The 144,179-nt window shown below is 42.8% G+C and overlaps 1 protein-coding gene and 2 long non-coding RNA genes across 18 annotated transcripts in view; 1 reads left to right on the top strand and 2 right to left on the bottom strand.

The window, feature by feature from the left end:
• Positions 1–36,290, bottom strand: part of ATF7IP (activating transcription factor 7 interacting protein) — a 69,044-nt gene extending 32,754 nt beyond the window's left edge. For 3 of the 16 annotated variants that reach the window (XR_014502306.1, XM_083400289.1, XM_083400284.1), the window contains exons 1-2: positions 31,975–36,290; positions 254–1,344 (exon numbers count right to left, since the gene is read on the bottom strand). Coding sequence is in view for 12 of the 16 variants with exons in the window: in XM_083400289.1 (XP_083256415.1) it covers positions 254–1,337 (1,084 nt within the window). In the remaining 4 variants the exon portion in view is untranslated. Of the gene's footprint in view, positions 1–253; positions 1,345–4,300; positions 4,836–12,598; positions 12,621–20,877; positions 21,224–25,722; positions 26,767–28,004; positions 28,115–31,974 lie in introns of those variants that run through there. The other 13 variants (XR_014502307.1, XM_083400290.1, XM_083400283.1 and 10 more) reach the window with 9 other exon arrangements.
• A 26,353-nt stretch (positions 36,291–62,643) lies between these two features.
• On the bottom strand, positions 62,644–78,741 carry LOC310658446. The gene is made up of 3 exons (XR_014502323.1): positions 75,326–78,741; positions 74,943–74,977; positions 62,644–70,919 (listed from the first exon to the last, which is right to left on the bottom strand). It is a non-coding gene; the product is annotated as an uncharacterized lncRNA (long non-coding RNA).
• A 260-nt stretch (positions 78,742–79,001) lies between these two features.
• LOC310658460 lies at positions 79,002–136,143 on the top strand. The gene is made up of 3 exons (XR_014502339.1): positions 79,002–79,367; positions 135,539–135,620; positions 135,722–136,143. It is a non-coding gene; the product is annotated as an uncharacterized lncRNA (long non-coding RNA).
• Positions 136,144–144,179: the final 8,036 nt, after the last annotated feature.

Here is a 144,179-nt window from a genome sequence, read left to right as displayed (position 1 = left end):
AGGACAGCCTTCAGACGGGACTTGTTCCAGGTAAACCAGCAGTTTGCTCCGTAGAACTCTTAAAACCATCCTTTAATAATCTAGCATTAAAGCAATAGATAAAATTCATACTAAATTTAACATTAACTTGTCCACTGCTGAATAGCACATTCCCTTAAAAAAACAAGCAAGCAAATTTCCAAGAACATGGGCAGATAATTCAGAACAGTCTTGAAAAGACTTATTTTTTAAAGGAAGAAAAAATACCACTCACCTGAAGGGGTTGAATCATTCGGCATTATCACTTCAGCTTCTTTAACAGAACAGAGTTCCTCTTCATCTGAAAGTACCAAGAAAGCTTCTTTGGGCAAACTTTCGCTGCTTTCATGTTTGGCTAAAGAATTTGATGGGTTTTCTGCTTTATCTTCTGCATCAAAGTTAGGATTTTCTACAGGAAGCATAGTAGATTTGGGGAAACAACTTAATTCACCTGCTGGAGCCAGCTTTTCTAAAATTGGAATAATTTCCTCTGTTTCCATTGTGGCTGCATTTCCCAAAATGTTTTCTGCTGGTTCATTTTCTACAGCTTTTTGAGTGCTGGTCTCTAAAGGTTCTGCAGATTGAGTAGCTTCCTCCTTTGGATTTACATCTGTATCAATACTACTAGATATTGCTTCCTCATCAATGTTCTCTTTTACAAGGGTTTCCTTGGTACTCTTTTCTTCTTCCATAGGTGTATCAGGAGCAAGAGCTGACTCATTTGTTTCTACTGGTTCTACTGAGCTGTCATTAATATCACAGCTTACTTTGCTTTCCTCTTCAGGCTCGCTTGGTGTGGCTTTCTGGTCCAAAACGTCTTTTATACAATTATCTTTGTGGTCCAAATCATCATTGACTTTGACTTCGTCCTGCAAGTCATTATCAATATTACAGTCAAGCACCTGATTTTCCGGTTCAGAGCCTGGAGCAGTGCTAGCATCCTCATGTTCTTGCTCAGAAACAATGCTCTCAGGGGTCAGGGTTTCAAGTTTAGGAGTCAGGTCACTAACCGGGTTCTCTTTCACATCTGGGCTTTTGGCATCCGTGAGTTCTTCAGAGTCCATTTTTTGTCCTTCGGAGTCAAGGCATAAATCTTCTATGCCATTCACTTCTTTGCCCTCAGTACATTCAGAAATGAGTAACGGGGAATTAAGATCTGAATCCCCGTTTTCATGTTTCCCATTTAACAACTTGACATCTGTGGTTTTCAGAAGTTCCTCCTTTACCTTATAGACACTCTCAAGCTGCTGCCTGTCACTTGCTCTCATGGTTTTGCGGGCCTTAAAAATCTTTCTTTGACGTTCTTCATTGTTTTCCATCTTGATTCTGTAAAGGTATACATTTTTAAGAAAAATGAATGAATGCAACACACACACACGCAAACACACTTTACAAATATCACATTGTTTCATTTTTCTGGCTTTGGTGTGGTTGGTACATCAAGAGCACTGGCATACATTTATTGTTATTGCAAAAAAAGTCTGTATATTCATGCACTTATAAAAACAAAACATTACAAACACTACACTTCTCACTGTAAAAGGAACAAGCGTTTTACACATGTTCCCTTCACATCAACATCCTTTGTGGATGTTGTGACACAGAAGATCATAAATTGTGTAAATTATGAATATTGAATATGGGTCTTCGGTTTCCTTATGTATGTGAATCCTGCTGTCCTTCATATAGGAAAGAATCATACAGAAATCTTTAATTTCCCAACTGTTCTTCTAAAGCAAATACACTCACACACATATACAAAATGCATGAGGCTGCATGACTAAAAGCTTTGAAATATGTTCCCAAGGTAATGTTCCCAAGGTAATAAATAGTAAATTTAAAACCATATTTTAAAAAATTAAATTGTAACAGAGTAATTTGTCACAGCAAAATGCATCTTTTCCCAGGAAATATGTTTTAAGCAAAAAAATGGGAACTAGATTAAACATGATGATTTGAAATGTGCCCTTTCCTTGGTGTTTTATTTACCATCTTGACTTAAAAAATTACCCACAAAGGTCAGTACACAAATATGGTTAATTATTCTATAAGCCTCAGTATGAAAAATATATAATTAACATGTTTCCCCCCCTAATTTGCTCTTTTGCAGAACATAACTTCTGAAGTAGTCAGATAAATGTAGGCTTGGTTCACACATCACATCACCATTCTGAAATTGTGCTTTATAGAACAAACCATGTTACAGCCAAGCCACAGATGGTCAAAGAAACTATGGTTTGCCTTGTCATACTCTGCTCTCCTTCCATCCCACCTACTTCCTGCCTTTAGCTATCTCTCCACCCAACTTCCCTGACCCGTTTGTGGTGCTTAACAGCTGATACAGCCTCACCACATCACCATTTCTCCTCCATGGATTGTCTGTGAAAGCAAGGGTATGGGAAACTTGATTTTCTGCAACTCTCATCAAACAGTTGCTTTCCCCACCTACTCCTCCAAGAAAGAAGTGCTCATGCTCCTTTCCTTCTAGTCTTTTCCTCTGTAATCACACTTCTTATTTTTCGTCTCTCAACCAACCACCAGTTGTTACCATGAATTCATTCTGTTTAGTTAGGATCACCTACGTTGGAATTACCAGATTTCTCTGCTGTCAGCAGGGTTGAAAGGCTGCTTAATACAAACTTAATACAAACTAAGTAGTTTCACCAGTTTGCTATAGTGACTGTAATGGCACAGAACATCATTTTCAACTTCCCCCCAGATTTGACACCCATTCTTGGGTTTCTGCATTTTATTTTTGTGTGTCACTATCAATAATTATGGCTATTTTGAGCTGTGCTACTTGGAGAAAGTCATTTGTTTTTAAGACAGCACTTCATCACCACATTAATTTGCCAACCAAAGCCAATCAATCAATCAATCAATCAATCACCCATCAGTCGAAATATCTCCAAAGCTATAGTTCAAAGAAGTTCCATTTAAGTTTTCAATTCCCTCTCAAGCCGCAGAAGCAAATCGAAGCAGGAATGGAACAGAGTTGGGTTCAGCAAAGGGAAATTATTATATCAGCCAGTGATGTCATCCTTGGGAAATGTAAAATAAGAGTTGCTGAGAGCAGTTACATTTTCCAGAAACTCTTCCCTAGTCTCTACATTGCTTGGTGGGTGATTTGGACATGCCAATGAAACAAACCACACTTAAATCAGTTAAGGAGGTGCCAAAGCTCACATGCAATACTGGACCATAATTAAAGTCAGTAAAACTGCAACAAACCATGGTTTATTTTCCACACACAAACCATTGTTAACAAAGCATCATTATGGTACCAAACTGAGTTCACACGGAACACTAATAGGTTTTTTATTCTAACTTTTATTTAAACTGTGGTCTAATGTGATGTGCAAAACAGACCTTGGGAGGGGATGTTTTTTAAAAATGGTTTTGTCTGCGCAAAACTCCTAAAACCATTTAGTTGAACATGCACCAAATTGCTCATCTTGTAATTCTGCCACAATTTTTTAAAAAAGAAACTCACATTTGCCAAATGGTTCCAAACGAACAAACATTGAAACAAGTATTGTAAACTGATATTGCATTCTCCCACCACAACTTGCCAACTTGTTATTTATGTAACAAAAACTGTTATACATACATAACTTTCCTAACAGAATGAATGTATAGAAGCTGATTTTCATTATGCAGGATGAGTTAACAAATTCAACAGTTAAAAGGTTTCCTGAAGAACATTATTGAAGTTCTGTCTGGCTGCCTTAAACCTATTTAAATTTGCATTTATCATTAAGATATTTATCATTAAGATATTTTGACTGTCACACAAAAGTATTTAAGCCTTATCATGACAGCCATATTATGTGACCTGCAACTGATAATCATAGAAGCTAAAACACTTAACAAAATAATTGTAATTTTATCTTTATTTTGTCATTCACTTATTTACGCAGAAATTTCTCTATATTGCCAAGGATCCAGATCTTTGTTGAAGGTATGCAACCCTGTCCATTATGCAATGTTTAAGTAATAAGACAACAAATGAAAGATGGCTTGCTAAGCTACCTATATATCATATGCAGTAAAGACAGGTTTTACAGTACAATTTCAATCGACATCCACAAGGGTGCACACTGTACCACTTAATAGAACTCAGAGTACTGAAGGAAATAGGACACACAAAGCTGTTGGGGATTTAGATCACACAGAGCACTTGAGATAATTTGACCATATTCGTGCAAGCCAATCAGCGGTTCTCTTTCATATGTTTTCTGGTTCTAGGAAGAACAGAGGAATGGTAAAATTGTTTTCTTACCTGAAAATAGGTGTATATTCATTTGATTCTGGGAGATCATACTCATCTTATTCAGTGGGTAACAACTTCCATACTTTAAGCCTCTTCAAAAATGGTGTTATGATTCACAAGACCAAGTTCATAAGAAAGTTAAGCTAATTTCTGCATGTACACAAGGCAGTAGTATCTAAAAATATACTGCACTGTGAGAGTTTTGATCTCTTCTGGTGTAAGCGAGGATTCTCAAACTGCCCCAGAGACAACTGGTATTTTAATGAAGTTTATGTTCCAGTGCTGTTTGGTTTGATTCAATGCATCCAAACACACCTCTTATGGATATGCCCTTATTGGTTGTGTGCCAAATAAAGAAGTATCACAGGAGAATTCAACAGCTTTCCTTCAAGAAAATGATGTTTTACAGTACAGCGCCTAATGCTCACTTTAGAAAAGTATACAAATGCATAAATAGTAGTGAATAGTACTGTTGTATCTAAACACCACACATTCTCCTTCCATAAGAAGTCACAGTAATATGCTAAACATTCTATCCTTTTGTATAAAATCACCGCAACCACAAAAGATTCCTCAAGTCATTGTCCCCCCCCCCCCTAGTAATAAGCTACCCCATGTTGTAGTTGCAAATGCTTATATGGTAAAAGGAGTGTACCACTGGATCTTAAAATGATACCCAAAAGGATCCTTGCTCTACCAATGAGGTAGTTTTCCTTCCCCCCCCCACCCCCCCCCATGTTTTTCCCTTAAGTGAGATCACTGCTGCATGGCAACAAAGAAAGTATTAGCATAGCTGCTGTGGATTAGCCCATAATCGTAAACTCATGTGAGCAGCTCTTGAGTAGCTGAAAAGGTTAGCCAATCAGCTGCTAGTATTTTGGGTTTTGCCTGGCAACAGGGGGGGAGACTGTAAAAGGATTCTCAAAAGGCAGCAACATAAGCTAGAATACAAAATGACTGCATACAGTGGTTCTCTACATAATATAAGTACTCTAGAACAGCACAGCCATTGCATTCGCAAAAGCATAGTGTTTGTCCAAAGCACTAATAGAATCTCTACAAGAATAAAATTATATAATCATGGTAACCCTGCAACTTATTACTCCATATAATCTAGACAAGCAAAACTGACTTGCATGTAGTAATGTCTGCAAAGAAATTAAGGACAGTCATTGGCCAGTGTATCTAGTTCTAGATAAAGGGTCGTAGATTCCAGCCTTGCAAAAACAGAGTACCGAACAAAATGTTCCTTTTCTAGAATCTGGCTGGAACATTTCCAAATTACCTATTAAAATTCAACTTTATGCATACCACACAAAGAAGATCTGGGAGCGTGTTGAGTGTCATATGGAAGAATCAGTGTTCTAGAATAATTTTCATTTTCATATTTAATTTCATCACATTCTGTAAATACATTACTTTTTCATCAAAAATGCAATATATATATATTTATATTTAATAAGCTTGATTTGAGCTATTAAAATTATGTATAAATTTACAAAAAAGAACAAATATAAATTTACATGCCACAAATGTTCTCTACTACATTAAATAAAAATGAAGTATATCTCTTTGAAAAAGAAAAGCATGCATGTCGCCAACAAAGAGGAATTATGTCTAATTGCAAGTTAGCGCTTATGTATCTTATTTCTACCTCCTAAGCATTTAATTAAGATTGGGCTGTTTAAGCTATTGTACACAGAAAACTATTTTCTCCTTTACACAATATTCAGCATTCCAAAAGAACATTAACGAGGAAAAAAATAAATAATAGTAATAATAGTAATAGCACTCCTCCTCCCCCTTGTTCTTTGAGACCTTGTAATTTCTGAAACATACCCAAGAGGGAGCCAGCTGTAGCCACACTCTTAGTTTGTGTGATCTTCACACAGGGAAAATAAATCGGCAGCTTGCTTCATTGTTACCGAGTTCTCTCCCCCGTATAATTTTACCTTACCCGATTGGCTTGAGGAAGCAGATACTCAACTACCAATCAGGAGTATGCACTCTCATATCTGCCCAGCAACAAGAAAAAGATGTTACTACTGAACATTTAGATAATTTCTTATTTTCAGACAATAACTGCTGAATAATTAGAAAACTTTAAATGCATAATCCTTTCAAATGTTTTTGTTAAAGGAGTCAGAAGATTAACCACCACATTTAACTGACATTTTAAGCATAAGGCTTAAAAATGGTTGCTTACAAAAATATACAGGAAAATATGGAACTGGAGGTTTTCACTGCAATTGATTTAGAAATGGTGAGAAACAAGTAGCCTAGCCCAGAGTTGAACTTACGTATGTTTTGTATAACTCAGACGTGCAACCTGCACATTCCCCTACAGTGAAGGAGACATGAGAACATTTCATTCAACAGAAAAACAAAAGAAAAAGAAGTCCAGAAGACAAGCAAACCATTTACACTTCATTTTACCTCAAAATTCAATACCAAAGTTTTGAAATTCTCAAATCTACAGGTGTTTTCAGACAACAGTTGTCTCCCCTAGCAGTTACCCATATGCAAGTTAGTCTACATTCTATACAACACACTACTACAGTGGTACCTCGGTTTTTGAATGTAATCCGTTCTGGAAGACCATTCTACTTTCAAAACATTCGCAAACCAAAGCATTTACTTCTGGAAAACTCAATACAGAAGCCGTGTGGCACATTCAATTTCCAAAGACATTCAAAAACCAAGGTACCACTGTACTTCTTACTTCATCAGAAGCAACAGCTTTATCAGGCTGAAACAGAAAATGGAACACTGCCTCTAAAGTAAAATACCACAAAATAGCATGTGCAAAACTATTTTCACACAAACATGCAGACATCAGCTCCTAGAGCTAAAAGAGGAATGGTAATACATGGCTTTTAATATGAAAACAAGTCTCTGGTAGGTTTTCAGTTCCTAATGAAGATATATACTCATTTTAAAGAAGCAAGTTAATATTTACTTAAGTGATACTTAAAGTTATGCAATACTTAACATTACCAATGTCTTGCAAAAGATGGTAATGTGCCAAAAGGGAAAACCAACTATTATGTACTCGTACATCTTTTACCGATTTCTTCCATTCATGTCCTATAAACTGAGTTGATGCAAGTGTGACCTTTATATTTTGGTACTGAATATTTAAACTCACAATAGTCTGGTGTTATCTTTAGTAGCCCTTTGAGGTCACTAATAAAATTTCATGGGAAAGCAGAAGAGAAAGGATGTGCAAAAAACACGGAGATTCAACATTAAGAAACTAGTATTTATAAAGAACCATACAGTAACGATAATTTAAATATTCTAGTGTGTAGAGACTTTAATGTTCATGATAGAAAAAGGCAATTTGAAAACCTTGCCCAACGTGTAGCCAATTGATTTCTCAGAAACATCTTACTTGCATACTTCTTTTTTCTTAGGAGATTTCCTTTCCTCAAGGAAATGAAATGCATCTGTTTGCGCATGCACAGTCAAAAACTGAGGTCACTGCCAACCTCCCACCAAAGTCATAAATGTGGGAAGTAGGCAGGACTACAAGTTCAGGCAGCGTGACAAATTAAAGCCTAGTTACAATGCTGAGTTAGCTTTTCTCCCTGGTTTCTTACTTGCCTACATTAAAAAGTATAGTATGTTTTGCATGTGTAAATAATATACTCTAATAGCGAGCCCCCTGAAGCCATGTTGTTATCTTATCAGCAAGCCGAGCAAGTAAACTTGACTCGTCTGATGTCAGACGACTGGACTGAAGATTTGCATAGTCACGCTGGTTGGCTCCTGAAGATCAGTTTGTAAAAGCCCATGAATACCAGAGGCTGAGAATCAGCAGGAAGCACAGAAGATCTGCCTGGCAACAAGGCTAAAAATAGAATCAGTACGAAGCACTGTAACAGTATGAAACTAGGAACAGAGCACAACTCAAGCCTTCCTGCCTCTATATGCAAAGTTATACAAATAGAGGGGCATACTCTTCACCAAAGATTAACCCCTAATGCTCTCTAAATAGCATAGGCAGATCAGCATATATATCATGCATGCACAGCAACCTTTTGTGCACAGTTTTCACAAATGTACTGAACATTTATTCTCCCATCATATTTTGTTTTTTTAGAATTAAGGAAATACTTCCCAAATATCAGGTATGCAATTTTTGTAATTTTAGAAAATTATGCCAATTCCGTTTGCACATGTAAAGAACTATTCCAATTGTTTTCATTCACCAGGAACCAATATTAGAAGGGTAACTACCTGTTAATAGTCATGTTAATATGTCATCTTTGTATCATGTGTTTGAAATTAGCCAGGTGCCAGGAGCATTTTGCACCTGACTATCGGCTACTTGTGACCACTACTTGCGACCACAACTGAAGATGCCTCAGTGCTAGGGTGGTGCCTGACATCACCATCTGGAGGCGCATGCCTGGGGACCACTGGCATAGCTGTCAACCGTCCCTTATTTGGTGGGAAACTCCCTTATCCCAGCGCCGTGTCCCGCTGCTGTCCCTTAAATTTCCCAGGTTTCAAAGGAAGCAGCTCCTCTCCCTCCCTGCCTGCCGGCCAGGGAGGAGGGAGGCTCCAACTGTGTTGCTTGGCTGCGTTGCTCACCCAATAAGGAGTCTAAGAACGACTGGGGGGGTGGAGCTTGCATGCCTTGTGCCGATCAAATCGGCCACGTTGCCTGGGGCCTCGCCTTTGCTCAGCGCTTCCCAGCGCAGAGGTGACGGTGGTTTTCCTTGCTGCATCCCCTCTACCGGGTTGCTGCATTGTGGGAACCACCGCTTGAGGCTTCGTTTGGCTGCTGGCGGGGCTTTCTGCCTTTGGCTCGGAGGGGCTCAGAAGTCGAACATACCTGTGACCAGAAAATCCCTTATTTTGGCTGCTGATCCCTTATTTTTGAGGCTGCTGGTCCCTTATTTTCAAATCTGTAAGTTGACAGCTATGACCATTGGATCTTGACTGTTTTCACACACTAATACCACATTCTGAAGAATTACATCAGTTATATTTTTACCTGCACAAGTAGAATGAACTTCAGGAACCGAAATGCTTTTTCTGTGCAGCCTGAAGCTTATCTTCAGCTTATCTTCAGTAGCTTATCTTCACTTCACTCCTCCAGTCTTGGGGTTGGGATATCTCAATCCAATGGCTCTCCAAGATCATTAGCAGTCTGGAGATCTGCTGGGGAATCCTGAACTCCCTGCTGCTCTTTCTGAGGTGCCCTCAGGTTTGAGGTATGAACAGCACTGAATCCTAACCAACCAGGAGAAAGAGGCAGCCCCCCGCCAGGGTAAAGGCAGAGGCAAATCACCAGATTTGCCAGTATGAGGGTACTTTTTAATTACACATTTCTTGGATATGAACATTATTGTACTTTCTTAGATAACTGCTTATTTAATTAATTATTTGCTTGTGTTTTACACCAAGCTCTCAAAATACTCATGAGGTTTGCGTACATGAAACAATATGAACAGTAGCTTTCTTTTAAAACATGGATTTACTGTTTGTGTATCTGCACAAACAATGGAAATGCTGACCTTGTGGTGAAACATTAAGAGTTTTAACTGGAATTCAAAGTCAACATGACACTACCATCAACTTCACTGGTGAGCAGGTGAGGAGTGAGATTAGCTACAGACAGGGAATGTTGCAATACCAACGTCCCTGCATTTACGTGTGCCCTACTGACACATGATTACGTATACACTTTATGCAATTTCACTTATGTGTGCAGGGCCCCCAGAACACAGCCCCCAAGTGGGGAGTCACCTGTAATGAGCGTTTGGATAGTGGAAAGTTTGAGATCTGTCAAACTGAGGAGAATCATTCATATGTTTCAGAAATTGGTGGAAGCAGAGGAGTTTGTACAAATGCTTCTTCCGGTAATTGGTGGTAACAGCTTGAATTCCAGCTTCCATGAGCAGAATTTCACTTAAAAAACAGTTTTTTGTGTGTGTTTTTTTACTCCCATGTGCCTCAATAGGACACTTCTGATGGCTCAGGGGCTCTCTGGAAAAGAATATGTGATGTGACATGGAGCGGTTACAGTAGAAAGGGTCAATCAGGAAGTCACTATCTGCTTGCCCACCACCACTTTTGGATCCAAGCTATCGTTAAAAGTAGGCTAAGTGAAAAGCATGCTTTTAGGATCCCATTGTTTTTATCTTTTTTAATTGTAGTAAGCTTGAACTATTTGTTGCAGCGGTAGTGGCACTGGTAACAAAATCAGACACAGGATATTATGATTTATATGTTAAGGTGGCTTCTGTAACTGTTTTGGCCCTGACAAAAGGCACTGTACATTACTTTTACAGTTTTAGTACCGAACTAAAATAAGCAGAAGAACAAATAATAATAATAGAGTTCGGAAAGAGGCCATTGCTGATTGGTAGAATTTATGTGTTGTATGCAAAAATCCATGGCGACTCCACTTAAAATAACTCCAGTAGCAGGTCTAGGAATGGCTTTCTCTCTGCCCGAGACCCTGAATAGCTGCCAATCACAAGTTTCCAGTTTTTCCAACCTAATGTCTTCTAGATGTTTTGGACATCAACTTCCATAATCTCTTACCACTGTCAATGCAGACAGGGGATGATGTAAATTTTAGTTTAAAGTATCTGGTGAGCACTAGATTGAGGGACCATAGACTACTAGACAGTACTGGGATAAATTCATCTTAAGGTAGCTTCATACAAACTTTCAATTCACTGAATTTTCAAGAAAGTCCAGAGCCTCTTAATTTACAAAAAAATGTACAAGGGTTTTCTCCTGTTCCACTATTTCAAATAATATTGCTCACATGCTTTAATTCACCACTTTCCTTGATATATTTTTTTTGCCTGGTGCTTGTATCATTTAGAGCCAATATTTACTTCCATAAGAATACACAATCATATTTAGCTCAGGCAGAAGGAAAGGTTTAACCTAGCAATAAATCTGCCTACAAAATGAGTGGTTCTGATGTGTAGATGTACAGAAGAAAAGAATATACTCTCAAAGCTTGACTGCTGCATAGCATGAACAGATTATGATGGCAGGATAATAGGCAATACTGAAAGAACATCCTCACAACTGGCTCAGGCAGCAAAGAATCATTTTTTTGCCCATTAAATGGATGGAATTACAAGTTTGCAGAAACGAACAACATTCTGAAACAAAACCAAGATTATTTCCATTTTAAAACAAATCAATATGATTTACCCATCTTTTTTGATGATGCAATTTACAATCTTAAGAAAGATTGATGACAGAGAATCCTGCCCAGACCAACACAACCAGGGACTGAAATGTTCAGGGGAGAGATGGAACCAACCGTGTTCATCAGATAGCTTAGCTCTGGTTCACCAAAACTGTTTGCAATACTTAACTTTAGCTTCTTTTTGCTACCACAATACAACAACTATTGTACAAAAAAGGCTCATCAGAGAACTCACAAATGTATCAGTGTTGAAAAGTAAACTAAAATTAGGTTCTAAAAAAAACTAATAATTGCTCATAGTAATAAGCTTTCAACTGAGCAGCCCACAAAGGAAGTATTGCTGCTGCAGTTAAGATGAGCAATCTGCACGAAGGGCCACAACCTATAACAGGTATATTGCCATAAGTAATTTACCTTTTACACTTGTTATTCTTCAACTAACATTTGGTTGCTTTTTAAAATGCAGGGGTGGGGGGGACTGCTCAAGTGTGAAAACAGTAACTAAACCCTTGAAAAAACTTTGACAGAGATAATAATCAACTTGGGCTGATTTTTTTAAAAAAATATTTTGAGGTCAAATTTCCAGCACTTCCCCATGCACTCCTGAGGGCTAGAAACATCAGGATAATCTGTGAATCTCATAATTTTCCTGAGAAGCTAAAGGCTGAACATAAGCTTTTTGAGAGGGAGGGTAGGATCAAAAGGTAGTCCATATTTTATCACCCATGCCTGTATGTCAATTCAGATACCATACCATTGCAGTCTCTTTTAGCATTTTTTCTTAAATATACACAACAACTCCCAATATTTACTATTATTTATGTTGAAGGAAACTACAATTTCCCGCCAAATGGACTTACACTAATAACAATGTGGATTAAAACAAACCCCCTTTTGACAGAACCACTAACTTGCTCAGACATCTTATTTTAGAACCATCAGTTCCACAATAATCTGTGACTCTCACAAACAACCCCAAAAGCCCACACATATTCTCCTACAACACAGCAGAGCATACAGCTTTTAAAATTCATGATTTTTTTAAAAAAATGTAGTAGGTTTGCAGTAAGATCTTGCCAGGGCCTGTGAAAATGTTATGAAGGAACTGGTTGTCTTACCTGGAGGCAGCTTGACATACATCAAGAGAACTTCCTCCTCAGCTCAGCAGCTTACATATCAAAACAGTAGAAGAACACTTCTAGGTCGGCCATCTTGAGAACAAACCTTATTTGTCTTCCCACAAGCAAAACATATTGAACTAAAACCTGACTACTGTGTGACCTTTCCTTTAGTCATCCACATCTGTGGAATAGCACATGCTGAGATTTTTATTTACACAATAAATGCTCCTAGAGGAATTGCATTAGCTCTTATAAAGCACATAGTCTGCAAATGCCAGCTGCAATGGAAAGTCTTCAGAATGAGCCTATTTGTACTGCTTGCTGCAGTGCTAGCAGTTGCCTGCCCAGAAGCGTGTGCAGTGCGATACCTCCCTTATGCCATGCAGAAGCAGAAAAAGATGCATATCAGAACTCAACAGAAAGCAGTACATTAAACCATATAGAGAAAAATCAGTGTCTGCATGCAAATCTTGCTTCTGGATTTATTACTCTTAATAAAACTAACATATCCTTAAACAATATACTATTATCTACTACAATTCTTCAGTCCAGGAAACAAGCTTGGGCATTAGACAAGGCAGAATCCATGACATAACCCAAAGCCAAGCCAGAGTGCAGTTATAAATGTACATATAAAGGGCCTTCGTTTTGTAAAACAACTGCTGCAGGATATTGCAAGGTAAAACATCCCCTGTCCTCCATGTCCAATGACTGGTTCTGAACATGCCATTTAACAGTTTGTTGACAAAATGCTCAAATAAGAATGAGATTTACTCAATACTTTCACATATCTAATAAGTTAGTGTTTAACACATGAAATATTTCAACATGCTTTGTATGAAAATGCATGGATTTATCGCTCATCTTTGATTCCTAAATATTCACATAAAATTCTGTAATAAATATCAGTTGCCTCTAGCCTCAGAAAATTCCAAATATGATCTATTGCAAAACATAGTTTGAAGTTATGTATACTTCACAAAACAAGACAATTTAGCTTACTGGAAAATATATGTTCTTACTTTTCTCTCCCTTTATACTCCATATGACTAACAACATAGTATGTATCTCTTTTCCAGTCAGTTTGAATTGTGTAGGCTACGTTTCTAGAATCATAGAGCTGGAAGAGACCACAAGGGCCATCAAGTCCAACCCCCTGCCAAGCAGGAAACACCATCAGAGCACTCCTGACATATGGTTGTCACGCCTCTGCTTAAAGACCTCCAAAGAAGGAGACTCCACCACACTCCTTGGCAGCAAATTCCACTGTCTAACAGCTCTTACTGTCAGGAAGTTCTTCCTAATGTTTAGGTGGAATCTTCTTTCTTGTAGTTTGGATCCATTGCTCCGTGTCCGCTTCTCTGGAGCAGCAGAAAACAACCTTTCTCCCTCCTCTATGTGACATCCTTTTATATATTTGAACATGGCTATCATATCCACCCTTAACCTCCTCTTCTCCAGGCTAAACATGCCCAGCTCCCTTAGCCGTTCCTCATAAGGCATCGTTTCCAGGCCTTTGACCATTTTGGTTGCCCTCCTCTGGACACGTTCCAGTGTGTCAGTGTCCTTCTTGAACTGTGGTGCCCAGAACTGGACACAGTACTCCAGGTGAGGTCTGACCAGAGCAGAATACAGTGGCACTATTACTTCCCTTCTAAGTGTATTAAAATACAACTTTATCAAGGGTGTAATATTGATGAAATGTAAGCCATATTTATTTCAGTTAGTGGGTCCTTTTCATTTTCAAAACTCTTGAGAATTCCAATGGTCACAACTTTTTGAAACAAGTTACCTCACTAAAACACCATTGTGGTTTGTGAAAAGTCGAGATCTTTGGATCAATTTTATAAAGATGTATACTGGGCAGTATGTTACCATTTAAACACTGAATATTTCCTGTAATTGGCTAGGGCATCTTTGTGACATACCAAATAATGGGGGGGGGGGGGGCTGCAAACTGACCAGAAGCCTGGGTTTCATTAATCCCTTTGATAATGGCTAATGGTCAGAGATTACAAGAGCTGAAGTACAACATCTGGAGGGCCACCCTTAAAAGAATTCTGTTTTTTTCTTACTGGTAATTCAGCAGAGAGGTATAAAATTCTAATCCACTTTATAAACTCTTTGTGGGGGAAATGGATTGAATATGGGATATATTAATTAATCAGCTGATAGGAAATGACAAAAATTATCAATCTGAACCTCTTTATGATTTAAATATCAATTGCTGCCAAGTTCAGATCTACAGTTACAGCAGTTTCTGGTACCTATATATGTGGCCCATCTCTTTTGAGCACTTAATCTGTTGAACAGAATTACAGGATCCTTTCAAAAAGTTAAACCGCTGTGTGTAAATGCTTAACAGAACTTTGTAACAACTCAGAGATGTGTGGAATAGGGGATTAGAAGGTATCACACAGCCTAAACAATGGTATATTACTTGTGAATCTATATGGCATGTTTCCCTAGACTTGCAATTGAGCAAGATCCAGGCCCCCCATCAAGATTTCAAGTACAGTGGTGCCTCGCAAGACGAAAAGAATCCGTTCCGTGAGTCTCTTCGTCTAGCGGTTTTTTCGTCTTGCGAAGCAAGCCCATTAGCGGATTAGCGCTATTAGCGGCTATTAAAGGCTTAAGGGATTAGCTGCTAAAAGGCTATTAGCAGCTTAGTGCCTTAGAAAAAGGGGGTGAGGAGCAAAAAAAAACCCCCAGGAATCGCAAGACATTTTCGTCTTGCAAAGCTAGCCCATAGCAAATTCGTCCTGCGAAGCACCTCCAAAACGGAAAACCCTTTCGTCTAGCGGGTTTTCCGTCTTGCGAGGCATTCGTCTTGCAGGGCACCACTGTACATTGGGCTCCATCTCATTTGCATAGGAAGGCACTGTTCTAATACAGATGTTGGAGGTGTAATACTGAGAATGCCTAGTTGAGGCACATTATATGGGCTTGCCTAGTGATATTCTTTTTGATCTGGTGATGTTATCGGCATCATTTTGTACTGGTGAAATCCTTTACATCTTCAGATTTCAAGTACTTCTAAATTATATTATAATTATAAATTATAAAGTATGGGGATTGACAGAACTTTGTGAGCCCTCATTGTCATTAAGAGATTTGTACTTCAAGTCTAGAGGGGTAAATATCCACTGTCTATTACATAATGGGCCATACATGCATGCATGATTGTGTGTCATTCAGATACACCCAAATCGGTTGTTGCCTGTACTTGCCACCATCGTTAGCACCAAGCTAATAACTTTTTGTTCACCCAGGGAATTGGTAATTAAGTTGCCTCTGACTGCTCATCTTTTAGTTAGATGGATAGGACTTGTGCTTATTAATATATTGCCGGGTAAACACATTTTTGCACTGTTCATTGTTTTAAATTTTATGGATTTTACATTGCTTTTATTTATTGTATTTTATCTTATTAAATTGCTTTGAGACTTGCCTTCTGTATAAAGTGACTGACAAATGTAATAAAGTTTTTAGATGCTTTAACTAATGTTTTGTGATGCCCATAGTTTAATGCTTTTGCACACTGTCCCAGGCTCCTAGAGAAAGAAGGAAGGGTAGCACATAAACACAAGAAATAATAACAATATCAAGGGATCTGTAAATAAATCATTATCAATGTGGCAGGGTAAATGCCTTTAACTCAAGTAGCCAATAACTTCCTCTAAACCTTTTCTTTAGAAGAAAGGTTTTGCTGGAGTAAAAGAACTCAACAATGCAAAGTGAATTTTGAAAAATTAACTCATCCCAAAATCTGAAAAAGAAATTACTTAATAATTCTGTATAGTCGTAGTAGTAGTAGTAATAGCAGCAGCAGCAGCAGCAGTAATAGTATTATTTATACCCCACCCATCTGGCTGGGTTTCCTGAGCCCTTGGTGTTGAATCTTCGGCTGGGGCATTTTTTAAGAGGGAGCTGTTGTTGATGGTGGTTTTTTGGTATCTTTATTTTGGATCTTATTATTTACATAGAAATTGTTTAATTTGGTTGAGTACTTTTTGATGTTATGTTTGTAGTTATGTAGTTTTTTATATATTGCAATATGACTTGAGTGTGGCTTAACTTTGGAAAGGCGGCCTACAAATAAAACGATTGACTGAATTTACCAGTAAATAATGGAATTTGGTCATTAGAAATAATTTCATTATTTCTCAAAGGATTTCTAAAATGTTTATCAACTTTCTCACATTTGATTTATTATGCAATTTTGTTCATTTAAATAATGATAAGCTTATTGCTTAGCATAATTTTATAGCTCTGGTAAATGTTGTCATTCATAATTGGCCCAGCTTGCAAGTCTCTCTCTTCTGGATTTTACCTGATGCCCACCATATGGAATACTGTCCTGAATAGTTCTAGGCAGAACTCACTGTGAAATGCCTGAAGAAAGGCTTTGTAAATTTCTGTGGCTTTGCTTAGTAATCCAATTTTAGATAAGCAATGAAGAAAGACCTCGGTCCAAGTAGACACTTATATTACTAGTTTTCTTGCTATTTTGTCCATTTCTTCCTTTCAATACTTTAGTTTAATAATAGTTTCTAATAATAATTCTGCCTGAAAAGTATCTGCATTTCAGCCGTGTTTTATCAAATATTTTTCTTAAGACGTCATGCCAGACTAGCAAGGAACCAGAAACTAATTGGAAAATACAACAGGCATTAAGCAGCAATCTGTAATGGCAGTATCACTTGCTTGAACACTTAAATGCTCAGAACTTTCCAGAAACAAAGGGTGGTAATAACTAGGCAAACCTTTGTCTATGAAATGAAAAGCAAAGAGAGGTCCACCCTCAGTTTACACTTTAAGAATCCAAATTTGCACAATAAACACAACACATGACCTATAATTTTCCTCTGGCTCATTGTTTTTTCTAGAAAAGCATCAAAACAATGTACTTGATGGAGGGTCATTGATTCAGCTTGACGAGATGAGTGTATATTTGATTTTGGTTGTATTGATGCCATTAAAATATGTGAATGTATTTTAAAGTTCTTAAAATGAAGTTTATTTTAAAAGGGACACATAATATAACCCTTTAAAAACAAATCATGTTTTATTCAACCTAGTTTTAAAAGAGTAATCAATAATGATTTTTTGGAACCCAGGAGTCATGTAACATTTTGGCAGTACTATTTTTAGTGTTAATGAAATAATCAGTTTAGAGACAAAACTGAATTAAATTTATTTGCTTTAATTTCCAGCAGAATTTTACCCCTCAGATTCTACCAGGAATGAAGGAATAAATGAAAATCCTATGTGGATTTTGTAAGATCAGTCTACCATGCAGTTTCTTGCCAGCACCTTCTTGCATAATCCATATAGATTTTGAACAAGTCTATAACTATTAAGATGGTAACTATTATGTTTGTTTGTGAATATCAGACCAATCAACATATTTAAGCCGTTCCAAGAGCAAGCACAGCTTTTGAAAGTCAACGCCATCTCATTAAGGGATCATGACAGCGGAAATGGTATTCATTCTGCATAAAGGGCAAATCATCTTTCAGTGCTGATGCTGACAATATTTTTAAATCTCAGGATATATGGGAAATAATGCAACCCCAAAATCAGACTTTTACAAACACTCTCAACAGGCTGTATTTAACCTGAAGACAAACTAATATTTCAAATAAAAACATTTCATGACTGTCACTTTAAGTGTCTCTTTATAAAGTCAGTTAAGTACTAGAGACACAAACAGTCATCAATCTGGTTGTGAAACATCATAAATATAGAATAAATTGTTTCACTATCTGCGCTCTCCTTAACACTGTAATTGTTATGCTGGTCTTCCCTGAAAGTGTATATTTATGACATAAAACTCTTGAAAATAATGTGCAAGCGAGAAGATTTTGAGAAGCCAATGGCCCTGCAGTCAATATATTTGGGGATGATTTAATCTGATCTGATTATATTTCTATACTGTACCACTTTTCATTCAAATGAATTACAAAGCGGCTTACAAACAATAAATAATAATATGATAGAACATCACAAATGTGGCATAAATACATAGAATATGAATAAGATAACTACATTTGAGAGATTTAGGCAAAGTGGAGCCTAAGCTAATTATTTTACACCCATTATAAAGTTAAGTGCAGTTGAATTCTATTAATTCAAATGGTAGAGTCATGCTGAAATCAACAGCAATCAAAACACTTGGCCTCAGCTGCATCTCACACAAAAATATGAAACATACCTGAAATTTACTTATCCCACAGACTAATAATTGAATCCAATTACGCATGGGGAACTTCTAGCCTGTGGGCCACATTAATTACTAAGCTAGTATTTCTTGAATATAATTAAAATAGCCTACCAATGCATAAGACAGCAAATGGAAACTCTAGGAATTTTTTGTATTGTACCTATGCATTGTCCTCAGTCAACTGGCACAGTACTGAGAGTCAACAGGAAAAAACAGTGGCATAAAGATACAGCCAAGCAAAACCATTTTGGTCTGCTCCCTGATAATTATTCTCCTTGTTTCCACTAGCTGAGATATTACAAAAAGTTCCAGATTTAACAGCTAACAAATAAATCTAGCTAATTTTACAAGAGACCTTCCAACATATTATTTTAATTATTTGCAATATTTAACAAAGAAATTCAACTGGCATACAGGTAAAGTATGAACACTAAACTTAATAAATACTGAAAATTTGTTCTACATAAAAGTTACCACAGTAAACAAAACCACATTCCATTCAATGTACTTAAACTATTTATGTAAACTTTAGTGAAATCTGAAAGAATTTGTTTTCAGTAGTATTTTTACTGTTTCAGTTTTATTAAAATTATCAAATTTGCCACAAGAGAGCCGCCCAGAGTGGCTGGGGAAACCCAGCCAAATGGGCGTGGTATAAATAATAAATTATTTTTATTTAGTTTATTTATTTATTTATTTATTTATTATTATTATTATTATTATTAATATGGGCCCAACTCACATATCGCATTCTCATATCCGTATGAGAATGCGATATGCCCATTTTGCAGTTACAAAGGACACGCATTTAGTTCAGGGGGAAACTGAATATTACTTGAGATCCATAATTCTACAAATTAATTCTCCATGTAAGAAATGATACCTACTGAGTACGAAGGATCATCAATTTTGATAGGGTAAGTAGAGAAGATATGGTTTGTTTCCCCTGAGCCTCTGAGGTGGCAAGGAACGCAAACCCATCAGCTCCTCCCCAAAACGGTCATAAGAAAGAAAAAGGGGAGACACTGCCCCCCACTGTGCTTCTGTCAGCAGAGTCAAGACCGTGAGCAGGTTTCCCCCATTACTCCAACCATTAAGAATTAGGTCCGCTGAGATCTGAATTGTTTCCAAATTACAAAACAGTGTGACCATGTTGGGAACTCCGTTTTAGAAAGATGCCTGACATTTTCCCTATTAATTGTGGTGTACCGCTTAAAAAATTAAGAAGTCTATGTAATGTTAAACTGTTCTTATGTAGACTTCACTTATGGAGGACATAATGCGCAACATTATGGGTCCTGAGTTCAGGAGCAATATTCAGCTTCTGCCCCTAAAGCCCATGTTTTGGAAAATAGTCTTCAAGCTGGAAATCTAAATGCTACCTATGTAAGCATGTGTTATCACTTACCTCATTCTCTGGGCCAGTGAAAATATTCACGGTACACTTAATATATTTAAATAAAAATATTTGCCATAATTTTTGTGTTTTAAATTAGCTCATATCTAAAATGGAACAGCGTCAAGGTCTAAAACTTAAATTTTATTTCTATTATCTATTGAAATACAGTAAATTCTAAAATTATTATTTCTGACAACAACACACTGGATAAATAAAGTAGTTTAGTAATTATTTAGAAATACAATGGGGTTCTATATTCTTCCAAAATTACAATAATCTAAGTATCTCAAGAATTTAAGATTAAAAAAAAATATGCTGGTGGCTGCGCTACTGCTTCATCCTTTATATAAAGTTGAATACAAAGCTAGCAAAGATCCACTATTTTCTTTTTCTTAATAAAATCAGCTGATTCTGACTTCTCAAAATGGTGGCAACACCAAATTACAGCCCCTTTTAAGAACAGTGACCTTTGACCCCAGCAAGCACTTTCACAGTCCTTGTGAAACACGTGTGTAAAACTTACCTTCACCAATAGCTGAAAACTTTAAAAATACCCACTTTGCCAATAATTGTTGATTTTTGGTGTCACACTTGTATACACACACATCCTGAACTATTTATAGAAAAGAAAAATCCAGAATTGTTTCTTACCTCAGAATCTGTAACATGTGACTTCACCAGATATGCTCATTAGCATACAGGCAGGCTAAACAGCTCCAGAGAACATTTCGTCAGCCATTTTGAGACTGCACTGTTTCAGCTACACTGAAAGTGCGACTAAGATGGCTGCACTGTGTGCATTCAACAGCAGCCAGTAACAACGCAGCAGTGTGTAAAGCACTTATCACAAAGCACCTCCCTCCTTACACAGTAGTACACACACACACACACACACAGTGGCTATTAGTGCACATGCTGCAGAGACGCTGCAGTATCTTGGAGCACAAGTGCTACAAACAGAAAAAACTCACAAGGCACAAAGAGTGCCTCTCTGAACCAGTCGGTAGATCAGGATATAACACTCCAATCCTGATCTGAATCCAAGCAGCTGCAAGTCCATGTCACATATTATTGACAACAGGAATGAAGCCAAATATTACTGGCAGGCAGGGAATGCTGCTCAGGAGCCAGATTTCAGTTCTCTCTTTTCTTAAGGCATTAGAAACCCTACTCAAATCATTCACACTATAAACATTACAGAAGCATTTTTCAAAAGTTGTGCAGGGGAATAGGTAATTAGGTTTTTTCAAACACCAATGAACTCAATTCCTTCCTTAAATATGTTCTGGTTTAAAGACCTACAATAGACTTCTGTCTAACATAGGATAGTATGCAGAGGTGCAAAATTGCTTTAACAGAAGCATATATGCAAGACAGATTAAGTATTTGCAGTAACATTTGCCCTTTCAGCCAAAAAGAACAGAATACACATAGAATAGAACAGAGATTAAATATACCTCATGTCGTAATAGTAGAATCATAATTTGTAGGCTTGTTGTTCACTCTAGATAGTTATTTCAGCATGATTTCAGTGACCAAGTAGAATATAGTTTTCCTTTCTTTTTGCATGTATAATATTTTTATTGTGTATTTTCCTATTCTATGCATGAAGGGTTAAAAACAAGAAATTCAACTAAATTACAGGAGTTAGCAGTAGCTACCTCCTTATCATACTCCATGATTATGAACATCAGAATAATGTAGATAGTGTTTTAGAGTGTTGCACCTCACATGCATCATTCTTGCTATCATCCCTGTTTGAACATGATAATCTGAGGCAGAGATTATGGTTTGGCTGAAGTGGCATAGCAAGTTTGTGGTTGTGGTTAACATTTGAACTAGAAACTTCCTGGCTGCCAGCTCACATTCGTTATTACTAGGCTACACCACCTCTCAAATACAGCAATCAAATTACATTATACCTGTATTCACTAACTGAAATATAAAAGTTCTAGATAAACTACACTTTCCAGGACTAGTATGGTGCAAAAACATGGGTCCTTGTTGTTTTTATAGAGGCTAACTGAAAGAACCATTGGTTGTTCAAATCATTGTTCTACAGGTACGTTCTGTGATTTGCTGACAATTTGCTTGGCATCCTATGTAAAATTCATGAACGTCAATGAGATCATCTGATCCTGACTTCAAGCAGTTTCAAGCATCTATTGTAATGTGGAACGTTTTGCTGACTGTACCACTTCAGATTCTACCAGGGGGAGGAGCATATCTGAATGCTTTCCAGTTTTTATTTTAACCCCCTCCCAAACTTTATTTCCATGGACAGGGAGGTTTTCTTTATTGAAAGAAACAGCAAACATTGAGTCAGAGGCTTTGCCCAAATTTGTTTAAGAGCTTATAATGGTGAAAGTTACAGATAGCTATTACACCAGATCCCCAAGTTCTTTGCTCAAACAGTGATATTTCATCTCACTCAAAGAGGCCGGGGGCCAGCGCTGTCCGAAGACACTTCCGGGTCACGTGGCCAGCGTGACATCGCTGCTCTGGCGAGCCAGAGCCGCACATGGAAACGCCGTTTACCTTCCCGCTAGTAAGCGGTCCCTATTTATCTACTTGCACCCGAGAGTGCTTTCGAACTGCTAGGTTGGCAGGCGTTGGGACCAAACAGCGGGAGCGCACCCCGCCGCGGGGATTCAAACCGCCGACCTTTCGATCGGCAAGCCCTAGGCGCTGAGGCTTTAACCCACAGCACCACCCGCGTCCTAAGATATGACTAGCATTTCACTAATTAATTTTCTGAAAATTTGAATGCTCTGGAACAAAAAGTATAACAAAGATTAAAAGGGTACGTTTTTTACCATCCGAGTAGCCAGTATAGCTTCCAAATGTGTATAGCCTTCATGTAATCAAACCAAAACTTTTTTTAGATTTGTAAATATCTTAATACTAGCTACAAACTGGTTTGGATCTAGACTTAGTAATGCATGACTATACCTGGATTCAACTCTGTTTATCAGAGTTTATGAACATGTCTAATTTCATTTAATGTGAATGGGTTTTACATTAAATAACAATGAATTACAAGTCTTTAATGAGTCTCAGTTGTAAACTAATAATTTGTGAATATGTGAAACAAAACAGAATACAATAAACACAATTTGAATCTTTTTATAGTTCTTTTTAGGCAACTTAAAATCTTGCATTTGTCTTCCATAGTTTTTTGGAGACTGTGGCATTAAATTGTATAAGTCAGTTCTATTTTTTTATTTTTAAGTATTTCTTTTTTCTCAGAGAAAAACAAAGGAAGAACCACTTCACAAATTCTCAAGTTTGTACAGTGGTACCTCAGGTTACATACCCTTCAGGTTACAGACTCCGCTAACTCAGAAATAGTGCTTCAGGTTAAGAACTTTGCTTCAGGATGAGAACAGAAATCGTGCTCTGGCGGCCCCATTAGCTAAAGTGGTGCTTCAGGTTAAGAACAGTTTCAGGTTAAGTACGGACCTCCGGAACGAATTAAGTACTTAACCTGAGGTACCACTGTATTAGTTTTCGTAGGACATCCACAGATACATATGATACATTAACAATGCAATGTGCATGGTAAGTTCTGAGAAATATCCCTTCAGGGCACATTGCAGGAAAATCATTAAAAGGAAAATGGGTCAAACAAATACTAATTAACTCAATAAAATTATTATAATCAGGCCCAGCATTTCAAGCTTGGAATCCTGGTCTTGCACAGAGCAAAGTGCAGTGGCACATTGTCAGATTCATTGAAAACCCTAATGAAACATGCACAATGCCACTTTCCCCCCAGGAAAATTTCCCAGTGTCTTTACATTGTGGCCCAAACCAAATAATACACACCATGCTAATAACAATAGCTGAAAATAGTTAAACAAAAATATTTGATGGGGAGGGGCTGGAAACAGAGCACATTAGCTTGGCTTCTATATTGTTTTTTAAAAATCAAAGTTTAATTCAAAATTATTTTTGTTTGAACACTTGACATGCATACATTTCCCTTGTTTACATTGGGAGAGCAAATGGTGGTGCTTATTCACACTAATTTTAGCACATCCAAAGCACAGTGTATATTCTTTCAGTAGTATAGTAATGTAGAAAAAGATAATATATTTGAAACTACTAAGTTTGACTAGTATTGGATCAATTTATGAGGTTACTTTATGAAGCAATGAGTTTTCTGAAATAGCAAATTTTACATGAAAAACTACAATAGAGGAAAATTGCCCAGAATGTGGGGGGGAGGGGAGCTATCACACATCACTGACTATCAGAGCCTGCTGATCTTAGATTATAGTAAGAGGTCCCAAATAAATAATATACAGTGGTACCTCAGGGGTCAAAAGTAATCTGTGCCAGAACACTGTTTGACTTCCGAAACGTTTGACAACCAAGGCACAAAGGACTGTCAGCAATTCCCATTGAGAAAATTGAAAGACATTTGACTTCCAAGGCACATCCAAAAACAGAAGCAATTACTTCTGGGTTTTCGGCATTTAGCTTCCGAGACGCTAAAAAACCTGAGGTTCCACTATAATCAAGGGAGCAAGAAAATCCAACTCACCAAAATAACACAGGCCACCTCTTTTCCAATTCCCACAAATTAAGATCATAGGAAATTGCCTTATACCACTGGTCCATCCATCTCAGTATTATATAGACTGACTACCCATCCTCCAGGGATGGAGCATTTTATATGCCTGCTCTGGGGTCTTCTGCATGTGGCACTATGGCTGATCTGTGGCTCTTCTCTTATGAGCCCAATAAAAAACAAGAACAGTCATAAATGGTTCTCTCAAAACTTTGTTGAGGAAAGGTATACAGGACGCATGTTTCAAGGCCAAGGTTATATCCAGTTGCATCCAGGATGTTCCTGACAGCTAAAGCCAATATAGATACACTTGTTGTTGATTACAGAATTTTCTTGGAATATTTGTATCCTACCTCTCAATTTCAAATTGCAGCTGATTTGTCATAAAAGAACTGGAAACTGGATTTGTCATAGAGATAAATGTTACTTCATCGTCCTGGCTAAACAAATCCCAGGTGCCTGGTTGTCCAGGCTATGTGTTATGATACTAGTGCTTAAGATATTAAACAATTGACACATGAAGCAGTTTCCTGAAAAATGCCTTTGAGATCCTTAAAAACAAACAAACAAACAAAAAACCTTCATACTAAAAAAAAATTTCTTTTTCTAGCATTCTCCTATTTAATATTCACTACTGAAATAACATTTTTGAAAAATTCTTACTATTAATACCTTTGCTTACTACGCAAACTTACTAATTTAGTTATTACATTTATACCCTGTTTTTTCCCAAGGAGCTCAAGGTACCATACATGGTACTTCATCTCCCTATTTTATCCTAACAAGTATGTGAGGTAGGTTAGGCCAAGACACAGGTACTGGTCCAAAGTTACTCAGAGATCCTCAACTGAAGACCTGCTGGAAAAGGAAACTTTAAAGAAAAGTCCATACAACCACCTAACTAAAACTGGGTACATTACCTGATGGAACTGCTTAGACCTTTAAAAGGATAAAACAAATTGATCATCTTTCCCCACCAATGCAATCAATGATAGCGGAGGTACTATGTCTTCTGACTAACAGGATCAAAGTAAAACCCTGATCAGAGAAACGTGAAGGCCTCCTTGATCAGTTGTTGTCATTATTATTAATTTGTTAAGATTTATATACCAGCCTTCATCAAAAGATCTCAGGGCAGTTCACAAGATAAAACTACAACATAAAAACACAAGAAGTTGAAACAACAAAACAATAGCACCCTCTCCCACAAATACATTAAAAGTTTTTGCCTGGCACCTAAAGATATATAATGAAGGCACCAGAAGAACCTCCCTGGGGAGAGCATTTCACCAATGGGGAACTGCGACAGCACTTTATCCCCTGGCACTGTTGGGCCCACCCTCATTGAAATGTAGCGTGCCCACCTCATAGAACACCAATTTCATGAATTCTTACAAACTACCCCAGATTATCTTGTGGGGGACTTGTGTGAGAGAAAACTTAATAATCTGGAGTCTCAGGCAGGATTTGATCAAATAAACAATAAATATGTCATTAAACAAAGGAAGTTTATGACACAAGTGGGTCAAACATAGGATACCTCAGATAATGTTATTTCAGTTCTTTCTGTTGTTGCACAGCTGTTGCCGCTTAATTCTTTGGTTCTTAAACAAGGGGGTACTTCCTGTCAGTTACACACCCCTACTCCTGAGGTACTCCAAGAAACAGACTCAAGGGATCACCACACCCCTCTTAACTGGTTTGAGTCTTCTCTTTCTAGAAGAATCTCTCCCTTCCTGACTGGAATGAGTCCTAAATAGACTGTATTCTCACAGCTTCTCCTGGCTCAGGCTCAGCATCCCAGTTAATTCCTGGTCTAATTACTCCTACAGGATGCCACACACTGTCCTTCACACTAAACTCAGAGACTTCTTTCTCTAGCTTTTGATATATTCCTGAGAGTGGATGTTTCTACCCAGACCCAACTCTCTCTCCTCTCACTCCCTATCTACCAACTGTCTCTCCAAAACCTCCCCTTTTCAACTCCCTCTCCTGGAACCCCAGCCAATCATAAGCTGCCATTCATTTAACAATTTACTGACAGGAAGGGGGGGGGGAGAAAACACTTGTTGACCCAACCTGCCCAACAAAAACAAACTTTTCCGTCACAGGAGCCGCTGCAGAAAAGGCCTGTTTTCATGTTGCCACCCTCCAGACTTCTCATGGAGGAACATGAAGAAGGGCCTCAGATAATGAACACAAAAGCCTGGGTTGGTTTATATGAGAAGAGGAGGTCCTTGAGGTATTGCGGTCCTAAGCAGTTACTAGACTGCAATACACAACACTAACCAAAGAGTCCAAATAGAAGGAACCTGAATATAACATCACTAGCAGTGTTACCTGAAAATTTGTAAGATGAAATTACTACCTATTCAGGATACGTAATGTAATAACTTAGGTAATGATACAACAGTAGGAAAGGAAGTGAAATGCAAAGATACACAATTTAAGTTTGTAAACCATTACGTGGGAGCGAGGGGAAGTCGTTAGGCGCAGTTGGGCCAAAGAGATTTAATAAGAGGATGTGATGTTACGCAACGTGATTATATGTAAAACTAATAAAAAATATATATAAAAAGAAAAAAACCTGAATATAAACACCAAAATGACGATAATCTAGAGTGCAAAAAAGATTCTGCATTATATTCATGATCTTCTCACAAAGAAGGAAAGACTCACAAAGGAGTTTAGGACAGGCAAATGACAGGCATGTTTTTGTTGGCATCCTTCTGTCTCAAGAGGGTGTGCCTCTGAGGGGTAAAGTCAAACTGCTGTGTTAGCAGAACCAAAGTGACCTTACTCCCAGGGCACAAGCCTAGGCTGTGTGTGTGGGGGGGGGGGGGTGTCTTCTGCTAACACCCATGGGGGAACATAACCCCTGCACAAAACAAGGATTGCCTGTACATTAAATTATATAATCTCTTCACTGATGTCTATGAGCAGCTCTATCTTCTGCTCCCAGAGTAATTTAAAACTAAATGACTTTGGATAGAAATGGCTTCTATCCAAACAATGAACTGGTCTTTTCTACTCTTTATATGTTTTTGTCTTCCGGTTCCAGCCACACAATTCTTCTCCACTGCCCACCCCCCACAGTGTCTCAGTCTCCACAATGCATCCTATTGATTCATTAAATGCTGGGGCAAGGTCCCATCCCCCCTTTAGATTTGTTCATTAGATTTGTTCCTGAGCTTGTACATACCTCAGCATTACCTCAAGTCTGGAAGTACAGCTGTCTTGTGTTTCAGTAGTACAATTTTGGTGACAAAAAGCACAAGAATAGGGACACTTGAATCATCATTAGTATATAAATAACTAGATGACTACCCATCCATTCATCATAAATCAATGGTGTATTTTCTACTATGAAGTCATAATAATGAAGCTGCATCTTGTATGAGATAATCAAATGAAAGGTGATTTGCAAATATTTAGGTATGATGAGCACTACATATGCAGTCTTCAGTACACTGCATATTTTGATTCAGTCCAGAATTTTTCTTTATTATACAATACATGGCTTTATGGTGATATAGCTTTATTAGTGACCCACTCTCCTCTCTTTAAAGCTGTAGAAGTTTTCACTTTTAACGACATATAGTTGCTTAATCACTGCAGTTTAATAAATTATTATTATAAATACCACAGCTCAATGCAAATTACCATTTAAGGATAGACTAGCAGGGGTTCACAAACATGTCCAGCCATGACAACTACTCTCCTTTGCTTCCTAGTTCTCAGTGAACTGAAGAGCACTTTGTGGAAGGGAAGCAACCACCTCTCATTTTATGCTGCAGATTGTGAAGGGGGCAAGGAACAGCAGGAATATCTTGCACTGCTCAGGAGAGACCCCATATTTTCCCTACCTACTTCAGACCACCCCAAGTTCCCATTTTATAAGCCATGACAATTTCAGAAAGGGAATAGGGTTGGTGCAAACAAAATAATGGTGGACGTAAACCAAAATTTGTAGGCTTCTGAAGAAAATGTGTAAGAATTTGCCATTTAATGAACCACACATTATTAAGACAGTAGTATCTACTCTTTTTCCTTTATAAAATTTAGGAGTCAGAAGTATAGACTATTAAAGTAACAGTACTATTTACTATTAAAGTAACAGTATGTGTTTTGTTTGTGTGTGTGTGTTCTAAAAAGAAAAAAGTTCAAATCCCATCAGTACTCTGGAATATCTAGATAAAGAGAGACATTAGGAGTGATTCAGCTGAATAGCCACCTTAAATGGACTGTGCTAGTGTCAAGAAGGAAACACCCATTCTAACTTCACTCTGAAATACAAAACATTTATTAGCTTTGGATACAATAGGAAGGAAACACCCAGTGTTAAAGGTGGGGTTTTTCGTCAAAGTTTGGCAAATTGGGAAGAGGAAACTTGCATGCATGCTACTCAGTGTTTTGTTTCAGCTTCAGGTCCACAAGTCTAAACTGATACTGACCCTGTAACCATTGTTCGATAAATGAAAGATGTGCATGTGTGCATGTACACTTCTGATACACTGAAGCGGAAGTCACCAGACCCTTATATACTGTGGGAGGGTGGGGTGGGGTATTTCTCAGAAGGGTAGTAGGAGATGGGTGATTGGCTCAATGGGTATGGTAAACCTGTTGACGACTGTTAATTACTGCAATTAGTCTTGCAGGAAAAAGCAAGGGATAGTATGCAGATGACCAAAAATAGCTTTAGCATGTGTAATGAGACAAGAATCCAATATCTCTATTCAGACCAGGTCTCTCCATAGTTTTCATTTTCGTAATAAGTCGTAATTCAGCAACTTCTCTTTCAAGTCTATTTCTGAAATTCCTTTGTAATAAGACAGACTGTGTCAGACCAACACGGCTACCTACCTGAATCTAGAATCAAAATACAATATAGTGGATAAATCAGAACACAAAGCCATCTCTGTTCAGTCATGAAGTTTAGCAAGTTTGTCTACTCTCATCACAAAGTGTAACCTACCTTACAGGATTGTTGTGAGGATTAAGTGGGAAACATCTTATGTATGTTGCTCTAAATCCCTTGGAGGAAGGGAAGAATAGAAAAGGGATGAAATAATTCTCTGTGGGATAGGCTAGCAGTTTTGCAACTGATATTTTCCCTTTAATTTCTATTATTTCTGCACTTTATATTATGTAGTCCAATCCAGATATATAAAGCATATATGCACTGTTCTTGAAGGGTAAGTAAAACATAACACAAACTACCAAGTATAAGTCTTGTTTAGTGTGAAGGATTCACATTGCACATCACATAACCTACTGAGTTGATTTAACTAAAAACTGAATTGGTATATTTAGTGAAAAATAAACTTTAAACAGTTGGGTGATGAACAGACTTCCTTAAATAAAGCATATAGACAGAAACTTGAGGCACGGTATTTCCCTCTATTCCACCTCCCCACTTGGAAGCACAAAGGCCCCAGGCTCTTATACGGAAGTCAGAGGTATGTGTGCACTTCCCCCTTTCATTCCAACCCCCCTCCAAGAATCAAAGATGGCTTGATAGAGGTATGGAAGGTGCGCACACTTCCTATTTCCCCATAATAACTTGGTGCGCTTGCCCATGTTCCCAAGGAGGGACAGTAACAGAAGAGTATTCTTTTGTGCCCCATGGGGATCCCTTCACATGTGGGGAAACTGCACTTGCGCATGTGAGGATTATGCTTACACCCTGAAGCTTCATAAAAGACAGCCATTTTGAGTTTAACAGCAGTGCATTTTGCACTACAAAAACTGTGTCCAGAATACAAGCTAGTTTTTTATGTATAGGTATAGAAAAGCCACTCAAGACTATGAAAAGTATCAGAAGATGAGAACTGGAGTGTGGTGGGACAACTTAGATTTGATAATTTACCATTTTAGCAATAAACTAATAAATAAAAACTCCATACACTTATTCAAAGAAGTGGAATGGTCTCCCCCGGGAGGTTGTGGACTCTGCTTCCTTAGAGATTTTTAAGCAGAGACTGGATGTCAATCTGTTATGTATGCTTTAGCTGAGATTCCTGAGTTGCAAGGGGTTGGACTAGATGACCCTTGGGGTCCCTTTCCAACTCTACAATTCTATGACTCCATGAAATACAGACTTTTATTTTCAGTTTCCTGCACCCTCAATCTTGCAATGACTGTATGAGGGTCTTATTAGAAAACTTCTAATTGGGCCATTCTGACATAATAAGCATTTATATTGTGCTTTGAGTGTTCAACAAACTCAAAATTAATCTGTGATATAACTAGGCCAGACATTCTGCCATCATGTAATAAAAGTATGCTTATTTATGCAGATCTATTTAATATGAAAGTTAATACAAATAGGTGTTGCTGTTATGTAATAACAAGGCTTTTCCTTCCGTTCTTCAGGTACCAACCATTATCTTCTCCCTCGTTCAAACTCTGGCACAATACTTCTGTCAACATCATCAATAAGATATTTTTACTTTTACAAGAGCAGACTAAAGGCACACTCCCTAACGAACGTGCACACAACAGCCTACTGCTATGTTGAACCAACAAACAGTATCTCACTGTTGCTGTTTACAACTGATCTCCTGGATACACATGCATAAATGGGGGCAACAAATACATTCAGATTTTATTCTGTAGCCTATCCTGAGACAATAGAGATCCTCAAAGAACTACCCTCCTATTGGGCCATGACTTGCTTATTATATAGCCAGTCCCAGCAGCAAGCCTGTTCCAAAATTAAACTTGGCAGCTTGCAGTCCATGAAACCAGAAAGGCAGAAGGCCAGAGTATTGTGCTATCATTATTTAATACTACACAAATGGTGCTGGCGGAAAGGAGAAGCGAGTGAGAGACAATCACATTTTTATGGGACATTGACATTTTTAGAGCAGTGCTTGTTTTTACTTTATGTATTGGATTTAGATCACATTTTCCTCTAGCACTAAAAGTATTCTAGAACTTTCTAAATGGGGACATGAAAGTAACCAAGAAAAGTTGCCCAACCCAATTTTACTTCCTTCACCCACTTGAAATAAACATTTTAGTAAGCTAACAGAAATAAAAAAGGTCCTATGACAGCTGTCTGATTAATCATACTGAAGCTGCTGCAACGGAACAAACCTTTAAATAAAGAAGACTACTTGCATTCAAACAACCAACATGCACAGAATACTGTAAGTTAAAACACTAACCGATTGCTCCGAATTCCAGCTTATTCGTCCTCGTGTGCTTAGAAGCAAAGCGAACGGCAGCTCGCTCGGAAGCCTCAGCTCCTCGTGGCGCCTCCACCTCACGAGATTTACAGGCGAGGGCTTCGCGCGCGCTTACGCACTGCGCATGTCCGGGAGCAAGCACTTCCTGCCAGCAGGGAGGGCTCCTCCTCCTCCCGGCCAGACAGGCAGCGCGTGGGTGGGGGTGGGGAAAGAAGCAACCAGGAGCTGCCGCTGGGGGCAGCAGAGCGCCGCAGGGAGCCTCCAGAGCAGCCGAGATCCGTGAGAAGCAGCTTGGAGGAATCCGGGAGAAAAGAAGAAGCCTTCCCCTCGCAACAAAACGCAGCCTGAGGTGACTAGTCCAGTTGCTTTCTGGTAAAACTGCCAAGGGTTGCCGCCGTTTCCGACGCAAGCCCTGACTCGTACCCAGCAGCCCCGCTCCCTCCCTGCCCTTCAGAGTCCGAGTGGTACCTGCGCGCGCGTCCTCCGCCGCCGCCGCCCGCGCTTTAGAGCTCTGCCCACGGTCGCTGCCGTCTGCCTCCGCTGCCGCCGCCGATTCAAAAAAACACAACCTACAGCATACGTTTGGCCGTTATGCAAATGAGCACCGATCTCTCCTCCCACTCCCTTTTGGCCACACCTCCTACCGGGAAGCGGGGGGCCGGATGCTCCGAGCTGCTTTTTTTTTCCGCCGGCCAATCCGCATATTGGCCGTTTCAACAGTTATGCAAATGAATCACAATTATTTAGCATATTTTGCTCGTTGCTCCTCCCCCCCTAGGATTAAGGATATTATTGGTCAGCGCGACGAGAGTCTGATAAGGGATTTAAGGTGGAACGGCAGTGCTCGCTTGCTCCCAGTTAACTAGGGAGGACGGGGGTGGTGTTTCTGGGGTTATAAAGCGCTGTTCGCTTGTAACACTATATGTGTGAGAATAATGGTGTTCCTGGAGGGAAGCTCCACCTTTTAGTCGGAGATGAGTCACTAGTCCTCAGCGCCTCTTCCCAAGTGCAACTGCTAGATCAAAAAAATTAAAAGTAAAACAAGGGGCACTGCTGTTCTGTGCAAGCATAACATAAAAATGTTTGTTGTTAGGTACTGGTGTCCTAACACCACCAGTGTTGTGTTTCTAGCAACCGCTTTTTCCTTTTCCTTTTATCACAGTAGTTGGTGCCCTTGACACTAAATTGGCTATAAATACTGATACTGCAGCTAGGTGATGTATCCATTTATTTACTAAGACTACATCCATGTGTTTTATTTTATTTATTAAGTGTAACTTTTAAATTGTTTATCCATAATTACCTAGAGTTGCAAAAAAAAGAAGAAGAAGGTATAATAGGACATGAGTTTTAACTGCCTGTGTAAAGTTTATTGTTTTGATTTGTACACTGACTTTATTTACAGGAGTTCTTTATTTTTTTCTCTGTTGCGGAGCTCTCATTCCCCAGCCTACGAAGTAGTTTTTAGTGCTAACAAGTCCAGTATTTCGTGAAGGAAGACAGCACAATATCTCACAAATTTTATGGGTCAGGGTTACATGAATGTCATGGGCACTCTGTGGATGGTTACTGTGTCATGACTTCTGACTTATGGTATTTTGTCAATATTTTTTATTTGTCCTGAGTTTATGAACTCTCCCATTCTATTTAGTGCCAGGAAAGGAGTGCTAATCTGGCAATATGGGGGGGGGGGCTGATGCAACTCACAGCTGCTCAGTTTTGTTCAATCCTGCTTTGGGGTGGGGGCACTAAATAAAACCATTATTCCTCTACAAATCCTGTGTGCTTAGGGTTGCCATACGTCTGGATTTTCCCGGACATATCCATAACACTGAAGTTGGCAGCAGTGTCTGGGCAGAAATTGGGGAAATGTCAGGGAAAATCTGGGTGTATGGCAGCCCCTTTTGCTATTTTTCCATAAAAAAGCTCAACAACTTTTTTTCACTGTTTGAAATATGGCAATTCTATGTAGTAATGCTGTTGTAAACTGCTCTGAAAATCATGTCAGGGTGAATTCAGCACAGTTAAGAAATTGTGGGAGTACACAATACTGGGGGGAAAGCATTTTTGGTGCACAGTGGTTGATCATGTGGGAAATAGTTGAGAATCATAATTCCTGCCAGGTTCAGTATTGGATCAGCACTCCCAGCTGGCCTGCCCTATTGTGTGCAAACATATGAATGCCTCTTGAGAACAATGATTTCTTTTCTAAGCCATTACATGTTGACTTTTATCAGGGATTGGAGTATATACTGCATTAGAAATGGCCACCATTTAGAACACTGCAGGCGTAACAAAAGAATGTTTGCTTACTTCTGCTTCTGCAGTCTTTACAAAGCACTTCATATTTCAGAATAGAAGTCTCAAGTCAATTCTCAAATTCAGTAGGAAAAAGGAGAAGAGAGTACTAAAGCTCCAGTCAGGCACTCCCTTCCTGGCCCATGTGACAGAATGAATTCTGGATTGGTTTTAAATATGTAATAATTGGTTGTGTTGTGGCTGTTGAATTTGTTGCATGTTTTAAATAATGTATCCCAGTGCTTTTTTTCTAGAAAAATAGGTGCCGGTATTTACCATGAAGTTGTTACGTAAGTGCCACACTTTTAACAACAAAAAAAGAGTGGTGCCGGTACTGCATACCCTTAAGTACCCCCTGGCAGCTCAGGACCACAATACCTCAATAACTGCCTCTCTCCATATGAACTGACCTGGATCCTGCAGTCATCATATGAGGTCCTTCTTTGTCTGCCTCCGCTGCAAGAGATCAGGAGGATGGCAACACAAGAATGGGCATTTTCTGCAGTCTCTCTCCGATTATGAAATGCTCTCCCCAGCAAGACTCACCTGGTGCCGTCATTGCATATCTTTAGATGCCAGACAAAACATTTCTGTTCTTCCAGGCCTTTGGCTAATTAAACCATCTATGGCCTTTTAAACTGTGGTGGGGGATATTGTTTTTCTTTGCTATTATTTTATGCATAGTTGTGCTTTTACATTGTAAACTGCCCTGTAATCCTCAAGAGGAGGCAATAGAGAAATTAAATAAATAAATAAATGACAAGATACAACAGTGGTACGCCCTACCAGCAGAGCTGTTCTGCCAGTGATAGTATGCTGGCAGAGTTGTGGGCAAAATGTAGATGCACAAGGAAGACACTTATATTGCTTCAATGTATGGCAACGTTTTCCCTTGAATGGGAAGGAAGGAAACAAAATGTAACTGCCTCCATGTCAGCAACCATCTTATTTCCATCTGCATCCTGAAGAATAGGATGCAATGTAACTCATCTCCCAGAGTGTACCATGAGCAATATGTATAAGAACAAAAGAAGAATTCTGCTGGATCAGAAGAAAGGTCCATAGAGTTCAGTGTCCTGTTCTCACAAAAGCCAGTAAGGTGCTTATAAAAATGCCCACGTCCAAGAGCTAAACACAAAAGCCCCCCCCCCATCTTGTGATTCACAGCAACTGGTATTCAGAGATATACTGCCTCTGACACTGAAATTTATGCTTCCCAATGAGCCCATGGTGGCAAATAAAAGATTAGCAAAACAATACAATTCATTAAAATTAAATTTAAGGCATTAAACATTTCATACCCTAAGCTAGTAATATCAAGGTTCCTTCTCAATATTAATAATAAAAGAGGCAGACATACTTCACCAGGGTGAGCATTCCACAAATTGAGGACTGGCACCAAGAATTCCTTACCTAGGTTAGCACAAACAGGTGGCACATAGCAACACCACTACCACCAATGGCCTCCTTTGCTGACCATAGGACCCAAGATGGTTGATAGTGGGGAAGGCATTCATTTAGTTACTTGGGTCACAAGCCATTTGGGGCTTTTTGCACTAGTGTTGACAACTTGAATTGGACCTGGTAGGCAGTGCAGCACTTCTTAAACTGATGACATATGATTCCATTAGGTTGTTCCTGCCACCAACCTAGCGGCTGCATTCTGCACTAGCTGCAGCTTTGGAACTATCTTCAACCATAGAATGTGCATTGTAGTAGTCAAGGCAAGTCACTAGTGAATGGACTACTGAGGCCAGTCTTCCTCGGGTAAGAGTTGCCAAAGCTGATGAACCAGCCCAAGCTGGGCATAAGTACTCCTCCACAGAAAACACTTGGGATTTGGTGACAGATTGGAACCCAATAGTACTTCTAGAATATGAACCTTTTTAAGGAGAGCATCCCCTCCCAGAAAAGGCTGAGAAATCCAATTACTGGATTGTGCTCTCCTGATTCTCTCCCAATAAACGTCATCACACAGGGTAACCACCACTCTTTTGGTGCTAAAACAGCTCGAGACCACACTGAAATAGATGTAGAACAGCGTATGGAATAATAATAATAGTAATTTATTATTTATACCCCGCCCATCTGGCTGGGCCTCCCCAGCCACTCTGGGTGGCTTCCATAGAAACCAAAAAGACACTAAAATATCACGTTAAAAACTTCCCTGAAGTTTTCTTCTGAATGTCAGGTAGTTGTTTATCGCTTTGACATCTGCTGAAAGGGCATTCCACAGGGCGGGCGCCACTACCGAGAAGGCCCTCTGCCTGGTTCCCTGTAGCTTGGCTTCTCACAATGAGGGAACCGCCAGAAGGCCCTCGGCAAGACAGTCCGCAGGCAGATAGGGTCTCAGCCTACGTACCAGATGGAGCTGGTAAACAGCTGCCCTGGACACAGATTTGACCTGTGCCTCCATGGACAGCTGTGAGTCCAAAATGACTCACAGGCTGCGCACCTGGTCCTTCAGGGGCAGAGTTACCCCATTCAGGACCAGGAAATCCTCCACACCTGCCTGCCTCCTGTCCCCCCAAAACAGTACTTCTGTATGGTCAGGATTCGACCTCAATCTGTTAGCCGCCATCCATCCTCCAACCGCCTCCAGACACTCACACAGGACCTTCACCGCCTTCACTGGTTCTGATTTAAAAGAGAGGTAGAGCTGGGTATCATCCGCATACTGATGAACACCCAGCCCAAACCTCCTGATGATCTCTCCCAGCGGCTGCATGTAAATGTTGAAAAGCATGGGGGAGAGAACAGAACCCTGAGGCACCCCACAAGTGAGAGCGCAGGGGTCTGAACACTCATCCCCCACCACCACTTTCTGAACACGGCCCAGGAAGAAGGAGCGGAACCACTGTATGACAGTGCCCCCAGCTCCCAGCCCCTCAAGACGGTCCAGAAGGATGTTATGGTCGATGGTATCAAACGCCGCTGAGAGATCCAGCAGAACTAGGAAACAGCTCTCACCTTTGTCCCTAGCCCGCCGGAGTTCATCAACCAGTGCGACCAAGGCAGTTTCAGTCCCATGATGAGGCCTGAATCCCGACTGGAAGGGATCCAAATGGTCTGCTTCTTCCAGGCGTGCCTGGAGTTGTTCAGCAACCACTCGCTCAATCACCTTGCCCAAGAATAGAAGATTTGAGACTGGGCGATAGTTGTCCATCGTGGCCGCAGCTAAAGATGGTTTTTTTAAGAAGCGGTTTAATAACCGTCTCTTTCAGCGGTTCTGGGAAGGCTCCCTCACGGAGGGAAGCATTCACCACCCCACGAAGCCCATCACCCAGTCCTTCCCGGCTAGCTTTTATCCACAAAGTCCCGAGCGGCCCCTTGTAAGGTCGTGTCGGCATGGATGTTAAAATCCCCTAGGATGACCAAACTAGGTGTCTCCAGGAGAACATCCACCACGACCTGAAGCAGCTCGGGCAGGAAATCCTTGGTGCAGCGGGGAGGTCGGTACACCAAAAGGAATCCTGCACTGCCCCTATTGCCCAACTTCCAGAACATGCACTCGGAAAACTGGGTCTTCCCAATAGGACGCCTGTATGGAACAGACACCGCATCCAACCACAAATGAACAGCCACACTCTAGGCCAACCCCAACCTCTCTCACCACCAAAGGAACACAAGTGAACAGCAGAGAACCCGCACAAGCAACACTGACACAAAACCCCACATATATTAAGTAAAATAGAAACATCACTACCAGACCCCACCCCCACTCATCTTTACCCCCTCCACCTCTTTCCCCCTATTCTTCCTAATGTCTCAACAAATGAAACTGATTTGTTTGGGGGTTTTTTAAGTGTTACATGGGAAAAAATACAAGAGAGAGACATTGCACATACATTTGTAAATCAAGAAAATCTTTAATAAAAATATATTTTTTAAAAATCAGGTAACCTGTTTCTGCCTGTGTTATTCAGAATCAACATGTGCAAGCAAAACAACTTGCAAAATGCCTATGATCAGCTGGTAGTCTGAGACTAGGGTACTTTTCAGTATTTGCAATGCCCTGTGTACAGTGCTTCCAACGTGCCAGCAATCAGTTGAGATCGATCAGCTTTTCATGTTTGTGGTGCCTACAAAGCATATTCGACTGGGATGGTTCCTTGCATGTCTTTGGTTGTGCACAAACCGTCTTGACTTTATCACTTCTTGCACAATGATGATTCTCTGCCATCCACGGATCACCTCTTTTTAATAATTCTCATAAATTAGACTTAGTACATTATCTGCATTCCTTTCCTCGGTATTGCTACTGAATTTGCTTTTCTCTTCAGCATTGTTTTGAGTTAAACGTGATTCTGGGAATCTGCAGAAATCCTCCACTAGCTCACTTGGCTCAGTTAGTATACCGAATAGTCAAATTTTCTTGAACCTTTTATTTTCTATCCTCATTGATCACAGATGTAGTTTGAGATACAGCATCAAGCCTCCTGGTGCCCTTCCATGACTGAATATGCCTAAAAAGAAGTCATCCAGGTGCATGGATAGAGTTATAAGTTTGATTTCTGTACATTTCAAGTCCTTGAAATAAGTCTCACTGGAAGCACTGCTGGCTGTAACACCACCATACCCATAGAATGGAACCATCACAATGGAATCAAATGAGAAACTTTAATTATGTATTTTATAAGGACTGGAATCATTTGTTGGTTACTTGTAGTTCCAGGAACAACTTTTGTGTTCACAGTATTGTTTTATTTACCATTTACCGCTGCACCTTTGCCAGAAGGAAGACAATTAACGACAAAACACAAGTGGCAGTGGCAAATACTAAAAACCATTATACGTAACAAAATTATGTCTTGCGGAAGATCTGTTGAAATAAAGCTTTGAACAGGCATCTAGTGAGGATGCCGGTCTAGTATTACTGAGCAGGGACTTCCAAAGTACAGCACAGGTGCTGCCCTTTGTTGTTGTTACTTGACCTTTATACAACTTAGAATAATATTGATGAAATACTTTTTCATATTTGTCTTATCTGTTATAGCATTTCCATATTGTAACTTCAATATCACTTTCCTCACTTTCGCCTTCCGCAATTTATGTGCCAACCATTTCCCGTTTGTTGTTAGCAAATTTTAAAAAATGTTTAGCAAAATTCAGTTTTGTTTCTATCTCCAGCATTGTTAACATAGAAAACTGTCTCTACAACATTTTAATTTGCGAAGTATAATATTTATCTTAGTTGGAGATCAGTTCTTTTTCTGTTTTCTAATTTCAGACAAAAGAATTGTAGTTTCTCCTGTCTTTCTTTTGAGTAAAGAATTATGTTATATGAAATAGTCTCTTATGAAAGATTTAGTCTCATCCCAAACCATTTGTATCCCTATGTCTTTAACTAAATTATTCTCAAATAATCATTTAATCTTGGTTGTTGTTGTAAAAGGGTTCCATTAATCCTCAATCTAAAGAAACCATTTTTCCTTTTGGAAGTCATGATAACTGGGTTATGATCTGAAAAAGCCTTTGGTAATATGTCAACAGTAGTCAGCATCTTAGACAACAATGTAATATTTATTCTTGAGAAAGATTTGTGTCTCTCAGAGAAGTATGTAAATTCATTTACACCACCATTTTTAATTCTCCAGATGTCAGCAAGTTCCAAATTATCCATCATTTCAAAGAAAATTTTAGGTAGTTTACCCTGGGAAATTTTAATATTTTTCTCTGAAGTTCTGTCCTGTATTGGGGACATTCCAGTCCCCAATTCAGTTCCCCATTGTAGTCTCTCATAAGGCAACAATTTTCATATGAAAAATCCATCAACCCGTCTCTTAAGTCCTTTATAAAATACTTTGTCTTCATTTTGGGCCTACACCCAAAGTTTTATTCCCTTGGATATTAACTTCCACCTGAACATATCTACCTTTTGGGTGCTGCCTCAGTGCAATCAAGACAGACATTCATTAACTGGCAGCGCTGAGGTTCCTGAGTGCTGTTGTGACCTTCCTCTTAGTATCAAATGTACCATGTATCTCCTGTGTAGGATCTTCCATTACTATCTGTTGGGGAGATATTTGTTTAGCCTACACAAAGTTTTCAACATTGAAGGGACAGAGTGTGAGAACTGAGTGACATTTAAAGGATTTGTACTGTGCATTGGCAATCACGCATCAATTGGACGCACCTAAAATGGTTGCCATCTGTATTAGAGGCAGAACCCCATGTAACTCAAATTTATCATTTGGGTTAGTTTTCCTGGAACGGTTTAATACGCTACTGTTGGTGTACTATGATTGGCTGTAGAACTAGTATATCCTGCCTTATCTCAAAGGAGCTCAAGGTGGTTCTCCCTCCACCTATTGTATCCTTACAATGCTGTGCTGTCATGGCTGTATAGGAATTGGTGGAGGCAGTGTTTTATGGTGTTTCAAGTTACTTCAGTGGGAGTGTAAACACACCACCTCTTTTGCCAGCACAACATTATGACATTGTTGGGGTCTTGACAAAGTTTTGTGGAAATTTAGGATTCTTAGTTCTGCTCCTTCCCTGACATTCTCCAATGCTGCCTGATTTTGGGGTCTCCCCCCCACTGGGGGAGTTCTGATATACCTGAGCGTTTTCAAGCTCCATCAGCACTGATTTTGTCATGCTCCCAGGGTTCCCAGCTGTCATAAGATGACCATAGGTCTCTCTGGTCAATCATGCTGCTACTGTTCATCAACACTTTCAGAACTGAGTTACTCTTCGCCACCCCACTCATGAATAACAATGCAGCTTACAAGCATTTCCTTAAAAGCTTTGTGGAAGATGAAGGGGTACAGGGGTGTCTTAACAATTATGTATTTCAAGATTACAAAGTAAAAGATTGAAACTACTTTCAGCTGCACGAGGGATGTGAAAATCCAAAAAGAAATTTGGGTTCAATTATGTCTTCAGATAATTATCACAGAAACACCATCTGCTCTTTTGAATTATGGCAGGTTCTGATGTGTGCTCCCTTTTCTACAAAATGATTGATTTCTTACTTACATGGAAGATGCTGGATGTTTTTTGTCATGCATAGTACAGGCACACTGCATCATGGGTTTTTCAGTCTAAAGGATACGTGAACAGGTGGTTTTGTGCAGGCTAATTTTGATCTCAAGATAAAGAAGTGCAGTGAGGTGCCCCAACGACAGGTTCCCTCATTAAGACCAGAGCCGTGGGGAGGGAAACCACACCTGGGACAGACGTTCAGGGCTTGGCTCCAGCATCGAGGGAGCTGCAGAGGCAGCTTTCTCGCACAATGGCCCAACACCACCAGCTGGCCGCTGCTCCACTCCTGGGTCAGGCCTGACAAGGGGGTGGGGGTGGGGCAGAAGTGGCAGAGAAGCAGCAGTAGTGTTGCCACCCCTCTCCTGGGGGTGGCCTGCCGTATGCAGGGAAGCCGTGGAGGCTTGCCAGCCTACTTGATCTTAAAGCTGTGGTTCTCAAACTTTTTCTTTGGGCCATACTTTAAGAATAAAAATTTGCTCGTGTCACACCATTTTTTATTGATAAGAAATACATTGGAAAACAAAAATGAAACAACCAGCAGTGCTTGATTAAGAAAAGATAGCTATCCATATTTTGTGTGTGCGCGCGTGCGTGCGTGTAACTACACTGAAATATTTAAATGTTCCTTTGATGGTCCTTGAATCTTCCTGCCACACCCTTTGAGAACCACTTTCTCAGATGCAAGCACATCAGGAGGATTTCTGAAGGTGTTTATTTTGATAAGGTGCTCTTACCTGGGTACCTCTAGTAAGGTTACCAGATTTTTTTCCATGAATCCAGGGACACTTTTCAACTTCAATGGCTTTTGTATGGGGACTGATTTGTAAATCCGGGGACTGTCCCCAGGAAACGGGGACGTCTGGTAACCTTACTAAAGTCACATCCTTCTTTTCTCCCCAGCCACACAGGTAGGAAAAATTCTCTTAATTTATGGCAGAATTTACACCTTGCCCCATAGTTAAATATATTTAAACAGTAGTATTGTAAATTGAGAAGAAATACATTTCAGGAGTTAAAGTTTGGATTCTGATATAATAGTTGAAGAGTTCACGTCTGCAAAATTAGTTTTCGTGCATGTAGATTATGAAAAAAAAAGTGAATAGTTACATAACTCGGTGTTTAAACCTTTGACTCCCATTTTTTTGCTAGATGGTTGCAGGGGTGGCAATCAACCTACTTCATTAGTGAACATTTGTTTAAGTCATTTACAGAGTACCAGTTCCTTGGAGTCCCTGGGGCAAGTATTGATCCTGGATTAGATTTTATATTAACTGTGAATGGTCTTGGATCAGTCACAGTTCTCCAGTCTGTGAAATGGGAATAAAAATTACCTACCTCCCCAGAGTTTTTCTGATGATGAATGAGACTGGGTTAAAAAACCAACAAACTTTGCATACTTAATGTAATGACTGAGGAAAATTAGAGCAATAAACTAGGATTAGAGAACAGCTGCACTAGAAATGAAAAATGTATGTCTCTGTGATAGTGGTCAAAGCAACACCTTTGAGACATTTTGTTGTAAAACTTTAGAGCAAGGTGAAAATGGAATTAATTCATGGTATTTTTTGGCTGCTCCCTGCCACAGATGGTTGCTTTGGCAGGGGTACTATGGTAGCAAACAGCTGAAAGAAAGGAAATAGAGAGATGTTGCCATGGAAGCTAGCCACATGGAGAAGTGAGGGATGTTGCTTAGCAACTGTGAGGGCTTCAAGGCATGAGCATTCCACAGAGAGCTAGGAAAGCAACAACTGGAATGATTGGGGGAGGGGAGAAAATTGAGTTGAAGGGCACTGAAACAGTCTTTGGCAGGGGGGGGGGGAATGAAAAATGGAAACAATCCTGAGGGAGGAAAAGTAGGTACCTAGGGGAAAACTAGTACCACTAGCAGAAGTGAAAGCGAGAGTAGTCTGACTTTACAATGAAACTTTGATGTAAGATGCTAAAAGTTGGTATGCTTCAGAAATTCTGCTGTGCCATACATTTGCCAACATTCTTTTCTTCCCAGAGGAATCACCAACAGGAAAGGGATAGTACAACATCACAGACAACATGGAGACACATCTGGATTCTTCATAAACTGTTTCTTAGAGCCTTTTCATTTAATCAATATAAATGCGCCAAATTGTGTTGTATCAATACCTCTACAAGTCCCTGGACCAGCCCAACTGTACAATTAACCCAAAGAGTTGCTTGGTCTTGATGTGGTTTTAGAAACAACTTCTAGAGAGATAGCCACAGTAGTTTGTTGCAGCAAAAAGAACGACCAAGGGGCACCTTCAAGACTAACATTTATGGCATACAGCTTTCATTATGGGAAATGGTGCCAAAAGGTGAGTGATTGAAATTCCTGTGCATCCTTTGTTTCTAAAGGTGTATTCATAGTGACAACTGGTGACTGTATGCTTGTGTTAAGAAAAATAATATTAGTATGAGTACATTTTCAGTGGCATGGTTCAGACATGAAAATGTAAAACAATCACCTCTGGCCATGCACAGGGGATCCCTCACAGGGACAGCTGAATAATTGCAACTCTTCTGCATTGTTTGAGATTAAGGAGAACATATTTGACCTTTGAGCTAGGGGCGCAGGATGTCAGTGTGACATCCACATGTGTGAGACATTTCATTTTTGAAATTCACTGATCAAACCCACAAGAAAACTAAGCAAACCAACTGCAAGGTTAAAGTTTTGGATTGAATTACTGAGGAACCACAACAACTCTGCTTGTTGCTTATAAGGGTTGATGAGAGAGAACAGTTGTACCATCCTGTACTTAATGCTTAGTCTCATGCTATTTTTCTAAAGAATGTAATTTGGCAACCCACTACTCTCAGTCCTCCTCCAACCATTAGATAGTGTAAGATAGCAGGTAAAAATCACAGGTAAAAATATCCCCAAGACAGGACATTATGGGGGGGGAAAGCTTTGGTTGGGGGGAAAGGCTTGGGGGGGGCAGCTGCTACCCATGCAAGGTAGCATCCTCCTATAAGATAACCAATGAACTGAAATGAAAGACTACTTGCAATAGGAAGATTATCTCCTTAGCTGTGTCCAAACAAACCATTAAGGTGTTTCAGGAGCTGAGGATTAAATCACACTTGGAGGTCACATCCTCCAATAGTATGCATGGTCCTTGCCCCCTGAGAATGGGTTTTGTGCACATGCAAAATTATGAGCATCAGCTCCATTCAAGGTTAGAACCTGGGGCAAAACTATGTCTGTCCATTGATACGCATCTAGAACACCATCACATATGCACAAAGGATGTGGGGGGTAGGGATGTGTGGCCACCAGGTGCTGCAGAGTGAGGATCTGTTTTCCCCCTCCCACATTTTGAATGTATATGCGAGGTTCAGATGAATCTCCTACATATCTCTCAAAAAAGGTGAGAGTGCGGCAGAGTTCAGTAATTCTTCCAGGCTGAGGCAAGGTGTAATATTGAATTCCTGGCAGAAAGGAGGAAAGTGTGAATGAACCATCTGCTGAATACTGCTTGGAGTTTCAGCCAAGCAAAAAGCCCCTCCCAGGAAGTCAGCTTCAATGAGTCTGCTTTCAGTGGGTCTGTTTTCTCTCATCCCTCTCCTGAGATGTGTTTATTATGTTTGCAGTTGGGAGGTAGAGGAGGCGGTGCTTACAGGCAGCTGGGAATCTTGTTGCAAAGCTTGGAATAGAAGAAAATAGACTCTGTATAGCCATCTTTGGGCATTCTTATGAGTTTTAAGTACATATGCACAGGAGGGGCATGGGGTGAGTGTGCTACCTTCACCCCCACTCCTTTGCAGTTCTAGTTGTTCCCCAACTCACAGAGGGCAAATGTAGGAAACAATGAACACCCTGTACTTATCAGGTTTCAGGTAAAGATATAGCCCACAGCGATCATTTAAAAAAAACCAAAAACATTTCAAAGCATTCCATACTAAAATGAAACAATGAAAAATATTTTGAAACAGTAACTGGATACAGGTGCCACAGTTGCATGAGGATTTGGGGATCACATGCCAGCCACCTTCTTCTGTGATAGGTCACTGGGGCGATCTTATTTGCATCTTAGCAGAGACCCTGCAAGACTTTGAGGATTTTCACATGTAAAAACCAGGGTTACTGGATTATAGTTTACTACAAGCAAGGAGTGTGCTGGTGCATAGTGCCCAATTGCTCCTGCTTCACTTCTATGGTGTAAGGCAACAAAAGCAATCCAGGAAGCCTTGGCTTCCCATTATGTCCAAACAAGGAATCTTGGTTTGTTTCTCCTTAACAAGATATGATCACTAGCCATCCTGAAGTTATCATTTGGTATTGCCTTATGGATTAGGAAACAACAAATCACAATAGGTGATGAGTGAAGCAGCAGAGATGCTCATTCATGGAAAGCTACAACAAGCCACACACAAAATAATGATAGCCATGCTGGCTAAGAGATAAATTCCAAAGTCTTTATTACGGCAATAACTTTTTGACCAACCAAAATATCACAAAATAGTCTCTGAGCTTTGAGTTCCCCCAAATGCTTACTCAAGTAAATAGAACAATTGGGGGGGGGGGGGAGAGAGAGTTTGCTGATACTGAAGCCATGGAGTCTGCATCCATGCCCTCACAGTCTTCAGATGGAATGAGGGAGTTGCTAACAGACATTTAAATGAGATTGTTTAGGTGCAGTGCAGGTATCAGGTTGCATCAAGGCCGGCTGGGAACAAGAAGCATAACAGTGGTCTGTCTCCCACCTCAGGAGCTACAAAAACAGGCAGTTACTCCATCCTTATGCAAAACACAGGTTTCTTCACAAGTGGAAAACAAAAGATCAAGAGAAATGAGCCAGGCTTTATGTTGGCAAGAGGGGGGAAATTAATTTAGGTTGTGTGCTAGGTAAAAAGTCAACAGAAGTCAAATTGGTTATCTTTATTCCGCAGCAGGAGGGAATGTTTCCTAAGAGAACAAAGCCCCATCTCCAGGTGGTGTAAAATCCTCATGGCCATTAGGAGGATAGATAGATAGCTGCTCAAAAATTCTGACACTTTTATATTGAATGAGAAATATGAGCTAGTTACTATGCACAAAGGAAATAAGGGAGCTAGAGGAAGAAAAAGCTCGACTTGGTGACCGTTTAACCATTTGCTTATGTCTTAATTATTTTATTTTATTTTCTGCAAATAGCTGTTGATAGAAACATTTCAGCTGTCTGAGACAACTGGATGACAGGCAGGAGCAGCCCTCCCCTGAACATGTTCACCTGCTTTGCTTCAACTCTGATGGGACAGGAGTGGTTTTTGTAGGGAAGGGTTCATGGGCGTAGCCAGGATTTATTTGGGGGGGGCAGAACTGAGTTATCTGTGAAGCAATTGGTCAGTTAACTATTTTTATTTATTTATTTGATTGGGAGGGGCAGTTGCCACCCTGGCTACACCCATGGAAGCTTTGGTTTTCAAGTGTGTTACAAGAACTAAAACTTTAATTAATTTCCCTCTCCTCTACCACCCTTTCCCCTCGTATGTCATTTAAGTTCTCAGCGGTGACAATATATTAAAACTGATTTTTTGTCTAAAAAAAATATCTCGAGAAGTAACCATGTTGGTAAATTGCAGCAAAAGCAACAGTCTTACGGCAACTTAAAAGATTAGCTTTTGTTGATTTAAAGTCCACTTTTGTCAGATGCATGAAGTGAAATCTTAGGTGGAAATTATATTAAAGGGAAAATTGTAAGGTGGGAGTTGAATGGCAATGAGATGCAACAATTACAGCCAGTGAAGATTAGAACTTAAATGTGTGTTAAATACCCTCAAATTGTACAGATATATCTGTGTTTCTTGTGAATGGTTCCCTGTCCCAATAAAGATGTTAACAGAAACTTCAATAATGCTGACCACCAATCTGTTACTGCTACTGCAAAAGGGTTGTTTTTTCTAAGATGCTCTGGGCTAAAATGCTTCAAATGATAGACAAAGAAACAGTTTAAATATGCTATTTTGGGATGGAGTTAATAGCAATGTACTTTTAAGAAAAACATTACTACAATACCAATACTGAACAAATTATCCTACTACAGAATAGCTCAGAATGGGAGTCAGTTTCTTTCCCTACTGAAGCCATGGGCATTGCCGGGGGGGGGGGGGGGCCTGCCCACCCAATCAAGTTAATAATTAAAAATACTTAACTAAAAGTAGAAATAATCAGAATATTTGAAATTGAAATGCTTCCTGAGGTCACATGGGATGATGTTGTGGTGCATTCTAGCGAGGCAACTGGAAACCCAACTAAATGATAGGCATGGCTTCCACAAACTGACCCATCACATTGCAGGCTCAGTTCTGGAGCAGGACAGGTGGGTATCCTGCCCCCCCCCCATAAATCCTGGGCACGCCCATGATTGAAGGCACAGTTGGAGGGAGGCATTGAGGTTCCAGTCTCCAAAGACTCCCAGCTTGTGTTCCGCATGGGGCATGAGTTCATATATGCTTTCCATGTGTGTCATCTACTTGCCCTATGTACCAAAAAGGTAGTTGCAACATTCTGACATACATAAATAAGGAGTAGCAGGAAAGACATGGGATAGATAAGAGGAAGAAGGAAAGGGAAGTGTTTTTATTAAGAACTGTTGGTTGTACCAAGGCAAGTTACAATTACTTTTTCTATGCCTTTCCTGGAGTGAAGCACAGACAGTCTGACAAAAGAAACCAGAAAATGTACAGAGTCAATGGCTCTGAACAATGTTCATGCTTTTGTGGGTCCTTTGTAATGAAATTTGAATTCTTTTGCTTGACAATGCAGAACATGCAGTCTTATTTGTTTGCAGTTGTGTGCAATTCAAAGGAAGACTCGCATTGTGAATGGAGAATGTTCTTTGTGGGTAGTTCATTGCATGCTAATTCTCCCTCCACCCCCTTCTTATTCTGAAGGGTTGCTGCTGTTCCTCAGTTCAGAGGTTGGGATTTGAGAGAATTGAACAGCTCCCACCCATTCTTTATTTGAGGGTTGCTGTTCTTATTGGCCTGCACCTTAATGCTCCCACTACTTTTCACTCCTTGCAGGCATGGCTCACCCTCCTATGCCCAAAGGGTCTAGGGCAGGCTTCCTCAACCTCGGCCCTCCAGATGTTTTTTGGCATACAACTCCCATGATCCCTAGCTAGCAGGACCAGTGGTCAGGGATGATGGGAATTGTAGTCTCAAAACATCTGGAGGGCAGAGGTTCAGGAAGCCTGGTCTAGGGGGAAAGGAAGAAGCCAGGCATTCAGAGGAAGCTGATTTCCCCTATGCCTGTGCAGTCCTGTGCTTTATACTGAAAGCTATCTACAAACTGCTCCTTATATAGCACTGTCATAGGAGTGTCCCAATAGACATGCTACAGGGCTGGCTAGGATCATGGGGGAGATGGAGCCAGACAGGCTGGAGCCACAGGGTGGGGGTGTGGCAGCCCAGCCCTTAGCTATTATGGGAAGCTGGCTGTGAAGACTAATTCATACAATCATGTATCAGATGAAGTGGGCTGCAGTCCACAAAAACTCCTGCCACAATAAAAGTGCTGGTCTTTAAGGTGTGTCATGACTCTCTACATTTTATACAATCGTTTTTTTCACTTTTAACTCTAATTTGCTTCAGGGCAGAATTGCAGATTGAGGAGGCATTGAAGTACAGTGGTACCTCGGGTTAAGAACTTAATTCATTCTGGAGGTCCGTTCTTAACCTGAAACTGTTCTTAACCTGAGGTACCACTTTAGCTAATGGGGCCTGCCGCGCTGCTACTGTGTGATTTCTGTTCTCATCCTGAAGCAAAGTTCTTAACCCGAGGTACTATTTCTGAGTTAGCAGAGTCTGTAACCTGAAGCGTCTGTAACCTGAAGCATCTGTAACCCGAGGTACCACTGTAGGCTGAAATATTCCTGGCAAAATCAGTGGCTTTTTTTGTTACAATTTATTCATCTGCGCATAAATGTATACCACAGTGGCAACAGCCCTCCTGCCACCATTAATTCATCACCATGATATCTTCATTCCATCTATCAGCTGTTTGGGAGGCTGTAGGCGGGGGAGGGATGCGGGTGGCACTGTGGGTTAAACCACACAGCCTAGGGCTTACCGACCTGGCGGGAAGGTAAACGGCATTTCCATGTGCTGCTCTGGTTTGCCAGAAGTGCCTTAGTCATGCTGGCCACATGACCCGGAAGCTGTATGCCGGCCCCCTCAGCTAATAAAGCGAGATGAGCGCCGCAACCCCAGAGTCGGCCACAACTGGACCTAATGGTCAAGGGTCCCTTTACCTAGGTGGGGGAGGAAGGCGCATGGGGATTGCGCATCACAATCCTGCTTCCCTCAGTCAGCCCAACAGCTGTCTGGTGGGACAAGGGTGGTGTGGTGAATACAGTAACGGCAGGGGGGAACAGGACAACTTGTTATCTGCCCATTCCTGTCCTCCCTTCCTGCTCAGATTACTAGCACTGTGAAGGGCTCAGTGACCCCTTCAGCAATTCCCAGTGCCAATCAGCTGGGATTACTACCCAGGTTATTAGCACTGGAGAAGAGCTGAAGAGCTGCATCAATAGGAGTATAGCATCTAGATCAAGGGAAGTAATAGTGCCACTGTATTCTGCTCTGGTCAGACCTCACCTGGAGTACTGTGTCCAGTTCTGGGCACCACAGTTCAAGAAGGACACTGACAAACTGGAACGTGTCCAGAGGAGGGCAACCAAAATGGTCAAAGGCCTAGAAACGATGCCTTATGAGGAACGGCTAAGGGAGCTGGGCATGTTTAGCCTGGAGAAGAGGAGGTTAAGGGGTGATATGATAGCCATGTTCAAATATGTAAAAGGATGTCACATAGAGGAGGGAAAAAGGTTGTTTTCTGCTGCTCCAGAGAAGCGGACACGGAGCAATGGATCCAAACTACAAGAAAGAAGATTCCACCTAAACATTAGGAAGAACTTCCTGACAGTAAGAGCTGTTCGACAGTGGAATTTGCTGCCAAGGAGTGTGGTGGAGTCTCCTTCTTTGGAGGTCTTTAAGCAGAGGCTTGACAACCATATGTCAGGAGTGCTCTGATGGTGTTTCCTGCTTGGCAGGGGGTTGGACTCGATGGCCCTTGTGGTTTCTTCCAACTCTATGATTCTAGGTCCTTCCAGCACCAATCAGCTGGGCTCTGTGAAGGGATTAGGGAGATGACTCCAGCACATGCTGCCTTCCTGCTTGCTTGTGGGTTTGTGTTTGTCTGCCTGGGTGTATTTGTGTCTGGCCCATCATTCAATGAAACCCTCCAGGCCAAAAAGGTTACCGACCCTTGATATAAAGAATAGTAGGATTCTTTTTTCTGATATACAGAGCAGGGGGGTGAAGTGCAAAGTTTGTACAGTGACCAGTGCACAACGCCCAGTGAATATGAGAAATGAATAATGGGTTTGGGGTTGAAACATACTTGAATTTTTGTGCCCTTTAAGCAGGAGGTGGATTTCTTATGAGAAGAGCCCCAAATAAGAACCTTTGACAGTGTTTTCAGATGCGAGGTTTAACCAGCTTTTCAAGCATTCTATTATTATTATAATTTCTATCATTACATTTTTATAATTTCACACACACGCTAGAATGGTTGTTTGCTTTGTTAAATCACTGATTTAAGCATTAGATGTGAAAATGCTAGAGTCAGAGGTACAGCAATTTCCCATATCTGTGTTCACCTACCCCAAATAACAACTTTCAGATGGGAACCAGAAGTAAGGAATAGTGTTTTCTTAGTTCTGTGGTGGTAGCAACAATGGTTTCTGCTATGCTACAGTCCATTATTGCAGCTTAGTCCATGCAGCAATTCAATATAGTGTTATATCCTTTCTCATGGCTAAAATCTTTGCAAATTGTTTACTCGTTAGAAAGTTCCATTAACCAAAGCTCCCTTTCAAACATTAGTTAGAAGGTTTGTGTTCCTAAGGCCGTTCTGTTTTATTCTTCCTTGCTTATTGTAGCTGGAGGAAATAGTGGTTAAATGCCCCTTGAACAGTCTCACTTAATTGTTGCAATGTCAGTTTCTCTACCTATGTGGGATGCAGTGGGGGGAGGATTTAACCACTTTTTTTTTCATTTTTAGCAAAAACTTTTTGCTATATTTCACTATAGAAAACAGAAAGGGAAAAATTATGCAACTACATCACTAATGAAGCTTACACTGCAAAACCAGAAATTGACACAGAGGTACAGTAATTAAAGAGGTACACACAGCACACACAAGCTGTAATCAATGGGAAGCAATAAAATGGGCAAGACCTGCAAACAGGAAACATTGTTAAAATCACAGGACCTTTGAAAAACCTCAGTAGTGCTTTATTGTACTTGTTCCACACTGCTATTCCAGTTCCCTTTTTGTTGTAGAAAAATTGCTACAAATCAGGTCTGAATAGTACAGGAGGACAAACTAGAAAACACAGGACTAAAACAGTTTTACATGTGGATCCTCTGCATAAAGTGATTCAACAAAGGATGACAATTCATAGTACAAAGCAATTAAAGTTCCTTTTCGAAGGAATAATGCAAAACTCCCCTAGTCTTATAATCATTGTAAGCACACAACCTCCCCCTCCCTCCCTGAATACACAAGCAGATGGGATAGAACAGACTATGTTTAAGACTGATGCCTAAATATCCTATTTCTTTATGTGTGCTGAAACACACTGATGTTATGGTTTACTTCACATTACTTTGCACAGACTTTGAATCTAACATGGCCATGGAAGGTTTCGTCAAATATCCCTTCAATCTTCTATATCTAAATATACTTGCATGTGGATGTAATAGTGAAAGATACGTTCAATATGCAGTCTAATGGACTTCATAAGCTTCAGCTTTTTCTTTAGTATTTATCTGAAACATCACAATACATAGAGGTATAGGACAGTAAAAATTAGGTTGAACACTTAATAAGAAAGAAAGAAAAGAAAGAAAGAAAGAAAGAAAGGAAAAAAGAAACACTGCCTGTGAGTAAACTCAATCCCCTAGGAAAGGCTATTAAAAAATAAAAAAGGTTTTAGCTTTCAGTGAAATATATACAATGTCAGAGCATAGGCTCAATGGGCAATGTGTGCCACAGCTGTACTGAAAGATACTGTACTTGCTTACAACTTAGCCTCTATGCACCTGCATTTTGTTCGGTCTATCAGTTGCAAATCCTGATAGGAACTCTGGGAACTCTGAGGTTGTGGGAACTCTGAGACTAGGGTCAATGCTGTATTAATGTTTAATAAGATATATGTTTTTAAACTCTAAGCTCTTAATTTGGATAACTAGGCCTTTTGCACAGCTCATCTTAAACTGCAGAGCACGGCCCTGTGAATGTTTAACAACAATTTGGGCTTCTTCTTCTTTTTTAAAAAATAGGCTTAATACTAGTTGGTTGGCTTTGGACAAAATCCATCTCCAAGTCTAATTGATGCCACACCACAAAATATGCTGTTGCATGTTTGTAATTAAAAAAATGCATTTGTTGCATATTGAATGGTACAGAAGATGCTAACTATAGTAGTAAGCAGTACTTACTATTACACTGAAAATTTGTTACATAGCAATTTGCCTTGAAGAACTCATCACTATGTAAAGTGCTGAATGCAGATAAAGTTCAACTCCTTACTTAGCCATCAAGATGGAAGCATACAACAATTCTGCAATGCCTGCCGTTTGTCATGTGTGTTAGAAGCCAGGTGTCTGGGTTAATCTTATGGACACACAAGCCTTCCAATTACATTTTTAGCTAAACTAGTCCAAGTCAAAGCCCAAATTCGGATAGACAACCACAACTCATGGAAGCTCTATCTTACAAACAGTTTTACCTTTTTCTAGGAGAGATGCTAATCTTCTTTTGGTTATACAGAAATAATACTTCCTAGGATTCCTCAAAAGACTTTTTACTCTCTGAAGAGCAGCTGCTGAACGTTACCTTTAAGGCCTATTTAAACAAAGGAAAAACATTTCTTAACATTTTAAACCTTAGGTACAAAACTTATTCACTCCTAGAGAAAACAAAGATCTCTAACAGGAGGGCTATTTCAGAGAGCTATTTCAGAGTCCCATTGAGAAGAAAGCACTGCCCAGGCTTTCTTCTCAGCACGAGTCTGACTGGTCGAACCTTTTCACAATTTGAGGCATGCTATGGTTTTCCCAGTAGTGATGTATGGAAGTGAGAGCTGGACCATAAAGAAGGCTTATCGCTGAATAATTGATGCTTTTGAATTATGGTGCTGGAGGAGACTCTTGAGAGGCCCATGGACTGCAAGAAGATCAAACCTATCCATTCTTAAGGAAATCAGCCCTGAGTGCTCACTGGAAGGACAGATCCTGAAGCTCAGGCTCCAATACTTTGGCCACCTCATGAGAAGAGAAGACTCCCTAGAAAAGACCCTGATGTTGGGAAAGATGGAGGGCACAAGGAGAAGGGGACGACAGAGGACGAGATGGCTGGATAGTGTTCTCGAAGCTACCAGCATGAGTTTGACCAAACTGCAGGAGGCAGTGGAAGACAGAAGTGCCTGGCGTGCTCTGGTCCATGGGGTCACGAAGAGTCGGACAGGACTAAACGACTAAACAACAACAATGGTTCTTTAAGGCGCCTGGTATTAGACTTTCGACTGCAGGCAGGTACTCCCCTAAACTAGGAAACAATAACTTCAGGACCTAGTGGTCCTTCCAGTCGGTATCCTTCCAGCTAATCAAATAACTAACTGTTCGCTGTATACTAGCTACTGAGTGGTCACAGCTGTTAGTTTTCTCCTAGCTACTAAGCTGTCAGCGGCATGGGTTTTCTCCCTTATTCCCCTTCTATATGGACATTCAACAGCCAGGGAGCCAACAGCAACTGTTTCCTGCTACAGAAAGGACCATCTTGCAATTCGGATGCCAAGGGCAGAAAGGTCCAATGACAGTACAGAGGAAATTAGGAAAAGGATGTCCTTAAGCTACGCCCAAGGGGGGATAGGACAGGGGAAATGGAAACAGAAGAAATGCAATATTTGCTACCAAAACTGGCCCAATGGTTAGAGCCAACCTGGCATCAAGAGAAAATAGAGCTCAGATTCCTTGCTGTCAGGTTGACAGGAACGAGCATGGGATTGTCTCTCATTGACTTTTACAATGCAGGAGACTGTTGCCCCAAGGGTCGGGTTCTCTTCTCAGAAGTGACCGCTTCCCTTCCAGACTTGGCTTTCTCTATACCTTTGGCTAAGCCAATACCAAGTCCGCAAAAAAAGCAAGAATAGAATAGTGCAGGGAGAATTTTCAGTTGCTGCGGGTTGAGAGAACCCGCCTGCTACCCTTTTCCCATGCAAGTTATACTCAGTTACACATGTGCTGTTCCTGGTGATCCTGGGATCTCTGACTGGTTGTTTTAGGCTGGCCCAATCAAGCGTTGCTTCCTCTGGTTGACCTCGCTGGAACGCCAGTTATTTCCAGACCCTGGGATCACTAGAGGACTAGTAGCTCCTCCTGGCAAAGGCCTGGTGTGCACTGGGCCACCAGTTCTTCCTTGCCCCCAGAATCCGGTCAACCAAAACTCCTGGCTGGCTCGCCAAACTGTTATAAGAAAAAACTGCTCCTTTATCCCTTATCGGGTATCCAAGAGCCCGTATAGAGTCCTTATGTAGGTTTTCTATTGATAGGAAAAATAACAGAGAAGATTGAGAAGCAAAGCAGCTAGTAAGCATGATCTTTATTAAACTGTTGCAAAAGGTTCCCTGCTCACCCCACGCAGGGAGGGAGGACAAGAACCCAAAACAATGGTCTCCAAGCTCTTATATAGACATTTGAAATTGCTTCCCCTGTAGCTCAAGACTACCCCCAAAAACATCATACATACATCACAGAAAGAGGTGGTCCCCAGAAGAAATTTGAGTGTGTTGCTTCTCTCCTGTCTGCCAGGATACCTGATAATGCTTTATCTGATTGCCTTTTCTGGGTAGCCTGGCCATTCCTTTGAGATGGTAAATACTTAGTTCCTGAATCTCTTATGCATATTGATAGTGTGCTCAGCTTAACAGATACTTGCCAGACTGTATTTGTCAGCTTCGCCCTTGAGCCAGTGCCACCGACTAGGCTCAACCACTTCACCCCGACTGGGCCAGGCGAGCTGGGGTAGCACTTCCAGAGACCTTCTCTTCAGGAACAGGTCTAAGTGCTGTGGACTCACAACTCAGAGCTGTGAGCACCGAACTCACTTCCAGAAGACAGCCGTGCACAGCAGAGTATAGCAGAGCATAAATCACTCGGACGACAGCGCTGAAGAATATCTTCTTTTATTCACTAACAGCTACTGTACTATACAAACTATATACAAAAGGAGACGCTGGACTGCACTGAGTGTTACAGCTGCTTTCTGCAGCGACCTTATCTACACAGAGATAACACTCAGTCTCTCCCTTTGACGTGAGGCTGGAGCGGAATAAGTAGCGAGCACAATCCGCCCCCTCCTCTCTGGAAAATCAGCAGATTCTTGCAATGGGAGGGGTGAAATATCCTCATCCTCCCCCTTTCATTCCAACCATTGCAGAATCTAGCATAACTGCAACTTGCGTACACACTCCAAAAGTTGTTCTTTGCTAACAACCTTTGTTAAAACATCTGCAGGTATCTCTTTCCCCGGCATATAAGACACTTTTACAACACCACTTTGGACACATTCCCAAGCTCGATGAAGCTTGGTTTGCAGATATGTTGTCCTCTGCTTACATCCTTCTGAGTTGAGCAATGTTATACATGCTTTATTATCCTGATACACTTGAACAGGAAAAGTGACCTTCACTTTTATATCTTCAAACAGTTGCTGCAAACACTCTATGTCCATCAGGGAAAGAGTTAAAGCATTAAGCTCTGCCTTGCAATAACTTAAGCTTACCGTTGCTTGCTTTCTGCAACACCAATCAAAAAGACATTGATTGTACAGATAACACACTCCTGATGTGCTTTTGCCGTCAATTGTGTCACTACCAAAACTGGCATCTGCATAGATCTCAAGACCTCCAGATTTTTGACTAGTAAATCTTAATCTGTAATCCACAGTTCCTTTCAAATATCTTGCTATTCGTTTTAGCGCTTTCCAATCCTGAACTGTGGGTTTATTTGGATATCTGCTGATTAAATTCACAGTCACAGCAATGTCTGGCCTTGAACATCTTGCTATGAAACTAAGTTTACCCAATACACTTCTAAAAAGTGTTGCATCAGGAAAAACATCAGCTTTAGCATCATGCTGATAACCTGCGATCATGGGGGTATCTATAGGATTGGCGTCACTCAGGTTCAACTTCTCTATGACATCAGTGATCTTACGTGACTGATGCAGCAAAACATCCCCCTGTGCATTTCTCTCAATCTCAAGCGAGAGATAATTGCTGACTTCTCCTAGGTCTTTTAAGTCAAAATGCTTCTGCAACTTTGCCAGAGTGCTTTTGTAGATGTTTTCATTCTTCCACATAAATAATATGTCATCTACAAAACAAATGCAATAAAGCTTGTGCTGATTCGACTCTCTAACAAAAACACACGAATCAGCCTTTCCTTGCACAAAACCTAAGGAGAACAGATACTTCAGTTAGCTTGGTGTGCCAGCACCGTGCACTCTGTTTTAAACCGTACAGGGATTTTTTCAGCTTGCAAACCATTCCCTCTTTTATCTGCACACCATCTGGCGGTGACTAGATATTCTCATTGAGAACACCATACAAAAATGCAGTATTAACGTCATGATGGGAAATTGTCATACCTTCTTGGGCAGCTGTCTTCAACAACAGTCTAACACTTTCAAACCTTACTGTTGGAGAATACGTTTCATGGTAATCCTGATCAGGTGTCTGAGAAAAACCTCGCGCTACTAGTCTGGCTTTGTGTCTATTTTTCCGCTCTGATCAGTTTTTACCTTGTAGACCCACCTACTGTCTACACACTTCATGCCTGGTTCTGCTGGAACCAATTCCCAAGTATCGTTCTGTTTTAGGGAATTCAATTCAGCTTTCATGGCATTCAGCCAAGGTTCAGCATCCTTTGCGGACAGGTTCTTAACTTCCTTATAATTGGCTGGTTCAAAAACTGCAGCCTTAGCGAACTCTTTAGAGAACCTTTTAGGTGGTACACCCTTCGTAGTTCTTTCAGATCTCTGCAAAACTCTCTGATTCTCTGGGTCTGGTGTCTCCTCCTCTTTGGGAGAATGGTGACCTAAAGAAAATGAAGGTGCTGAGTCTGAATCAGCGTCAGACTCATCTGAGGCTTTTGGGCTTTGATAATTTGTGTCATCACCAGGATCTACATCAACATTAGAATTATCATCAACCACAATAGAACTTGCCTCCCTCTTAACTGTTTTTGCACCATCATCACAAATGGGATGACATTGAAAAATGCCAACTCTGTCCCATTTTGGATTATAGTCAATGCTTCTGGTCAACTTGATTGTTTTCGTGTCAGTGATCGAGACACGATAAGAACCCTTCTCATACCCTAGAAAAACACCATGTTCACCACGCTTGCTCAGTTTGTTATCCTGCAAAGTATGCACCCATACCTCCAAACCAAATTTTTTAAAATGCTTTACATACCGCTTCCTTTTGTGAAGCATCTCGTATGGGGTGCAATCTTTAGCAGACTGATACCTTCGATTGTACACGTGAGAGAAACATGAAAGAGCTTCGGCCCAAAAGGGATTGGGCAGGCCCGAATCGTGCAACAGAGTTCTGATACCTTGTTGCAAGGTTTGGTTTACTCTCTCACATAAACCATTCTGCCAGGGTGATCTGGGCGTGGCAGTCATATGCTCAATGCCCTGTTCAGTAAGAAAACTCTCAAACTCTTCTGAACAAAACTCTCCACCCCTGTCAGTGAACAGACAATGCATGCTCTCATTGTGTACATTCCTGAGCCATGTACAAAATTGCGAAACTTGGTGAAACTTCAGACTTTTTCTGTAGCATATAGACCCAAACATATCTCGAATAGGAGTCTATCAACACCATGAATAATCGTGAGTTGCCTCTAGAGAGCGCTAGAGGCCCCACTAAGTCAGCATGAATGACTTCATATGGTTTCTTGGCCTCTCTCCAAGATTTTACACCTTTGGGAGCTTGCCTTGCCTTATTCTCAGCACAAGAAACACATTTCATATGGTAAGGACACTTTTTCAACTTCATGCCCTCAACCATAGTAGGCATTTTTGCCACAGCCTGAAAATTCAAATGACCATAAAGACGGAGGTAATCATGAATACATTGATCATGCAGCTTCTCATTCTTATCTACAGATATGTTACAGCGTGCTTTCTCAGTTGCTTCAGCAGTACCTGTAACAAAAGGCATTTGGTAAAAACCATCAACACATTTGGCATACAGAATGAGCTTGCCATCTCGATGAATTTCACAACGAGATCCAGCAAAAACCACCTTAAACCCTTGATGATCAAGCTGTGAAACACTCAAAAGATTGTCCTGAAGATGAGGAGCATACTTAATTGTTGCATTCAGGCTCTTTAAGAACACAGTTCCCTTAGCCAAACTCGTGAGAACAGTCCCATCAGCTTGATGAATTGCTTTCTCTTGCTTCTCAAGCTGAACAAAGAGATTCTGATCTTTGGCCACGTGGTTGGTACTGTTAGGATATTTCCGTTCCACCTTAAAAGGGAGCAGGATGTTTGTGTCACAGCTTGCGTATTTCCTGTTGCACAGGATGTTTATGTTGTGTCTTTGCTTTCGTTTCTCTCTCTCTGCCGGAGACACTGAATCAGGCAGTCATGTTTTTCTTTGTTCTGATCAACACAGAAATAAACTTGTAAATAATGCTCTCCTGAGCGCATCTTTCGCTGTGTGCGTTATCAGCTGATAGAGCGTGCACGGCTCTGGAATGTGGCAAGCTATTTCTGGAGCTCGTGTCGCTAATTGCTGATACTGCGTGACTACGGGAGATCGATGGACGTCCGGAGACGACGTGGAGTCATGATGGACTTTGTCTCCCTGGCAGTATCCCAACAGGTACAGCCAGAGTCGACCACAAAGAAACTCCGCCCACGTTGATTGGAGCACTGAGATATCAAAGCCTTTGAAGTAGCAGGTGCTTGGGAATTTCGTCCTCCTCCCCCTCTGCCTTTGAAGTTTCCCTTCTTTGAAGTTTTCTTGCTGCACTGGAAACTCAAATGGCCTTGGGCTCCACACGAAAAGCATCACCACAATTTCAGAGCTTTAGCAGCAGTTTCACTTTCCCATGCTGAAGACTCAGGCATATTTGCAACAGCACTGTCACGGCTTTCTCTAACAGCCTGTCTGCGACCCCACTCATTCAAGAGCATGCTAGACACATAATTTTCTGTTAGCCGGTCAGCAGGCATGGTAGAAATCTGAGCAGCTACTCCGTCGTAGGAATTGTCTAGGCTATTTATCATCAGCATTGCAAACATAGCCTCTGAAATAGCCAGGTCTCGCTGAACAAGGTCCTGTCTGAGGCGTTTTAATTGAGACAGGTGGCTAGACAAATCATCACCTTTCTCTAACTGCAACCTGAACAGCTTCTTGAAGAAAATCACACTGGAACCGGCATTTTGCCTCAAATGCATATCTCTCTGTTTTTTTGTTTTTTAAAAAAATAATATTTATTGGAAGTTTAAAAGTTACAGAAAAAGAGCACAAAAAAGGAAAAAAATAAAAGAGAAAAAAAATAAAAAATTACATAAAGAGAGCAAAAAACCCCCACAATACATCAAAACACAAGAAAACACAAAAACAATTAAAAACACATTCAATATTTATCCTTATCTTTCATTAACTTATTTCCTCGACCTCCTCACACCTCCCTTTTTTGTATTCCAGTTATTAACTATATCAGCAAATCCTTTCCATCTTTCACTGCTTTCTATCATTTAGTTATCTTAATTTATTTTAACCTTATCTTACCATCAAAGCCTTAAAATTTATTTAAACTTAACTCCTTATAATATTTCTACTAAAGTCATATAATTTCATTCCAACATTTCCTAACATTCATTAATTTTACAATATTTCTCTAAATAGATTTTTTTTTAAAAAAAATATTCCAATCTTCTTCCACCGTCTCTTCTCCCTGGTCTCGGATTCTGTCAGTCCTTTCTATCAGTTCTATATAGCCCATCAACCTGGTAATCTTCTGTCCGAGGCTCTTAACTCTTCTCCATGTCCCTTCTGCAGGTCTTCTTCATATTTATGCGTACATTTTATTTTATCTTCTGCTAAGCTTGTTCTTAGTTTCCTTCCTTTGGTATACTTCATAAGGGAGTCTGTCCAACTTTCCTTCTCCGATCCAAGCAGGACACCATCTCTCCAAATCTGACTTTCAAAATCAATCACACATGCCATCAGCTTGTATCCATCAAATTGTCTCTGTGAAGACGAGACCTTCACTTGTATTGCTTGGGATTCAGGAGCAGTTTTTTCCATCGTCTTCTCCACAGCTTGCCATTTCGAGATGGGTTCCTGAGTCAATGCCCGAGTATTTTCTGTATAAATGTTCACTTTTTGTCCAAAATCAGTTGTTTTTTGACCCAAATTGTCAATTTTATTAGCCATCACATCCGTCTTCTCATGAAGTTGTTCCAGTAAAGCACTTATCTTGCAAAATGCATTCACTAGGGCTTCTTGTTTTGACATTCTTGTCCAAGGTCACTTTAATTTCTCACGGTCCTTAATTCTAACTGGAAAATTCCCCAACTCCACTTCACTCCTGCAACAGTTTCAAAAGCTCCCTCTAGAGGAAACAATTTCTATTTGTATCTGTCCTTTTAGACCCAGATCCAGTAACAACGCTAATTTTCAATTTTCAGTTACTTTTTATCCTTTTTAAGTGCAGAGGAAAACAATGAAAACAATGTATATCTCTTATTTAGCTATCTGTCAGCATATACTCTATTCACAGTCAATGAGTTTTCCCAAACCGTCAATCTTACTGACAGCCCGGTCCCAGGTTCAAAACGGTGGTAATTTATCTCTCCTCACTCTCTCTCCTGCAGGCTTAAACAGTCCAAAAAGAATTCCCCCTCTTCTCCTGCTTCCAAGGGGGGTTTAATATTTTGAATTATGAAAATTTAATCCTTTACAAAAGGCTTTTCCCAGACTTTAGCTTGCAACGTCTTTGCTTTGATCTATTTACAAAACGGAAGGCAGACTTCCTGTTTAGAACCTTCCCGTTTCAGTGCCGAATTACGATGTTTCAAAATCCAATTTTCCGTTCTACTTACAAGTAGTTGTTTAGAGTCCAATTGTCCACAGGAAAAAGTCAGCGCTCTCCAGCAACAGCAATGCGGCTTCGCTCCACGAAAAAAGCCGTTGATTCAAAGCACCGCGCCGCTCACCCCAAGTCGCTCCGGATCCCCGAAACCGGGTTTCCCCGCGAGTAGGGGAGGCGCAAAAGGTGCCAGCCGAATCCCAGGTCCACAGGCTTCTCCCGCCTGTGGTTTTTAGTGGGTCTCCGCCTCGCCGTGGCGGTCCAGACCTTGATTTTCGCAGAGCTGATTCCTCCAAATTAGAGGAAATCCGCCATTGCCGGAGGCGCTAACCCGGAAGTCTGCATATCTCTCAGTTTATGCCAAACAGTTCGTGCAGTCTCTTGACCCTCTAAGTTTACCAACAAGTGGTCTGAAACACTCAAAACAATTGTCCCCCGGGCTCTCATGTCTGCAGCATGCCACTCAGGCCATTCATCTGCATCCTCCTGGGGAGGGTCATCTTCTATGGAGTGAAATAGCTTCTCCCTCTGTAAAAGCACTTTCATTTTGACCTGCCATGTTGCATAGGTCTCGGGCACGAGGAGAGGAAAGGACAGAGCCATCTGGCCAAAATGTGCACAGGCCATGTCTGCTATTAATTAAAGCAAGACACTTCCCTACGTGCAACACAGATAGAGCCTTGGACTCCTTCAGCCACTCTCTCTCCCACTCAGAGCGCAATTAACAGGCAAACAGGGATGCTATCTTCTTTTCTTGGCAGCCAGCAACATACCTCCATAAATCAAGCAGCAGCAGCAGCAACAGCTTGAACAACAGCTCCGAAACAACTCTGCTTCTGGGCACCGCAAATCAGTCCAGCACGCAGCCTCCGTTCTGCCATCCGGCAATCAGCATCAGAAGCCTCTGGCGACTGGGACGACTGGGACGACGAGGACAATGACTGGGCCCATAACCGATGTCAGCTTCACCCTTGAGCCAGTGCCACCGACTAGGCTCAACCACTTCAGCCCCGACTGGGCCAGGTGAGCTGGGGTAGCACTTCCAGAGACCTGCTCTTCAGGAACAGGTCTAAGTGCTGTGGACTCACAACTCAGAGCTGTGAGCACCGAACTCACTTCCAGGAGACAGCCATGCACAGCAGAGTATAGCAGAGCATAAATCACTCGGACGACAGCGCTGAAGAATATCTTCTTTTATTCACTAACAGCTACTGTACTATACAAACTATATACAAAAGGAGACGCTGGACTGCACTGAGTGTTACAGCTGCTTTCTGCAGCGACCTTATCTACACAGAGATAACACTCAGTCTCTCCCTTTGACGTGAGGCTGGAGCGGAATAAGTAGCGAGCACAATCCGCCCCCTCCTCTCTGGAAAATCAGCAGATTCTTGCAATGGGAGGGGTGAACTATCCTCAGTATTTACCGGGAGGTGTAAGCCCCTGCAGTCCAAAGACAATTGGAAAGCTTTTCCCATTTCCTTCCTCCTTGCAGAGAAATATTTGAGGTCAGTTTGGGAGAGTCAAAATGGCTTCAGGTTTGTTCTCCTGTACTATTTCAGACACGTGGTTTATATACTTATGTATGTGTTTGCCTTGTACATTTATGTATGTGTGTGTGTGTATAAAACCTTAGAATTCCTATAACACTTGGAAGTCGAACGGAATCCATTCCGGAAGTCTGTTCAACTTCCAAAACGTTCGGAAACCAAAGCATGGTTTCTGATTGGCTGCAGGAAGCTTCTGATTGGCTGCAGGAAGCTCCTGCAGCCAATCTGAAGCCATGGAAGCCCTGTCAAATGTTCCGCTTCCAAAAATAATTCGCAAACTGGAACACTCACTTCTGGCTTTGCGGCATTTGGGAGCCAAAATGTTCAAGAACTAAGCTGTTTGAAAACTAAGGTACGACTGTATTTATCCCTAGTGTAAGCAGCCCCAGTGTATTTTTCTCTGATTGTTTATTGTGAAGAGAGCCAGAGAATCCAGTGCATAGCCTTTCTTGCTCTTTTCTGGACAACCCCCCTTCTCCCTTTCCCCCAGTATTAACCATGGTATTCTGTCATGTCGGCACCATAGTAAGCTTTAACCAGGATTTGCAAAGCAGCTTAAAATCTGCCTTCAAATTCTGACTGAGTGAGATCATAGTTAAGATGAACTCTGATGTTGATATAACACCACACTATGGTTAACATTGAAAGGTAGCAAGAGGGGAATTTGTGTGGCAGAGAAAAGGGAAAGGGAGCATGTAAGAAAACTCAGTGTTCCCAATCTGTTATCAAGGTTAAAAGATCAGGAAATGTGCCTGCACTAGGCTACTTATCTGAGTTTACATTTGAACTGTTTGAATAGACAGGCTCAGATAAAGGAAGCTGTTTTCAAAGCTGACTGGGAATAAACATGTGCAGAGTGTGTTTCTGTAACTATTGAGTTATGCTTTGAAACACTTGGAATTAGGGTGCAGAGTTTACAGGCCAGGCAGTATGTATGCTAGACGGGACCATACGGCAGTGGTTCGCAATTGGCTAATTGCTGAGGACCCCCTATTTTTCAAAAGCCAAGTCACAGACCCCCTACTTTTGAAATTACCCGTGCAAAACAATTTTTTTTTTAATGTGGGGTGGCCTCTAATAAGCAAAGGATTTCAGGTAAAAAAGAAAAAAAGAAAAAAGGTAAAGGTTAAGTCCAGTCAAAGGCGACTATGGGGTTGTGGCGCTCATCTCAGTTTCAGGCTGAGGGCGCCGGTGTCATGTGGCCAGCAAGGGGAAGGGATCCCTTACATTTTTAAAATGATAAACATGTGAACCTGTCCCATGGAGCAAGCCATTTGCACTCTCCCCCCCACCCCCATTGCAGGAGCCCAAATAAACTGTGTCAGGGTTTTTGCCCAGTCCCAGTTCACTTGCCATCCAGCAACTCTGTCACAGGTTTTTCCCCTGCCAGCAAGCAGGCCCTGGGCATGAGCAGAGCCTGGGTGATCCATAGATCATCAATGGGGCTTTCATTGTGCAATTAACAAGATAAGTGAGTCCCTGGCAGGGGATGGTGCTGTGAACCCCCTGGATGTGTTCAACGGACCCCCCAGGGGTCCCTGGCCCCCCAATTGGGAACCACTGCCATATGGATTTTTGTCTCAGAATTCTACACTTCCTATGTGCTGCCTGCACACTGAAAACGTATGTTATTGACTGTCAAATGGACAAGCTTACAGTTTAACAAACCAAGTTAATGTATACAAAGAAAATCAAGTGATTTTTGTGCTGCTCTCGGCCCTTTCGCTGAAGGATAGGTTGCTCACAATGAAGAACAACGCACCAGGGAGGAGAAACGCTGTGCATTTGGCTGCATCAAAAGCTTTGCACACAGCCCTAAAACCTAGTTTTGCACACGGCCCTAGCAATTCTGTTGGCCAAATGAGAAAAGAGGCAGGGGGGAGGGGGAGGCTTCTAACTACAGTTGCTGTGAAACTGTTGGAGGCAGTTTACTTATGCTACTGGGAGTGGCTATGAGTTTCACATTCAAAGTAAAGTGTGCCAGTTTGGACAGCAGTTTTAGAGAGGTGTGGTCACAAGTAGCTTCAGCTGTTTTTAGCAGGGGGTGTGGCTAGATTTAGCTTTTGTCTGCAGTGGGGGAAAGGCTGGGGAGCAAGCATTTTACTTCACATGGATTGCCTGATAGTTGCCAGAATCATTTTCCCCATTATTATTATTATTTTACTGTTTCACTCGATAAAAACAATAGGTACACCATAAACAGGCTTAGAAAATGCCGTCTTCTCAAAATGTGACTGTTAGCTGGAAATCCGGATTAGCTACCCCTCCCCCAGCAAATTGTAGAACGGATGTTGCTCTCATAATATAGACATGCAGATAAACTTCCCCAGGGTCATACTGAGATATATATATATATATACTCCTCCTGCACATGTCCTGTGGGGAGTCACTCAACATGAGACTTGCTCTACCAGACTAATAAGTTATTACAACATTCATCTACCAGTATTGGCACTAATCCTTGATCTAGTAAATAAATCATCTGGATGTGGTGCAACAAACCACTGTTTATGCTGAAATCTGGTTATTACGGCAATCAGTGTGAAAGAACAAATAGAACCCAAGCATCCTGGCAGCATGCTGTAAGGTAAGGTTTAAATCTCTCCCCAGATGTCATCCTGACAAAAATCACCTCCCTCGTTGTTAGCCTTAGGGGGAAAACTCCCACTGGAGTGTCCCCTCCCCACATAGAGCTAAGGGGGGGAGGGGGGAGTTTTCTTCAGGATCATATTGGGAGAAGGAAGGGTTAAATCTCTTCTCCCTATGCGCTGCAGTTCAAATGAAAATCATGTTTCATTACATTAGCTATTAAATAATTTTTTTAAGAATATTGACATACCGTCTCTAATGGCATGTTTGGCTCTGAAATAGTAGGTTTTTTCAAAAACAAACAAACAAAAAAACCTGGCCTGTTTTTAATTATTTCACCATATATTTAACTTGGAGTACTTTAAAAATACTGCTTATCTGTGTTTCTCAATCAGCTTTTATGAGAACAGCAAGGACAGCATGCACCAATTACATGTCTCTTGCACAAGTCCCTCTGACCATTACAAGTGATTAATGAACACAATGTGATTGTGCAACTCCTGTGTACAACCCTGTTAAGTAAACTGAACAGTGCAGAAATGGGTGGTGGCGACAGCACACATCCTTCTTCCAACTGTTCACAATCTAGTTTGATCACTTCACAACAAAAAATCAGCTGAGGAAAACAAGCGCCATTTGCCTCTGTAACCAGGTCACATGGTAGGAAAAAAGCAGTGGATCAAGTGCTCTCTGACCTATTTATATAATCTTCAGAGAAACAGCATAGTCCCTTGGAAACCACAAAGATCCCAAAGAGAATAAAGTACATATACACATATCTCTAAACAAAACCTTTTTTAACAGTAAATAAAAGGGATTGGATCATTTATTTTACGAAGCTTGTTTTATGATTCAAATAGCACATGGCTCCTGAAGCTCCTGCACCAACAGCCTCTTGCTGCTGAGCTTCCCTGTCAGCTAATCGTGAACGGCAGATTAGAGTCAGTGAATGACTCATCATTTAAATATGCACTGTGGGAGGAGGGGAAGTAGTGAGCCAGCACTGGCATTGTGCATGCTAAGAGTTTTCACATGCTTGAGCAAGGCACAGTTTGAGCACTATTTCTGGGCAAGAAAAAGCTCTTCTTGCACAGCCTCCAAAATGATTCTTGCAGGGAATGACATTTTGTAATTTAATTAAATGCAAATACATTTTGCGCCCCTTTTGCTCAAAAAGAAATATGCCTGTTCTTCATACTCTGTTGAACTACTATTGATCCCTCTCCCACCTTCAGTTTGTGATCAGAGACCACAGTTTATTTGCCAAATATGTGAACACCTTGTTCTCCCTCTGTCTTAGGTATCATAAATTCAAGCATACTAAATCTTTTCTATTGCAGTTTTAATATAATGAAACAATAATGTATTAACACTATAAAAACCACCTATTGGACCCAAAATATACCTTGTTATGTAAAACATTGAATAAAATAGTTATTTGTCGACCCATGATTTCATAAATAGTTAAGCAGATAATGAATGGAGAGTAACCAAAGGAAAAGCACATCAAAACGCAAAATAAACTCTTTGAATCAAATACAGATGTTTCAGCCAGAGTTCATGTTAGCGTAGGAAATCTAGCTGAATGTTCCCGCAGAATAAATAGGGGGTTGGGTGAGAGCATAACAGGAAGCCACAACATTTTCATTACAGCAGGGCTTCCTTCCTCTCTTCCTTGCTCTCTCCGCCCCCCTTAGTGCCAGACAAGCAGAGCGCTGCAGCAGGAGCCACAGAAGATTGGCTCGCCTACCTGCTAGCAGTCACAATGGAAGCAGTGGTTTACTTCTTAACCCTCCCTTTGGAGAACAGAAAGAAGCCTGCAACCTTGGTACAAATTCTGCTGCCAATACAGGATCTTTTTGCCCTTTAAAAATAATTACTGGGAAAAGGTGTTGGTTAAAACAGCCATTTTGAATTTTGCGCTTGTAACCTGTTAGATATGAAACCAGCCATTTTGAGCAGATGTATATCCATTTTGTGATGGTGTAATGTTATTCTCAGTGCTTTTTTCTGGGGGGTACTCAAGGGTATGCTGTACCAGCACCTACCCCTCCCCCCAAATTAAAAGTGTGGCACTTACTGTAACAACTTCATGGGTGAGTACCGGCACCTTTTTTCTAAAAAATAAAAAAGCACTGGTTACCATGCACTCTTCCCTCAGAATCATAGTCAAAATTATCAGTTAGTCTTTAAAACGAAATCATTTTGCCATTTTTGTCACAGAGATTAATAAAGGGGTAGAGTGCTCCTGGGATTAATTCCATTTACTTCCATAAGCAATCAAAACACAGTTAGTTGAACTAAAATGTTCTTCCATCCTCTTACATTGCTAACCTATCACCCGCTCCAATGTTGTCAGACTTCCACATCCCTACACCGTTGAAGCTACGTACCTCGGATCTTGGATGCTGTTGCACTCTGAACTGTCTGGCACCCTGCAGGCCTAAACACCATAGACAATGCTTCTTCTGAAGAGAACTAACTTTTTAATAAATAACTATGCAGAATGCCCTTTAGGCCAAAGATTCAAATAGAAAGGTTTCCGCAACAATTTAAACTACCACAGCGAGTAGCTGCGCAGTACAGCATGGGTACTGTTCCCGACAGCGTACAAATATGCTGTCCTCTTTGCTCTCTCCTCTTCTTCCACTGTTTTAATTTACAGTGTGCTGTGGTGGATGGTAGCTTTGAAAAAAGCAAGCATCTTTCCTGCCAGTTGCTTCCCAGGCTTTGAAGTGAATGGAAGTCTGGATGAGTCCCAAATGTATAAAATCCTTTCACATATTCGTTAAGTGTCTCTTTGGTCGAGGCCATTGAACGTGAATCGGTTTAATTGGTTGAATGCTTAAATATAATCCTGATATTTTAACTTCAAATCCCTTCCAGTTTAAATTCAACAAATACGTTATTCAAATCATTGCAGTATTTGGGGTGAGTGTGATTCTGGCTAAAGTTCAGGGCTAGGTTGACTTCCTGGTGGAAACAGAAACAGACACAAGGGGCCGAAACCAAGAGGCAACTACTGAGGTGTACATACTGTAGGTCTGATAGAACATGTGATGCTGTTCATCTGGAGTTTGGATGTGTTTAAACATGTACATGGTGGTGAGTAGTGAGGTGCATAATGATCCTCTCAGAACCCTCTCAAACATTATGGGAGTGAAAGTTAATTAGTTGAAGAGCCTTTGTCTTTACAATGTGGATATAAGTCAGTAGATGAAGCCTGTTTAGCTAGTCCATCAGCATTTCTTCCATTCAAAATATGCCCCTGGTCAAAATTAGCTGTCAACCAGGGATTTGTTATTTTGTCTAATTGACACACAGAAACTCTACTAAGAGAAATCTGTAGCTGTTAAAATATCAGGGCCCTAATTATCCTATGCAAATTGCCATTCAAAGGCTCTCTGATTTGATAGCTCCAATAATCTATTATGGAAAAATGGAAGGGGACATCAAATTCGTTGTTATTGCTGTTGTTTCTATATCACCCTTGAGGATCACAGCATGGTGTATAACATAAAACCATAAAAAATAACATAGTAACAAACAAAAATAATAACCCTCACATGTTTGGATTGTAATGTAGTCCCAATACAGTAAAAAGGATCAAAGTGTGTGTCCTGAAGTGCTGAAGGGCAGTACATTTTGTCTAAAAAAATGTTTAAGGGTACTGTACCCTCATTTTGACTCAATACAATCACCATTTTATAGTTCAAATTGGGGAAATAAATACAGTAAATGGACAAAAGTACAAAGATTCACTGAACGTTTAGGGGTATGCATACTCCCAGAAAAAAAGCACTGCTGAAGGGTATGTGTGTTTCAGTAAGGAGAACCACTTGTTTCTGTGTGATTATAGCAGGAAGCATGTTGCCTTTTTAAAACTGAAGCCCAGCAGCTCTTTACAAATCATGTTATCACAGCAATTAATTCTGTTTCAGGATTATGAGTTCTTGAAACCAATATGGTTCAGTGCATAGTATGAGGTAAATTAAGGGCACTTTCACCAGTGCAAACATTTTTGTCTCCCTCTGTCCTTGTATCCTTATAATAAAGATTTTTTAAAAGGTTCTGCTGAATAGAATGTGTATACCTGATTCAAAAAATGACTCTCTTGTGCTTTCTATCATATACTAATATTCGCAAGCAATACTAGTCCAAGCTGCACATACACCTTGAAATATAGAGATAATCAGAGTGATGTTGAAAAGTTGTAACACAGACGCTAACATTTAGACTCTTAAGGTCCTGGGTTAAGTAAATTACCGTATTTTCCATCTAGAAAATGCCCCCATGTATTAGACGCCCCTATTTGGGGGGTACTCAGATTTAAGTAAATGGGGGGGGGGCGTGTATAAGACGCCCTCTAATTTTTGACATTATTTTTTAAGGGGAAAAACCTAGTCTTATATACGGAAAAATACAGTACGCACTGTTCAGCCATTTTAGGGGGAAAGTTTAAATCATGCCAAGCAGTTGTGTGGAGAGTGGGGAGCAGGAGGAGCTGAATCTAGCACTCCCCACTCCATCCTGAACAAATAGGATTTCTATATTTTTTTCTAAATGGCTACATGCATATAGATGCTAGATTGAGCTGGGAAATTGCCCATGTAACTTCCATTTGCAAGAGTGACTTCCCATCCAGCTGGGGATTCACACTGAGAAAATGGTTTCTATGCAATCATAACTCCTAGCTTGAGTATAACAAATGTTTTCCTGTTATTTTTTCTTTGGTGATTTAAAAAAAAGATATTAATCTACAGAGAGCTACACATTATATTTGTACTTAAGAAGTGTTTGTTAAGATGGTTTAGATGATTAAAAGCACAATGCATTGCTTCTTTATTCAGAAGTTCACTTGAGCTTATTCCCTTACAAGTGTGTTTAGGATTGCAAACTAATAAATCAAACCTTTGCTCACAAAGAAACACAGATATTGAGCTTACTTGGCATAACCAAATATGGGTATAATGCTCAGTAATTATATATATATATGGACACGGGTGGCGCCGTGGTCTAAACCACTGAGTTTGCCAATCAGAAGGTCAGCGGTTCAAATCCCCACGACGGGGTGAGCTCCTGTTGCTTGGTCCCAGCTCCTGTCAACCTAGCAGGAGCTAGGTTTGAAAGCACACCAAAAAAAGTGCAAGTAGATAAACAGGTACCGCTCTGGCAGGAAGGTAAACAGCATTTCCATGCACTGCTCTGGTTTCGGTGTTCCATTGCACCAGAAGCGGCTTAGTTATGCTGGCCACATGACCCGGAAAAACTGTCCGCAGGTCAGTAAAACATCACTCAGCGGGCCTGCATAGAATGCTATGGATAAATAGTCAGTGGAAAAGAGGTTCAGAACTAGGTGCTAACTGAAGGAATCAACAAAAGATGGCAGTTTGAAATGACAGAGTGACAGTTGGGACAGTGGTATTAACATTTGAAAGCTTAAGTACTGTATATGGATTATTTTTAACTCCATCTGTTATATGGTGATACTAGGTAATTAAAATAATAAGTTTTTTTATCACAGAGAGTAAGAGGTAACATGGTGAGTTTTGGACCAATTTATCTTGGTGTAGTAGCTGTGGAGATAATATCGAATTATTCATCCAGCAGGATGTAGTCATAGCTATTTGTCTATTTGTACATTGCTGTTTTAACTGTTGTTTTTATTGTGATGCTATCCACCCGTCTCTAGGACATTTTGTGACAGGCTAGAAATAAATATGCTTAATAAAATAATTAAATATAAATATTAGCCTATAGTAGAAAGAACAGAGTCAGTTATAAATGCAAATATTTTAGTTGCTTCAGATTATAGTGGCTTCATGAGGGAAATGCAGTGTTGTAGTAGTACCTCAGGATTGTTTCTGTTGAAACCTTTTGCCACATATGGAGATACAGTCATTTTGTACTAGAAAGATGTGATATTTGATGTCAAAATCACATCTTTCTGCAATATTTTTCCATGCTTTAGACAGCATCTCAGTGTAGTGTGGGCCAGCTGCCAGCCAATGAGTCAAAATCACTAATAGAAATTTTCTATGTAGAAAAATATTTTGCCAGCCTGATTAATACTGAGGGATGAAGACATGGTGTCAGGGGTATTTGAATGTGGGAGGAACTTAAGGCAAGTGAACTTAAGGCCCAAATTGGGGGAAATGAGTATGGTATTTGAGAAGAGCAGCATTGATTGGTGCAGTGTCTGGAAGGTTTGATGATAGTGAGTGGAACCTCCATTATCAAATTTGATAAATGATGTGCCACAAATCAGGCTCATGTGATTGATAAGGTTAGACTACCTTCCTTATCAGCCCCCTCCCCCCAGCTATAATAAAAACAGAGAAATTGGGATAGTGGACATCTACCACAGATTTTGTCAGACATAACATTTTGGGGGTTGAATGGAAAGCAGTGCTTTAATTCTGTTATGAGTTTGCAGGAGGCAAGGATCCCCTAAAATTCCTGGGTGCCAGGTTCTCCCCATAGTTTTTTAAATTAGTAAATGTGGAGTTTGAAGTTGCCAGCTCCCTCAGGAGATTGGCTTAAAGAGGTGCCATCAAAGAACAAAGGCAACTGCCCTGCCAAAGGTGAGACATTCAGCATCAGACAAGAAAGGGGGAGGCTACCAGGATTGCAGGGACTGTGATGTGACCACAGGAAAAAGTGCTTTTCACAGGAGGCTTTTGAAGTGGAGGTTGCCAGGGTAACAGAGGGGATGCTGGAAGCAGAAGAGGAGGTGGTGTTTTCTGCAAAAGCTGCTGGGAAGAATAAAAGTAGGAAGAACTACATGCACACTGGCTGGGAGAGGCTGTACTGGGAGACTGAGGGCCATTACAGGCTGCTGCTTTGGATGCAAGCTTGCTGAAGCTATGAGTGAAGCAACAAGAGACGCTATTAGGATGTAATGTTGTGCACCCCCTCAGATGTAAATATGTGTAAAATAAACCATAGTTTTTAAAGACACTAGTCTCCACTGTGCCTGGTAAAGTGCCAAGACTTCTTGGAGTCTTGCTACCACTTGGCAAGATTAGGGTATATATAGAAAGTACAAGATATAGGTAGCTTGTTGATGTAATTTGAATAAGGTGTGAAATTGCACTAATTGTTTGATCTCTGTCTTGAGCTACGTTTGGATCTTGTTATCTTGTTTAGAGATAGAACATCAGGTGTATTGGGTAGCATAGCAATATTACAAGGCCAAAAGTCTGACTTGCTGACTCATTTACCCTCATTTTATCTCAGGAATATGCATACATGCAGAGATGGGTATAAAAGTCAAGGTTGCATTGCATTGCATTCTCTATCTGGGGGTGACAGGGGGAGAGTCTGGGAGCCCCTGTGTTAGGTGTACACAGCAGTGTGAGCTAGCATGGTAAAGTGCTAGTGGATCTCTCTGTATGCTTGTTTCTTTACTTCTAAGACCAGAAGAACAGTATTATAGCAGTTAGTAGATTTGTCTTGTCTCTTGAGACAATAAACACTTTATACTTTAATTTCAGCTCAGTAGGGAAGGAGGTTTTTTGAGTGAGAACTCTGGAGAAAACTGACTACTGGAAATCAGGAAAACTGTGGTGTTCTCCTGGAAGACTTTGCTGGAGTTGAGCAAACTCTGCTAGTCACACTGGTTGAAGTGTGGTGAAGTATCAATAGATGGTGGGTTCATGTCTGACAGGTTATGGGCCAACTGACTTTCAGAAATAATAACAGGTTATGGGCCCAGGACACATCTGTAAGAGCCTGAGGAAGCCAACGAGAGTCTGGAGTGCTCCAGTTGCAGCTTCTCAAATTCTGTTTGCTGGTCTGGTCTACAAGAAGGTGAGAGCATAGTGACCTGTTGGTGAAGTGTGTTGTGGTATCACTATGGCTCAAGGAATGCACTCTGGTTTGTCACTTGAGAGACTGAATGGTTCAAACTACTCAAACTGGAGTTATAAAATGGAGATATTCCTGAAGAGAGTGGGAATTTGGACTCTTGTTACTGAACCCCCAGATGATGAAGAAGCCTGGGCATGCCAGGATGAGAAGGCTCGGGTAATCATAGCCTTGGGTGTTGAAGACTCACAGATATAAATCATTTGGTTCCTGCCAAGAGCCAAACATATGTGGACTGCCTTGCAGGATGTTTCATCAGCTTGTATATTAGTTTCAGTGGAAACAATTATCTCTAAATTCTGTTGACCCATATCAGCTGTGGGTGAGATAAAACCTTCATAGTCTAAAGTTACCTCCTATGTAGAATTAAACTATTTCTTAGTAATATAACTGCTTTTGTATCTTTATTTTGTATCTTATGATTTATGTGGAAATGGTTCTATTTGGTTGCGTACTTTCTTATGTTTTGTTTATTTTTTATGACTACTACTTTTGTTATGTTTGCAGTTATATAATTTTGTGTATGTTGTAAGCTGCATTGAACATGGTTTTAACTTTGGGAAGGGGGCATACAAATGTAATGATTCATTGATCTTAAAAATTACTCTGCTAATGTCAGTACAGATAAAATGTATAATTATTATCCCCACAAGGTGGGTGTCTGTTGGTGACTTGTGAAAGTCAGTTGGTAGTTCACCACACCTCAAACAGTGTGTTGTATCAGCAGAGTATGAGGAACCCCAGCAGTCTTCAGAGAGTTTTCAGAATTTCCTGCTCCCAGCAGAACAGTTTCTTCCAGAGTCCCCATTTAAGGGGAAAATTTCTCTCCCACAAAGTTCAAAGTAGCAAAGTGTTTATTGTCTCCAAACATAATACAAAGCTAAACGCTACTATCTACTATAAGAAGTTATTCTGGTCTTTGAGGTAAAGATATATATGTACAGAGATCCACTGACACTATTACCAGGCTAGCTAATGCTGCTTTGTAAAACCCACAGTCTCTTCCCCTGACTCTCACAATTCAGAGTCAGACCCTGACAGCAAATAGGACAGGAAAGGGACAAGACCAGGATAGGACAAAGCATAATGAAAGCAATAACCTAGAGACTATTATACCCATCTCTACATGTAAGCATATTTCCTGAACCAATAGGAGTATATGACTCAGCAAGTCATACACTCAACCTTATCCTAAACCATCCAGACACTGGGGATGTGCTCCTCAATGCATGAGACCAAGTACTGCGTAATTTAGCTCATTGTATAGAGTGAGAGAATCTGTGTTGGAAAGAGAGATTCTTAATCTCTTGTAGCAGAGTCAGCACAATGGTGATTGCTCCATGCACAATAAAACTTGGTTTGATTTATATCTGCCTTTATCCACTTTAAACAAATGTTCCCCACAAAAATACTTAGGCTAGAATAAATCACAGACACTTAGCATAGCTAGTAAGTGAATATTTTACTCACAGAGTTTTCAGAAGTTAGAGGAAACAAGTCTCCATCTGTGGGCAGAAAAAAAATGAATAAGATAAAGGTTCCAAATGTCTTAAGAAAGTAACTTGGTCAAAAAGGATACTGCAAACTTTGGGCTAGCAAAGATGCAGGCTATAAAATCTCATTTTAGAGGGAGAACCAAACAAACAAATATATTATGAATGACACCTGGCTTTATAACAGTACCCATGAGAAGGATCCAGGGGTTTTAGTAGACCACAATCTAAACAAGAGTTAGCAGTGTGATACAGCAGCTAAAAAGGCTAGTGCAATTCTTGGTTGATTCAAGCAGAGGTATATTGACCACATCATACAATGCAATGGTACCAATCTGTTTTGCTTTTGTCAGACCTTACCTGGAGTATGATGTCCAGTTCGGAGCACTGCAGTTTAAGATTACTGGAATGTATACAGAGGAGGGTGACAAAGATCATGAAGACCTGGAGACTACATCCTATGAGGAAAGGTTGAAAGAGTTGGGTATATATAGCATAGAGAAGGGTTGATTTAGAGGCAATATACAGGTTGTGACCATTTTGCGCACATCCAATTGACATGTGACTGCCAACACATGGGTCCTTTTGGACCCAGAAGAGGGTGGAATGGGGGACAGAACAGGTGGAGCAGGTGTAGGGCAGGCTTATGTGCACTCTGCTGACATGCATGGGGGCTAGGAATGGATGCTCTGTGCAAAATTGTTGCCACCTGTAATAGCCATATTTGCATAGTTGAAGAGCTGTTACATAGATTTCTGTTGTTCCAGGGAGTGGGGCCTGAACCATTTGGTTCAAACTACAAGAAACAGAATTTAGGTTAACATTCAGAAGAACTTCTATTTGTCAGTGGGACATATGTTTTTAAGCAGATGTTGAATGGTAACCACCAGGGATTTCCTGCATCAGTACGGGGTTGGACTAAATGACCTTTTGAGGTATTTTCCTGCAAGCACTCTGATTCTATTAATCAAAACCAGATTTCACAAGACAGTTTCAAGCACTTTGCTCATATGTTACCTCCAGGACACAGGCAGTATTATTATAATGATATTGTAGCTTCTTCATAAAATGACAATGTGACACGAGCTAATTCTTAGTTAAACTTATTTGCTTTTTCTTTGAAAAGTTGTTTATGATTCCAGCAAGTCAATGGACTGAAAGTAATCTTTGTAATGTCTTAATAATACTGTTGCTTCCTTAGGTATGGAGAAACCTGTACATAGTGAAAGCACAGTTAGATTAACACAAAGGAAAGAGGAAAACAACCAGGCTAAATCAGTGATTGATGGTATCTGATAATGCTTCAGGGAAGAAACAGTGAGGAGGAGGAGAATGTATTAACCCATCCCCTGCCTGCTGATACTTCCTGCCAAGTTTCCTTCCTCTGGCTATTTTGAGCCCATTTCCCCCTGACTGAGTTCTGAGACCAGAATAAGCCTAGCTAGAGGGAAGCAGTTGATGTGTTGGGGTGTGTGTGTGTAAATGAGTAGGAGAACTGGTTGGCATGGGAAGGGTTAAACACCTCACCTTCCCACTTTTTTTGATTCTCCCCTATTCTTGTATTCATATTACCTCATCAAACATGGAACACATGTTTCTCAAGGTAATATGTAGCTCCATCCTTGGATGCTAGGGGAAAAAATCAAAATAGCTGTGGAATATCACACTTCAATTTTTTATTAATTCATGATGTAAAAATTATAGTCTTGAATATGTGGGATGTGTGTGTGCGCGCACACATATCTTTCATTTGAGATTCTTATTTTTGTAAATTTAAAATAAAGTTTTACCACTGTCTTGTGACAATTCGTTTTTTCCAGAGGCAATTTTGACTTTCAGTAGTTGTGGGCAATTGTTAAAACTTGAAACAACAGAGAAGGCATATCCAAGGGTAACACAAGAATATTTGCATAATTTTACTTTTGAAACAAAAAGGAGGCACAGTCTGAGGAAAGATTTTGATTTTGTTAAGAATGGGCTAGACAGAACAAGCATCTTCCCATACCAGTGAATCACATGTATTATTTTACAATATATAAAGGATAGTTTACAAGCAGAAACTTGTCTTTAGAACAGAATATTTACATTATGGCACAAATGAACAATTGAAGAATAAAAATAATAGGCCCTTAACTTTCTAGATAATTAACACTAATGTACTTTGCAGTGTTTTTAAAGTTATATTAGTATTTTTATCAAGAAGCACATGCATCACTCTAAGGTATGTATATTTTGTGTTGTCCATATATTTGTGTCGGTGGAGCTATAAAGATACGCTTCTAATTCTGGTATTGCACACACATTTCTTGTGCATGATGCAATATGACCTTTGTTCTGCACATGGGCATTCTGCCTGCCTCAGTGCTTGGGGGGGGAGAATATCACACACTGATGTTTAACCTCATTACTTTGTTTTTATGTGAAGCTATGGGAGCTGTGCAGCCTGTATGTTGTTCACACATGACTATATGTGAAGGTGGGGTTTTCTGTGAAATGTATTTGTGGCAGGCTCTCTCCTTTTGGTGTCTGTACAGCACATTTCTATTGTGAATGCGTGTGAGAGACAAAAGGAAAATGCTCCCCCCCCCACCTTTCCCACATTCACTCTGTGCTCACAGACAAGCTGGCACCCCTCCCCCACACTTTGGTTCCACACCAGCTGCTCTCCCTGAAAACCGATACTTGAGAGGCCTCTTTTCCCCCTAAACCAGTTCTAGCTGGAAGACGGAGAGAAACAAAACCCAGGTTGGATTCTGAGCTGGAGCAGCTCTGGCTGCTCTTCCTGCAGGCAAAAACTCCATCTCCAGGCATAAAGCCTGTCCACAGCTTCCATGCAACCCTGCTGCTACTGGCATTTGCTCTGAGCTCTGGCTCCAGTAGCATATTCTAGCAGGGATTGCGGCTCCTGGATCTTCTGGGTGTGATCCAGTCCAGAGATTCCAGTCAGCTTTGGTGCGGCAGAACCTCAGCCTAAACAACAGTTGATGTCTCATTCCAGCTCAGTCTCAACCAGTCTCAACCGGCTCAAACCGGCCCTGGCCTGCTAGAATGGCTGCTGAGTCTGAGCCGCCTCTTTTCCTCCCATGAATTTTCACTGCCCCACCCATAGAGAAACAACACTGAGGAGAAGCTTATTTCTATTTTTACGTGGGGGATTCGGTGCTGCCCTTGAACTACTTCGAAGCCCACCCCAATAATATGCAGAGATGCAGAACCCCCCACTACTCCTCTGAATAAAGTCATTGTTTTAACCCACACGACCCTTGTGAGCAGGGGATACTCTGACGCCTATCTTTTTCCCTCCAAAATCTTTCGATGAATACTTCCCCACAAGCACGAGTGCTTCTCCCCCCAAACTTCCCATAAAGCTGACCATGGTACAGGATACTGAATCTCCCACCGAGGGGGCGGTTACTGGTGTTTACTGGCCCCTCTCTCCACTGCATGTAATTTTTTGGTCCTTCAATGTTCCTGATAAATGATAGCATGCTATCTTATCTGCAGTGCCCCCACAGCCCACAACACTAGCCACCACAGCCCCCCTTAGTAATAAAAACCTAATTCAAGGATTTCCAGTGTCAGATGATATGGCATGTTTCCAGCAAGATATCCATTCTTACATAAGCAGCCAGATGGGGAAGGCCATAGTGCCCTCTATCCTTGCATAACTTTAGAGGAAAAACCTCTTAGCAGAACATTAAATAATGAGGCGGACTACAGTCTATGCTTTTCTTTGTTAGTATGTTCCTCTCTTGGAGGATGGCAGGAAATGAAAGTGCTTACTGTTTCTGCACAAGAAATCCAGCAATGACATCCTCCTGAGAGAAATGTCGCACCTCCTTAAACAAAAAATATCAGCTTTCCCCTCATATTGTTTCAAAGTAACCCAGAGTCCAGGAGGTCATTTACACAAACTATTACCCTGAGATAGCAACCGCTTAATTTCTTTCCATCTCAGATCTCTTTGTATTATCAAAGGGTGTATCAGAGATTGAAGTGGGTTTGAAAGCAAAGGAACAGCTCCTGGGTGTCTCACCTCTCTTGTCCTTGTGAAAGCATGTACACTCAATACCTGTATAAGTGAGAAGGGGCTGGGTGAAATTTCCCTCCTCTGTTAGCTGATGTCTATGTGTTGTGCTCCTTTAGGGTTGTTACACTGACATTTGAGACAGCAGACCGGGTATGCTGAGGTGAATTTGATGACTCAGGGAAGCTATGTCAAATTAGCCACGTTTATAACAAAGGGTGGGTGGGTGTGCACATGATCATGTAAATAAGCCCCAAGCTAGAACTGACAGACCCTCAGAGACCAAATGGGGGGGAAATCGTATTTACCTCTCCACAGATCATCAGGCTGCTTCACCGCCCTTTCAACAATTTATACTCACAGCACCCCTTTGAGGTAGGAAATAGTTACTACATGATTATACTGAGACATTAGGACCTGAGAGATGCTTATAATGTGGTTAATGTGCAACAACACACAGCCTTTTGCATGCATTGCAGATTTCCTGTATTAATTACCTGAAGCAGACCTAATCTGTATAGAACCAATCGTATGTGCACCTGAATTGCTGATGTAAAATTACTTAGATGTAGGAATCTGATTACTCATAAAAAAATAATGCTTGTTTCCACAAAGAAAATTTGTGGCAGAACAAGACACAAAATATAGACCTCCCAAAATCGTGGTTACCAGCTCATACCTGCAACACTATCCTCCTCTGGAGAAAATAACAAAATATGTGGGTGTGATTGTATTGTAGTATATAAGGAAAAATATATATCAGAGACCCAAACTGGCAGAATGCCCACATCCGCACTAAACCAAGGAACTGATGTTCTGCATTGTTGTTGGCATCCATCTGTCTCAAGAGGCAATGGAGGTGAAGTCAAAGCCTGGGCAGTGTGTATGAGGTTGCAAAGCTGATAGTAAAGGGTTGCCATACATCTGGAATTTCGCTGTAATGTCTGGGGAAATCTGGACATATGGCAACCCATGTTGGAAGTATAGAATTTGGCTTCAAAAAAGCTCAAAAGGAGGAATTTAGTGTTACTATATCAGCTCTTCAGGAAATCACAAATCACGAAATCACACCATATGTAGCACAGGCAAAAATTCCACTGGGATTGGAAGGGTGGATTTCAGTATATATAGAAAGAGAAAGGGCAGTGAATGCTATGAAATTAGGGTTCAAGAAGAATAAAAGTGCAAGAAAGGGAGTCCTTCCTATTAGGGTGGGAAAAGGGAAATAGAAGTGGAACCCCATAATAAAGGTTTATGGTGTATCAAATCTTACGATTTTTAGAGATGCTTCTCAATTTAAGTTCTGGGGTTTATAACCCTTGCATGTCAAACTCTATTCAGATTTTGTCAGTACAGAACAAGGGTTAATATCCTAATTTTACTTTAATCAACTTTGCAGAAAGCATATTAAGATATTTGTATTTGGGTCTCACAGTATTATTTTCACACATTTAGAAAAATAAAACTTAAAATTACAAGTGTGAAATAATTTCGCTAATGGTGGGAGGTGCCATTAGCGGAAGTGTGCCTCATGTTACGAGCGGTTTCTGGTTACAAACCGACCGCCGAGAATGGATTAAGTTTGTAACTGGAGGTACCACCAGTGGTACTTCAGGTTACAAACACCTCGGGTTACAAACACTTCGGGTTACAGACTCTGCTAACCTGGAAGTAGTACCTCGGGTTAAGAACTTTACCTCAGGATGAGAACAGAAATTGTGCAGTGGAGGCGTGGCAGCAGCGAGAGGCTCCATTCGCTAAAGTTGTACCTCAGGTTAAGAACGGTTTCAGGTTAAGAATGGACCTCTGGAACGAATTAAGTTCGTAACCAGAGGTACCATCAAAGTAATCTATCTTGCATCCATAAGCAACAGAAAAGAGACAACATATTTAGAAATCATAACTGTATATAGCACTTTCAGCATTCAGAGCTATTCACATACATCACCACAACAATTCTTACAATATCCCTTTAAGGTACTATTATTTCCATATTATGCTGAGGTGAGGTGCAGTGGTAAAGGTGAAAGGTAGTAGTTTGCCTAAGGCCCTCTAGTACAGGGAGGTTCAACTATTAATACCAAGTGAGCCAACTCTCTTCTCACGCTGCCCTTCCAAAGCCAGGTAAGTGAGGCACTGGGCTTTGGAAAGGAGGTAAGAGGCTTTGGCAGTGGCCTAGAGCCCTCCCACTTCCTTTCCCAAGTTGGAAAACCGCTAACTGAGCTTTGGGAAGGAGGTGGGAGGATTCAACGTCTCTCCCAAAGCCCAACGCCTTGCAGCACAAGAGCTGGGGGCGGGGAATCAAATGTTGCCGAGAGCCACCCCAAAAGGCACTGAGGGCCGCATGTGGCCCTTGGGCTGTGTGTTGGACCACTCTGCTCTAGTGAGTTTGTGGTTATGATGAAATTTGAACTAGTCACCTCCTAGAGCTCATTCTTTTAGTGGTTACTATACCAACTCTTTCAGTAAACATTTTGAAATTGACTGTTTTGTGTCTGGCGTTTTCTGCCTGATTTCTCTGAAAAGATCTACAGTGGTACCTCAGGTTACATACGCTTCAGGTTACATACGCTTCAGGTTACAGACTCCACTAACCCAGAAATACTGCTTCGGGTTAAGAACTTTGCTTCAGGATGAGAACAGAAATCGTGCTCCGGCAGCAAAGCGGCAGCAGAAGGCCCCATTAGCTAAAGTGGTGCTTCAAGTTAAGAACAGTTCCAGGTTAAGTACGGACCTCCAGAACGAATTAAGTACTTAACCCGAGGTACCACTGTATAGGCAGACTACTTATCCTATCACATCCTCCAGTAGCCAATTTGACACACTCTTGGAAGTTTTAATTTGTCTCCCTCTGCTGGTCAAAGGTGCCCTTTTCTTTTATACACATTCCTAGTTATTTTATGTTGCAAATGTTCAAGGATATAGTGTTTCCATTGCTTCATTGATGATTTTAGCTTTTTGCGTATTCTAACACACTTCAACCTTTCATTGTATATGTGTTTTGTCTCTGTGTGAAGCTGTGTATTTAAAAATGAATGGGAAATGATGGATTATCATTCACCTTCAGAATATTTTAATGGAACTTAAAATTAGCCATGTGTCAGAATGTAAGCCAGAGGGAAATTGCTAACTAGAGTGTTACATTTCAGTCATGCATGAAACACTGGAGACATGCCAAACATAGTACAGGGCAAAGGTGAAAGCGCGCACTGCCTTGGGGACTGAAGGAAGTCTAGATTCTGGCAAATAGAGCAAATTTGTCAGCTTCTGAAAACAAAGCTACAGGAAGCTGTGAGGAGCTGGGAAGCATCCAGTTTAGGACAACTCTCATACGTTAAGGATGATAGTGTAAATGTTTTAGGTCATCAAGGTGGGGATTGGGCGTAACTTGGCTATAAGAAAGGAGATCACTGCAATTTAAAGTGATCAAAAAGTTGTAGGAGAAATTGCACATGTTTAAAAGGAATCTGGAGAGGGACACAGCGGCTTGGTATTCACATAACACTAGGCTGTAATTTGCTTAGCCCAACTATGGTTTGTATGAATGTGTGAAACCAACATGGCAGGTTAACCATGGGTCATCTAATGTCACAAGCCATGGTGTGAAACCATGGTTTGTATTGACTTCTGAGCCATGACTTGTTTTAACTATGGGTTGGTTTTATATCTGAACCCAGTTACCTTGCTTAACCATAATTTGTTTCTCCATCTCTATCCCAAATGCTCATGAAACTAAAAAGGCATAGGAGAAGAGCTGCTGGAAAACAAGCCAAGCTTGGGAGAAACAAACCATGGTATGCGAGATGAATGGGCAACAAAATACAAGTGTGTACTTTTATTTTGGGACAAAAAGAAATTTCCAGTTTGCAGGCATCCTGAGACAAATTCACAGAGCATAAACGAAAGTTCTACTATGGTCTACCATTCATTCCTTTGGTGTGGGAGATGCCTGTTTCCAGTGGCAGCAGCAGAAACATCAGTGGCTACTCCTGGCAGCCACCATTTCCCCCTCAGGATGCCGGGACACAGTGTTGTTCTAGGGCAGGGATAGCCAACCTGGTGCCCACCAAAGGTCAATGATTTCCAATGTGCTGCCACTGCTAGCAAAGGTATTGACGAAGAAAAGGTATATATATTGGATCTCAAGGTAAGTGTGAATACTGAAATTAAAAACTAGACAATGAAGGAAACACAAAACAAGTGTGGTGTTTGTGAAGAAAATACATGGTGAATGTGTGACTCTCCTAGTGATGCCAAATGTGAAACGAAGTATTTGTTTAAAGTTATTCATTCATTTATTTAAACAAGTTATATACCACTTAACACTATATTCCCTAAATAGTGTAAATTTACAAAAGATACAATAAAGATAAAATCAGCTAAAATTAACCGATTAATTTATCTTAAGCACTGTCCCTATATAGGAGAATAGGTTATAGAATAATAGATTTATGTATAAAATAGAAACTTCATAAAACTGTAATGTAGGTAAAGGAATGGTAACAATCTGATACTATATTCTGAGCTTGCCACAATGAGGCATATGTAATTTCTTCTGTTCAGCTAGTTTGCTTTCAGTCAAGCCCACCATCCTTGCATACACCATTTAAAACAGCTGCCTTAGGGGCAGGAGTGTGAGAGAAGCAAGCAAGTTGAACCGCCATGTCTACCAACTGTTGCCACTCCACAAGCTGGGATGGGACTCATTATTCCCTTTCAGTGGCCACTTCTTACAAAGCCAGTTTCAGAAGGTGAAGAAATTAGGCATTTGTAGGGACTGACCATCCCAACAACACTAGGATTTTCATTTTGCATGGAATACCCAAGAAGCAGTATCAGAAAGTTTGCAGACCTTGTTTCTTCCTGCTTGCAGGGCCCACTATGGACCCCTCGCCTAAAAACCTCATAACTTTTGGAGCTGGCATTGCCCAACTGCTTTGCTAGCAAATTATATGCACCATCATCACTGCCATCTCTACAAAACTGCTGCTACTCCATCAGCTGGAACAGGTCCTGGATCCTTCCATAGCAGACTATTTAAGGACTATACTGTATTTTTCCGTGTATTAGATGAGTTTTTTTGACTAAAATACCTTGTCAAAAAACTGGGGTTGTCCTATACATGGATAGTGGTGTGGGGGAGGTGTGCGCTCTAGGGAGCGTTCCCTGCAGCGGCGTGGGAGGGGGGAGCTGCACACCCACCCTCCAGCTGGTTGGCGGCCCGCGCTCTAGGGAGCTTCCCACCCACAGTGGCATGGGGAGAGCGGCTGCCCACTTTGCCAATGGCCCTGCTGGGATGATGGCGCACGTGTAATTCCCCCTAAAAAATGTTCAACAACTTTGGGCCATTGCCCCTAATTTTCTTTAAATTTAGTCCCCAAATTAGGGGGCGTCTTATACATGGGGGCGTCTTATACAATGCATACGACAATATGCATTTTATTTAAAAGTGTGGATTTATAGGGTGTGATCTCCCCTTTTAGATGTGGGTTTTTGTTTGTGGTCAAAAATGTGCAAGTTGTATGGGAACTGAACTAGAACTAAGTATGTTTTGAGAAACCTGTGTTTCCGGAGTATGGAAGTAACAGGAGCAAGAAAAAGTGAGTCTAAAGGAATGTATTATTTTAATTTGCCTTTTATTTCCTTGAGCCATCCAAACATAATATTTATAATGACAATGCTTTGGGGTCAGAAGCAGATACTGAAGAAGCTGCTGTAAGACACTCAGATAGGGCAGCGTATAAACAAAGTAAAAGGCTTCAACAGCAGAATATTCAAGGGCCTTTCCAAAATTTGTAAATACTAGCAATTTTCATACAACATACATAGGTAATTTTTATAAAGTTTTCTCAAGCTAATCTTACTGCAGCATGTTCAAAGGCAGCAGCCTCTCCACACAGCCAATAGCCCTTTTGACGTGTGTGTGTGTCTTCCACCACTTTTGGACTATTTCTTGGGAAGCCTTGTGAATGCGGATGAAATATTTGCTCAGTTTACTGGTGGTTGAGAATGTGGTCTTTACTTTTGCTTTGCACCATTTCCCCCCTTTTCTTCCCCCAGCTATTCCAGAATGAGGGAAGGACATAGAGCCCTCACTCTGATTTGGCTTCATTTTGATGACATGTACTCAGTCTAGTGTGGTTAGGGGATTGCATCTTCAGATCAAGGGCAAGAAACACTGGTTTAATTTAGCTTCAAAACTTTCTAGTTCTGCTGGAACTTGCTTATTTTAGTTATTTTTTTATATTCTGAAAATGGTGCAAGGATTCATTTAACTCCCACAGGCCACTTAACAAACAACATTCCTTTAAAGATAAAGGGGTGAGTGAAACAAAGATGACTTATAATTTTAGCTATTTAACTGTTTACAAGCTAGCTATTCTGTATTCCCATAAAATGCTGGAGATAGCTTGCAAAATGTTCAGAAACAGAAATATATTGTAAAATATATCACATCAAAAAACCAAGATATGCCAGCGACAGAAAACAACAAAGTTTTAATCAAAGCTCAGTGGGTAACATTGGTCCAGTGATGAATTCTCAGCCTAACTTTCTCCACAGGGCTGATAAAATGGTGCTGGTGGGGAATCATATAATCTGCCTGGAGCAAAGTGAAGGGAAGATGGGATATACATTAAATTAAGAAATAAATGGTAGCAATAAAACACGCTGAAATGCTGAGCCTGGGTGTACAGAAATGTCTTTGCCTGGCATGAAGAATATGAATGCGTACTGCTACCATAGGTGTCAACTTTTCCCTTTTTAAAAGGAAATTCCCTTACAGTGGTACCTCAGGTTAAGTATTTAATTCGTTCCAGAAGTCCGTACTTAACCCGAAGTCCGTACTTAACCCGTACTTAACCTGAAGCACCACTTTAGCTAATGGGGCCTCCTGCTGCCACCGCGCCGCCGGAGCACGATTTCTGTTTTCATCCTGAAGCAAAGTTCTTAACCTGAAGCACTATTTCTGGGTTAGCGGAGTCTGTAACCTGAAGCATATGTAACCTGAAGCGTATGTAACCTGAGGTACCACTGTATTCCAAATAGGATTCCTCGCAAGAAAAGGGAAAAGTTGACAGCTATGACTACTACAGGAAGGCTTGTTCTAGCCTTCACCAACCTGGTTTCCTTAAAATGCTTTGGATGGCGACTCCCATCATGCCTGAACATTGGTCTTGCTGGCTGAGGCTGATGGAGCCCAAAATATCCGGAGAGCACCAGGTTGGGGAAGTCTGCCCAGCACAATGGATCTCAGTAAGTGGGGGGACCCAGAGAAAGGCTTCACCAGAAGCTTTTAAGATATGGGCAGATCCTTAATTTTAGGTCCTTTATCATTTTATTTCCGCTATTAAATGAGCTCAGTTAACCTCCAGGTGCCTTCCTATGTGCAGATGGCATGATATTCCTTTCTTTTTCTTCAGTAGTGTAGAAAAGACTGTAATACACCAAAGGCAATCACTATAAATTACGTTTTCTATCATTTGAAAACTAAAGTGGTAGCTTCTAGTCAGAGGCCAGGTAGCACAAATGGTAAATTGATTCTCATGCAATTGAACAGGTCAAGTCTTTTGATATCTATGTGTTTTCCAGTTCAGATGGCTGGAGGAAACATCTGCTGGAACATATTAAATTTAAGTTCAAATGGTCTGTTGCTAGGACACAGGCATTCTAGAAAACAAATAGGGGGAAACAAGTTTCCTGTGTTTAAAAAAATCCTAAAATTGAAATTTTAGTAACAGATCCTTTTTAGAACTGAGATTTTGGTTTTTGGCAGTACATGGAATACCTCCTTTTGTGTGCTAAATGGTGCTGATACCTGTACTTATGATTTATTTACATGCATTTAATTATTTGGTCAACTTTATGAGCATGACAACTGATTAATGCCCTAAAATTTACTTCCTGCAGGTTATATGCTACTCGGTTTGGTCTGCCCACTTCAATTCTGACATTGGTTTGGATATCTCAATTGTATAAACTCTCTTTGGACTTCTAACTAGTGGCAGCAAAAACAGAATATTAAAACAGATTTTAAAGACAACAGAAATGTTTAAGTTTAAGCATAGACTTTAGTATTTATAGATGAATATAAATATTATTTCTTTGCATAGCCAAAACCATTGCAAAAAACAAGATACCTAAAACAAAATAGATACATCTTCCAAATGTCTTCATTAATATTAAAACTAATCTCCCATGCAGATAGTATATGACCCCAAAGAAGTTAAGAGTAGAAAAGAAACTGAATTGCCCATCAGCAAATAATTTGTATATTATTTTATTTAAGAGACTTATTCTCCCTTTTTTGTAGTAACTTCTCAGTTTAACCAGTATGATTAATTCACCCTCCGCCAGTACATCCCCTCCAGGCCTTACTTACTGCTGCTGAAATCAACTTCACATTCCTTTGCATTTTTCCAAAACAACATCTTGGATCTTGGATCCATCTCTTTCCTTTCCCTATTATTTATAAGCAGTGATTTATGTTTAGGGGTGTTTACCCCAATGTTTAGGGGTACTCTCATTTTTACTCAAGAAAAACACCATTTTATAGTTCCAATCGGGGAAAATAAATACATTAAACGGACAAAAGTACAAAGATTCAGAAAATGTTTAGGGATATGTGTCCCCCTACATCCCCCTAGAAAAAGCACTGTTTATAAGTAAGTAAGTAAGTAAGTAAGTAAGTAAGTAAGTAAGTAAGTAAGTAAGTATACTGCCCTATACCCACAGGTCTCAGAGCGGACCCCATGCTGGTGCTTAGAAGTTATTCTGATTCCTAAGTTTTGCAAAAAAAAAAGAAAAAAAAAAGAGGGCATTCCTAAATAAAGTACTTCATAAACACTGAGCATTAAAACTTTATACAAATGATAGAATCATAAAATTGTAGAGTTGGAAGGGACTCTGAGGGTCATCTATTTCAGCCCCCTGCAATGCAAGGAATCTCAACTAAAGCATCAATGACAAATGGCCATCCAACAACTGCTTAAAAACTTCCAATAAATGAAAGTCCCACCTCCTGAGGGAGTAAATAATAATAATAATAAAATAAAATAAAATAATAATAATAATAATAGATTGGGACACTATACTTCTGTTGATGCAGCCTAGAAAAGCATTAGCTTTCCCCCCTTTCTGCTGCATCACCTTCTTGACTCGTGTTAAGCTTGTGGTCCACAAAGACCCCTTGATTCTTTTCACATGTGCTACTAGTAAGTCAGATGTCCCCCATCTTATATTTGTGCAGATGGTTCTTCCTGCCTAGGTACAGGACCTTAAACGTGTCCCTCTTGAAATTCATTTTGTTAGTTTGGGACTAGTTCTCTGATCTGTTAAGGTCATCTTGAATGCTAGTTCAATCTTTAGTGGCATTGGCTACCCCTCCCAGTTTGGTGTCATCTGCACATTGGATGAGCATCCCCTCAATTCCTTCATCCAAGTCGTTTATAAAGACATTGAACAACAACAGGCGCAGAAGAGAACACTGTGGCACTCCACTTATCACTTTATATACTACAGGATGGTTTAATTGCCCTCCCCACCACTGCATGGTAACTTGCACAAATAAATTTAGCAAACTCAAGGGCATTTTTGTTGTGACCAAACTGAAAACTGAAAGATGAAAGAATTTTCAGTGCATTCCCGTCTGTCAAACACTTTTGTGCCAATGCTGCCATCTGCTGGGCATATGTTGGTAATGCCGTTTCACAAACATTCTAAGAGGAGAAAAACGTTTTTTAAAGATAAAGCAAAATAATAGAAAAATAGAATACAAGAAGTGACTAATAGGCAACGACTCATTCATGCTGCAGGGAGGATCAACATGAAGCAACAGAATGCTGAGAACTATGCATGCTTCCACTGGGCAACTCTAGGACTGGAGCACTCACGCAGTGCTGCTAGTTTCAAAGAAAAACAGAAGGCCTCCTTCCTCCTTGCCCCAGCCATGCAGCCCTACTGTTATAAACAATATTTCCTTGCTATGCACTTTGACATGCAAAGCTAGCACTAGAGCAATTACTCCAGCCCATTTTTTAAAAGTTGTGATTGAATGCTGCATTGGTTCTTGTCTTTTTGGCTCTTTCCCCACCCCCGGTTTAATGAGGCCAGGATATTATGCTACCAGGAATCATTTAGATCTTGTGGGAGTGTTGTGAAAAGTGCAAATAATGGCATTTGGGATACGTTTTACTCAACTTTGTTGATTGCAGAATAAACATCTAGGTCAGAAAACGGCCTGGTAGATTATGGTTAAACATTTATTAACAATAAGAGCAGTTTGACAGTGGAACAAGTTACCTGAGGGTGGGGGCCACCTCTCACTGGAGGTCTTCAAGCAAAGATGGGAGAACCAACTTGGGGATTGCAGTGGGGTGGGCAGTCTACTCTATGGTTCCATGTACCAAGTTGAGCTTGGATCCACAAGCTTGCAGTCGTGGCGCCGGTTTGTTCCTATCAGCCAGATCCATCCTGGGTAAGCTTATTATGTCTCACGCAGGAGAACAGAAAGGTTAATGCTTTAGAGTTCCTCCAACTCTGGAAGCATTTCTATTTGTTTTTCAATGGCTGCAAGGTGTTCCTGAAGAAAAAGGGCAACTGTAAGTGAAGAAGGAATGGCGAATGGTGTAATCAGCGAATCATAGAATTGTAAAGTTGGAAGGGATCACAGGGATGGCAATAAAGCAGGTGTTTGACATTTCTGTAATTCTTTTTATGAACATTCTGGGCACACAGAATCTTTGCTGGAACAGTGCCACTTCTGTGATGGGAAGTATGTACTTACTTATTTTTTGCTTCAGCAATACTACAAAGAAAGTTGTGGCAGCAATATTGATTTAAGTAGGGAGAATCATTGGCTCCTTGGCTCCTTGGATTGCTTTGGTAAACTTTGAGGAGTAAGAGGTGTTTTCTTTCTCCCATCTTCTCTCTTCCATACACCAATACTCAGTGCTTTTTCCCCCCTTAAAAAAATGTTTAAGGGTACTCTCATTTTCCTACTCATTTTGAAACACTGCACCTCAATGAGGCCAAACTTAGATTCACAAAGTGTTTAGGGGTATGCGTCCCCCCCGAAAAACGCACTGCCAATAATTAACACTTTGTAATTGCTAATTTATTTATATGACTGTATATTTAAAGTTGCCCATTGTCAAACTGGCTCCAGCATCCTTAATTGATGAATACAGGAGAATATTGCACCTTTACATAATACTACCTCAAATTTGACAGACTTTGATTTTTCAGTCTGGAATCTCTCTCTCTCTCTCTCTCTCTCTCTCTCTCTCTCTCTCTCTCTCTATGGGGCCAGATGCTGCCATGGTCCAAAAATGACAGGGTTCATACCAAGGGACTAACAGTAGGTCAAGAGGCTCAGATGCAGGTACACAGCCCAAATGAGAGAGGGATCTTCTTCCAAATAAGCAATAGAAGATTGCTTCTATAGGAGACCCCAAAAGGCCAAGCTGGAGGCATGATTGAAGGCATCAACAGAGGTTTAGGGGTTTAGAAGCAGACATGTAGTTAGAATCAGCCAGGGGTCAAGGTCCAAGACAGCTCTCAGGGAAGATGTGGAGAAATAAACCAGAGAAGAAGGTTGGGGCTTTAGAGTTCTTGCTGTACAAGGATAGGTCCCTTGCTCAGGCAAGATGATGATGTAGCCTAGATGGCACCCCTAAACCACAAATCTCAGCCTGCCATGCTTGCAACAGCACTTGAGCACTCGTGGGCCAGGAGGTAGGCACCAGAGAATTGAGCAGCTTGGAGCTCTGCCCTGAAACATGGGCTTTGGTGAGGGGGTTTCATATCTCTTATGGGAGTGGGTTTCCTTCCACCTGCTGTGTTTGGTGGGTGTGCACAAAACTGTCTCCCTGTCTCCCCAGTTTGTCTTTTCTGCAGGTTCTTCTCCTAATTAACCCTACAGGGATTTCTCTGGCTGGGTGGCAACAAGCATAGGGTCCTCTCCAAAGGGTGGGGATATCTGCCCCATCATAACTCGTCTAGTTGGTACACCTGTAGGTTAAGATTCCACTGTTAAAGGTAAAGGGACCCCTGACCATTAGGTCCAGTCGTGGCTGACTCTGGGGTTGCGGCACTCATCTCGCTTTATTGGCCAAGGGAGCCGGCGTACAGCTTCCGGGTCATGTGGCCAGCATGACTAAGCTGCTTCTGGCAAACCAGAGCAGCGCACGGAAACGCCGTTTACCTCCCCGCCAGAGCGGTACCTATTAATCTACTTGCACTTTGATGTGCTTTTGAACTGCTAGGTTGGCAGGAGCAGGGACCGAGCAACGGGAGCTCACCCTGTCACGGGGATTCGAACCGCCAACCTTCTGATTGGCAAGTCCTAAGCTCTGTGGTTTAACCCACAGCGCCACCCGCATCCCTTAAACAGGAGATTAACACAAATTTGATTATTATTATTCTTTGTCCTTCAGCAGCAGGCCCCAGGGTACAACAATTTAAAATTCAGAACTAAAACAGTTAAAACAAATTACTCTCACAGGAAAAGGGTGGGTCCTGAAAACACACGTTTCAGGCCTCAGAGGCCAGCGTATGCAATTTATGTTAGCATCTGATCCTTGTTAATGCAGAGGAGAAAGCTGGGGGGGGCATTTGTAATGCACATAAACACTGAGAACAAAGCGGATAGTTCAGTCCATAGAGCAAGAGGCTCTTAAACTTAGGGTCATGGGTTCGAGTCCCATGTTGGACAAAAAGATTCCTGCGTCTCAGGGGGTTGGACTAGATGACCCTTGTGGTCCTGTCCGATTGTACAGTTCTGTGATTGTGGTAAATGTAGGCTTCACCTTTTCATCACAAACCCGACTGCAGCAAGATTTACTTTCAGCCTCCATGTGTAAAAATACCTTTGATCCAGCCATAGTAGCAGAACTCCAGTAAATAATACTGCATCCAGACACTTGCTTAGTTCATCTCCTGAAAAGTTGGACTCCATTGCTCTTGTATTTTAAATAATGCACCAAGGCCAACCAGCAAACCCTCTTATTGTACTAAGCACAATGTAACTGTACAGTTCAATAGCTCTAGGTATGGTGCTGGGAAATGCTGTGGTATCATGGAGTAGTGAGAAGTGTGGGGCAGTACTGGGGTGGAGAGGGCTGTTTCTGGCATGAGAAAAGAGGGAGGGAGAGAAGAAAGAATTCCTTCCCCCTTGCTGTCCTTGCCTCTTGACATGCCGAGACAAAGCAGGCAGTGACGGCTTTGCTTGCTCTGTAATTTTATGAACAACGGGGAGTTGGCGGCAGTGTTTCCCTTTTTGTATCTCTATGAAAGTGTTCTTAAAATGCGGATTATCCTCCCACCCATCAGCTTATCCTTGCTTCAACCTCAAGGCTTGTGAAGCCACGCTGTGGAGTCAGATCCCTCTGTTGCCTCCATGACAGTGAGCCCCCCTGGCTCAGAATGCAGCAGGGGTGAAGGGGGAGGACGGCTGAGCAAAGGAGGTGCTTGGCGAGAATGGGGACCCCTGTCAGGCTACGCCAAGAGAGGGAGGAATTCAATTTGAGCAAGTTTATTTTCAGCACAGCCACATCCCTTTGGAAGAGTTGAGGAATGGCCCCGTTGGATCGAGATGCATCCCTTGACACCTGCCAAGGATGGAGCCCATGTCCCTGTGCCAAGGGCTGTCCCTGTATAGGAGGGCGAAGCTGCCCGCAGGCTCAGCTGCGCTTCTTTTGTGACTGAGTGAAATTTGCTCAGTGGGAGGACTCCATGCAGTTCTTTTCTCATGTGGGATTCAGATTGCAAAATGAGCGAGAAAATGCTGGTTTAATCCATCACGATTACCTGCGAACCCTATGCTGGGCACTGGAAGGGCTTGTTCTGAAGTCTTTCATTAGCTAATATATAATTTGGGCTGAGTGACTGCCATGGCATTAAGTTACAAGCTCTGCTAAGTATATTAAAAGTTGCGAGTTTGTGTAACGCAGCCCCAGTTCAGAACACAGTCGTGCTGCCTTAAACGACTTCAGATCATGATTCAGAGTCAAGCTTGTTTGGTCCATGTTCTCAATGGCAGAATGATGAATAATTCCAGTGTGTGTAAAGTGAAGACAAGTATATTTTTGCTGTCAGTCTGAACTCAGCAAATGAACTTGCAAGTGAAGCTCAATCAATGGAATTGCCCAACTAATTTATTTGGTTTGGCAATGCTCATTCACAAAGAAAGATCCATGTCGATTAGGTAGTTTTGGCAAGGCAAGAGGAATTGTAAACTGCTATGTTGGGGTTAATGCTTTTTAGATTTCTTCAAAAACGCCTTTCTATAGAGAACTGTGCTCTCATACCCAAAGCAGAAATTTGTCACCATGGCAACTCAACAGACTTTGTGGGTGCTCTGTGGCTGCTGCCTGTAGAATTATCCTTGAAATGCTGTTTATTTTTTAAAATTCTGACAGGCTCGAGACCTGTGGGCAACGTGTTTTATAAGGAGATCTGAGGAGGGACTAAGAAATGAACCTCTCTCTTCTTCCAGGTGTTTTATGAGGCTTGGGGCAAGATCGTTAGCCAAATCTCATTCCCTATCTTGATGTATCTTTTATGGAGTCCCTCTCCAAACTTGAGCAAGACTGTAATTTCCCCTCTAAATCTATCGATACCACTTTTTGACCCTCCTTTGCAACTTTCATTGTAGGCGAACAGAAAATATTTCAGAAATTGAAAAGAGTGCTGCCCACATTGCCTGAAGCCATGAAACAACACAAGAAAAGTTTTTGCTATGCGAATGTTATTGTATATTAAATGATTACTTCCCCCCTCTGGGCTTTTATATAGCCTGCATGCTTAATGATCCTGATTGCTGGTAGTTGCTAGCAACAGAGAACATCCCACCAGCTGGGGCCAAAGGAAAAAGGCAGATTTAAATGTAGCCAGCATAAGAAAAAGAAGTAGGCAGCTGCCTGGCACAATGGAACTGCGAGGTGTGTGTGGGGGGTGTTGCTTGAGGGAACTGCCGCTGACTGAGGTACTTGCCTTCACATCATTTTCTCGGTGTACATTTGCAAACAAACACATTATTTGTAAATAAACAAAATGAAAGTCTCCAGTAAACACATTTCAGAAGAAAACTCGACACTGTAAAAAAGCTGAAAACAAATTACACGTGAAAGTAGCCTGTGTGTATGTTTAAAATCCACCCCACTTATGCATAGAATGTGGGATGGGAAAGTCTGTTCTTAAAAGCAAATAGGGAATGTGGGTGAGGAGTGCTGAATTCTCCCCCTGCTTACCTGTTCACAGCTTTTATCTGAGCCAGGCTTCCTTCCAGTGATGGAGCCTGGCTGAGAGAAAAGGGAAGTTGGGGGCAACCAGGGACAGCGAACTACATGGAAGGAAGAATATAATGTCTCTACCTATTCTACCCTTTTTGCTCTTGAAATTGGACCTCCCACTTTCTGTAAGATTGGGTGATCTGGGTTTAAATACAGAAATGTGCTGCTATCATTTGTAACTACTGGAGGTTGGTTTCATAGGGGGAATGGGGCACTGCCCCACCAACTACAATCTGTCCTCAGCTAACACCCTCTTTCTTGCCTACTTACCCAACAACCAGCTGAAGGGATGACATTGGCTGCCAACTTCCTTGGTCTCAGTTTTGCTATTGCAGGGCCAGCCCAATACCTTTTGTGGCCTGAACCCCTGGCCTACCTGGTAGCAAGCCAGTATGTCAAGTCCAATGCTCAAAGTCTAGGGGTCAAACCACACAAGCAAAGTCCAAAGGACGGGAAACACAGTATAGGGCCAAGCCAAGTAGTCAAGTCTGAAGTCCCGCAGTCTGGACACAGTCACAGTCAGGGCACAGTCCAGTCCCATAGAGGTCCAGGAGCATCCAAGCCAAGGTCCACCAACATGAGCAGTTGAGCAGACACATCATCGGAACTCTGCTTCCCTTTTGTACTTTGCGTGCTGATTGCAGCATCTGGGCTTGATGAGGCATGTGACCCTCACTTGTTCCCATCCTACTCCAGCTGAGGAATCACACACCTCTTCCCAGAGCTAGCGAGCTCTACCTAGCCAGCTAGGGAGCTGGGCTGTGGGCCTTTGCCTGCCTCAGCCTCTTGGAGCATCACTCCTGTTGCTCCCTATGCCTCAGAGCCCACAGTGTTCATGGGGACAGGGTCCCCTCTGGCTCTGGTGGTGGGTCCTGCTGCTCTGGTTTCTGTGCATTGACCTCCACCTCCTCGCCATCCTCTGTCACCCAGTGAGTACTTCCTTCCCCATCCCCTGCTTGCCCCAGCCCTGGCTATACTTCTCCCCATTGTCCTTCCACCTGAGGCAAACCACAAAACAGCACCCCGCCCTTTCCTGCCAGGGAAGAAGGCGTGAGTGAAGATCTACATCAGGAATAAGAGGGCAATAAAGATCTACATTTGGAACTGCTGCCCCTGCGGATCTTGCTGTATGAGGCCAGTGCCCTGAAATACAAAACTGGTTTTGAGGGTGCTTGGGGAGCTGGTGGAGGACAGCAGAGGAAGAGGAATTTCATTTGTGCACATGGTACTCTGTTGTGCAAGCAGATCTGCAGCATTGTATATAATCCTTTGTTTCCCATTTTTATCCTCACTACATCCAAGGGAGATGCATTAGGCTAAAAGATGGTGCCCAAGGTGACCCAGTAAGCATTGTAGCTGACTGGGGGTTTGAACTCAAGTCTACTAAGACAAGTCCAAAATTGTATCTATTGCATGACACTGAATTCCACAGGCTGGTTGCACATTTGTCCAACCCAACACTGGAAGGTTACTGTCCTTGGTTATTTTATCACCTGCAATGTACCAAAGCTACTTTCAAAGATGCCGGATGCAATTGAGCCCATCCATTTATTAAGATGAATGTCAAAGCACCCCTCACCTTTGGAGGCTAGTCAGGTAAGACCAGTGATGATAGGTATTTGAAGTTTGCTCTGCTGCTGCTTTATATTAAATAAATAATCTGAGTACAAGTGATCTTAGATCAGGTTTTCCCATATAAGACACACTTTTCGTTTCACGTTGGAAAAAGAATGGAATGCAAGCAGCATTTTGTTGCCAAGGTGTGGGCAGCCATCTCATTTGCTACATTATTTTAAGTGTTTGATCATCCTTCACATTTCATCAGTTTTTTTTTCTGCTTCTCTATCTTTAGACTGAGAGATGAGGACAACTTCCGTTGATAAGGGAAGGCAAACTTACTGTGATCGTTAGATTTCTGTATTGTAATTATGTTATGCACTAACCAGGTTTGTGCAGCAGAATCCTATGGTTTACTCAGAAGTAAGTCCTATTAAGTTAAACTGGAATCCCGTACTTATAGATATAATTTTATTTATTTATCTCACCTGTATTATTCCCTTCATCAGTTGTAGTGTCGTGCACATGATTATTGTCCTGCTTTGCATGTCCTGCTTTATCCTTAAAACAATTCCAAGATGTAGGTTAGGCTAAGACAGGAATGGGGAACTTGTTGCTCTTTAGATGTGTTGAACTCCAATTCCCGGTCCTAGCTAGCATGGCTGGCGATCAGGGATGATGAATCTGTAGTCCGGCAACATCTGTAGGGCCACACCCAACCTTGAACTAAAAGATAATGACATACCCTGTGGGAAACATGAAGTCATAGCAGAGGACTATAGCGCCACCTTGTGCCTCGCTGATCTCGGTGTCCGGCATGTCTGTGCCTTGCAGTTCATTGAATGTATGACCTTATATGGTGATGGGGGCTACAAAGCCATGATCGGGCATGTAACCTGAAACACTGGCAGATGGCCATGCAGGCGAGGAGAACAAACGAAATAAAGTTACCGGAGAGAGAAGTTCGAATGAGCTGCCCTCCACCATGAAAATATTGCTGTCTCTCTGTATGTTTTTCTATGCTGTGCACCCAAATTGTGGCTGCTGGACTGCTACAATACCCCAGATAGCCCAGTGAGTTGAACAGAGATTTGGACACAAGTTCCCCTACACCACGATAACTTGTCACAATTCACCAATCTACCACTTATAACCTGGTGACAATATGATCTTAAAGTTGGTGCCAGGTGGGCCTTATTGGGGCAAGCATTCCACACACAAGGTGCCACGACTGAAAAGGCCCTTTCTTGTGCTGTTGCCACCCTCTTCTTGGAATGGGCACATAGACAAGGGCAGTCCTTTTTTCCTGGGGGTACGCATACCCCTAAACATTTTGTGAATCTAAGTTTGGCCTCATTGAGGGGCAGTATTTCAATATGAGTAGGAAAATGAGAGTACCCCTAAATATTTTTTAAAGAAAAAAAGCACTGGACAAAGATATTAGAAGATGACCCTAGGGGCCAGATCAGTTCAGGTCAGAAGAGGCATTTTGTCAGGTATTTGGGCTTTGAGCTGCATAGGGATTTGTAAGTTAAAACCAGGACTTTGAATTGGGATTGGAAACATACTGGCAGCAAGTGCAGCTGGTGTTATACGACCAGGCCACTCTGTTCTCATCAGGAATCTGGCTGCTGCATTCTGCGCCAGCTGATGTTTCTGGATAGTCTTCAGAGATAGCCTCATGTAAAGCACATTGCAGTAATCTCACTCAGATGTTTCCAGAGCATAGATTAATGAATTCAGATTATCCCTGTCCAGACTAGGGCATAGCCGGAGATAGCTTCACTCTGTTTTTGGTATGTGCCTTATGCTCCAAGGTGAGACGAAGAAGCTTATATGGAAATAAGCAATGCTTTAAAAACATTTCTATGAACACCAACCCCTACAATTTGATGTAATGTTCAAGCTTGTCCTCCCCATCTCTTTTATGCAGTTACATTGATTGTTTTCAGTACATTGCATACTTGTGTTTCTCCCCCAACCCCACTGGCTCATTAGTGATATTTCTGGAGGTCTAGTTTCCACAGTAACAAGCAATTACCATTGTTCCATGGACTGCCAAAGTTACCACAAGCGACACAGAGGGAGATGCATTACTTTTCTATATTGGGATAAAATGCTTGCACACTTCATGCTAGTCAGTGCGTGCCAGTACTGACGCATGTTCCTTGCTATTGGCACATCACTATCCTCCTTCTGCAGCCATCATAATATCAAGATGAACTAACACTATCTATCTAAATGCCAACTACTTTGAACATCAGTGGCAAAAGTCAATGTTCCCCCAAGTAAATCAGGAATTCCTGAGATGTATGGTGAGTTCCATGGCGAGATCCGTAATTATTTCTGATTTTGAAAAAAATATTGCATATTGTGGGGACCATTTGTGAATTCTGGATCTTTGCTTTACACTTGTGTGCATTCCTGAGAAGATGCTCCTGGAGAGTTAATGGAGTGCAAATTTGCTTTCACCTGCTGTTAACATCTCATATTGATTATTACTGTTAGATCATAGACATCACTGAGAAAGGGCTGTAGCTCTGTAGGGGAAATACCATATGTTTTGCATGCAGAAGGTCCCAGGTTCAATCCTGGCATCGCCAGGTATTTATTTGCTTATAGGATTTCTTACTCATCCTTCATCGTAAGGTCCCAGTGTAAGTTACAACAATATAAAAATACAGTACTAAATCAGTTCAAAAGGTTAGCATCAGAAAAATATGATGGGTAAAGGGGTGCATCTTCAGCATACGATAAAAGCTACATAATGAAGGTGCCAGGTGTACCTCTGTGGGGAGGGAATTTAACAACCATGGGGCTGCCACAGAGAATACACACTCGTGGGCTGCCATTCCCCAAACTTCTGGAGGCAGTGAAATAGCCAGGAAGTCCCCCTCTGCTGATCTTAACACCCAAAAGGCTCTGTATGGAACAATGCGTATGTTTTAACATTGCAAACGCCCATAATATTTTATTGTGTGATGTTATAAAAACAAATAAACAAGAGGCAGTCTTTCAGATATTTGGGTCATGAGGGCTTTAAACACAAATGTGGGCACTTTGAATTGGGCACAGAAACAAAATGGCAACCTGCGCATCAGTTTAGAACAGGAGCTATGTGAGTTCTAAATGGAACCCCAGCCAGAAATCTGAATTTTGGACTAGTTGAAGATTCTAAGTCCTCTTCCTGGACAGCGTCCTGTAGAACACGTTGTGAAAGTTTCTGGAGCATTGTGACCAAGTTGTGTCTGTTCAAAAAGGACTGTAAAGGGTGAAGCAGCTGAAGCTGGCAATGGACACTCCTAGCCACCAAGGCCCCCTGAGCCTCCAGTAAGAATGCTGGATCCACAAGCAGCCCCAAAACTTTGGATTTGCTCCTTCCAGGGGACAGCAACCTTGTCCACAACTGGCCATCTCTACACCTTCCCAGACCTGAGAACACATAGCAGATGTGTGATTGCTTTTTTCAACTTTCTATAAAACAGTCAATCTATTTCCCAGTTGCATTTTATAGAGAGACATGATAGTGTTGTTGTTCTCTGAAGAAGTATAGTTGTGCACACAACTGTTTAAAAGCAGGAAAGAGACAAGTGCACCTATCTTTATAGAGGATACATAATAAAAGCAATAATAACTTCAATAATTTCTACTCCCTAGCTTTTAGGCCATTGGCTAGTACTTAAAAAAGAAAGAAGCAAGGAGAGCTGAAATGGTATGATGATTTCAAGATTAACACATATTTCTGGTTCCAGACTTTTCAGGAAATACTCCACTCAGTGTTACTCTGCAACTGGAAGCATTGTTTGGCATCCGTCTATCTCAAAAGACAATGGAGAAGCATCAAACTTTATAAAAAGAAAAAGAAAAGCCAAGGTTATCAACTTTTTAAAAAATCATCAATCTCACAAGAATCACTTGATGTGATAAGATTTAAATGTTGCAATCCAAGCTAAATGGCCTCGGTCCAGTATACCTGAAGGAGCGTCTCCACCCCCATCGTTCAGCCCAGACACTGAGGTCTAGTGCCGAAGGCCTTTTGGCGGTTCCCACACTGCGAGAAGCCAAGTTACAGGAAACCAGGCAGAGGGCCCGCCATGTGGAACCATAGCTGTCAACTTACAGATTTGAAAATAAGGGACCAGCAGCCTTGAAAATAAGGGACCAGCAGCCAAAATAAGGGGCCTGCAGCCTCACCTGTTCCAGGCACTCCAGTCTTCTTGTCCTCCTGCAGTCTGGTCAAACTCATGCTGGTAGCTTCGGAACACTGTCCAACCAACTTTGTAACCAGAGGTTCAACTGAATAGAATCTGAATCACATGCATCACAAGGCCTATGCAGCCTCAACTTAAGATGGCTCCCCGGCCTGGCTTTGCACTGCAAAGTTTGCAGCAGCACGTGCAACAAAATGGCATCCAGCATTCAAAAACCCCCTCAACTTGCATTAACTAGCCACACACAAGGCATGCAAGCTCCACCCCCCCAGTCGTTCTTAGACTTCTTATTGGGTGAGCAACACAGCCAAGCAATACAGTTGGAGCCTTCCTCCTCCCTGGCCAGCAGGGAGGGAGGGAGAGGAGCTGCTTCCTTTGAAATTTAAGGGACATCATTTAAGGGACATCTATCAATAAAGGACAGCAGCGGGACATGGCGCTGGAATAAGGGACTGTCCCTTGTGCCACTCCCAGCTCCCTGCCCTTACTCCCTGCTCTGTTTGGACAGGCTCTCTGGGGGCTGGGTATGACCTTGGCACTATTTGACTCTGGCTATGATTCTCCATGGCATCAGCAGCTGAGATTTGACTGCCTCGCCTCTCTACGGAGTCTCCCAGCTTACTGGCTGCATGTCTCGCTACAATGGAGACCCTGCAAAGACTCCCAGGAGTTTGCATGTGTGAACCCCACAACTCCAAATGATCCATGATTTTAGAAAGACAAGCCAACATCTGACTGCAGACATAAAAACTGAATTGAGTATGACCAAGCAAGGCATTTGTCTCTAATTCTTGCTATATCTTGATATAAATTCATTTCTCCTGCTTTGTCTCTACTTTTTAAGATGCTGTCTAGGTTTGTCATTGCTTTTCTCCCAAGAAGCAGGCGTCTTTTAATTTCGTGACTGCAGTCACCATCTGCAGTGATCATGGAGCCATCACCTTGCCAACAAAGGTCCGTATAGTTAAAGCTATGGTTTTCCCAGTAGTGATGTATGGAAGTGAGAGCTGGACCATAAAGAAGGCTGATCGCCGAATAATTGATGCTTTTGAGTTATGGTGCTGGAGGAGACTCTTGAGAGTCCCATGGACTGCAAGAAGATCAAACCCATCCATTCTTAAGGAAGTCAGCCCGGAGTGCTCACTGGAAGGACAGATCCTGAAGCTGAGGCTCCAATACTTTGGCCACCTCATGAGAAGAGAAGACTCTCTGGAAAAGACCCTGATGTTGGAAAGATGGAGGGCACAAGGAGAAGGGACGACAGAGGACGAGATGGTTGGCCAGTGTTCTCGAAGCTACCAGCATGAGTTTGACCAAACTGCAGGAGGCAGTGGAAGACAGGAGTGCCTGGCGTGCTCTGGTCCATGGGGTCACGAAGAGTCGGACAGGACTAAATGACTAAACAACAACAACCCCTGCTTTGTACACTTGCTGCCTATTGGTTGCTCCAGCAATATTTGTGAAGCACCATCTTCCCTTGTCCTTCATTCTTGAAGAAGAGACAGGAACATTGCCTGGGATACTGTATTCTTCAGTTTTCTGTCAGGATTGAGGAATAAGCATACAACTTTGCCTCATGTATGCATGCTAACAGTCAAAGACGGTTGGTTGATAGCACTGTGATTCCTGTCAGAAATGCCTGTAGCTACAATAGCTAGAAAATGTAGTTAAAGCTGCAGTGCTGGGGCATGAGAAAACATTTCCATAATTAAAAGTGTCCACATGCCACCAGTGATAAGATGATAGCATCATATATCCACCCTCAATTACCACTGAATACCCCACCATTTTCATTGTTATTCACCCATGAAATGGAGTTTTAGAAGAAAGCTAATAAAGCCCAAGTGGCTCCTTTATCCTAGAGAATGTATCTGGTGTCTCTGGTTCACATTTTACTATTGCGTGTTGTTACAAAATTCTCCAGATTTGCTTGAAGCACGACATAAGAGCATATATACATCACCAGAAAACCACCTCAAAGCAGTGAAACCAATGAGTTATCTTATGTCATATCAGTTATGTAAACAATTCTTGTGCAAATTAGTCTGTATTCACTGATTTGCCTCTATCACATAAGCCACGATCATGGCTTAGTATTCAGATATGGTGCAGAAATGTACGGTTTGTGCATTTGTGTAGCATACCACAGAATTCTGGTGAATGTGTAGGTAAAGCAGGAATATGCAAAATTTCACTGAAGAGAATCACATATACATATAGCACAGTATACCAAGAGAATGTTTCTCTTCCCTCTTCTCAAAGAGGGATTCATTCCTATTTCTCCTATGTTCCCCTTCCTTTATGCTCAGTTATTGAGATGATTTAGCACACATCCTTACAGTCAATCCAAACCGGCCCATCTTCCCAACTACTCTCTCTTTCCTGTATTGAAGGCCCTGAAGGCCCAACTATCATTCTCTGGTTCCCATGGCAATGACAGGGGCAACCAATCCCAGAGTTCATTGCTTCTGAAGCCAAGTGCTCATAACAGATGTGGGGTTCCCCCCCACGCTCAGTTTCCACCCCAAAATGAATGGGTAATTTCTTCCCCAAACATTTTTTGGGCAAACTTCTGATGTTAGAGTTCCATATGAAGCCATCAATGAACTCTCTTCTGTCTTCTCCCGGAGAAAGTACTACCTCATCTGGTTATCATCATTACTGGCAGATTGAACACACACACACACACACACAGAGCAATTCTGTAGGAAAGAAAAATATTTTTAAAGTTTTGCATGCAAGTCTATACAAATTTAAGGGCACCCAATATTTTTTCCAGATATTTTGCTTTTGAATGTTTGGTGTCATGAATGCTAGTAGCCACGAAGTGGAGCTGTTGGGCCACAGTTTCGACCGATCTTGAAAGAACATATTTTGAAATTGGAAAGCAGACCATATGCTTACTGGGGGTTGGGGTGGGAGTGGTTGATGGGCACTCATAACGGTAGAAAAATGGTCTTCTTTGATACAGGGTGCACTGAAAAATAATCCATATGCATTTTTCATGCATGACAACTGTTCTTTCTTTGGAGCTTTGGTAATTTAAGACTGGTTCAATGAGCGGAAGCTCTATTTTGGCTTTATTAGTTATCTGCTAAAACTCCATTTCACGGAAGAATAACAATGATAATGTTGGGCTTTAGTTCCAGGGGTTTAGAAAATCTCTCTCAAAAGATGTTAGAGAACCGAGTGGAGGGTCTCTCAGGTGACTTGTTCTGTTCCAGGGAAGGTAACAACACAACTAAAATGATAATGATGTCTTATTAGTGCTTTGGAAGTTTCCACTTCCAGCACAGAGCTGGCCCAAGGCACACTGTTGCTGAAGGTGGCAGGAAAGCGAAATGGCTTCCCCCATGCCTGTGGTTAAAATCTGACAACTGTCCATTTGCTTCTTTCTGTTGCCTTATGTGGTGGACTTCACCGCTCCTAATAGCAAGGGTGGCCCTGCTTCAAATTTGCTCATAAAGAAGATGAGAGAGAAAAGTGGACCACAAATTGCCACGACTCCTGTGAGTGAATCAATGTGGGCAAAGGTTAGCTAGCAATAAAGCTGCAGAAAATGCTATGCATTAGTTTAGGATATTTGGATTTCTAACCCATGCCATCAGGAGCACAGGGTGCCCACCTACGTATAACTACTGATAAAATCAACGCGAATAATGATTGAAACCAGAACCAGCAACAAAAATCAGTAGAGCAAAGAGTGATATCAAACTTCCTGACAGCTATGTGCCAAAGGCATGAGGGAATTAATTTGGTAATGTGGGGGAGGCGCAGCAGAATCTCCACCACGTGGGAGTTCAAGAGGGTTGCTACCCCATCCAGTAAAGGTCACTTACCTAATTCTTGAACCTGGGAACTACTCTGTCAGAGTGCCTCTGCCTCATCAGGATTCAACAGTTTATTGGCCCTCATCCAACCCATCACTGCCTCCAGACACCGGTCCAGCACTTGTATAGATTCTCTTGATTCAGATGGAATGGCAAGTTAGAGCTGAGTGTTATCTACATATGGGTGACAATCATCACACACTAAATCTCTGGATGACACCTCCCAGTGGTTAAGTAGCATGGGAAATAGAAAAAAAAAATAAACTCATCAAAATAAAATACCCAATAAAAGGGCAATATATCAAAGTGAAATAGCTCATACTCATTTAAGTAGCACAAGGAAAACCTGACAAGAATGCACATCCGACTTCTGAAAGTCACCAGTTCTATTTTTTTTAATAAAGGAAATGTATTAGGAATTAAAATTAAATTAATATAATTCTTTTTGTTAAATAAAAAATTGATTATTTTTTTTTTGGGGGGGGGAGGAATCCAAGCCCCAGACAATAGGCATGGCAGCATAAGGTTTGTGAGATAATAATTACGGCCAAATTAACCAATTTTACATTGACAAGAAATAAAACACTGTATAGATTTTGGATGGAAATAATTCCCCCCCTTTATTAAGTATTGAATGAGTACGCACAAGTTACAAATCTAACCACAGTGTTGTTTATTCATGGTGTAATAATTATTTTCTATTTATAAACTGTTTTAATGTGTGTAGTGTTGCTTTTTTGCCCCCCCCCTCTTTTTTTACTGCTGTTACCTTTTTTAAAAAAAGTTTTGATTTTTAAAAAGTTGATCTATCATCCTTCCTGTTGTGCAATAGAAAGAAGGGCAATAGATGTTAAAAGCAGTATAGGATTCAAAGATTTAGGTGTAGCAGCCAGAAATATTTTTACTATCTTAATCATGTCATTAAGGAGACAGCATTAATAGGTTTGGCAGTGTGTACTAAAAGCCCATGGTTAATCAACATTTCAGTTGCAACTTCAGGCATGGAAAACCTCTGGCTCACAGGCCAAATTAGGCCTAATGTGGTTGTAATTTGTCTTGCAAGCCACACCCAGTCCATGCTCTGACACTTGACATATGTGAGGTCAGTAAGGACATGGCTACAAAGGTGCAATGGGGAGTATAAAGGGAGCTCTCAATTGTTCCTTTACAAGTGGGGCTCACAGACAGGACCAGTCACTGATCAGTGCTGACAGAGAGCTCCTCAGTTCAGGAGACAGCATTAATAGGTTTGGCAGTGTGTACTAAAAGCCCATGGTTGTGGTTCGAGGACCCCCAACCCCCGTGAGGTGGAAATAAACACACAAGGACGCGTGGTATAAGGTTTATGGGCATGGAAAAGGCCACAACTTTATTGGTTACTGCAATGCAAAGGTATTGGCTTAGGCATTGGATGACCACAGCAGAGGGGTTGAATCATCAGTAGGGTAGGCGGAGCCAGTTGATGCCTATCCAACTATAGGCTCACCCCTGATGTCACCGGGGTCGTGCCATGGCCTCCAGCCAAGCAGGCATCGGACAGAATACACGACCGCCGGATTCCTTTAACGGAATACCCAAATCGAAGGCGTAGGCGATGGCCACACCTAGCCTTCCCACACAGCATAACACCCAAATCCAATGCCTAACCTACCCACCAATACCACAAAAGTTGTGACGATTGCTACGAGGTAGGCGAAAAAACCTATAGGCCTAATGCCAACAGGAAAAACTCCTACCAGGCCCCCAGACAACCGGGCGACCAACCTAAGGTCCATAGCAAGGCCAGAAGAAAACTTGAGCCCTGAGCTAGAGGGAGTGGAGGGTGGGTGACTCTCGAAGCAGCGACGTAGAAAGAGGCTGAGGAGGGGGCCGGCCCCAGCATATATACTAAGGTCAAGCCCTCCCCCTCTACGGGCGGCTCCAGGTGGGAGCCGCCTCCTGGGCGTGAGGCACCGGCCAGGTGAGCCGGAAGAAGCAGGGGCTCCCGCCCCTGCGTGGGCGGGGTTGGGGCTCCCGTCCACAACCACTCCCCTCCCTTCTGGGAGGAGAGTCTTTGTGGTTCGAGGACCCCCAACCCCCGTGAGGTGGAAATAAACACACAAGGACGCGTGGTATAAGGTTTATGGGCATGGAAAAGGCCACAACTTTATTGGTTACTGCAATGCAAAGGTATTGGCTTAGGCATTGGATGACCACAGCAGAGGGGTTGAATCATCAGTAGGGTAGGCGGAGCCAGTTGATGCCTATCCAACTATAGGCTCACCCCTGATGTCACCGGGGTCGTGCCATGGCCTCCAGCCAAGCAGGCATCGGACAGAATACACGACCGCCGGATTCCTTTAACGGAATACCCAAATCGAAGGCGTAGGCGATGGCCACACCTAGCCTTCCCACACAGCATAACACCCAAATCCAATGCCTAACCGCCACCCGAGCCGAAAAGGCTCGCCGCCAATACTCTCAAAGCCGTAACCAATCCCTAACACTCCTGATTACGCTGTCCAACCATAAGTCATTCCCCTTATCCGTGAGGTGAACCCCGTCATCCCGGTATCAGGCGCCATCGCCAATCCGGATGCGGTCATGACTGATAACTTGGCCATACAAAAAGCGCACCCAGCGGGACACGGCCCGGTTCAGGACTTTCCTGGATCTTTCAATGGCCATACAATTCTGCGCACCGCGCCAAACAGTTCTTTTCAGGAGGGATGACCAAAACAACGTCGTTCTGGGGCACAAAGCCGCAATTTCATCGATATCAGTCCTTATGGCCCAAGATAAGTCCACGCTTTTCCTGCTCACAAGATCATTCTCGCCCAACTGAATGATCAGAATGTCGGGGGGGCCGAATGCTGCCACCTTCGCCCTCAGCAAGGGCATAAGCTCCTGCCAGAGCATGCCTCTTCTGGCGTACCAATATACACGTACTCCTGGATGCAAGCCCAGGTTGGCGGTGAGGCCCCGGATGACAGCCCTCTTGTGGGCCCAGTGGACAATACTGTGGCTACAAATCCACACAGTCTTCCTGAAAGCCACTATGAAAATGAAGGAGAGAGAAAAAGGGTAAGCGGGGGGTCTGGAAGTAGACGCGATTTAACGTATATAAGTTTTATAAGCATTAGACTTCCAACGGGCCATCTCCTTAATCCTATCAGCTGGTAGGCCCAAGCAGGCGGCTGTTGTGGCGGCGCCGATCCTGAACGAATGCGCCGCGTAATCCCGTGAGGGTAAACCGCAAGCGTCAATGGCCTTGCGGAGCACCCTTGAAAACTGGTGTCTTAACAGAGGAGATCCGTCCTCGTGGACTAGAAGTGGACCGGGACCGGGAGGGCGCAGGCGGAGGAAAACGCCTGGTATCCTTGACCGGGCATGGCCCGGGCTCCGCTGATGCTGTAAGCTTTATTAGGACCCCCCCTGCCAGCCTGATCCGTCTTTGACTGACGTATCCGGACTGTCATGCCTGCCTCAGACAAGTGGACGTCCTCCATCAGGAGCCCGCGCATAGACCCATTTCCCGCTGCCTCAACCACCCCCTCGCCCACCCGGAGGGCGCCGAAAAAGGCGATGGCAAAGGCCGCTGAAAAGAGTCTGGCCTCGAACTTGGACCAACAAACCGACCTTAGCTTTTCCGTATCTGGCAGAGCAGCCCATATGAGATTGGTTTGCGGCCCCTAGCTCTGGACGGTTGCGATCAACCCCATCCCTCTATTGCTCTACGAACTAGAAAGTCACAGCAAGGGTCAGAGGCCAATGTCGTTTTGGCGAAAAAACTGATGGCGGCCGTATGTATTTTAAAGGTTTTAGATGCTCGCCCCAAGTCGTCCAGGTGGGCTAAGTATTCTAAGACGTCATCAGTGGTGGGTGGCACGCTAGCAGGTTGCCCGGATACCCTGACCCTAAAGCCCAGGAAATCACACCAGGCCTTCTTGCAGGACCTAAGAGTGGAAGGCACGATAGACGCTAATACTCCCTTGATCACTTTGCGTCTCCAACGCTCCACAGGTGCTCCGGAAAGGGTTTGGGCAACAGTTGAGCTCCAGGTGCTAGCGACCAGAAGTGGGACATCTGAAATCGAGATAAAGCATCAGCAATGTTATTATCTACTCCGGGTACAAATTTGGCTGAAAAGACTATATTATACTCAAGACACCGGAGGACGAAAGATCGCAGGAGGGCGGAAACCCTTGCCGTTTTTGATGATTGCCTCGCCAAGATTTTTACCACTGCCTGATTGTCAGATCTGAAGCAAACCCGGCGATTTCGGAACTCCTCTGTCCAGATGTGTACCGCTACTGCTATAGGGAAGAACTCGAGAAAAGTAAGGTCATGAGTGATGGCGGTACCCTGCCAGCTCGCCGGCCACTGCTGAGCGCACCAATGACCCCTGAAATACATGCCGAAGCCTAAGGATCCTGCTGCGTCGGATTGGACCTGGAAGTCTGAGGACAGATTAATAACATCCTGCCACAAGGAGACCCCATTGTAGCGCTCCAGAAACATAGCCCAAACCTCCAAGTCTGACTTGATTGACTTGGGAAGTCGGACCCTCTGATGCGGGTACTTGAGGCCCGCTGATAGTCTGGCCAGCCGAGCGCAGAAGGGGCGCCCTGGGGAAAACCACCCTACAGGTCCTGCACCAAGGCCGAAAAGGCCTCCAGCAGTGAGGCGCATTCCCCGGAGCCGGACCTCCCCACGAAGAGAAAGTCGTCCAAATAGTGCGTAACCCCAATGGAATTTGTTTTAAATCTTAAGGCCCAATCCAAAAAGGTGCTAAATGTTTCGAAAGCCGAACAGGCTACAGAGCAGCCCATTGGCATGGCCTTATCCACATAATATTTACCTTGAAATATGCACCGGCAAAAGGCGGAAAGCCGATTCAATATCACACTGCGCCAAAAGCGCCCCTTGACCAAAACTCCTGATCAATTTAACCGTGTGATCGAAGGTGGCATACTTCACCGAGCATAACTCTGGTGGAATGGCGTCATTTACTAAGCCGCCCTTCGGATAGGATAAATTGTGAATGAGCCGAAATTCCCCGGGATTCTTCTTCGGCACGTTGCCCAAGGTTTATATGCAGGTTTGGGAAGGGTTTTTGTTGTTGTTGTTGTTGCTGTTGCTGTTGTTGTTGTTGTTGTTTTGATACTGTAAATGTCAGGTTTCAGTTTCACTCTAGCTAGAAATAACTGCTACATATGCAACATGTTCTAGAAGATTGCCAAAGGTGAGCTCTTAGCCAAAGCGTTATCCACTTCAGTGTTATTTCTCACAAAAATAGCAATTTGTTTACTAACTATACATGTTCCCTAATATGGTTAACGGACTGAAATAATGCGTTTCCGACTGTTGGGCTTAAAGGCTTACTAGATTCTAGGACTGAGGACTAAATCATTATTGTACTTCTTTGCGATTTTGCCCACAGCTGCCCTGCTCATTGGGAGAACAGGGAATGGATCTGGAACACTTCAAAGCAGTACCATTGCTCCCATGTGTCTTTCTGTTTGGGCTGTCATTTTGTTAAAGCTGTGGTCCTGCTCTTGTAGTTGATCTGGGCGAAAAGGCAGGTTCCCCAGGAAAAAATAATTCCTGTATGAGGTGTTATGGAATGATACATTTGGTAGCCTAATAATCTCAAAAGGGGGGTGGGTCTGGGAAGGGGTGTCTCTGTCTGGAGACCAAGCAGGGGCTAAGTGGTGGCCCTCTTGGGTTCATCCCATAGTGTATGCCATAGTGTGACTCCAGAGGCAGAGGTAGCTGCTCTGGCACCCAGAGTGGCACACATGGTGGGGTGGGGCTAGCTACCCATGGGGCGGGGCGAGCGTCCTTTCCCTTACTGACTTCTGATTAGTAGAGTCCTTCACGGTTAAGGAGTCAACTACTAGGATTCTAACCCTCTGAGAAACCCTTCCAAAGATAGGATGCTGCACTTCCGTCCGGATGGATAGACAAGTGGTTGAGGAGAGGAGAAAGCTGAATTTGAGAAAATGCTAGACCCAGAAGGACTTTATCGATGGTTCCCTGCTGCGGGGGTTCATCTGGAACTAGAGTGGTGAGAGCCCCGACCTCCCCGAAAGAGCCGCTTCCCTTTGTAACACACTGTGGCTGGGTGAGCCCCTGCACATTGGCATTGCCCTTTATTGAATTACCTGCACACCTTACGTTTTAAATCCTTCTAAGGTCCAGCTTTCCAGTGCGATACACCTCTGATGGCTTCTTCTCGACATGAAGGGCGTAAGCCATTCTGACTTGTCATCACCGGCTGATGAGGTGCCTGATTCTGGAAGCTAGACCCTGGGCTGCTTATTCTGCAAAGAACTAGAAGAACTGGAAGCCACCGGGTTATTGATACGGGCCGGCAGCCACCACACAGGCGCCCTGATGCGGTTCTGAAAGTCGTCACCGAGCAAGCCCGAGACCTAGTTTGCACAGCCGCCGTTCCTGACTGAGGGCTTGGGCCTGCACCTGGGTTGTTTAAAGGCTGGAACTGGTTTGCGAAACAAGGAAGTAAGAAACGCAAGGCAAATAGAACTAAAGAATAGCTAAGAGAAAGCGCTGCTCATAGTCAACAATGAATGATCTGAAGGCATTGAGGAAATGCGAAATGGGTTTCGGTTTTATTATTATGACGGTCGCCAGCAGCAGTGTGTGCTGGTGCTGCACCCGTGCGCTTCTTCTTGGGCGCCATGAGCTGCTCTGTGCACTAGCAAAATGCTATTTATTTTGTCACTAATTACTTTATTTTATTTTAAATTTAATTTTCATTTATTTATTTATTTAATATTATTATTTATTATTTATTATTTATTATTATTATTATTGTTATTATTATTATTATTATTATTATTATTATATTTATATTTATATTATTTATATTTATATTTATTTATTTTTATTATTATTATTTTTTAAATTTATTTTATTTATTATTTTATTTTATTATTGTTGTTATTTTTTAATTAGTATTAATATCACCAATCAATTAATAACTTGACTGTAAATAAATGTTAGTAAACAATTATTGTGCATCAATAAAGTTCGGAGCACGGTTGATGAATTAACTATTAATGAATAGTATCTCAATTAATAGCCAATGGATTTATAGCTATGAGTAGGAATTACTATTATCAATTGCTCCGCGTAAATGCTGACAAAATGAACAATAACCAGCAACCTTGGCATTATCAGCATTATGCTTCAACCAGTTGAGCTATCCAGGCTCTTAAGTTGCCCCTTTCAAATGATAGGCAAATCTAGGCGCAAAGCAATGCCAAGTAATCAAACAGAATTGAAAATAACTGCTCACAAGGAGATGCTCAAAAGCTGCAGCCAAAATAAGACAAAGGAAATCAATAAGATTCCACACCAGCGGCCATGCTGGAGAAACTTTATCAAACAAAGGAAACTTTGCCCAACAAAGAAAAGTAAATCTTTGCCCACAAGGTGGCTCGAGACCAGTTGAGGGAAATAAGGGTGCTTAAACAGACAAAAGACTGTAATTGGTCAAACTGCTGGTTAGTTAAACTGACAATGCAACTAGAGCTGCTGAACTGCCAGGTGCATAAAGACAATGCCTCCCAAAATGCTGGTCACTCAGAGAGCAATCAAGCCTGCCCCAGCAGTTGAAAAACCTGTCTGGCAACTGTGATTACTCAGGCAAGAAGCAGAGGAAAGTCCAAAGACCAATGAATCTCCTGCAAGGGGAGGGGTGTAGGGAGGGAGGAGGGGTGGAGGGCAGAGAAGTAAAGTGGGGGGGGGGAGAGTTGGGAGGGAGGAGAGGTGGAGGGAAAATGAACATGCCGGGCAAGGAAAATCTTTTTGAAGAAAAGGAAAAATAGCTATCCTGTACAGTGAGCCAAAATGAGTGGAAATATAAACAGTGTATTAACCTGGACTTTTCATTAAGGTACCATAAGCCGTAACCTTTGTTGTTGTTGTTGTTGTTGTTTAAAAGTGGTTTTCTTTAGGGAGCCTGTACTGGCAAGTGAAGCCAATGACAAGAACCAGGCAAAGGCACACCTTCAAAGGTTCTAAACGTATGAACGTGCAGTGCTGAGGAATGGTTCCCCGATCAGAAACCCTGAATTGTCCACCCCAAGCCCTGCCTTATTTCTATCCCCCAAACATCAAGCGAAGGGGGGGGTGGCTTAGAGAAACCAAGAGGGGTGAGGTTTAAGCGCACAGTCTTTCCCAAGCCCCGGCCGCCTTTAAAATTTACAGGGGGCTCCCGATTTAAGTGGTACCAATGGAAGGGATGGCAGGGTAAATTAATTAAACCCACGCTAGAAGAGTAATAAATCAATAAACGGCAGGCACCAACACACGCTGCAAGCACACACACACAACTTAAAATTAGAGAGGAACAGGAAAAGGAACCCTGAGGATCATCTAGTCCAACCCAGGCAATGCAGAAATATTCAGCTGTCCCATACAGGGATCAAACTTGCAACCTTGGCATTATCAGCACCATGCAGTCACCCGGACCAGCCATGCGATTGGACAGGCAAGGGCAATAGAGGGGAAATGTACAAGCACCCTGGCCAAAAATTAAAATAAGACGCACAGCTCAGCTACCAAGCAGAGGCAGGGAAGACAAGCGAGGAGACAAGGGAGAAAGAAAGATGGAGCCACACTCACACTCAGACCTCACCGGGGGCATGTGCTGGGCAAGGGAGCAAGCTGCAGCTTAAGAAAGGTAATTCGCACTTAGACCGCACAAACAAATCAAGGAGAGGGGGGAAATGGAAGGTTAAAAGTAGGTTTTTACATGGAAAAAAGGAGGACACAGCAAGGCAAACCTGGATTTTTAAAAGCAGTAAAGCAATGAGCACACGCAAGCCTCCTAAAGTTAAAAGGCAAGCCTCCACACACACAGACCCCCCAACTCCAAACCTCGTGGCTCTTCCCTGTGATGGCTGTGATGACTCCTAGCTGATGACTCTCGAAGCAGCGACGTAGAAAGAGGCTGAGGAGGGGGCCGGCCCCAGCATATATACTAAGGTCAAGCCCTCCCCCTCTACGGGCGGCTCCAGGTGGGAGCCGCCTCCTGGGCGTGAGGCACCGGCCAGGTGAGCCGGAAGAAGCAGGGGCTCCCGCCCCTGCGTGGGCGGGGTTGGGGCTCCCGTCCACAACCACTCCCCTCCCTTCTGGGAGGAGAGTCTTTAATCAACATTTCAGTTGCAACTTCAGGCATGGAAAACCTCTGGCTCACAGGCCAAATTAGGCCTAATGTGGTTGTAATTTGTCTTGCAAGCCACACCCAGTCCATGCTCTGACACTTGACATATGTGAGGTCAGTAAGGACATGGCTACAAAGGTGCAATGGGGAGTATAAAGGGAGCTCTCAATTGTTCCTTTACAAGTGGGGCTCACAGACAGGACCAGTCACTGATCAGTGCTGACAGAGAGCTCCTCAGTTCAGCTGTGCCAGGGAGTCCCCTATCTGGGAAAATGCCCACTTGCAAGTGTGGTTTGAATTCAAACCATGCTTGCAATAGGACAAAGCAGGTGAGCCCCTTTGCAGTGAGCCCCTTTGAAGTTGCCATAATGATGTCAGGTGATTGATAGATGGGTGGCCCCGTCTTTCAGAATGGCCCATGGGGAAGCTGAGGATCCAGTCCACTGGCCAGAAAAGGTTTCCTACCCCTGTACCACTTCATACATTGTCCTAAGTGTGATCTCACCATGGAAAAAAATGTAGAGTAGGGAGATATGCAGTCAAATCCCAGCGTAACTGTATACACAACCATTGCTGGAAACTTGGACAGAACACTGTTGCCTGTCCTCTTGTCTTCATCTAGATACCTGACAAAAGAGACAAGCTACTGCAAGATCTTTAGGGCAGGTCAGAGGCTCAAACCAGAGGCAGTCTGTAATATGAGGTAGCAGGGAAGTAGTCAAGCAAAAATAATGCAGAATAGCCTAGTAACTTCACTCACAGATGTTGCTTAGAGAGATATATCAAAATATGCTGTGTGAGAAATATAACAGGAAGTGGAGAATCAATGATTCCCCAAATCACCAAAGTCCCAGTTCATGAGAGTTCTGAGAGGCTCTCCTGCTAGGTGCCTGAAAGTACCAACAGAGCCCTCCTTTGACCATTTGTACAGGAGATTGAGACTTATTCTCCAAACTGTTTTCCTGTTGGAAGCACCTACTGACTGATTTTAGTAAGCTCTTCTTTGCTTTTCCTTAGTCAACATCCATGGTGCCCTCTCTTGCCTACTGGGAAATAACCCCATAGCAAATGGTATCTGATAGATCACTCAGAAGACATTATTCCTTTAATAGGAAACTATCCACAACAGAGAGTCATTGCCTCTGCAATGTGAGGCACACTGCTGAAAATTTTAAACCAAGTTGGCAACCAAACTAGAAGACTAGGGAATTCCTGTCTCGATTGATGCAAAGGGCCTTGACCATTACTTAGACAGCAATTAACATGGAGAGCATTGGGTGTGTCAGAGATATCAATTTGCTTCTGTTTGAAAGGATGCTAGCATGTTCAAACCAGCAAAAAACTGGTAGCAGTAGAAATAATCACATTGCATTTAGGCAGAACACCATGGAGACTTTAAAAATACTGTGTGCATGATAGCTTCTCTAGAAAAGTACAGTGAGTCATTTCCAACTGCATAAGAAAAAATACCAAAGGAAACAGTTGTATGTTTGCATGATGGAAGATGCAATCAAGACAAAACCCAAGAGGTGCTTTTCTTTATGTGTTATGTGTTACTTTTTGTGGCTGATGAAGTGAACTCTAGTCCATGAAAGTTAATGCCATAATACAATTTGTTTGATTAGAATTATCAGAACTTGGCAAGGCAGAGAACTAAACATGTGAAAGTATCATTTCAGGCCATCCCAATCCCTGCCAAGGATTCCAGGGGTATCGGCCCCCAACCAGGGTCTCTGCTCCTTTGGAGAATTGAAAATGCGGCGAAATAAGAAAGAAGAAACCATAAGAAATATGGTTTATTCCCATATTTACACCTGAGTTTGGATGGAGGGCATTTGGTCTTATAGCATGGTCATCTCAAGAGGGGCTTGTTCCCCACAGCAGTGTGGTAGTAGAGTTGAAGGCACCTCTTCCAGCCTGCCTTCAGCCAGCTTGCCCAAGATGGATCTCTCTCCTTTCCTGTTCCCAGCACGGCTTGCTAAAGACACTCTTTTCCTTTCCCCTCTCTCTCACACCCCATCACCTTGGCAACCTCTGTCTGTCCAGGCCCAAGGATTCCTCTTAGATGGGTCATCAACACCTTTTATCATGTTAATGGATTTGCTCTTCATCAGCCCAGCCAAGCTGGTTTGCAAAAGCCAGCACAGAGATTGCTTGTCTGGCACAGTTCTGCAGCTTGTATTTCTCCCTTCCTATCCCAAACAATCAAAATTGATTAATTTCTATGGTTTGGGGAGGTGTCCCCCAAACCTATAACAATGTACTGGTGGAAATAAAAGACCTTAAAGACCTTAATATTGAGCTGGCTTGCCTATAATGCTAAGCCAGAGGTGGGGAATCTCAGGCCTAGGGCCAAATGAAGAAGAAGAAGAAGAGTTTGGATTTGATATCCCGCTTTATCACTACCCTAAGGAGTCTCAAAGTGGCTAACAATCTCCTTTACCTTCCTCCCCCACAACAAACACTCTGTGAGGTGAGTGGGGCTGAGAGACTTCAGAGAAGTGTGACTGGCCCAAGGTCACCCAGCAGCTGCATGTGGAGGAGCGGAGACGCGAACCCGGTTCCCCAGATTACGAGACTACCGCTTTTAACCACTACACCACACTGGCTCTCAAATGAGGCACTCCACGCTTCTTTTTCTAGTTGCCACCAGAGCTAGAAGTCAGGTGAGATGGAACAGAAGAGGGTGCTTGGAGGGTTGTGGGTGAGATAGAGGTGGGACAAAGGCTTGTGGTGGTTGGGACGAGGAGGGGCTCAGAGGCTCACCAATGTTACTAGGAGAGGGGTTGGCTTTGTCATACTTCAGATGACATCACTAGGTACATGATGGAGTCCAATGTGGGTTATAACAAGGTTTGGAATAAAATGAAACATTTCCATAATTTGGGGTGGGGGGTAAATTCAATTTTGGAAACCTAATCCTGAGCCAATATCTCTCCTAGAAACTCAGGTGCCAACTTAGTTCATTCCAAGCCAAGTTATGAGTCCAACCAGGAGGATGGAAGGGAACGGCAGTATTTGGTCTGTCGCTAATTCTGGTGCTTGTTGCCGTCATCTGTAGAAGATCTAATCTGTTCAGTTGGAATTAATGGCAGAACATGGTTGGGTCATGCTATGAACCCCGTCAGAAAAGGAAGTACAGTGGAACCTCGGGTTAAGTACTTAATTCGTTCCGGAGGTCTGTTCTTAACCTGAAACTGTTCTTAACCTGAAGCACCACTTTAGCTAATGGGGCCTCCTGCTGCCGCTGCACCGCCGGAGCCCGATTTCTGTTCTTATCCTGAAGCAAAGTTCTTAACCTGAAGCACTATTTCTGGGTTAGCGGAGTGTGTATCCTGAAGCGTATGTAACCTGAAACGTATGTGTCAGAGCTGGCTCCTGGTCCCAGCTCACCAAGGACCAACGCTAGCCGGTAGTAAAGTATCAAAGTCTTTATTGAAGAATAGTTTCCATTTCCAAGCCTCAGCGTCCCAGCTCTACGTCTGGAGTCTAGACCGGCGAAGCTCCGTCTGAGTCTCCGCCCCCTGTGCACCAGTTTAAGACTCTAATCTTACTCCACCTCTTCCTTCTCTCTCTCTTCCTCTGGGTCCTACTACCCCCCGGGGTCTCCTCCCTCCTGGACTCTTCTGACGCCGACGTTGACCCCTCTGACTCCTCCCCCTCTCTTCGGTGGGCTTTAGGACCTGGCTCCCTACCCGGGCTGCCCACCTTGCCGCCCTCCTGTACATTTGAACTTGGCGCGCGCGCGCGTTTAACTTTCCTGATGACCGTTTCCTCGCTCCCTGACGAGGGTGTGGTCACTCCTGCCTCACGTTCTCCCGCTGCCCGCGCGCCACCTGATCCCGATGCCTGGGACTCCTCCCCCCTACTGCACTCTGGGGGGGACGCTGGTCCGGATTTCCAGCTGCTACTCTCTGAGTCCCCTCTGGCCCCTTCTTCCCGAGGTGCCCCCCTGGGCACTCCCCTTGCCCTGACTATGGGGGCCCCTTTCTGTGAATCCTCCGAGTCACTGGAGAGACTCAGAGACCTCGGACTGCTGTCATCGCTGACATTTCCTTCGGACTCCTCCCCCTCGCTCTCCATTTCCTCCCTCTCCTGTGACTCTGCTCCTGAACCCCTGACATCCATCCCCCCCTCGAAGCCCCCCTTCCCCCCTCCCCCTCCTCCGGCAGGGGTGCTGGGTGCTCCGTCGTTGTGGGGGTGAATGGCGGATACAGTTCGTCCCCCGTGGCGTGCATCCAGCCGGATAAGTCCGGCTCGTCCTCCTTGTCTTCGCCGACCTCGATCTCCTCTGCTTCCATCTCCGTGCCGCCATGCTCGAACCCAACGTCCTCCCCCAGCACGTCCATGTCCATCTCACCCTCGGTCCCCTCTGGGTCCGTTGCCTGCCAAGGACCCCCCAGCCACCTCCTGCTCCACCGCTCCTCTCCTCGATCGTCCCACCAAAACGAGCGGTCTGAGGCAAACCCCGAGGGCGAGCCCTCCGGGGAACGTGTTTCTATTGCCGGTTCCTCGTCCGAGGTGAACCCCTGGAATGTGCTGGTTGAAAGCGTGGGTGTGAAAAGCCAGTCGTCGAAATACTCGGCTGGCATGGGCCTGTGTGGGAACAAGGCATGAAACTCCTCCTTGAGAAGAGGCTCGTTCAGGGCATAGTCTGGCACCCAACGGTTGGCGCTGGCCGGGGTACCTTCACTGGCGAGAAAATATTCTACTCCCTCTTCCCCCCATCTCGAGTCTAAAATCTCTGTGACCTGGTTGATGGGCTCCCTTCTTGGCGACTCCCTCCTTGGGGGGGTCTCCCCATACGGGTCTGGTGCCTTGCCCTGCGCCTGAAATCGGTGAGGTGCTTTGTAGGGCGTGAGCACCGACCTATGGAATACTGGGTGCATTCTGGATCCCTCTGGAAGTGTCAACCGGAAGGCCACCGGATTGATCAGTGCCTCAACTTGGTAAGGTCCTAGCTGCTTATGTCCGAGTTTCTTCTTAGCTAGTGATCTGGTCGGCACTGCGTGGGCCGCTAACCACACCCAGTCTCCCACCTGTATGTCCTCCCCAACCCTTCTGTGCTTGTCAGCCTGCAGTTTGTATGCGTGCTTTGCAAGCTCTAACTGCCTCCTAAGCTGTTCGTGAACCTCCTGCAATTCTGCCGCCAAGACTTCCGCTGCCTGTGGCTCCCCCTCCCCCAGTCTCTCTAATCCCGGGAAGGTTCTGGGATGCCTCCCGTTGTTGGCGAAGAACGGTGTCACCCCCGTGGACACGTGCTTCGTGTTGTTGTAGGCGAACTCAGCGAGCGGCAGGTAGTCCACCCATGTTGTCGGCTGCTGATTTGCATAGCATCTCAGGTACTGCTGCATGATGGCGTTGACGCGCTCCGCTTGTCCGTTGGTCTGCGGGTGTCTCGCCGACGCTAGGTGGATCTTGACGTTCAGGAAACCCATCAGCTTCTGCCAGAAGTTCGAAATGAACTGGCGCCCCCTGTCGGACAAGATAGACCGTGGCAGACCGTGCACCCTGAAGACGTGGTCTATGAACAGTTTGGCGGTCTGTTCTGCCGTGGCCACCTTCGCGCATGGAATGAAGTCGGCCATTTTAGTGAACATGTCCACCACCACTAGCACTGCCGTTTTACCCCTTGAGCTGGGTAAATCCGTGACAAAGTCCAGGGCCACCCTCTCCCACGGTTCGCTCGGGGTCTGCAGCGGTTCGAGCAGTCCCGCCGGAGGTTTGTGCACTGACTTGGCCCTTTGGCAGGTGTCGCACCTCGAGACGTACTCCGCGACTTCCCCCCTCATCTTGGGCCACCAAAAATCTCTGGCAACTAGTTCTGCCGTCTTCTCCTTGCCAAAGTGCCCGGCGGTGGGTGCGTCGTGCAACTGCTGCAGTACTTTCGCACGGAGGTCGTCTCCCGGTACATAGAGTGCTCCTCTGCGGATGAGCAATCCGTCCCGTATTTGGAACTCGTCGTCCTTCACCGTGCCCTTGCGCACCTCCTCCATCTTGGCTTGTGCGAAGGGGTCCTTCTGCAGTGCTCGACGGACCGCCTCCAGGTCCACTGTTGCTGAAGCGCACGCCCACGCTTTCGGAGCGAAAATGTGCTTGGCCGCTGCTGGTGCCGCCTCTTCGAGGTATTGCAGCTTTCTGGACAGTGCATCTGCCATGATGTTGTTGTCGCCTGGGATGTATTCTATCCTGAAGTCGAAATCCGCAAAGAACTCCGCCCATCTGATGTGCCGCTGGTTCAGGAACCTTGCCGTGCGCCAGTACTCCAGGTTCTTATGATCCGTGCGAACCTGCACTGTGTGTTTGGCCCCGATGAGGAAGTGCCGCCACGCCTTGAATGCTGCATGAATGGCCAGCAACTCCCTGTCCCAGATGGTGTAGTTCTGCTCCGACTTGCTGAGCTTCCTAGAGTAGAAGGCACACGGTCTCCAGTCCCCATGCGGGTCCTTCTGCAACAGTACGGCGCCCACGGCTCTGTCTGAGGCGTCCGTTTCAACTCTCATCGGTTTGCTGGGATTCACATGCAGTAGCTGCCCTTCGGACGAGAAGAGACGCTTAAGGTTCTGGAAGGACTGCTCCGCTTGCTCCGTCCAGATGAACTTCTTCTTCTTGGAGCTGAGTGTGTCGGTAATGGCCGCTGTCTGCATCGCGAACCCCTTGATGAACTTGCGGTAAAAGTTGGCAAACCCCACAAACCGCTGGACCTCCTTCCGATTGCGCGGGCTCTTCCAGTCCAACACTGCGCGAACCTTGGCGCTGTCCATGGCGAGCCCCTTGTCCGACAGCTTGTAGCCCAGGAAATCCACCTCCTTCCTGTCGAACTGGCACTTCTCCAGCTTGGCGTACAGCCGATGCTCCTGCAGTCTCTGCAGAACCTCCTTGACGTCTCCTTCGTGGGTCTCCTCAGATTCTGAGAATATCAGGATGTCGTCCAAGAAGCAGACGCATTTCTTGTAGAGGAGACCCGCCAGGACGTGATGCATGAAGGCTTGAAAACAGTGAGCGCCATTTTGTAAACCGAAGGGCATAACTCTGTATTCATATGTGCCCAGGGGCGTGAACATGGCAGTCTTCCACTCGTCTCCCTCCCGTATGCGAATCAGGTTGTACGCCCCTCGCAGATCCAACTTTGTAAAAACGCGTCCTTTCCTCACCGTTGCAAGCAGGTCATCTATTTTGGGCATGGGAAAGGCCGTGGGCTTGGTCTTGGAATTTAAGAGCCTGAAATCTACTACAAGCCTCTTTTGGGGCGTGTCCTTTTTCTTCACAAAGAATACAGGACTGCCCCCCGCTGCTTTCGACTCCCGGATGAAACCGCGCTTCAAGTTGAGGTCTATGAACTCCTTGAGCTCCTGCAGCTCGTCTTCAGACATGGAATACAGTTTCCCGGCTGGCAGCGTCGCCCCTGGCAGGAGGTCAATCTTGCAGTCATAGGGCCTGTGGGGAGGCAGCTTGTCTGCTTCCTTCTCGCAGAAAACCTCCAAAAACGCTGCGTACTTGCGCGGCACTGCTTGCAGCGTGCCTAATTGTAGCTGCGGGTCTTCCCCTCCTTCTTCCGGGCTAGGAAGGATGCAATGTTCCGCGCAATAGGAGGAGCCGAAGGTCAGTTGGCGCTGGTACCACGCCAATGCTGGGCTGTGCCTGTGCAGCCAACTCATGCCCAAGACTACCGGCGTGTCCGACAGGTGGGTGACATTGAAGCTGATGACTTCTCGGTGATTTCCAATCCGCATCACCATTGGCTGCGTTTGTTGCACCACCTGCCCCCCTAACAAGTCTCTGCCATCCACCGTGACAACTTTCAGGGGCAGTGTGGCTGGTAGCAGTGGTATATTGTGCTGCTGAATGAAATCCAGTCCTATAAAGTCGGCGTTGCTGCCGGAGTCAATGGTGATCGGCACCTCCAGAGTGCGTCCATTGGGCAGTTGGAGAGACGCTGTAAGCTGCACCACTGGTTTGGGTGGGAGGGGGTCTGTGGGCTGCAAAAGTGCTGGGGATTGCTTCATTGACTTGTCTGGCTGGACCCCAGTGCCTCTTCCTCCAGCCAGACTCCGTCGTTTAACTGTTGCTGTGTTCTCAGTTGAGTTGCTTCTGTGACTGTTGCCGAGGCTGCAGTGTGCTTGTGGAGCCTCTGGGGACACTCTTTCGCCATGTGCTGAGCACTGTCGCAGATGTAGCACTTCCTGTTCCCTCTAGGAGGCTTCGTTTTGACTGCTCCCGGTGTTAGGGCTCTGGTAGCTGACTGAGCCCTGGCACCTCTGATCTCCATCGGTTCTTCTCCCCCTCCCTGCGAGGGTGTGGAGTGCGCACGCGCTGCTTCTTTGGGAGAGAAGGGAGGTGCTCTGGCTGGTGCCCTTCCCCAACGTCCTTCTTCTCTGTTCCAAGGACGTTCCTCCAGATGCACCCCGATTTCCAGAGCCCTCTGGACTACTTGCTGGGTGCTCCTTGGTCTCTCCCCCCTTCCAATCTCCGCTTTTACATCTGCATTCAAGCCCTCCCAAAAGAGGTCTCTCACTGGCGCAGAATCTTTTTCCCATCCCAGTGCATGAACTAGTCCGAAAAAGCGTGCCTGGTACTGCCTCACGCTGGCTTTGCCCTGTTTAAGTCCATGTATGTCCCTCCTGGCAATATCGATGTCTATCTTTGATAAAAAACACGAATCCATTGCTTTAATGAAAGCCTTCGCATCTTGGAGCGCCGGATCATTATCTCTCCATAAATTCCTCAGCCACGTTTTGGCCTCCCCATGCAAATGGGACAAGATAAACCCCACTTTCTCTCTCTCATCTCTAAAGTCTTTGTCAAGCAGATCCAGCGCAAACAGCAGGTCTGCTCTGAAGTTGGGGTACTGCTGTAAACTCCCGTCGAAATGAGATACAAGGCTGCCTCCCCTTCTCCCCAAGCCAATGCCCTCTGCTTTGGGTCCCGGTTGCCCCTGTTTAGAAAGCACGTCCAACCTGACTTGGAGATCCCGGCAGGCGTTAACCATTTCCTCCTCCCTTTTCCTGGATGCAAGTACCTCCGTGCTGAGTTGTGTCACAGCTTCTTGCAGGGCTGCTAGTTGCTCTTCCGTAGTCATCTTGCCTGAGTTTTGTGAGCTCTGGAAGCACCCCTCTTCTTCCCTCGCTGCGTCGACTCACGGGCGAGGTTCTTGGTGCCAAAACTTTTTTTGGAGACGGAGCTTACTGTCAGAGCTGGCTCCTGGTCCCAGCTCACCAAGGACCAACGCTAGCCGGTAGTAAAGTATCAAAGTCTTTATTGAAGAATAGTTTCCATTTCCAAGCCTCAGCGTCCCAGCTCTACGTCTGGAGTCTAGACCGGCGAAGCTCCGTCTGAGTCTCCGCCCCCTGTGCACCAGTTTAAGACTCTAATCTTACTCCACCTCTTCCTTCTCTCTCTCTTCCTCTGGGTCCTACTACCCCCCGGAGTCTCCTCCCTCCTGGACTCTTCTGACGCCGACGTTGACCCCTCTGACTCCTCCCCCTCTCTTCGGCGGGCTTTAGGACCTGGCTCCCTACCCAGGCTGCCCACCTTGCCGCCCTCCTGTACATTTGAACTTGGCGCGCGCGCGCGTTTAACTTTCCTGATGACCGTTTCCTCGCTCCCTGACGAGGGTGTGGTCACTCCTGCCTCACGTTCTCCCGCTGCCCGCGCGCCACCTGATCCCGATGCCTGGGACTCCTCCCCCCTACTGCACTCTGGGGGGGACGCTGGTCCGGATTTCCAGCTGCTACTCTCTGAGTCCCCTCTGGCCCCTTCTTCCCGAGGTGCCCCCCTGGGCACTCCCCTTGCCCTGACTATGGGGGCCCCTTTCTGTGAATCCTCTGAGTCACTGGAGAGACTCAGAGACCTCGGACTGCTGTCATCGCTGACATTTCCTTCGGACTCCTCCCCCTCGCTCTCCATTTCCTCCCTCTCCTGTGACTCTGCTCCTGAACCCCTGACAGTATGTAACCTGAAGCGTATGGAACCCGAGGTACCACTGTAGTCACTTGTCTGCTGAGAGTAGGGGACTTCCCTTATGAAACACAAACAGAATATACATAAGAAAGGCCAGCACCAGAACTTGGGGAGTACAAACTAGGATCCTTCAGGTACATTGAAATGCATTCCGACATTATACAAATGCATGCAAATATGCAAGACCAAAGTGCTAGAGTAAAGACTGGTGTGTATAGCAGATACTTTTATGCTGACAACTTTTTAAGTGTGTCCTATGTGCAACATTACTGGCCCTATAAATGTATCGCCTATCTTCACCAATAGTAAGAACATCTTTGTGCCAGACCTGAAGAACTTACTTTGTTTCATGTTGTTTTCAGTTGTTGGCATGAAAAAGGTTATTGATCTATGTAACTGTTTAATAATTCAGGCTTTCCATTCTTGAACTGTGAGCTTCTTTGGTTAAGAGTAAAAGGAGCAGGTGAATGAAAACTATTCATAATTGGTCATGAGAGAGACAACGCTACTCCTATCACAAAAATCCAAATTTGAAATATTATATTTGCATTTTTTGGAACTATAGGCACAGATTCCTCATGAGGCTGACTATATCAGCTCTGGACAAAGACTGAACTCAATGATTTTAAATGGTGGTATCAGAGTTAAAAATGTCATTTAAAGGTGTTAAGAGTGACCAATATATTTTTCTGAAGCAAAAGAAAAGACCACTAAACTACAGAGAGGCATTCAGCAATGAATTTCCACGCCTAAGAAAAGGAAGGGCAGATTCTGAAGGATACCATAGCTTTCACAGGTGATGATTAATTATTTTAAATAGACTAACAGCACAATCCTACTAAAAGTAAGGTTTACTACAGGCATGGCCAAACTTGCCCCTCCAGATGTTTTGGGACTACAGCTCCCATCATCCCTAGCTAACAGGACCAGTGGTCATGGATGATGGGAATTGTAGTCTGAAAACATCTGGAGGGCCAAGTTTGGCCATGCCTGGTTTACTATATCCAGTGGGGATTACTCTCAGGACAGGATTAGGCCTTATATTGCCTTAGGACAATATAAAATTGTCCCTAAAAAAAAAAAGTATGATGACTCAACTATATGTTGGATGTGAAAATATCCATGGAGACCCAATGATCTGCTTCATTCTTGTCAAGGAACTTTGTAAGAAATCATTTTGAGGGAGAATTCAGCAGGAGAGGGATTGCTCAACCCTTTCCCAACACACCACAGAATTGATATAATTAGCAAATAATATGTGCAATATGCAAATTAAGCCACTTAGATTTGGGAAACTGGAATCTGGCATCCCCAAGGGCAGTGAAGTGAGTACCATGAAACAATAATGTGACAGTTCACCATTACAGTTGTACCTTGGTTTTCGAACAGCTTAGTTTTCGAATGTTTTGGCTCCCGAATGCCGCAAACCCAGAAGTGACTGTTCCGGTTTGTGAACTATTTTTGGAAGCCAAACACCCAATGGGGCTTCTGCGGTTTCCGATTGGCTGCAGGAGTTTCCTGCAGCCAATCAAAAGCCCCGCTTTGGTTTCCGAACATTTTGGAATTCGAATGGACTTCCGGAATGGATTCCATTCGACTTCCAAGGTACGACTGTGTTCAATATCTCTATTTGATGAAGAAAAAATTAAAGTTGAACACATAAAAAGCATAAATTATATTAAAGAAATATCCTGAATCAATTTGGCCCATATGCTCACCATGCCACATTGGTTGTGTGAATTGGCCCTTAATTACGCTACTATAATCCCCAACGCTGACATAAAAATTAAGGCTCAAACCAAAGCAGAATTACCAAGGTGAATCAGGGCCTTGTATCCACTCTGCAGCTCGTCAACTACCTGTGAAAAAAGGTCATGCTAATCATAGAGCATTTTCATATGTGAGGCTGAATCAGTCTGTAACACAAATGTAAAACACATCTTGGCTGCAAATGTAAATTATGTTTCCAGAGGGTTAGTAGTTGTGTTAATCTCTTGCAGCAAAAAGAACCAAGAGTCTTTTGATACCTTAGTTTAAAACTTTCCTGTAGCCAACGTAGTCTTTGAAAGCTTATGCCATAATATGTTAGTTTTTAAGGTGTCGCAAGACTTTGTGGTTTTTATATAGATTCAGTTTTTCTTTTTTCCTATATTAACATCAACATGACACAAATAGTGAAAAAGAAGTCCAAAAGCTCATCTAAGCCTTACGTATGAACATCTATTGCTGTGATAAACCTGCCCTTCACCAGCAGGTCCCAGGTTGAGTTATAACCATTTAAAATTCAGAATGAAAAACAGTTAAAGCAGATTGCAGGCAAAGGAACAGTGTGGGTCCTGAAAAGGCCAGCAGTGAGCAAACACAAGATTCCCTGGGGAAAACCACACATTCCACATGACCTCCACCCCCAAACCAAAACAGCACAACTCTGAGAAAACCTCCAAGAAGTAATAGATTGTTTGTGTGAAATCAGTTCCACAAACAGAGCTGATATTAAGATGGAACCTGAAAAGCGTGACTGTATTTTTGAGAGGGATATCAAAAGGAGAAGTTTGCCACGTGTCATTTCTATCAGTGAAGCAGTAGGATGGAACAAAACTACACACGCTGAACATCTTGCCATGTAGTCATTAAAGACACATGTTCCTTAATTTGTTCAGAAGTTAGTAATCCTGGCAATGATCTGCAAATTCATTTTTAGAGTACTGTTATCATTTGGATCCAAGAGAATATAATGAGAAATCATTAATGTCTTTTAATTATTAATAAAATTAATAAAATTGGCAGATTAATAAAATTGGCAGAACTTGGCAGGATTGTACAGACGATTGGTGTGCCAAATAGGAACTAATTTATCGCTTGGTAAGCTGTTGTCTCCATTCACTGAATCGTGTACAATAGCCCTCTTAGGACTGTACCACTTTAGAATATAAGTGTGAGACGCATGGTGGAAAACTCCCTGCTACTGAAAAGTTAGCTAGTCAGGGAGAAGGCTCTAGCTTAGCTTCCTCCCTAGTGAGTTAGCTTTCTGCATGCAAAGAGTTTTATTCCTGTGCTAGATAATTCAGTCATGTGTTTCCCTACCTGCATTCTGAAGTGGGAAGTTTCTGAAGTGATCAGGCAGACTGCACTGTGTCCTTTTTCTGAAGGCAGAGATAACTTTTATTGGGTTCTGATGCTTTAAGTGTGAAAGCATCAGGTTAGAGAGCTGAAAAACAGAAACGATAACGGCCACCAAGTTTTCTCCATTCTACCTTTCATAAATCTCCGAGAAACTGTTTCTTTTAATGGCCAGAAAGCACAACTCAAACTCTCCACTCTCACCACTTGGAGGACTAGCGGCTCGCTTGTTCCAACTGAGGCATCACGAGGCAAAGCCAAAATACGTGCTTTGTTCTGGATCTCAAGCATCCCAGCAATGGCCTTACCAATGAGCCTTAATTTGTCTGTTAAAAAGTAAGATTGCGTGCATCTTTTTAAAAAGTCCAATTCTTTCGTTTCAAGCTAAAAATAGGGTGACAGAGGGACCGTGGGATAAGCAGCTGGAGCGGAGCGAGTCGGTTGCCATAGTAACCAATGAGCCATTTAGCAGTACTTGCCTTGGTTGTATAGTTGCTAGGGTTATTTTCTTCTCTTCAGCTATGTGGGGAGAGGGGCCTTGCAAAGCACCATAAATGTCCAGTTTCCTCTTCTGCACCTCCATAATCAATAATGTCATCACCCCCCCCCACACCCCCATGCAATGATGTTCTTCGTTCCCGGCTGTGTCAAAGGTTCCAGGCAAGACTGGCATTCAAGAGATGCATTTATGTGAGGGTGTGTGTGTGTGTGCATACAGCGTGTCCCTAACCTCCCTTTCACATTTCTTTTATGAAAACTTTGCTGTTCAATCAGAGGAGGACGACTTTGGGTGTACTTTTATGCATCAATGTAACTGCAGTTTCTGAATTAGAAATGTCTTGTGCAGCTTTCTTGTTAAGCGTATTCATTCCTCGTTGTTCCCCTCCTTCACTATGTTCTCTCATTGCATCATAAAGGGTAGACATCAAAGGTTGGCACCATCAGGTAGCTGCCAAGGCCACGATCCTGGCAGGGTCCCCCCACTGTTGACCTCTCGGACCCCATGGCCTGGCCGCTCTTCCTTCTTGCTGTTTGTTGTCGCCTCTTCCTCTGGCCTCTCCGAATTGGTGAGCAGTGAGAGGAATGAAAAGGAGAAGGAGCACTCTCTGTCTATACAGACTGGGCCAAGAGGAAGAGGTCAAGCAAAGAGGCAATGGGCAGATGCGGTTTTAGTGTAGTGCGACTGGCTTGGCCACACCAGGTGCTAGCACCACAGGGGGTGCCACAACAATAATGTAGAATGGAGTGTGGGAGGCAGCACCAAATTTTAGCGTAACACAAGGTGCCAGTGAAACTTGAGAGCCTGAAGTTCACCACTGCAGTGGAGACAGTAGTGAGAAGGCACTGAACCCACTCAGGGATGGGGCCTCCTAAGAGAATCTTGGCCACGTGGTGTCCATTGTCCACTGATGTCATGGCAGCCCCTCAAGTATCACCTGCATGTACTACAACATCGTCATCATACAGTATTTTGTGCAGTGCTTTAACTAGGCATCCCTTTTCAAGCTTGCGCGCACAAGAAACAACAACATTCACATGCAGGCGGGTGCTTTGTCTCAGAATAAACTGAGGCTCATTTGAAGTTCAAGTAGGATAGTTTTATTGTAGGTCCTTTTAAGTAGGAGGCAGTTGCTTCACTGAAACTCTAAAATGCCCCACTACCACTCACGCTTGCCATTACATAGAGAAAATATTGTTTCTATCATCAGTACATGGATGCCCTCAACAAGTCATTTTTTTGGATCACAGCAGGTCCAAAAATTGCTGACTGTGTTGTGATAAATCACAGCTAAGTTAATCTCTGTGGTCCTCTGGGGCACACTGTATTTTTGTATCTGTGTGGCAGTCTACCCAATAATGGTCAAAAGTAACTACATGAAGTTACTTTTGAACTATGGTGCTGGAGGAGACTCTTGAGAGTCCCATGGACTGCAAGAAGATTAAACCTATCCATTCTTAAGGAAATCAGCCCGGAGTGCTCACTGGAAGGACAGATCCTGAAGCTGAGGCTCCAATACTTTGGCCACCTCATGAGAAGAGAAGACTCCCTGGAAAAGACCCTGATGTTGGGAAAGATGGAGGGCACAAGGAGAAGGGGACGACAGAGGACGAGATGGTTGGATAGTGTTCTCGAAGCTACCAGCATGAGTTTGACCAAACTGCAGGAAGCAGTGGAAGACAGGAGTGCCTGGCGTGCTCTGGTCCATGGGGTCACGAAGAGTCGGACACGACTAAATGACTAAACAGCAACAACTACATGAAGAAAATGCCTCTGTGAACTGGGCCCCAGTCTCTGTGATCCTTTCAGTTCAAAACTTCCTGGGTAGTTTGGGTTGTGTGGATAAATGGGACTGATGCAGTCCTCAGCCCCCTTTTCTAGAGCAGCCCCACTGAAATTGGCAACAATACTGCAGGTCAAGACGGAGAAGAAGCAAGGAACCTGGCTGTCCCAATGCTGTTGGCCTGCAACTCCCATAAACCCCAGACCAGAGGGCCAAAGATTCCCCACCCCTGTCTTATGCATGCACTTACAGTTTGCTGATTTTATGCTACGCTGGAAACACAGGAAATCAGTAAAATGAGTGTCTGAACAAATGCAGGTACAATTATTACTTTGGGGTTTGTTTTTGTGTGCGTGACTGATGGCTATAAATGCAAAGTGCCCTCCCTCTAAAGTTGCCATTGGGACATATATTTAGACATTTTGTCCTGTAAGAAATGCAGTGTCCTGCCTGCTCATTTAATAATGCAGGCTGACAGCTGGACCTTGGCATCAATCAGGAACAATCTTCAGTTGCTAACAACCTGAGCAAGACTGCATTGAGTAACCTTGAGGTGCAAAGGCTTTGTGTCCCATCCCTAGCGGCCCTGATTGATTCCACCAGGCTACAAGTTCTTCATGAGCCTTATTAACACCAACTGTTTAAATGAGATGAATAATTATGAAGCAAACGAAATACACTCCTTGGCAATACTTTGTGACCTCAATTTTGTCAGGTAATTGAATGGTATGCAGGCAGACCAGATGGGATAAAGCAAGAATCAAGCAAACACTGTCTTAAGATACAAATAGCTTTCAGGGCCATTCCTACTGTATTAGACAACATGAGGCAACTGCCTCAGGTGGCAGATGCTGAGCAGGACTAGCTGTGGCTACTACCTGCCCCCAGCCAATCCTGAACTCTGCCTCTGGCTATTCTGAGGTCCTTTTCATTCCCACTCTGCGGAACTAGGGCCCCAGAGAAGGGTCTTGCTTACTTCTGGCCAGAGCTGCTGCCAGGCTTGCCTAGTTGGCTTCTCCCAATATATCCCAAACAGCCCTGTTGGGAAAAGCCTTTGACCAAGACAGCAGCCGGCCCAGGCTGCACAACTTAGCAGGCATCACACATGCACTGCTTCGCTCATATGCTTTGCATATTCTGGTACTACATTACTGTTTGTTTAGGTGGGCATTAAGTGGGTGCTGGGCAAGAGTTTAGAAGACAGGTGTGGCATGGGAACATAGAATCCTGTTGCGTTGTCACTAGTGCAAAAGTAAGGGTCAGCTCCCAGTAGGGAGAACTTTGGTTTGCATTGCATTTTAATTCAAATTTATATAATTCATACTTTCCGAAATAATATGCAAGCTGAACTGCAGTGATCCTTCTAAATTCACACTGAATTTTGTGGTGTACTTGTCCAACCAAAAAAAGTGTACAAAAATGCACGCACTGGGGTGCATACCATGCATATATTAGTGGAAATGGCATACAGCAATGTAACATTGGGAAAAATAGCCTGCAAAAATGTAAATAGTATAAAATGCAGAACTGCATACAAAAATATGTATAGTAGGAGAAGTGTGCACTAAAATGCTGATGGATTTTCATGAGGACTTAAAAAAGAAAATCACACGCTGATGCGTAAATGTGGCGAACTGAACCTACTCTTGGAAAAATGAGGAACTGAGAGAAACTGAAATGGACAGATCATCCATCTTCAATTGCCAGTCTGCTCTGTGTTTGGGGTTGAGGGGGTTGGGTGGATCTTGTCCTTTGCATCAAGTAGCAATATATCTTGAACTAGCTTGCTCTTCATTAATTTTTTTACAAAATGGTAAATAAGGCAGGTAACACATTAAAGCAACACTTGTTAATGTTTTCATAGCTAATTTTTTAGTTCTTGGCTACATTAGCAGCTGGATGATGAATACATCTACTACTTTTGGAATTTAACTTTATCATTGTAGAGATAAACTTGTTTTTGGAGAGCAGGAGTGCTTCTTGGGCAGAATCTTTACAAATGCCACGTGGTAAGGGTGTGCTTGTCAGATTCTAAGTCAGATCACGCAAAGTTGTTATTTTGCAGCCTGGTCCTAAACATGCTTACTCAGAAGCCAATGCCACCAAGGCACCACCACTCAAGGGAAGGGGTACATTCCTGTAGGCAGCGACAACCCTCCACAGAAAAAGCCCCGTGAACTCCTGTCAGCATGGCAAATGGGCTCACTGCACCCCCAGGCACTGCAACCACCATGGGATTATTGCTGGACTGTGCTGGGACTGCACACAAGAGCCCTATGGACACAATATTTGACTAAAACCTGGCTGCATATTTTCCTCAAAGCTTAGGGCTTCAGGGATAATGCATTAGTTTTGCCTTGGTAGTCTTTAATACATAATGATATGATAATGTCAGACTTTAAGCATTCAATTACTTTTGTTTCTTGATCTATTTATGGATCCACTTTTTTTGTTTTTGTTTTTAACAAGCACTGGATTGTAGATAATCACTGCAGAGCCAGGAAGTGAAACTGTCACTGTGATTATTGTCAAAGAGGGATAGGTGGTTAACTCATGTCTAGGCAAAATGGACATATAATTGTAAGTGACCCAAAGGAGCATATAAAGCAAGCTTCGTTGCTCCAGATGTTGTTGGACTCCAACTCCCACCAATCCCATGGCCAGTAAGTCATGGGTGATGGGAGCTGTACTCTAGAAACATCTGATTCTCCACCCCAATTATATAGTATCCCCACTAGAAGAATGGATTGGGAATAGCTATCCAGCATGGGTCTTTAATGAAGGACTCAATGGTGAGGCTGAATCTTGTGTTGTGGACTAGAGTTATCTGCTGTATCCACCACTCTGAGCCAGTGCAGTTTGTTGTCCATCATCTCTACCTCTCCATTTTTCTATAGTCTGTATTATTAATTAATTAATCAATCAATCAATCAATCATTTAATTAATTAATTAAATATATTGGTTGCTTTTTCTTGCCAAATGCAACTCAAAGCAACTTAACAACCAAAATAATTCTGTATTGATTCTGATGTGAGCAAGCAAAATGTAGCATAACAGGAGAGAGAGATATGCTTAAAAGATCAGGGCCCCCAGGAATAGAGGAAGGACAAATGTGATTCTTAGTCCCTTCCAGCACATACACATCTCAAGGAAGGAAATAAGCTTTAGGATGGGAAAAATGAATCTTGCATCACCAGCTTGTGGCTGTGATGAAGAAGGAGATGCTGAACACATTGAATGTCAACAACAGATGGATGTTCTGCAGTGATGGTACAGGAAAATGGACGGCTTCCCTGCAAAAACCACTCATCCAACACAAAGGATAAACAATTTACCCCAACTCTTTCCCCACCAGTAATAACCCTGCTTCCCTCCACTCTTTTAATGGTATTTTTTGCTTCCCCAACTTTCCACCGGCCTGATGGCTATTCTTGTGAATGACTGTGATCCCCCTGTAGCAGAGAAAGAAACTGGTAGATTGTCCTTGGGTGAGTTTCCTATTTTTTATGCAACTGCTTTGAGTTTGATGCCAGTTCAGATTTGGTTCTGACCTGACGTTGTGACATGAGCCTGGTCCTCTGTGGTTCTTGCTGTCTTAAAGCAGTGGTCAAGAATAGTCCTTAGGATAGACAAGCAAGTCAAAAGTGCATCCTAGAGGACAAATACTCTGGAAAGGAGTCACAGCTGCTAAATCAGTCAAGTGGCCCCAAGAAGTCACTGCTCACTGGAACAGGCATCAGGCAGTTTGCCTGCTCTGGACATGGCTGCAAACGCTCTTAGGGAGCAGGTACGTCCTATGCAGGTGCTCACTGAACCATCTTTGTCACTGAAGGCCCAAGTGTCTGCAGCGGCTAAGAGTATCTTTGGCTGGTGCAGCAGAAATGGCTGTTCCTCAGCAGCGGTGGCTTGGCCATAGTGATCCATGTTTCCGTAGCCTATTGTAATGTGCTCTACGTGGGGTTGCCCTTAAGGCTGGTGCAGTAGCTGCAATTTTTACAAAAACGGAGTGGTTAGACTGCAAATGGAAGCAGAATGCCATGATCATATAACACGCTTGGGGATCCTCAGGCATGGGGGTCTTCAGAACTCTCCCCAGGCTGTAGCTCCTTCTAAGCCACACCCCTCATCAAGGTGTTTTTGCCTGGCTGGAATGGGTCCTTGAACTCTGATAATGCTCCTTGCTTGCTTGGATGGTGATTGGAGAGAAGGGTGTGTGTGTGTGCAAAAACAAGTCTACTGTACAAAGGTGAAATTCACATTTGTTGCTCCATTCACTTTTGGCTCTGGCCCCACCCACCACTGGCCTGTGGTTGCCAGAAGGTTGCTCAGAAGGGAATGTGGATCTTGGGCTGAAAAATGTTTCCCACCTCTGATATAACAATCCTGCTGAAAGAGAAACACTGCCTGCCAGTTTTCTATTGGGATACATTTAAGGCTTTATGGTTGGCTTATAAAGCCCTGATCAATTAGGAGGTGGCACCTGTGCCCATGTAGATTAGCTTGGCTACCGAGATCTCAAGATGTAGCCCTCTTGGGGAAATATATTTGGTGGCAAGAGCTTATGGGCCCATCTCCCACTGGAAGTAAGACAGGCACCAACCTGGTTGAGTTTTCTGCTTCTTCTGATAACACATTTATCAGGCTTTTGCAGGTTACTGATATATGGTGGCTCCATGGCTAACTTTTCCAGGTCATTTATCAGTTCTGAAAATGTGCCTCATGGACATTGTTTGAATCCACATTTACTGAGCACATGAGAAAGTAGTTGCAGTTATACATGATTATACTATTTTTCTCCTTTGACTGTTTTTTTGATTTCTTTCTGCATCTCAAGAAGACCCTGAGAATTTTGGGTGGGTTGGGCAGTATTGCACCCCAACTACAAAATTGCTATTTCTGCTTAGAGCAATTAATAATAATAATAATAATAATAATAATAATAATATTTTATTTATATCCCGCCCTCCCCAGCCAAAGCCGGGCTCAGAGCGGCTAACAACAGTTATTCTGTTCAAAATTCAAAATTCTGTGAAGAATTTTGTTCCTCTTAAACTTTTCCAGTTTCCTGGACTCTACACCTCCTTGACATACAGAGCAATATTTTTCCTCAATATACCTGCCCCTGCCTTTTCCATAGATTTCATGTCCACTGTAACTACATCCCACTGACTCTCTCAATTCTTAACGAAAGCTGCACTGTGTAGTTCTTGGTATTGCCAGCAGTCCAGTTCCACTGAGTGTTGAGTGGCATCTGTCTCTTTTGTAAAAGCTCAGCTTATCTAAAAGTGTTTCCTGGTACCAAACCCTTCTAAACCCTGCTTCTTTCCAATGTCATCAATGCCTCACAGCCCTGATTCTGTAGTTGGTCATGGGCGTGGAGTAGGCTGCAGTTCTGAACTTGCTGCCTTTAACGCCTGTCACTTCAAGCTCCTATCTAGGTTAGGCTTCTGTGAGACTTCCTGGCTTCTTCAGAATTGGGTGATTTCCATTGGTGTTCTATTGCGCAGCGTTCTGAAATGTATAACAGCATGACTTAAGCCAGATAACCATCTAAAACGCATACGAGCATAAAACAGGAAATACAGTAATGAAAAATAATCTGCTAGTTGCTAAGCCCCTATCACTAAGCCAAAATGCCCCTCTCAACAGTCTGATATAGAAAGTCAATGAAACGCAGTAACTCCTCAAATACGATGCATTCCCTGCATAAACACTCTCATGATAGAAAACTGTATATATATCATTATGTGTCAAATACGCACATGAGGCTGCTTTGTTACCTGCGTACAGAAAATATTTATCACATTTGAAGCAACCCTCAGGCCCTCTAAGATTTTGCTTCATGATTTTGAAGTAATTACAAAATGGGGTTCTTCGTATTCTCTTATCATACCGTGCTCAGTGCTCCATGACTGGGGTTGGGTGTGAGGTGGTGGCAAGGGGTGCAGCCATCGGATAATGTCACCTCAGCATACATTTTCATTCTGGGAGAATTGCTCTGGTTGTGTTCCTACCAGAATTCATTCCCAGACTTTAGCTTAGCATCTGACCCCCTCAGGAGCAAAAAATTCCTTTGAGAAACTTTTTAGGTTTTATGTCTGGAGCATGAGACATGATCCATAGCCACCCATTTGTCATGCACACTGTCTAGACGCCTTCCATTATGGATCCACTTCTGTCGTCACGGGGACGTCACATTTCTCTCCATGCTGGGAATTCTGCAATAAATTATTCACTGGAATAATTTATCCCCCAAATTATTGTATTTGTGGACTAGGGTTCCTTCCAGCTCTGCAATTCTATGGTTGGGAATGGCTTTCCCCGGAAACCCTGGAAATTCACTGCCTGTCAGTGTAGTCAATACTGTGCTACATGGATCAGTGGCCTGACTCAGTACAAGGTGGCTTCCTATATTCCTAGCCCCCCTTTCCTTGTCTATTTCAGTGGGGCACATGGTACAGGAAGACTTTCCAGAGGATTGTGCCCATGAGTCATGTCTGTTGGCTATTGCCTCTACTGATTCCCTCAATGCCCTCCCCCAGACCACTTCCGCTACCTGAGGCAGCCACCTGCCCTGTGCAGTAAGGGTGCTTCTGATGAGCTGTGTGGTTCTTAGCTTTCAAAAGAGGTTGGAGGCAGAGCCCTTGGTGCTCTATAGGAAGGCGCTGAGATGTAAGCCACCATCAGCCTGAATCATTATTAGCTGGCCTATCCATAAGCCAGGTGAGAGCCGCAGCTCCTTCTCCCTCCGCAGAGCCAGGCGTGTGTGTATGAAATTTCTCCGTCAGAGTGTGCTTGTCACCAGCGGGAGGGGGGGAGCTTATCTTATTGTCATCTCTGCCAATGGGAGAGGAGTCCATTACTAGAGTGTGTTTGCGTGCATGAGTTACTGACTGAGTCAATTTGCAGTGTTGTAGAAGTGCAGGAGGAGATTTTAATGCCAACTGTCTCTCGCCTCTGCCTCCCTCCCTCTCTTTCGTTGCTTCTTTGATTTTTCTCCAGATGTTAATGGGCGATCACTGATGCTTGAATCCAGTCGTACCATTTCACAAATGGAAATTGCACCATCTCAGTCTTTCTTGTCCCCCTCCTCCTCTCTCCCCCCCCCCCAACTTGACAGCTTGCTGCCAAGTGGACAGATGATGGTCTGGGAAAGGGAGAATGATGCCAGACGCTTGGATTATTTCATGACTTTTGTTGCGGTAAGGTTTTTTGTTTTTTTAATTGCTGGTTTAAAGTGATCTTGAAGAAACCCCAAGTGCATCTGAGAAACTGACCAGAAATCTATGCTTCTCTGCTATAGGTCTTCGCATTGAACTGCATTTCCAAAGAGGCGCGAAAGGGTGTCACTTCAGGAGTGACCAGGAAGCAGCTTGGCAGGGTGAGCTGATGGCTTGGGGTGATGAGTCAAGGGCCTCACCTGCACAGCCATCCCTGGAACAGAGCTGCCGAACAAGCACAGCACAACAGGTGTGAGATGGCAGCAGTCCACTGCTAACCCCCAGTTGCCAGGACAAGATTACCATGAGAAACTGTGGCGAGAACGCTACAGAAAGAGACAGAATTCAAGCAGAAGTGCCTGGTCAGGGCACTTTTCTTTTGCTAAAATACACAGTAGGAGCTTTTATCTGAGATGTGTGTGCTGGGAGGAACAATGTACTGTAAACTCCCAGGTATTCAGCGGTCATTGGTGTGTTCCAAAGCCTGAGTTTTAAAGAGAAAGGAAGATAGGAAGGAAATGTGTGTGAGCGCGCACCCCGCACCCCCGCCTGCCTGCCTGCCTGTTTAAGGCACTACTCTGCACAAACAATAGGTACTGGGGCCAAGGCATCTTTTGAACCTAGGCTGAGGTGACCCAGACAGCATTTGGCCCAAGCTGAAGTGACCCTGAGATTGCTTCAGTGCATATTTTATTTACTTAATTTTATTATATTACGTTTACACTTCATGGCAGACATGATTAGGCACCTTCCCATTTTATTCCCACTGCAACCTTGTGCATTAGGTTGGGCTGAGAGACTGACAGGGTTACCTGGGGAGCTTCATGGCTGACTGGGGACTTCAATCCGGGTCTCCGGGGTTCTAATGAATAGTTTAGCACTTGGATTGCTATAGCACGCTGGTTCTGCTTCAAGTGCCATGTGCTGAAGCAATCATAGAAATGCTCACCCACATTCACAGTAGGTATTATTTATTTATTTACAGCATTTTTACACCCCTGCCTCCCCCTCCCCCCCGCGAGAGGAATTCAGATAGCTTAGAAGTGTCGGTAAGAAGACATTCCCTGCCCTCAGTCTTACAATCTGAAAGACATGGCCCCCTGGAACTGAAACATGTGATCTGGTCATGCACTATAGTGGCAGTGTTCTGGATAGAAGTCAGTGTTAGAATTCCCGCTCCATGATTGCAGTCATGGGATTTTTGTCTATCACATGACGGTATATGTTTTGACTCCACAAAGTGGGAGGTGACGGAGAGAGGATGTTTGTGTTACTGTGTTCCATGAAGTGGGACTATTGTCCTTTGTTCTTTCTATTTGCTGTCTGATGCTAGAGAGAGGGAGCCATGTTGCAGTGCTCTCTCTGTGTGTTTATATGTAAATAAAGTAGATGAGCCAAAATGCTGAGTTCTGTCACGTGGGATGCGCAACCTCTGTGGATCCCTAAGTGTGCTGATGTCTGTTGGCATTGGTCGCTGTGATGTTCTGGCTGAAGAAAGCTTTTGAAGCTCCTGAATGATCGACCAGGAGGGAGAGAACATGCCAGTCGGGCATGTGTCTCTGCCAGGGTCTTACTCGAGTGTAGGCTGAACTCCTGACAGTCAGTTCTATAAGGTGTTGCAAGTCTTCATAGAATTGGTCAATTTCAGTTTCTTCAGCACCAGTAGTTGGTGCATAAACTTGGATTACTGTTATGTTAAAAGGTCTGCCTTGGATTCGTATCGAGATCATTCTATCATTTTTGAGATTGCATCCCAGTACAGCTTTCGCCACTCTTTTGTTGACTATGAGGGCCACTCCATTTCTTTTGTGGGTTTCTTGCCCACAGTAGTAGATATGATGGTCATCCGAACTGAATTCGCCCATTCCCGTCCATTTTAGTTCACTGATGCCCAGGATGTCAATATTTATTCTTGCCATCTCATTTTTGACCACATCCAACTTACCCAGGTACATGGTTCTTACATTCCAGGTTCCTATGCAATATTTTTCTTTACAGCATTGGACTTTCCTTTTGCTTCCAGGCATATCCGCAACTGAGCGTCCTTTCGGCTTTGGCCCAGCCGCTTCATCAGCTCTGAATCTACTTGTACTTGTCCTCCGCTCTTCCTCAGTAGCATGTTGGACGCCTTCCGACCTGAGGGGCTCATCTTCCAGCGTCATAACTTTTATATGCCTTTTGTCTTTGTCCATGGAGTTTTCTTGGCAGGGATACTGGAGTGGCTTGCCGGTTCTTGCTCCAGGTGGATCACGTTTGGTCAAAACTCTCCACTATGACCTGTCCATCTTGGGTGGCCCTGCACAGCATAGCTCATAGCTTCTCTGAGTTATTCAAGCCCCTTTGCCACAGCAAGGCAGTGATCCATGAAGGGGGCATGGCTTCTTAGTTAAAATTAATGTACTACTGAATAATATAGTGGTACCTCGGGTTAAGAACTTAATTCGTTCCGGAGGTCCGTTCTGAACCTGAAACTGTTCTTAACCTGAAGCACCACTTTAGCTAATGGGGCCTCCCACAGCTGCTGCACCGCCGCCGCGCAATTTCTGTTCTCATCCTGAAGCAAAGTTCTTAACCCGAGGTACTACTTCTGGGTTAGTGGAGTCTGTAACCTGAAGCGTTTGTATCCCAAGGTACCACTGTACTTTGTTATTTTTAATTTAGTTGTGCAAGTTGCAGAACACAGAAGCCTGTGGGTTGTCCTAGTGTAGATTGTAATAGTATGCATATCCTGCTTTGAGTCTCTCCAAAATTGTTCTGCTGAAGGTGTTTTCAAAGGTAAGACTCGATTCAGCTTGTCTGACATAAAATCATTTAATAGTGAAATATAAAATCTACACTGGGTAGAGACTATGCATTCAATTTGTCTTCTGCCTTTTAAGCAACAACCATGCTTTTCTCAAACATAAAAGAGAAGCTCAGAGGCACTTTTTAGTTTTACATGTAAAAGCATTCAAAGGGGTTACTGGGTGATAAAAGTGCACTTTCTTCTAATTCATGGCACAGAGTTCACACAATGGGCCAGTTGTAAGGATAGTGCATTTTCTAAGAACTGTGTCTATAACCATATTCTTTAGAACTTGGGAAAGTTTTTTCTCCTTGTGGAAAGGAAGCAATGGGAGAGATTTGGGAGAGTGGGAATAGCAGGCAGGCAAAGGGTTAAGTACCCCCCTTGCTCCTCTATTCCTGATTACTCCTCTCTAAAGTGCAGTTTCCTGATCTGTTTTTGCCAGTGCGATACCGTTAGATGCATTTGTGTGTAATGAAGACTTGAGACATTGGGCATCAATTAGTAATGCTCACAAACATTCAATTTTTTTATTTTTTTTTAAATTTACATGGTCTCTCACCCCCCTTAATTCTCAGCCTTACTCTTGTGGTAAAACCTCACAGGCAATTTCTTTCCTTGGGGTTGATCCACATGCACATAACAAGCCTCATTAACCCCTTCCAAAATGCATTCCTAGAATTACAGGTGGGAGGGACTTTGGAAGCCACCTAGGCCAACACCCTGCTCATGCTCAGCACAGGATCTGTCATACAGGTTGCGACTGCAGAGTCCGTGACTTATGTATCTGCTTCAGCACCTCTTGTGAAGGAGAGCTCACCACCCCCTGTGGCAGCCTGTTCCACTGTCACACAGCACTTACAAGGTGGACATTTCTCCCAGAATGTAGTCAAAATTTGCTTTCCTAATTAGACAGTGGTTCTCCCCCTCCCCAAATTCCACTCCTCGTCTATGCTGTTCTTGTTTTTCAGGTTCACACTCACACTATACATGGAAACCACTTGACTTTCCCCAAAGAATTTCCTTGGGAACTGTGGTACGGCAACAATTCTCAACACCCTTAAACAAACTACAGTCCCCTGCATCTGTTTGTTTTAAATGTGCTTTAAATGTATGGTGGGGATGTGAAAGCTACCTATTTTCATGAAATGATGTGTGTTGTTTACTTCTGACTGCTTGAGCCTAGGAAGACAGAACTCGTTGCTCCTCATCTCAGAAACAGCTGCACCTACAACTTCTCGCAGGTTTCTGATGAACCACCCCCAACAGATCTTCAGGTAAGAATCCGAAGTTACTTCAGCAATAGAGAACAAAGCTAGTGGTTGGTCCCATGCTATAATCAGAAAGTAAAGTGCCATTATGAATAATACAGCCAGCAGGACTTGTTTCTTTGGGGCTTTGTGTTTATGAAAAACTTTTGTCCTCCCTGCTCAAGGACTTAGAGGGGCTCGTTCTTCATAGTGATGGGAGTTATTAGGCCAGCAGGAACCCAAGATTCATGGCAGAGGGATTTTGCATTCAGTGCACACCAAATTAATTAAGCAGTAAAGAGGAAGTGCGTGATGGGAAGGAAAACACACCTCCTGGTGGCTTGCAAGGAGCTTTGCTCCGAGTCACTGAGGTGCCACCAGAAGGCTTTGAACTGCAAATACAACCTCGCACAGGGAACACTTGTCTTTCTATGTACTTTGCTCCTTATCTATAATTTCTTGTGCACCAAGCAGGAACAGACAGGACTCATTTCCTCCCATGTTCTGAATGTGTACTTAGCACAAAGAGGACGAGGACTCTAATCTAGAGCCCAGATCCTGCCCTGCTTAGCAGGTGGCTGCATCTGACATGATCCCACTCCACAGCCTCCTTTCTCTGCAGAATGTAGGCTAAAAATCTCCTCCATGATGATTCTCTCGTAACTAAGCAACCCAGGAAGTATCTGCCTGGTAAAATATAAATAAATCTATATTTGTAATATGGAAAGAAAACTGACAGCCATACTTAGCTCTTCTCAGACACCTGCTCCTTGAGATCCCAAAGTGCTTCATAAGACCAACTGGGTTTCAGAAAACATAGGAGGAGGGCTGGCACACTGTCATACTGGGATGGAAACCCTGCCCTCTGGGCACTAGTAACCACACCTGGCTCCCCTGGCTTTGGAGATCTCACCAGACTTGGCCCACACTCCTGTCTCCAGTGGTCAGGGAGCAGTGTTCTGATTCCATTGTCAGGAGAGAGAAAGTTGACCCCTCTCCTCAAAATGAAAGCATCTGATTTAGGGTTCTGAGAGCTATACCCAATACCAGCTTCTGTGCTTTTTCTGCACTTTCACAAAACCATGGAAAGGATACAGATTTCTCCGAATAAGTATGTGTTTATGGGGACTCATTTTTTTGCACCAGCACTCTCTGCAAAAAACTCACCCTTTAATGCTGAATTGCACACAGCGCTTTAAAGTGTAGCCCTGTGCCTAGAAACACACAGCACAAAAGGAAGTCTGGATAAGCCCTGAGACAACTGTGGGCCAGTATCAGTCGAGGAACATTAGGCAGTTCTGATTACTGTGCTGTCCTGAGCCTAGCCAGTAGGGAGGAAAATGCCTCCCCTGCATGTCAGGATGGGGTGGACTAGAGCTCAGCGCGAGCAGCCTTTTCTTGAAGCCATCACATATGCAAATGGTTGGGGCAGGGAAGCCCATCAATCTTCCGTACCCTATTCTTGCTGCCCTTATGACTGGCTTTCCATTTCAAAATGCCCCCAGCTTACCTTTTGTTCTGCTCGAAACCTTCTTCCTCCCTTGTTCTCTCCTCTTTCCCTTCCTATTCTCCTCCTCCTCCTCCTCCTCCTCCCCCTTCCCCCTTTGCTATTTTGCATCTTTTCCTTTCTCAGCCCACCACCTTTTGCCTTCTCTTCTGTTCCTCCTCCTATACCCAGCACATACAGAACCTGGCAGAATTGCAAAAAACGGATAATTCCAAATGGAACAGCTGGTGTGTCCTCTGAGTTGGGAGTGAATACGGGAGAACATGAAAAGCACTTATTAAAAATGAGGTGAAGAGCGGGGGCGGGAACAAACCAGAAGAGAAACACAAGGATAGCTTTTAGAAAAGTAAAGGGGGAAAAGAAAGCTGCTGGCATGTAGTGCTTTCAAAGTCTCCTTCTCTCCAAGCCATAGGAGACCCAGATGCCTACTCTGGGACAACGGGGGTTCTGAGCAAAAGGTATCGCCATCACCAGAGATGGGGGGTGCAGCTGGTGGCTGGGAAACCAGTCCTGCCATTTGCTACCAAGCTGGGGTAACTGTTATTTCTGCTACATCTACAGCAGGACTGGGAAACTTCAGGCCCAGGGGCAAATATGAGCCTCTGGGTTTCTTTCTAAGCCGCAACCTCTCCTCTGGTCACACGGCTCATCAGCCCAGTTCCAACCTTTTCTCAAGTGCTCAACTGATCACAACCCACAGACAAATAGCTGGGGAGAGGTCTTTCAAGTGGGACTCTCTGGAATCGAGGTTTCCCCTCTGGCACATATCCCAAATTGCCGGCCTGCACATTAGGCTAGCCAAGGGGATACCAGTGGCAACGGCAACTTCCATTTGGGACCGCTCCATACTGAAAGCGTAATAATATGTCACAACACAGATGAGCTACATCATGCGCAGAATCTCCAAGCCACCACCAGAAACTCTTGGCAGTATCCACCTATGGATAGCTCAGCTGGTAGAGCATGAGACTCTTAATCTCAGGGTTGAGAGTTCGAACCCCACTTTGGGCAAAACATTCCTGCATTGCAAGGGGTTGGACTAGATGACCCTTGTGGTCACTTCCAACTCTATAATTCTGTGATTCTATCCTAGAGCAGGGGTCCACAAACTGTGTTCTGCAAGCTTCATTCAGGTGGTCTGTAGCGTGTCACCATGGAATTCAAATGGTAATATGAAAAAGCACACTAAAAGAAGCAACAAAAATACAATTTACAAAATCATACAGCATTCTGCACAATGTATGACAATTGCTGCAGTAGGCTGAAAAGAATCATTTAGAGGCCCTCAGTAGTTTTCAAGCGGTCCATGGGGGGATTTTTTTTGGGGGGTCCACTGCATTAGAGGCTTTGCAAGTGATGCAGAGGATCTGCATAGTGAGCCACTCAGCATGTTGGCTTGCATCCTCCATTTTAAGTGTTGCTCCTCGTTTGCTCCTCCGCCCATGAGGGGAGGAAGGAGGTATCTCCTCAACTCTCCCTCCATCTGGACCCCCCTGCAATATACCCCACACTATTCTCACCCCTTATTCCTAGGAACAAATGCTGGTGCTGGGCAAAGGGGATTGCAGAAGGAGAAGGGAAGGGGGAAAGCCTTGCTCTGTGAACAGAGCAATTGCCCCTGGCATGGAGCAGTCAGCTGATTCCTGTGTGGTGCGGAGCTCAGCCTTAACTAACACTCCTTGGACATTGTTCTCCTTTGACCATAAAATGGCAAAAGAACATTGAGAAATTTGTGCCGGCTGCTCTTTAATCAATATCCTTCTCCTGATGCTTGAGCACAAATGCCTAGGCATCTTCTAGATCAGTGAATTTCAAATTTCATACTCATCTAAGAAGCTTTTCTCCACAGATTTGTCTGCTGGGACCCTTCGGTTTATGTTTGCCATGGAATCCCTGTGCATTGGCAAGGATTCTGGGACTCATTTAAGGACAGTCTCTTGATTTGCACAGTGCACTGACCAGCCCTATATTGTCCCTTGCTAGAGTCTCATGTGAATAGATATTGCACCCTACAACAGGCATAGTTCTTGTCTGCTTCTGCACATTGATGGAATAATCAGTAAGGGTAAATAAACGATCTGCTTGGCTGTGGTTATTTATTTTATTAATGGATTTTCTAGCCCATCTTTCAGAGCACAGCCCTCCCAATGCTTTAAACAGAATAAATTAAATAACACAAATAACTCCACCCCCAAACTAAAAACAGTGGCACTTACACCCCCAGAATGCTACACTTAAACAAAAAGGTATTCAGAGTGTTGAAAGGCCACTACAGATGGGGCCATATCTACCCCTCTGGAGAGAGAAATTCATAGGTGTGGGCACACCACTGGAAAGGCCTTGTCCCCAATACCCATCAGCCTGATGGGCCATTTCAGAGGGCCAGAGAACAGGGCCTCTGAGGTTGACCTTAAGACCTGGGTAGACTTGCATGGCAGTCTTTCAAATAACGTGGTCCCCAACCTTTCCTAGAATCATAGTATTGTAGAGCTGGAAGGGACTCTGAGAATCATCTAGTCCAACCCCCTGCAATGCAGGAATATGCAGCTGTCCCATATGGGGATCAAACCTGCAACTTGTACTATGCTGTAACCAGGCTGACAGGTTTCGTGGTATAAACATTAAAACCAACACTTAAAATTACCAATCTTCTCATTGGGAAAGCCTTTGATAAGCTGCACAGTTCTTGGGAACAGAAATGAAAATGTCTTCATTTGGACTGAAAGGGGTAGGCAGGGTGACTATGTTACAGAAAGCCTTTTTTTTTGCACAGCGTTGCCTTTATTCAGATCTAAAAAGAATTATGCACAGGATACTTGCTCTACTGCTCCCTTATTAGTGTCTCCTTTTTAGCAGCATGGTGGGTTGCAGCTGCTCATCTGACCTCTGGTTGTTTGCATTGCTGCTGCTTACTGGGAGGCAGGGACAAACTGGAGGAGGGACAAAGAGGCAGGGAGTTTGTGCCTTGCAAATGCACAGACAGGAGCACCTGATTGACT

The sequence above is a fragment of the Podarcis tiliguerta genome (assembly GCF_965153285.1).
Source record: "Podarcis tiliguerta genome assembly, chromosome: 10".
Taxonomy (NCBI): domain Eukaryota; kingdom Metazoa; phylum Chordata; class Lepidosauria; order Squamata; family Lacertidae; genus Podarcis; species Podarcis tiliguerta.
Note: the sequence above shows the minus strand (reverse complement) of the source record. Positions and strands in the feature narration are given on the sequence as shown.